Source organism: Populus euphratica, unplaced genomic scaffold (genome assembly GCF_000495115.2).
Source record: "Populus euphratica unplaced genomic scaffold, PopEup_1.0 scaffold6.1, whole genome shotgun sequence".
Classification (NCBI taxonomy): Eukaryota; Viridiplantae; Streptophyta; class Magnoliopsida; order Malpighiales; family Salicaceae; genus Populus; species Populus euphratica.
In genome coordinates this window covers 1,021,803-1,164,175 of record NW_011499849.1, presented here as the reverse complement: position 1 = coordinate 1,164,175, position 142,373 = coordinate 1,021,803, and the positions used below count along the sequence as shown (strand labels likewise).

General features: G+C 32.4%; 13 protein-coding genes across 18 annotated transcripts in view; 5 read left to right on the top strand and 8 right to left on the bottom strand.

Annotated features, from left to right (window-relative positions):
• The window catches only part of SUT4 (sucrose transporter 4), an 11,298-nt gene extending 7,640 nt beyond the window's left edge, over window positions 1-3,658 (bottom strand). The window contains exons 1-2 of one of the 2 annotated variants that reach the window (XM_011018649.1): window positions 2,744-3,658; window positions 1-605 (exon numbers count right to left, since the gene is read on the bottom strand). The exon at window positions 1-605 is cut by the window's left edge and continues 141 nt beyond it. In XM_011018649.1, the coding sequence (XP_011016951.1) occupies window positions 1-605; window positions 2,744-3,263 (1,125 nt within the window). In that variant the 5' untranslated portion in view covers window positions 3,264-3,658. The remainder of the gene's footprint in view (window positions 606-2,743) is intronic. The other variant, XM_011018647.1, reaches the window with a different exon arrangement.
• A 20,255-nt stretch (window positions 3,659-23,913) lies between these two features.
• Window positions 23,914-27,452, top strand: LOC105120450 (Leucine-rich receptor-like protein kinase family protein). The gene is made up of 2 exons (XM_011018645.1): window positions 23,914-26,620; window positions 26,810-27,452. The coding sequence occupies exons 1-2, from the start codon at window positions 24,064-24,066 to the stop codon at window positions 27,214-27,216; spliced, it is 2,964 nt and encodes a 987-aa protein (XP_011016947.1). The 5' UTR covers window positions 23,914-24,063; the 3' UTR covers window positions 27,217-27,452.
• Window positions 27,453-30,895: 3,443 nt separating this feature from the next.
• On the top strand, window positions 30,896-37,674 carry LOC105120449 (NADPH--cytochrome P450 reductase-like). Its single transcript, XM_011018644.1, is given in 18 exon segments — window positions 30,896-31,514; window positions 32,711-32,770; window positions 32,883-32,959; window positions 33,063-33,120; window positions 33,226-33,309; window positions 33,412-33,448; window positions 33,860-33,929; window positions 34,098-34,292; window positions 34,374-34,466; window positions 35,131-35,356; window positions 35,453-35,536; window positions 35,656-35,807; window positions 35,886-35,982; window positions 36,155-36,304; window positions 36,402-36,479; window positions 36,573-36,695; window positions 36,782-36,895; window positions 37,184-37,674. Coding segments are annotated over 18 exon segments (2,079 nt in total). The 5' UTR covers window positions 30,896-31,214; the 3' UTR covers window positions 37,265-37,674.
• A 3,049-nt stretch (window positions 37,675-40,723) lies between these two features.
• Window positions 40,724-45,560, top strand: LOC105120448 (mucin-5AC-like). Of its 2 annotated transcripts, none has more exons than XM_011018643.1 (6): window positions 40,724-41,009; window positions 41,088-41,280; window positions 41,369-41,458; window positions 42,255-42,647; window positions 43,893-44,046; window positions 44,317-45,560. In XM_011018643.1, exons 1-6 carry the CDS (start codon window positions 40,939-40,941, stop codon window positions 45,405-45,407), a joined length of 1,992 nt encoding a protein of 663 aa, XP_011016945.1. In that variant the 5' UTR covers window positions 40,724-40,938; the 3' UTR covers window positions 45,408-45,560. The 2 variants fall into 2 exon arrangements, with proteins under 2 accessions (XP_011016945.1, XP_011016944.1); XM_011018642.1 differs by having other exon boundaries at window positions 44,260-45,560.
• A 963-nt stretch (window positions 45,561-46,523) lies between these two features.
• On the bottom strand, window positions 46,524-50,651 carry LOC105120447 (spindle pole body component 110). Its single transcript, XM_011018641.1, has 2 exons — window positions 50,085-50,651; window positions 46,524-49,514 (listed from the first exon to the last, which is right to left on the bottom strand). The coding sequence occupies exons 1-2, from the start codon at window positions 50,176-50,178 to the stop codon at window positions 46,678-46,680; spliced, it is 2,931 nt and encodes a 976-aa protein (XP_011016943.1). The 5' UTR covers window positions 50,179-50,651; the 3' UTR covers window positions 46,524-46,677.
• A 758-nt stretch (window positions 50,652-51,409) lies between these two features.
• On the bottom strand, window positions 51,410-54,649 carry LOC105120446 (uncharacterized). The gene is made up of 3 exons (XM_011018638.1): window positions 54,416-54,649; window positions 53,065-53,632; window positions 51,410-52,031 (listed from the first exon to the last, which is right to left on the bottom strand). The coding sequence occupies exons 2-3, from the start codon at window positions 53,513-53,515 to the stop codon at window positions 51,982-51,984; spliced, it is 501 nt and encodes a 166-aa protein (XP_011016940.1). The 5' UTR covers window positions 53,516-53,632; window positions 54,416-54,649; the 3' UTR covers window positions 51,410-51,981.
• Window positions 54,650-56,929: 2,280 nt separating this feature from the next.
• Window positions 56,930-60,663, top strand: LOC105120445 (L-Aspartase-like family protein). The gene is made up of 6 exons (XM_011018637.1): window positions 56,930-57,471; window positions 57,568-57,948; window positions 58,327-58,475; window positions 58,997-59,288; window positions 59,584-59,748; window positions 60,092-60,663. Exons 1-6 carry the CDS (start codon window positions 57,175-57,177, stop codon window positions 60,344-60,346), a joined length of 1,539 nt encoding a protein of 512 aa, XP_011016939.1. The 5' UTR covers window positions 56,930-57,174; the 3' UTR covers window positions 60,347-60,663.
• Window positions 60,664-60,901: 238 nt separating this feature from the next.
• LOC105120444 (chromosome-associated kinesin-like protein) lies at window positions 60,902-65,371 on the bottom strand. Its single transcript, XM_011018636.1, has 12 exons — window positions 65,111-65,371; window positions 64,688-64,810; window positions 64,510-64,620; window positions 64,311-64,391; window positions 64,113-64,184; window positions 63,846-63,939; window positions 63,723-63,754; window positions 62,789-62,862; window positions 62,501-62,563; window positions 62,246-62,387; window positions 61,669-62,073; window positions 60,902-61,420 (listed from the first exon to the last, which is right to left on the bottom strand). Exons 1-12 carry the CDS (start codon window positions 65,252-65,254, stop codon window positions 61,232-61,234), a joined length of 1,530 nt encoding a protein of 509 aa, XP_011016938.1. The 5' UTR covers window positions 65,255-65,371; the 3' UTR covers window positions 60,902-61,231.
• A 2,413-nt stretch (window positions 65,372-67,784) lies between these two features.
• On the bottom strand, window positions 67,785-78,990 carry LOC105120442 (chromosome-associated kinesin KIF4-like). Its single transcript, XM_011018635.1, has 28 exons — window positions 78,825-78,990; window positions 78,533-78,679; window positions 78,260-78,406; window positions 78,012-78,164; window positions 77,680-77,933; window positions 77,249-77,427; window positions 76,982-77,106; window positions 76,652-76,688; window positions 76,463-76,554; window positions 76,258-76,374; window positions 76,062-76,175; window positions 75,894-75,977; window positions 75,598-75,805; window positions 75,086-75,186; window positions 74,608-74,706; window positions 74,403-74,516; window positions 74,222-74,338; window positions 74,051-74,131; window positions 73,662-73,733; window positions 73,512-73,587; window positions 73,397-73,428; window positions 73,185-73,270; window positions 72,870-72,941; window positions 72,535-72,762; window positions 72,224-72,368; window positions 69,273-69,347; window positions 68,612-69,154; window positions 67,785-68,454 (listed from the first exon to the last, which is right to left on the bottom strand). Exons 2-28 carry the CDS (start codon window positions 78,641-78,643, stop codon window positions 68,044-68,046), a joined length of 3,873 nt encoding a protein of 1,290 aa, XP_011016937.1. The 5' UTR covers window positions 78,644-78,679; window positions 78,825-78,990; the 3' UTR covers window positions 67,785-68,043.
• Window positions 78,991-93,938: 14,948 nt separating this feature from the next.
• On the top strand, window positions 93,939-100,487 carry LOC105120441 (mechanosensitive ion channel protein 2, chloroplastic-like). Of its 2 annotated transcripts, XM_011018634.1 has the most exons (14): window positions 93,939-94,045; window positions 94,429-94,599; window positions 94,714-94,764; window positions 94,986-95,143; window positions 95,498-95,596; window positions 95,746-95,843; window positions 95,928-96,041; window positions 96,388-96,448; window positions 97,104-97,253; window positions 97,402-97,512; window positions 97,742-97,909; window positions 98,029-98,142; window positions 98,756-98,812; window positions 99,297-100,487. In XM_011018634.1, the coding sequence occupies exons 5-14, from the start codon at window positions 95,573-95,575 to the stop codon at window positions 100,137-100,139; spliced, it is 1,740 nt and encodes a 579-aa protein (XP_011016936.1). In that variant the 5' UTR covers window positions 93,939-94,045; window positions 94,429-94,599; window positions 94,714-94,764; window positions 94,986-95,143; window positions 95,498-95,572; the 3' UTR covers window positions 100,140-100,487. The 2 variants fall into 2 exon arrangements, with proteins under 2 accessions (XP_011016936.1, XP_011016935.1); XM_011018633.1 differs by having other exon boundaries at window positions 93,947-94,599; window positions 95,498-95,621.
• A 157-nt stretch (window positions 100,488-100,644) lies between these two features.
• Window positions 100,645-104,462, bottom strand: LOC105120440 (O-fucosyltransferase family protein). 2 transcript variants are annotated; one of them, XM_011018632.1, is made up of 10 exons: window positions 104,179-104,462; window positions 104,037-104,099; window positions 103,847-103,928; window positions 103,661-103,731; window positions 103,446-103,545; window positions 103,159-103,297; window positions 102,333-102,603; window positions 101,745-101,972; window positions 101,390-101,587; window positions 100,645-101,090 (listed from the first exon to the last, which is right to left on the bottom strand). In XM_011018632.1, exons 1-10 carry the CDS (start codon window positions 104,302-104,304, stop codon window positions 100,881-100,883), a joined length of 1,488 nt encoding a protein of 495 aa, XP_011016934.1. In that variant the 5' UTR covers window positions 104,305-104,462; the 3' UTR covers window positions 100,645-100,880. The 2 variants fall into 2 exon arrangements, with proteins under 2 accessions (XP_011016934.1, XP_011016933.1); XM_011018631.1 differs by having other exon boundaries at window positions 103,159-103,362; window positions 103,457-103,545.
• Window positions 104,463-109,966: 5,504 nt separating this feature from the next.
• LOC105120439 (Cysteine proteinases superfamily protein) lies at window positions 109,967-118,152 on the bottom strand. 2 transcript variants are annotated; one of them, XM_011018629.1, is made up of 16 exons: window positions 117,894-118,151; window positions 117,264-117,589; window positions 117,081-117,171; window positions 116,923-116,972; window positions 116,115-116,300; window positions 115,960-116,035; window positions 115,507-115,615; window positions 115,033-115,092; window positions 114,139-114,270; window positions 113,698-113,898; window positions 113,554-113,609; window positions 113,387-113,480; window positions 112,826-112,916; window positions 112,025-112,144; window positions 111,225-111,650; window positions 109,967-111,077 (listed from the first exon to the last, which is right to left on the bottom strand). In XM_011018629.1, exons 1-16 carry the CDS (start codon window positions 117,967-117,969, stop codon window positions 110,244-110,246), a joined length of 2,928 nt encoding a protein of 975 aa, XP_011016931.1. In that variant the 5' UTR covers window positions 117,970-118,151; the 3' UTR covers window positions 109,967-110,243. The 2 variants fall into 2 exon arrangements, with proteins under 2 accessions (XP_011016931.1, XP_011016932.1); XM_011018630.1 differs by having other exon boundaries at window positions 109,968-111,074; window positions 117,894-118,152.
• A 4,006-nt stretch (window positions 118,153-122,158) lies between these two features.
• LOC105120438 (MADS-box protein JOINTLESS) lies at window positions 122,159-134,143 on the bottom strand. The gene is made up of 9 exons (XM_011018628.1): window positions 133,971-134,143; window positions 133,527-133,718; window positions 123,817-123,895; window positions 123,587-123,648; window positions 123,395-123,494; window positions 123,279-123,320; window positions 122,990-123,031; window positions 122,748-122,905; window positions 122,159-122,484 (listed from the first exon to the last, which is right to left on the bottom strand). The coding sequence occupies exons 2-9, from the start codon at window positions 133,706-133,708 to the stop codon at window positions 122,472-122,474; spliced, it is 678 nt and encodes a 225-aa protein (XP_011016930.1). The 5' UTR covers window positions 133,709-133,718; window positions 133,971-134,143; the 3' UTR covers window positions 122,159-122,471.
• Window positions 134,144-142,373: the final 8,230 nt, after the last annotated feature.

Sequence of the window (142,373 nt, the reverse complement as noted above, 5' to 3'; positions counted from 1 at the left end):
GATGTTCGAAAGGCCCCATAAGAAACCTGCTCCCCACTTGCTGCAGAGCTTCTCCATGAGCACAGATGTCACTCCAAGAATCACTGAATTGAACATCAGACCAAATGCACCCATTCTGACTCCAGTGTTATAATTCTGTCCTTCATTTGGCTTGCCACCATAAATTTCTCGACCCATCCAGTCAGTGTCAAAGAGCAGAAATGGAAACCAACCAATCCAATTCAAAGCAGTAACAAGCAATATTATCCATACAGTTGATGGGAAATATCTAAAAGTCCCAAATAGCTCCCAGAGGAAAGCCTCTTGTTCAGAGTTTGACTGGCCTGGCATTTCCTCATCAGCAAGCATAGATCTGGCAGGCAAATCTAGAGGTGATTCTTGAGCTGCTGAGATGCTTATGCAGGCAGTAATTGCCATGAAAACAACATCGAGATAAAAGGCAGACTTGAGATTCGCACAGTCAATATTGCATGCAGAAGTAACAGTAAAAGGAAAAACCTTGTACCACCCATTATATGATCCAGTGGCAAAACCAAGAATATTACCAATAGCCATGAAAAGTGAGAAATAAGCATTTGCGACTCTAGTTCTTCGATGATCTTTTCCTGCAATGCCAAATCACCAACAGACAAAAATCAAATTGCTGCGTATTTTCCTTGTTTGATCTTTTTATACATACCATGTACAAGCAAATGGAGCTTGTGCTTTGCGAGAAGAAAGAAACATGATGCATGCACATAGTCATTTTATCAATAGGACATCTCTTTTCTTAGGGAAAACATAGAAGAAGATGATTGCCCATATCCTTGTTGAGAACCACAAAAATAACACCAGCAATTCATAACTCTCACCTCCTTATTGTTGAAGGTATTGTTGTTTAATTAAATAAATAGTAGTGTTTTGAGCCTCAGAGAAAAATAGCAGAAGGATTAAACACTGCTGCAACCCAGTACATAGATCCCTCTGCCGTACATAATCATGGCATTAAACCCTTTTTTTACTATTATTGTCAGAGATACATGCCAAACACAGCACAATTCATAAAGGCTTTGTTCCAGGTAGTATCCAGGAATTAACCACATTATGACCTCAAGTCCAATTCACATAGCTAAAGAACTTCTCCTTGGGACAAACACATTGAATAAATAAATAAATAAATGACAGGTTTAGGAACAACAGACAAACTTCAAATACCAAAGATTCAGCGTGCATACCATTACAAATACACAGTATTCATATGAATGAACTATGGGTAAAACATAAGAACAGTGAACACATGAGCAGATAAGAATCATTTCTTATAAAAAGGCTGTGCAAGGTACTTCGCATTACAACAAGGAAATTTGACAGTCAGAAGAGCAGTGAGGAGGTTCATTTAATCAGTTTGATCCAGTACTTAATCAGTTCCCGCTTCACAAAACAGTCACGGCAATACCAAAAGAAAGCACTGGTGTTAAATATTTATTATGACCCACTTTACATTGCATCATTAGAGTAGATATATTTCGATTCACTGAGAAGAAACAAGCCACTGACTAGAAACAGGCCATTCTCCCTGTTAAGAGTACATCAATGAGATTCTGTTCCTTTCAGGAAGCTTTAATAGCCCCTAAGGTAAGCTTGAAGCTTCGACTCCCCATGTTCCAAAATAGAAGATAGCAAATTGATCAAACAGGCACACATGTAAAGTATATCTTTCAAAGCTACAAATGAGCTGGATAGAAAATGCTCATTCACCACCCATTTCTTCCACTATCTTCCCATGTGCGTTGTATAGCATTTGTCCACAAATCCCAAATTCCAGAAAATGACTTCAAAATGCAAAATGAACACTTGTTACTGTTGCTAATCTCGAAGAAGCTTTAGGTATGAAAGCTCCTCTGCCTGAACCACGTCCAATATGACTTTCAAATTGTAAAATCGTTTCATTTGAAATTCCATACTAATTACGGAAATCTACTATTTAAGGAATTATACTCAAGAAAATAGTTTTTTAATCAGAATGAGATTCAACTGTCCAATTTCCCCGGTCGACATGGAGAAAGCGAACATTTTTTAAACTGCCTTTAGTTGCCCCCATCTCCATATCTATTTAAATGGAAGGAAAAATAAAGAAGAAGAAGAAGATAAAACAAGACAGAAACAAAGAAGCAAACTCAGATCACACAACATGGAATATGCGGATCCCACCTAGAATTGATACATCTTGAATCATGCTATTAGACGATCAACACAATCAACCATACATACTAGGCCAAACCCACATTGGCCAATACCCACCACAACAGAGACTCCAATTGCTCACCAACCAGTCCGGTCCCACCAACCGATATGACCCCACCAGAAATTCTAGACGCCGTGTAGCAATCCGAAATCATGTGCTATGGACATTATCGTCCGTAAAATGATCAAAAGTGGTTCCGTTTAGCACTCGTCAGACAACAACGGAATCTTAAAAAGATAAAGCAGCATCAATAATGAAAACTTAAATAATTAAAAATCATCAAAAACCCCTCTAATGATTAATCATTTAAAAAATAAATAAAAATAAGATGCCAAACGTAAGTCAGAGAGGACATCTCACACCACCACATAAAAAGTTAAAGGAAAACAAAAACGAAAATGAATCGTAGCAAAATGATATTCTCAATTAGGTTTTTGATTTCATTTCAACTAAATTAATCTAATTCGCATAAAATCAAATCAAGCAATGAACAGCTTTAAAATGAATTATTATAGTTACCAGTAAGATCAGCGAGAAGAGCACGACAAGGACCCTGGGTCATATTATTAGCAACATCGAGAATCCAAAACCCAAACACAAAAGCGCCAATTGCTCTTGGTCTAACACCTCCTCTATCGCCTAAACACCACCCAATGTCAGCGGAATGACCGATAATCAAAACCGATATCGCAATCAAAAGCGAACCCGCAACAATAAACGGCCTCCGTCTTCCAAACCGGCTGGTGCACCGATCGCTCATGACGCCAACAAGAGGTTGCACAAACAATCCCGATAATGGGCCGCACAACCAGATTATACTGGCCCATTTGTGAGGGATTCCCAGCTCCTGCACGTAGGGTGTTAGGAGAGAGAGCTGTAACGCCCAGCCGAATTGTATCCCACCAGCGATTGATGTCACGCGGAGGAGTTGGCGTAACGGGACTCTGCTCGATTGTTGTTGGTGGTGTCGAGTTGACGGGGGTCGGTTCGTTTGTCGAGACCTGCTGGCTCGATGGGGCTCTGGGTTAGCGACTGGCATGGTGGCTGTTTATTTTGTAGAAATGGTAAGCGGACGCAATACCGCGCGCTCCAGCCCGCTCTTATGCGTTGTGTGTTTGGTTTTGTTTTCCCTTCTCTTCTTTCTCCAAAACTGTATTTTTAGCTCCTGTAAGGTCAAATGAAGAGGAGAAAGGGAGAGTGGAAAATGGCGGTTTCTGTTGATAGATATAATTACGACACTACCCTTATCGGTGCTGAGCAACTTCCGTGCGGAGCGGATCAGGATAGAAGCGGATAATTGGGGGAGGGTATATTTCGGTAAATCATGATTAAGACGAGGGTAAGTAGTTGATGTATGGTTATATTTGAACGAGGATTTTGGAGAGAGTGTTGTCGGGCGGGTTTGAAATAACAGGTATTACCGTATAAATAAATAAAAGATACAGCTAAACTGCGGTTACAATTATTAGTATAAAGCGCTTTTGGTGCGAAGGACACGTAAGTGGTTGATCGATGTTTGGACCCGGGAGGTTCAAGTGTCCGAGGTCGGCTGACATGGCCCACCGGGGCCCATTGATGTTGCTAACGTTTTCGGCCTGGCTCGAGCAAATATCTTGTTTATAGTAGTTTGCTTTTTGGCTGTCAAGGTGCTTCACATGCGACCCTTGATCAATTATGTCAAATGATTGCTTGTGCTGCACCAGCAATCAAAAATGTCAAAGCGACTGGGCAGGTAGTGTTATTATTATTATTTTTAAAAATATTTTTCATTTTTAAAAAATAATTTTTAAAATCAATATATAAAATGAACTAAAAATACCATTAAAATATTAATTTAAAATAAAAATAAAAAAAATAATTTTTTTAAAAAATAATTTTAAAACTAAAAAACAAACAGGACACTTGAGTGTTGAATTTAATCTAATCCAATAGCTTCTTAACACGTCATTATATAAGAATAGCTCATTTTGATATTAAAACATTTTTTTTTATTTTTAATAATTATTTTTATATTGATATAAATAAATTTTAATAAAACACTATTTGGAATGAATTTATAATACAGCCTTGTTGCGTTATTTTTGTCAGGAAGGGATAAAGAGAAAGGAAAGAGGGAACTATAGCCACCAGGAAGAGTAACTGTTTGCTGTGATGAAATCCATTTTTCTAGCTATTCCGGACTCTGTTTGTCCACGTGTCGAAATTCCCGGGTCTCTATTTATATTTCTCTACATTTTTCTGTTTCAACATGAGAAAAATATGCGGTAATATCAGGAAATGGACAGGAGCAAACAACCGAGCAAAGGACTGCAGCTAACTCTGTTCGCCGTCCCCCCCTCCACAGTAACACGTGAAACTCTATTGAGATTCATGACGATGTCAAGAAAAAACAATTCGTCAATTTTTTTCTTCAGAATTAATTATCCTCAACGTTATAGGATTTAATTGGTTAGATTTTTTTTATTATAGAAATTTACCCTGTTTTTTAGTTTAATCATTTGTTTTACTTTATTTTTATTTTTTTAAAAAAAAATTACAGATTCCATCCTAGAAATTATATCGTTAAAATCATAAAATTACCGTGGAGTATAAAAAGAATAAAACAGCCGCTAAAACTCCCCCATATCTTCTATTCTAGCCGCCGCCGCCGCCTGTGCTTGCATGCAAATCCCTGTTGCTTTTCCATCTTTTCATTGTCACCAATCTTTTTTTTTCACTATTCGCATAAAATTTCTACTTGGAGGATCGTCGCGTACGATGCAAATTGTACATGATAGGGGGCATTGCTTGACGATTTGAATGAACCCATGCAATTAACTGCAGTTTCGTGCTGACTGGTGGTGATTTACCCTTTATCTCGCGTTTGTTTATGTTACAGTGCTTCCCTGTTTGCACTCTGTTTACCCTCTCGAGTTAATAATTATTTAAATCAGTGATCAAATTTCTTTTATTGCTTTATAAACATGATTTGATTTGATCTGCAGCTTTGCGAAGACACCAATCTGGAAAATTCTCAGAACATTGATGTTTAAGGTTTGAAACTCATAATATTGAGGCCTTCTTCTTCATCTTATTTTGATGCATTTAGGAGAAACATATTCTCGATCTCAAGGTATGAACTCGGAAAGCTAAAGGAGGGAACAGCAGTCTGGTGATGCATGTGTCGGTTGTGCTATGCTTGTCATGCTCGACTACTACTTTAAAAAAACAAAACACGTTTAGTCAACGCCCGTTTTGCTTCGATCAGCATCCGATTTGCTTAGGAAACAAGTAGTTGTCAATTAAAAAAAAAAATTGATTGCTTCTAAAACAAAGTACACTGTCCCCTGCCTTTAAACAAAAACAGAGCTTTTTGCAGTGAGGGTATTTTTTTCCTATTTAAAATGTTAAATTTCTTCATTATTTGTTTTAACAAATTACATAAATATCACAAATGCAAGTATTTTACATGAATTAATTCAAAGCTCTTTTCTCTCTAACAAAAAATATACATGCATGCCCTCATGTTGCCGGAAGACCATGATGTTATAAATTGTTTAATATAAATAAAATGTCTATGTTATAGTATTCTTAACATGGCAGGGTTTTTGTTGGTCATGTAATTTAATAAGGTACTATTTTAAATATTCTTAAGCACGTAAATAATCAATTATCAAACTTTCTCTGTCTTTCGATGCAGCATTCAGAGCATAATATCATATAAGAATACCAAAGAAACTCTCGACCACCAGACATGTCTCTTATGTTAACTAAATATATGGTTTAGTCACCAACAATGACATTAATTTAAATATTAACACATTATTATGATTTTGTTTGTATTATGACAAATATTTGACAGCTAAGTTTGTGTTTTTGCAGGCTGGTGTATATAATAATTCTGGGCTTGAATCTATGATTTGATCCTCTTACCTCGCCTCAAAAATATCTTATGGATAGAACCTTATTATTTATTTATTTACTGGAAAGAAAGAGAGAGAAAAAAAGCCACTCGACCTGGGAAATAAAAAGGAAAATTCTCAAAATGGCAGGATGGAGGGTGATGGGCCTTTATACACAAGATGGGCTTCTGGAGCCCGTCATGAACAGGCCCTTTAACCCTCTTCAACCATTCACCAATTGTTTATAAATAGACCGTGGGCTTACAACATACGACGTCGAGACAAGAAGCACAGATTTGATTCTACGCGAACGGGCCGTATCGGTCCTATAGCCACGAAATCCAGCTGGCGGTGGATTTTATCAGCAACGTTCTCGAGGCCTATCCTTCAGGTATAGTATGAAATTTTAGAGAGGTGTTTTTTTTAAAAAATGATTTTTTTTAATTTATTATTATTATTATTGAAATTTTAAATTATTTTGATTTATTTATATTAAAAATAAATTTTAAAAAATAAAAAAAATATTATCTTAATATATTTCCAAGTTAAAAATATTTTTTTTTTAAAAAAAAAAGTAACATCTCTCCATGCTCCTTGTCTCCCCAGTCCTTTCAAGGCCTTCAAATACCAGCCTTGCAACCATTTATTTCTGTAAGCAGAAACACACACAGGCGCCTCACTCTCTCTACACATATGATGGAAATGGTGGTTAGCAGAAGCAGCCTGGACCATTGGGATTAGTTGAGCACAGGTTCAAGATCCGGTTACCGTGCACTCTGAAAACTCTTTTTTTTTTTTTAATTACAAGACTAGTTGAATGATTCTTGAGTCTTTTTTTTATATATATACGTTTACGCGTGTTAGGTTAGGGTATCAAAAATTTATTTTAATTTGAATAATAATTTTAAATTTAAGTATAAATAGTAAGATATCCAATTCATAAATATTCATTTACCATTAATTTAATATCACGGTAATGATTATTTTTTAAAATTTATTCTAGATATCAACATCTTAAAATAATATAAATACATAAAAAAATAATTTAAAAAAATAAAAAATTAAAGTTTTTTAAAAAATACATTTAAAACACAAAACAACATTAATTTAATACACCGGTGCCCATTATGGCCCCAATCTTTTCTTTCTGGATATAATTCACATACGGTTGCTCATGCAAGCTATCCGGGGGTCCATCGGAGCAAAGCCCATGTTGATGGAAGCAAAATGATGGACCCCGAATTTGAGATGAGCCCACTTTTAAGTGAAACTTATGGCCCAAGTCCAGATACTAATGACGATAGACACTGTGTTAATGAATGATCATCGTCGATAGCTTGAGATAAGATAAGGTAGAATCTGGATTAGCGGAGACTATCCTAAGTAGTAGCTTCAATTTTAGAGTGCCCAATATATTTTCTTCCTATCTATGTGGTCAACGGGGGTGATTTTGTCTTTTAAAATATTTTTATTTATATATAAAAAAAGAATAGTCTTTATTTATTAAAAAAGAAATTTGTAACTAAGGAGACTGGTGTTTTTCGACATGTGGCTGGCTTCAAGTTTTGAATGGATAGATATGCCCTCTTCCACCCTTCTCAATTTATTAAACTAATATATAATGATAAAATGAATGCAATTCTAAAAATATCCTAAATTGTTTATGTGTCAGTGCATCCAAAAAATATCAACAAAACTTTATCATCCAATCAAAATCTAACACAAATTATGTCCCTCTTACTGTATATGCAAATAAAAAATATCATAACATTGATACCAATTTTTTAAAACAAAAGATTATGAGAAAAAACTTGAACCAAAAACTTCAAATTTATAATTTATTAGCATATATTTATTGTGAATTATGTTTACTTGTAAGGATGTTTGGTGAGGTGCGAAAATAAAAAATTAAAAAATCATTTTTTATATTTTACCAATCCACGTCAAGATACTTAAAAGTTTTTAGTAGTACAATGTTATAAAAATATATAAATTATATATTAAAACTTTATATAATAATCTAAGTTTTTGAATTAAGATAGTAGTTTAAATTGAATTATAATACTACTTAGACCCTTATTATTTTTCAATTAAATCTTATATGAAAATAAAACTATGAAATCAAGTGATACAATAGTATTTATTTTAAAAAATAAAAAAAAAATTATTTTGAATTATTATATATTTTAAAAAACACATTATCGTTTGATTTTAGTATTATAATAGAAAATTCCCAATGCAATCTTAGTCAATAAAAAAAATGACATAAAAAATATACAAATCTTGGTTTAAATGTTTTTTCATATGTATAAAATATATTATAATTATTGTTTAAACAACACCACAACACAACAATAACACTTTATTATTATTATTATTATTATTACTACTATTAAAATAAATAAACAGTAATAATATAATCAAATTTAAATAATTGATTATACATGAAATTGAGCATATAAATTATACCTGTTGACAATACACCTAATCACGAAATCTTTTGATTAAACGTTGCATAGGTAATTGGTCAGGACACCAGCATATAAAACCTTGGTTTATATGAAGTCAGTAGCTTAACAAGCTTAAAAGGCTCCGTATCGCAGCATGACATCAAACTACCGGACTAAATTCCAAAACCGAATAAATGAATGAATAAGCGAATAAATAAATATCCCGACAGCACGTTATTTTTTAGTCTAACCATTTAGATTAGTTTATGTTCAGAGACTAGTTTATTCGCACGCCCTACGTTTGCTGACCGAATAAAAAATTCTAACTTGAAAATAATAATAAAAATATTTAGTATTATCATCAAAATTAGTTTAGTGAATTAATCTTTAAGCCTTTTACCTTACTCTTATCTAATTTAGATATAAAATTAATCTGTATATAAGTTATTCTAATATAATTTAATTAATTTTATAAATTTAAAAATAAACTGAATGATTAGTAGAAAAACATGATTCAATTTTAAAAAATTTATAAAATATTATTTTTAATATTAAAATAATAATTAAATTAACCCAAATTTTATAATTTAACTTGTTAAACTTCTAAGTCAGGTTATATAATTTATTGAGTTTAATAATTTTTTAAATATTGTATTCCTATTATATTTTAAAATTTTATTTTTTGTTGATAAAATGATTTAAAAAAAGCACAAGAACTTTTTTTAAAAAAAGAAAAAAAATCCAGCTTATTGTTGACACATGAACATGTGATTTTTACTTCAAATCTTTAACCTGTCTTGTTAGTTAATGTCAAAGTTAATAACTGAGCTCCGTTTGATGAAAATTATGACCTGGGCATTTCATCTGTAGAACCAATCTCAATCAATTATCAATGACCAGACAAATGTTTCTTCAACATTCGTTTTCGGACAATGAACTACATGTTCTCTAGCTTATGCTAACTAACAGGGCAAAAACCCGCAATCAAAACTCAAAACAACCGCTGCCCCGCCCCAAACCTCCCTCTCAAGCTACGTAGAAACCTACTTTATTTTTACTTAGACAACCATGTACGATTCTCGAACGCCCTTGTCCTCAGGGGGAGATGAAGTTGGGCAGCATCCTCTTGTAATGACGGGGGAAAATGACATGCTATCAAGATATATATACATGCCACGATCGAATCCCATGTACAGAATCCAACACAGATCAGTTAACTGGATCTAAAGGTTGAGGGGCCTCGTGAGTTGGTTAAGAAGCAGTGAGTATTTTATTTTAATTTGATCACTTGAAAAAGGTTACAGGCACCATGTTTTGACAGAAAGAAAGTGGAAATTGAAAGAAGAAAAGGTATATTCAAAGTTGGAAAGCTCACTGATAATGTAGTCAAAGTTGTTTGATGAAGTCGGACTAGTTAGATCGTGAGTGGATATGTCATCGACAAAAGCTGGTCAGTGATGCCAATGGGCAGTGACGCACCCTGCACTAGACTATTTTTTATGGTGTCCCCTGCAGGAATGGGCCCGATAAAAGCCTTATGTTCAACGCCGAGGAAGCACATTTTCTTTTCTACAGCCGGTAGAGAGCGAGAGAGACTGAGGGTTTTAATTGTAAGAGGGCAGGTGACCGTTAAGGGTGTGAGAAAATGTGAACGAGTGGGTGGAAGACCATGACCTTATGAGTGGATTTATGAGTGTTCACGTTCCTCTTCGAAGTGGCAAGTGCTCAATTATTGGCCAAATCTCGAGACTGATCATCTTTGTTTCTAGTGCTTCTCCCCTTTCCCCTTCTTTATATCATGATAATGTTTGAAGGGAAGAACTCACTATGATGTGTTGCTTTTTGTCCGTTGTTGGGTATATTTATGGCTACTCCCATGGGAATTATTGACAAATGTCAAAGAGATCATGTGCTTGCCACTGTTTTACTGTTAAGGTTCTCGGTTGTTTACACTAAGCATTTCCATTGTCCCTATCCTCTACATAAATATTCCATCTATCAATAGCGGTAATTTATGTCTGATTATCTGGATTCTAGAGCATGTCTGCTTTCCAAAAGAGAAAAAAAAATAAAAAAATCAATGATGCCTTTAATAAACAAGCAAATAATTGATGAGCCCATTGCTTACGAATGGCATCATCAGTCTCGGAAGATGGCGCACGGGCCAAACAAGCTTTCGTAAGGATTGCAGGGTAGCTTATTGTTGTCGGATATCATTTCGGAATTGAGTTTAATGGCTCCTTCGACAGTAATTTAAGGTTTTTATTTAATAAAAAATTCCAAGATTAAATAAAGCATATTTATTAATTATGTTTTATAAAATGAAAGGTGACTCCACTTAACAAAAGACACCAAGTATGAAATATAAAATAAAGATTAATCAAGGCTCCACTTGTTGAACATATATAAAAAAATAAAAACAAAAATATTTCTTATTTTATATATATATATATATATATATAATTTTGCATAAGATCTCCATTAACATTAAATCTGCTACGGAAGACATACTTGGTCGGTCTTAGTGCTATCATATTCATATTCTGCTATAAAATCAGGGATGGTGATTATATTATCATTTAATTCATTCCATTCTACTGGAAAGAAAACTATAAGGACTGTGCTGAAGGATTACAGTAGTGAAGTGGACTATAAATAAATGACGATTACAATAATGAATTCACAATTTTGCCCTTCACTACTACAAGATTACCGGTCCTTGCATGGGGTGAAATGATCTTTTTCAAGTTGTCAAAAAAGTCAAGTACGAATTGGATCGAGAGAAGGTCTTCACGCATGTCTTCAGCACAGTATAAAAAGCCCTTAAAAACAAAATTTTCAAAGCCCTGGCTTTAGGCTCTGTCACCCTTTCATATTTTTTACAAGTTAAATAATGCATTTGCCTTTAAAGTGAAAAATTTTCTGCATTTTTTTTGTTTGTTTGTAATAATTAGATTGTTAAAAAATACTTTAATAATTCACTTAGTATAAATATTATTAAAAGAAATCTGGTCAGTGCAATATATGAATTATCCCCATGGTTTTTTTGTGGTAGTGTGTGGGATGCCATGTGTGATTATGCCATGTCTTTCATCTTTTTTATAAGTTAAATGATGCATTTGCTTTAAAATGAAAAACTTTATGCATCTTTTTATTTTGAATCTTTTTTTAATAATTAGATTATTGAAAATCTATTTGGTAACTAACTTAATATAAATAATATTAAAAAAACTAGTCAGCACATGCAATAAAAGCACATACAACAAGCATGCCACTGTGTAAATTATCCCTGTGCTTATTTTATAGTGTCCAGGATGCCATATGGTGATTATACAATGGCTTTTAAGAAAATATTCAATTTGTTTTAACTTTTTCTTCATCCAGGTGTAATTTATGTTTCAAATAGATATTGGGTTTGGTACTTATAATCATTTTTTTTTATTTCTCTATCTTGATTTTAGCGTTGAACCCATAAAAAAAAAACCTTCAATTTGTTATTTTTTTTTTTTAGATTAACATGGGTGTCCGGGCCAGCTTACGCATACTACGACTAATCACACGGGCCCTAAAGTTAACGACCATGTAAACTTCCAGTGACAATCATATGAGCAACCAAGGACTCGAACCTGAGACTACAGAGAGAGCAAACCCCATAGTTCCAAGTCTTTACCACTTGGCCACCACCTAGATGGTTCAATTTGTTATTTCTTGATTAAGTTCATGTATGTAAATTTAGGATATTAATTTGAGTTTAGAAAATTTATCTAGATTTATTTTATTTTATATTTTTTTAAGTTTTATTTTTTAATGTTTATTTGATTAGGGAATTAACTCTTTTTTTATTTGGTTTCTATAAAAATTTAGCTTTTTTTAAAAAAGATATTTTTAAATTAAATCAATCTATTAAATATAAATATTAGATCTTCATCTTATTATATTTTAATTAACTTTCTTTTTAGATTATTGCATGTGATCTTTTTTAGTGACACCATGAAATTTTTTATAATGTTATTTGAATTGTCTTGATAAATTTTTTTAAGTGATTGAGTAGCGTACATGATCAAATGATCAAACAATGATAAATCTTTATAAGACTTTTCTTTATTTCTTTCTAAATATGATTAGTTATTGTTATTTTTTGTTTGTATTATTTCCAATGTATTTTTAATTATAATATTAAATTAACTGAGTTTATTAAATTAAATTTAATTAATAATTTATATTTTTTTAATAAAAAAATTATCCGGCTCACGGATAACCACGGACCGCCAAGCTGCTGAATATCTAAAAGCAACTGGCAAACAGCGAGACATAAAATACCTAATGACAACGTACAAGTCAAATCAAATAGACTACTCGATCCATCTAGATGGTCTTGCCTGAGGTGACTAGTACTGTATCAGTCAATGTATGGCTACTTTTTTAAAAAAGAAAACCAGGGATGAACAGGAGGATAGCACAAAGATGTGGGTCCCATGTTTCTAAATAAACAATACAATATATTAAACTCATACTTTGATTACCATAAAGAATTTTAGAGAGAAAGAGAGCAATTATTTTTGCGTTGTCATGTTATTCTTGGCCATTTCTTATTCTTAAGACCTGCCACGATGTCATCATCATTTAGTTTACAAGTATTGCCGTCCAAGGTTAGCGGTTCTTTGTTTTCTACCATGAACACCAACGATCCTGATGTGACCTCAATGCCTGACTCCCCGTTAATTTGCATAATAAAGAATTATTATTCGTATTTTCTTTTCAATTTTTTGTGCAGGATATCTAGTTTATTAATCTCCGAGAAGAAATAAAGAAAATAAATATAAAGGATGGTTTAAAATTAATTGGTGTTCTTCCTTATTTATTGCATCAAAGGTCGTTATTATTCAAGATCAACAAATCATGATCGTCATTTACTCTGTTCTAATCGTCTTCATCACCTGTCAATTCTTAATCCTACAGTTCGGTTATGTGTTTTGCAGACACATCCTGTTCGATTCAGAGGCACTCATGTATTCATGAGTTTTTTTTTTTCGCCCAGTATCAATTAGGATTTTGTAAAATACACCGATGCCTTGTGTCACCACAGAGAGAATGTTTGGAAATATTTTAAAATTTATTTTTATTTAAAAATATATTAAAATACTTTTTAATTTATATATTAAAATGATTGGTAGCATATTTTAGGTTTTGTAGTATTTATATCTAAATTCAAACCCAAAAATCTAATAGTATTAATTTTTTAGGTTTCAAGTATTTTTAACTCGAATCATATATAAATCCAATATATATATTAAACTAGTGAGCAATAATATTTAATTTATCATAACAATGCATGTTAAACAAAAAAATATTTTGAAAAAAAATCTAGTTTCCATATAAGTTTATATTTATGAGCATATGAACTACTAACTCATAAAAAATATGCTTTCAGCACAAATATAATTAAAGTATTACTAGCATGCACACTAAATATATATTCAAACTTCCAACTAATATAAAATTAAAATAAAAAAAGTATTTACTGTTGAAATACTTTAAAGTAATAAATCTTTTATTATTGTGAAGGATTAATCATTTGTAGTTAATGCTTTATTGCTTTTTACTTGTGCAATTAAAATGTTTGTAATATGCTTTTTAATATTCCAACAACACCTCCTCAGTTTAAATGAGCTTTGAAATAAGGTTTTTGAACTAAAAAAATATAAAACTCAAATATCTCTTAATAAGATGAATCCAAGATCTAGATTTTAAAGAAAAATCAAAGTATAAATAAGACAAGAAAAATACTAAAATAAGATGAGAAAGAATATGTAAAAAATTGTTAGATTCAAGTTGGAAACTCTTCCTTCACTCCTCTTTTTGTAGTGAATTTTGAAAGTTAAAAGATTAAAGAATTAATAAGAATTAATTCTCATCATCATAAACATTTAATTAGCTACTATAAATTAAAAATTAAATCTAGAAAAATCAAGGGTTTTTTAGTTGGAAAATCAAGAGTTTTTTATATTATTTTTTTATTTATCTGTAATTTATTTAAATCATGTTAATTAAAATGAATTTTCAACAATCTTCTACATGAATGGAAATTGTCTCACAAATTTAAAAATTACTAAAATATTTGCTAAGAGATACCGATTTGGTGTATTACTATATTATGATATATAGCTTTTGACTTTGAACATTTCTTAGTAAAATATTATCAGATTTACTCTGTTAAATAATAAATGTTATGTCTTGAACCATTCAACCTTTTATATAAACTAAAATAATAGTTTTTTACCTGGAGATTTCAGTTGGTTCTTCACCAGCTCAATTTCCTCTTTATTGCATCGCAACTAACACTTATTTTGTCATAAGAATAAATAGAAAATAATAATTTTTTAGTATTATCAAGAATGTTTTGTGACTTAATTTTCTATTTGAACCAACTAGGTATCATTATCATCATTACACTCTTTTATATTTCAAAGATTTTAAGCTCATTTCTCTTAGTGAATTATACACAAGTTCTTTCAACGAACAATTGGTTAGTGGAATTGTAATATTTTTATTTGACTTTACATGGTCGATGAAAATAATTATATCATAGAGTAATTGTTCAATGATATTATATTTATGATGTGTATGTCTAAACTTCCCATCACATGTCTTTTTATGCCCTCCAATTGCTGACTGCTACAATCATGAACTCAAATAGCTGACATTGGTTTTAAAAACCATGAAATATCTTCTAATTTTTTTTGAATTCATTCGACTTCCTTTCCAGCTTTATCAAGAATAATAAATTTTGATATTTTTGTGGATTTAGAAATACATGTTTGTTTAGAAGATTTTCATGATATAACTACTTCAGTAAGTGTGAAGACATATTCACTCATGGATTTTGAATTCTTATTATTAGATATCAAATTAAAATCAACATACTCTTTCACTATTAACGGGTAACAAATATAGTATAGCATAGAGTCCAAGGTTTATTCTAAATATTTGAGTACATTTTTTATTATCTTTAAAGGAAACTCTTAAACTTGATTCATTATAGTTTTTCAATTAATCATCTTGAAATATAAGAATTTACCAACTATGAATTTTTTTCATATAGATATTGCTAGCTTTGTACTTTTTATCTAAAGCTTTCTGTAATAATTTTACACTATTTATTAACATATTATATAATGTATTATCCAACCCATTCAAGATATAGCTTATGCATACAAAATCAATATGATTTCATGTATCCACACGGCCACCACAATAGTATGATAGATTTTTTTTTTGATGATTTTGGCTTTTTCTTAGTCAAGAACTTTGCTAAGTTTAAAGTATTTAAATAAAATAGCATATTTTATTGTCACTTCTTAAAATTCAATTCATTAAAATTTTTTAGATTTCTCAACATATATTATATAAGGTAAGGTGATGGTGGAATCTTCATTACCGAAATAATATTTATCAAAGCAATATTGATTGATACAATCAGGTCTAGAGCAAGAAAAGTAGAACACGTGATATAATATATAAAAAAACAATAACAAATAATATTTATAAATAAATACTTTGGGTCCACAATAAAAAAAATGAAAATTGTAATAAAATAATATAATAAAAAAAAATAATTAAACTATAAAAGATAAAATCAACCATCACTCACTTTCCTAGATTACTTTACTTGTCTTATTTTATTCATTATCATTTATTTAATTATCATTATTTTATCTATAAACTGCAACGTGTGCATTAAAAAATAAAAAAAACTAAAAACAAAGGGCTTAATTTGTTACTGTTGGCAATAAATAAATTTTCTCTCTCAAAACTCGAAGCTACTTCACTATCTACCAATAGGAGATCAAACACTACAATTGAAGAGGAAGTTAACGATTATCAAAGAAGACATCTTCACTTTCTTGGAACGCTTATTTAGGATGTGAGAATGTGTGGGATTTTCCCTGAAAGTGAAGAGAAGAGAAACGAATAGAAGAAAGATTATTTCAGGGTTTTTGAAGTGTTTTTTTTTTTTGATTTTTTTCTTTGTGTTTTTATTATGGGTTTTTTTTTTTTTTTTTGCTGTTTCTTATTCTTCTCTGTAGAAGCAAAACAACAAAGCAAGAAAGTGATAGCTCTGAAAAGAGAAAAGTTAGTTTTGAAATGATAAAATTGGACACAAAACGTTATCTTGTAATAAAGTAGTTTTTTTCTGGGTACGGTTTTATGTAGGTGCAGTAGTAGCTTTGTGGTATCGTGGTAATTTCTGTTTTTTAAAGTATATATAAACTGGACACACATGTAATCTATATAAATTTACATATGCATTTTAGAAATATATGTTTAATTGGTATTGTGGTAAATTTTATTTTTTAAAATATTTTTGCTTTATAAACACTTCAAATTGATTTTTCTAAGTATTTTTTTATAATTTTGATATATTGATAGTAATTTAAAAGGTTTTAATGAAATTTTACATTTAAAATTATTTTGAGTGTCAATAATTGAATTCTAAATGAAACTGAATCTTTTAAAAGTCACAAAAATAAATTAGAGATCAACCCTTTGATTTACCATTTTAAAGAGAAAAAAATTAATATTAAAACTAGTTTTTTTTTATTTCTTTAATAACCATCTACCCATCCTTTTGTTCTTAGAGATATTTAAAAAATAAGGTAAAGATGATGAGAATAATATAAAAAATAAAATATATTGAATCTTATTTTTAAAAAATATATAATTTTATTTATTTATTTATTAAAGTTAAATTAAATATTATAATTAACTTAAATTATAATAGATAATTAAAACAACCAGTTAATCAGACATGCATGCATCCTTGCTATTCACCGCATTGAATGAAATTAATGAAAGACCATAGTCAACAATAAAAGTAATAAAATGAATCACATTTTTTTTTTAAATAGATCAACAAAATTTACATTGCCAAAAGATGAAATTATCATTTCCTCGATGAGAGAAATAAATCTTAGATACAACAACTCAAAGGGTTTACATAAATCATGAATATTAAAAGAGTATTTTCTGCTGTTAAAATGTGTTCTACGAGATTTGTTAGTTTGTACGGTAATAAATTGAAAATTATGCGTGCATATTAATCTATATTTTTCATTTAACTAATTACAATTGAGATAATTATAAGTAGTTAAGATAATCATGAAAAATAAAATATGATTGGATGGAAAAACTAGTGGTTAACAAAAAAAATCATATTTTTAAATAAAAATATCTTAAAAATAATTAAAAATTAATAAGTACTCATAATCAAGGTATCATAAATTCCAGCCATGATTTTAAAATCCAATTTAACGAAATGACTTGAGATCCAATCGATTTAGGGATGGGTTGAAAATTTGGATAAAAAACTTAGTGTGGCTTTACTGATGAGCGAGTTCATCATGTCAAAAATCTAGTTTCAAACACATTGATTTTTGTATTTTTATTAAAATAATATTATTTAATTTATTTTTTTTAAATTGATCCCAACAACCCTATAAACCAGTTAAAATCCCGGGGTCTCAAAACTATGACTCCAGCTCATTACAACCTGAGTGCGAAGAAGAGAATAATTTATATGGCTTCAGTGGGAAAATAAAAACAATGTCGTTGGTGATTCGAGCAGCCAACACTTATGTCTTGGTCAATCGTGGCCCTTGAGATGAAATGATTAGAGAGATGAGCCAATTGTTTTCCACCATACCCTCACTTTCTCGCAAAGGTACAAAAAGAACTCCATCGAGCAGCCCACTAACACCGCAACAAGCAAGTAATCATCATTGAGGCGCGTGGACCCCTGTCTGCTCCGATCACCACTGGAAAGCGAAGGGCTGTGCCTTTACGCGCACAAGAGGAGAGTCTTGGTTTTAGATGCCTTTTCTGCCTGTGATCACATAACATTATCCACGTGTTTTCTAGACAATTGAAAAGTCAACCTCGGCGGCTGGACGTTTCCGTGCTTCACCCCTCTACCGCATATAACACTCACAAGTTTAAACAAGACTTTTCCGAGAGTTATTAAATTCACAGACTTCTCAGAAATTTATCGTTAATCAAATACAATATTATCGAAAGAGTTTTATCTTTTAATGAGTTATTCCAGTTCAACTAAATTAGTTAGGATTTAATAAATTTTTAAATACTAGATTAAAAAAAATTAACAGAAATTACTACAACCTCAGTTCCAGTGCTTTTAGATGGTCCTTCATAATTTTTTTTATTAAGCACAGTCTAAAAGATTTGGCTCATGTGCGAACATGGTTTTCTAAAGGTTATTATCATAATGCCAAATATTATTATAAATTATTTTTAAAAAATACCCGACATGAAATAAAGTTAGGCTCCAAAATGATTTTTTTTTTTTTTTTAGATTAACGTGAGTGTCCGGGTCAGCTTGCGCGCACCACGACTAATCCCACGGGCCCTGAAGTTAACGACCATGTAAGCCTCCAGTGGCCATCATATGAGCAACCAAGGACTCGAACCTGAGACCACAGAGGGAGCAAACCTCTTGATCCCAAGTCCTTACCACTTGACCATCACCTAGATGATTTCCAAAATGATATTTGATGTCCCTAGTCGGTGACCTAGGGTTCATTATACGCCCGTCTATTTCTCTATATCTAGAAAGTGTGGTCTTTCCTTCATGTTTCCTTCCATTTTAGAGAGGGATGGATGTGAACTAGCTCCCAAGGGATGCCGACCTCTTCTTCAAAGTAAAAAAATCGCCTTCTTAATATATATATTTTCTAATTAAGGGATTTCGAAGGGTACATTATATATACAATATGGTTGTTGGCAAATGGCAACATTATTGTTACTATTTTTTAATTCAACCTAACAAGAATCTGCTCTGATTATATCAGGGCCACCTTCTTGCCTGATTATATTTGTAATTTTGGTCAATGATTGCCATTACCGATATCTTGAGTTGTTGCCTTGACTCCACAAAATTCATCTCGTCAAGCGTAAAACGTTCACTTGGTTTCTTCTCCTTGTTCGATCTTCGCACCATTTTAGATACGAAAGTTCATCCCTGTCATGTTTTACTTTCAGGGAACGGTATTTTCATCGGGATTTTAGTAGATTTTATTTTTAAAAAAATTATTTTTTATATTTTTAGATTATTCTAATATGTTGATATTAAAAATAAATTTTATAAAAATAAAAATATTATTTTAATATATTTTCAGATAAAATATATTTCAAAAATTAACCCTGTCGTACCATTAAAAGAAAATCCTACATTTCTCGGCAACTTCCTGCCTTTGATGACATACTGGGTCATCATAAGTCGAGCTAATTTATGGATAAGTGAAAGATTTGTCACTCTTATCTATTTATACAAAGACGGGACTTTGGAAATTAATAAAATGTCTTCATAGTAACTTTCAGGCTTCAGGGTGATGGCTGGTAGTATTGATGTCTTTTATTTCAATTTGGATGGTGCTGTTAATACTATTTTATTATTCTTAGTTGAAGAGAAATAGAGAGCTTAACCCTTTAATTAGTTAACCTTTTGTATTTATATATATTTAGGATAATATATAATAGTTAATATGTAAAGATTACAACACTAAAATAGTCTTCTATAATATGTTGTGTGTGTGTACACACATTCTATAATATATTATCTTAAACTGAGGGTGAATGATTGATCTTAAGCTTGAATTGAAAAACAGTAAAAGAAACAGTAAGAAGCGATTTAGTAAAAACATTTACAAGTTATCTTGAGAAGATATAAAAACAATTCTAAATCTCTTTGTTGACAACCTTGTTTCGTACAAAATAATAATCAACTTTAACATGTTTAGTACAAGTATGAAATATATGATTCACAAACAAAATGGTAGGATCATAAACAAAAGTAATATGTAGATCTAACAATAAATACTGAAGCTAGATTACCTCAATAGTGTTATCTGCTAAGGCTTTGTATTCAGCCCCAGTAGAGGAGCGGGCAACCATGCGTTGCTTGCTTGATTTCCACAAAATCGATGTATAACTAAAGAAAATTAGGTAACAACTTATAGACTTGCGATCATCAATACTACCTATCCAATCTGTATCCATAAAGCCATATAAAGCAAAGAAAGAATTAAGATTAATGAAAGCAAAACTTAAGCATTACAGAAATATAAAGAAAAAGAGCAAGAACATGATCTTGATATGAAAATCAAGATGTCTAAATGCATGGTAAATGACTCCTTTTATATGCCAAAATTTAAAACTATTGATTTATTAACTAATTGTTGAGTTGGTGGCCATATCTTGACTTGGTGACAATCCTTGTCTTTTTATCTAAACAAAATATCATTGTTAACATCAGAATTTGAATAGACTATCATTATGAAAGTTCTAAGAAATTGTCTTAGCTTTCCAGCAACAAAAAAATTGAGGTCATTTGGACTTCTAAAACTCGAGATATGGGTTGAATACTAAACAGTGTCTGGGTTGTAGGATAGATTTTGACTTCTCTGTTGTTGCTACAATTTGAACTTGAAAATGATATTTTTCAATCTTAAACTCTGCATAAAAGTTTTAGACCTATGTCTTAAGTTTCCATCCATATAGAGCAAACCTAAATCTAAGTTCTACAACTCCGGTTATGATTTCATAACTGAATGGTGTTCCAATTTAAATTCAACCAGCATGTCTTTTCTAAACTTAGCCATCTCTTTGTCTTTTTACTTTCAATAGTTAATCACATAAATCAATCATTTGAATTGTAAGATATGTCTGTATTTAAAATGAAAATTTATTATAAATTAAAGTTATCTTATATTACCAGACTTGTTATTATAAAACATACTTTAGCTAAGGAGTTATTGACACTTCAAGTGAAAAATGATGATACAAAATCTTAATAAAAATGCATTTTTAAGTACTAATGACAGCGGAACCTAGTGAGACTGTAGCAGAATCAGGAGTACCTACAATTGCAAACTTGGAAAAATACAACCCTAAAGAAGGAGAACATATACCTAAAAAAAGATTATTAGAGAAATAAGAAAATGGTGACATGGGACAATGCCAGGGGGTTGTTAAATGATGGCAGACACGGTTAGACAATGGGTTGTTAGGTTGGGTGATTTGCTGGTATGGTAAATTAACGGTATAGTGGGGGAGAAAATTGGTGAAATAATCAAGTTTGACAAGTGAATAGGATGTATATGATAAAGCAATCTAATAAAAATATAATTTAAAAAATAGTTTTAAAATAGGAACTAAAATAGTTTTATTTAATATATTTTATTGAGATTTTAAAAGTAATTAATTTAAAATGAACTTTGTTTGTATTATTTAAAATATAATGTTCAGGAAAATAAGTAGATATATCTTTATTTTTCAAAAATACAATCACATGGGTTTTTTTTGGCACACTTAATGTTGATTGTCGGGGTCGTAAATACTGCAAATGTTATGAATAAGTTATTCAATAAATAATAATTGTAGGTTATTACTAATACTTTAATATTAATTTTTTTTTACCTACATAGCTATGAATCACTGTAAAAACATTTTTTCTGTGCAACAAATAAAAAATTGTCTTAAAACAAACAATAAAGTAATGTTTTTCACCACATAGGAATAAAAGCCCCTTTCAAATACTATAACCAAGCAAAAATAGTGACTACTATATTAGCAACTCGCTGAGTTTATATAATTTTTTTTATAATGTAAAAACGGACTGGTTGGGCTGTCATAGTGTTTTTTTAAAAAATAATAAAAACATAATACTCAGGTCATCAAATCAAAGGCAACAATAGAAAACAAATCATAAAATTAAAAAAATGATTCATTAATATCATACTTATATAGAAAAAAAAAAGATCGCTAGAGATTTATTTCCACTCCACCGTGGATATTACTGACAACCAAAAAAGTTTGTTAAGATGAGTTAAATTTCACTGCAAAATAAAATAAGACAACATTGAAATAAATTACATGGTGTGCTAGAGTAATGTTTTGGAAAAACAAATGTAACAAAACATAATGAAGTGAGTATCTGTATATTTAATCAATTAATTCAAAAAAATTAATCATGAAAAAATATATTTAACAAAACAAAAACTTTGGATAACCCAACCAAAGAAAAAAAAGGATGTAGAAAGCACGTAAAAAAAACACAAAGCTCAATCTTAAATAAAAAAATATTGAAAAATAAAATTGAAAAAAATATTAACTTAAAATAATGATGAAAAACCAGAGCAACCTTTAACAAATGTTCTTAAGTTAGACTAATTTTTTTAAATAATAACCCATGAAATTCCTCAATGGGCTCAACTTAGAAGCTTAAATTTAAATCAACTTAATGTTGAATGATAAAATTGAGTATAAAAAAAATATCAAACTAATAAATCTAGCAAAAAAAAAAAAAACAAAAGAATAAGGGTAAGATCTAATAAGAAAAAAGAATCTAGGGTGAAATTGTAAGAAAAAGTTATATTATAAAAATTATCTCAAATGACATAGATAACAATTAAAAGAATATGGAAAAAACAATTTAAAATCAAACAAGGATGAAATTGAAACAAATTTTGATTTTTATAAGTGATTTCAAATAAAATAAATATCAATAAGAAAACCAAGTATTAAATCAAAAATAAAAGGAAAAGAAAAAAATCAAAGATGATGAAATTGAAACAAATTTTGATTTTCTTAAATTGCTTGAAATAAAAGAAATAGTTGTCAGAACCAAACTAGAACTCTATTTTTTATATACATCATTGTTAAATAATGGAGACATCAAGACAAATCTAAAAATACCCTAACAAATTTTTGGTCGCTGAAATTAGCTGTCATACTATCTAAAAACAACATAGCTATGCATGCATGTCTTTTGATTTTTTTTTAAATCTTTTTAATTTATTAAAAGACAAAATTAACTCTCATTCTATAAAATAAAAAAAATAAAGTATACAATAACAAAAATACCCTCAAATTTAAAGTATAAAAATTAAACCCTAAAAACAAGGAGATATTTTAACTATGGAAATAAAAAAGATAAGACAGAAATACCTCTCTTAGCCAATCAAAACATTGTTTTATACAAAGTTAAATTAATTATTTTATCATACACTTTATAAGTAAAAATACAACCTATCCTTCCATGACATCCAATAATATATTAATTTTAAATACATTTATGATAACTTACTATGCAATTTTAAAAAAAATATCCATCTCAATGAATTTAAAAATATTAAAATACGCTTTTGCAAAGAAAACTTACCATCAACCTTTAGCCTAAAGTTCTTCTTTTAAATGGAAAGAAGATATGAATTTAGTGTTCATATATTCAGTAAAATGTTTTATGTACAGTAAATCCGCTGCCTCTTTCAGTTTTTTTTAAATATCCCTGTAACCACAAACACAGTACACGTGAACGCCCGCCATCAAAGTTAAAATGGCACCATCACCCTCTGCATATTCCACCCTTCTTCTCTGATTCCAAAATCCCCCGTCCCCTCAAAAACAGACCATCGTATCCGTTTCACCGGCAGAAATGTCAACGGCCTATTCTTCCATGCAACACTTCCCTTCTCTGCTTCTTATCTGTTTTCTCCTTCTATTCTCCAAGATCAAATCCGATGAACTTCAAATACTACTAAACCTTAAAACTTCACTTAAGAAGTCAAATACTCATGTATTTGATTCTTGGGATTCAAATAAACCCATATGTGAATTCACAGGAATTACCTGTAATTCAGATAAGTCAGTCAAAGAAATCGAGCTTTCGAGACAGAACTTAGAGGGTGTCCTTCCTCTTGATTCAATATGCCAGCTCCAATCTTTGGATAAGCTTTCTTTTGGTTACAACTTCTTGCACGGTACCATCACGAATTACTTGAGCAACTGCACAAAGTTGCAATATCTCGATCTTGGCAACAATTTGTTCACTGGGCCATTCCCTGACATATCATCTCTCAGTCAATTACAGCACCTGTATTTGAACCAGAGTAGGTTCAATGGCGGTTTTCCATGGAAGTCACTGCAAAACATGACAGGTCTCGTTACTCTAAGTGTCGGGGACAATACATTTGATCGAGCTCCGTTTCCAAATGAAGTTGTCAAGCTAACAAAACTGAATTGGCTTTACATGACGAATTGCAGCATCGAAGGCACAATTCCTGAAGAAATTGGAAATCTTATCGAGCTCACAAACTTGGAGCTTAGCAACAATTATCTATCCGGAGAGATTCCTTCTCAGATAGTAAAGCTACGAAATCTCTGGCAGCTCGAGCTCTTCAACAACAGCTTGACGGGAAAGTTGCCGGTCGGGTTTGGAAACTTGACAAAGCTGGAAAAATTTGATGCGTCGACGAACAATTTAGAAGGTGATTTGTCCGAATTGAGATTTTTGACCAATTTGGTCTCTCTGCAGCTATATGCGAACAAGCTTTCTGGTGAAATTCCAGCAGAGTTCGGTGAATTCAAGAAACTTGTGAATATTTCGTTGTACCAGAACCAGTTAACAGGTCCTCTTCCTCCAAAGCTTGGTTCTTGGACTGAATTTGATTTTATTGATGTGTCCGAGAATCAGTTGACCGGCTCAATTCCGCCAGATATGTGCAAGAAGGGGACTATGACTCGGCTTCTCGTGCTTCAAAACAACTTGACTGGCGAAATTCCGGCTGGCTATGCAAACTGTAATACGTTATTGAGGTTCAGAGTCAGCAACAACCGGCTCTCTGGCAAGGTTCCTGCTGGAATTTGGGGATTGCCGGAGGCGAATATAATTGACATCGAAATGAATCAATTCGAAGGTCCAGTGACCTCTGATATTGGAAACGCTAAAGCTCTCGGTCAATTGTTGCTCGGAAACAATCGCTTATCTGGTGAATTACCCGAAGAGATTTCGAAAGCTACGTCACTGGTTACAGTCCAGTTAAATGACAATCTGTTTTCGGGAAAAATTCCAAATAAAATTGGTGAACTCAAGCAGTTGAGCAGTCTTCATTTGGAAAACAATATGTTCTCTGGTTCAATACCGGATTCATTAGGCTCATGTTATTCTCTGACTGACGTGAGCATGGCTCGTAATTCGCTTTCTGGTGAAATCCCATCCACTTTGGGGCAGCTACCAACTTTGAATTCTCTAAATTTGTCGGAGAATGAGATTTCAGGTCATATTCCAGGAAGCTTGTCATCTTTGAGACTAAGTCTTCTTGATCTATCCCACAATAGATTATCTGGTCCAATACCTCAATCTTTATCAATTGAAGCTTACAATGGTAGCTTCACTGGAAATCCTGGTCTCTGTAGCCGGACAATTAGCTCTTTTCAGCGATGCTACCCTAAATCCAGTATCTCCAAGGAGGTCCGTACGCTCATCCTTTGCTTTTCTGTGGGTTCAATGATTTTGCTTGCTTCCCTCGCATGCTTTTACCACTTGAAAAAGAGAGAAAAATATCATGACCGCTCGTTGAAGGAAGAATCTTGGGACTTGAAATCTTTCCATGTATTAACCTTCACCGAGGATGAGATTCTTGATTCAATTAAACAAGAGAATCTGATAGGAAAAGGAGGGTCCGGCAACGTGTACAGAGTGGCCCTAGCCAATGGCAAAGAACTAGCAGTGAAGCATATTTGGACTGCAAATTCTACTAGCACTAAGAAGAGCAGGAGCACTACACCAATTTTGGGAAAAGAGGCAGGAAAATCTAAGGAATTTGATGCAGAGGTGGAGACCTTGAGCTCAATTAGGCATGTCAACGTGGTGAAGTTGTATTGCAGCATTACCAGTGAGGATTCAAGCCTTTTGGTCTATGAGTATATGCCAAATGGGAGCTTATGGGACCGATTGCATGCATCAAGGAAGATGGAGCTTGATTGGCAGACGAGGTACGAGATTGCTGTGGGGGCAGCTAAGGGTTTGGAGTATCTACATCATGGGTGTGATAGACCCATAATTCACCGCGATGTGAAGTCTAGCAACATTTTATTGGATGAGTTATTCAAGCCTAGAATTGCTGATTTTGGACTTGCTAAGATGATTCAAGCCAGTGGTGGCAAGGACTCCACCCAAGTCATTGCAGGAACCCATGGTTATATAGCTCCTGGTAAGTAAATTATGCTCTTTACTTCGATTTTTTTCGTAGTTTTGTTCATGGGAAGATATGTAGGTATTATCTCTTTAAACTCCCCGTGTCAAGTGGCTAATTGAAGCATCATGGAATTGTGGCTTGTTTGGCATTTCATTTTAGCTTCAAATCCAGTTAATTGAACATAGATACGTTTTGATTTTGCAGAATATGGGTATACATACAAAGTGAACGAGAAGAGTGATGTGTATAGCTTTGGAGTGGTGCTAATGGAGCTGGTGAGTGGAAAGAGGGCAATAGAGCCAGAATATGGAGATAACACCGACATAGTAGATTGGGTCAGCAGCAAATTGAAGACTAAACAGAGTGTGTTGAGTATAGTGGACTCAAGAATTCCAGAAGCTTTCAAGGAAGACGCTGTCAAGGTGTTGAGAATTGCAATTCTCTGCACTGCAAGGCTTCCCGCAATGAGACCAGCCATGAGAAGTGTAGTCCAAATGTTGGAAGCAGTTGAGCCGTGCAAGCTGGTGAGCATTGCGATCAGTAAAGATGGTGCTCTTAACATGAGAAAGGAAGTGAGAGATACGGAGAAGTACAACCCAGATCAGCAATGAACTCCTCTTCCCGATTGCGTCAGTCTAGTTCGAAGATCTTCGACAGAATTTCCGTATGCTAGTCTATAACATGTATCATAATTGCTTGTATACTATTAGCTAGAGTCTGTAGTTCTTGTGTGTAATCTGCAAAATTAGCCGAAACCCGAGGCTCTCTTTTCTCTACTCTTTCTGGTACTCGTAAGGGTGACGAAGATGCTAAAATCAATAAACAGATGGACCATTTTGTTGTCAAATGCCAGCTTGGTCGACGAAACCATGGCCCTTTTTTATTTTCTTTTTGGTTGTCAAAAGCAGCGTGGATCAGATCCTTTAGTTCATCGCCCAACAACTTCCATGCCGAGAGGGAAAAAAACAAGGAAAGAAAAAGGCAGGACAAGGATTTGAATCTTCAGGGGGAAATAAAATAAAGAGACAGCCATGGTCGCGTATACTTGAAAACCTGGAACCAATTGTTGGGTCAACAGCTCATCCAGAGGGGTATTGTGCACGAAGCTGCTATCATACCTTATCAATCAAGCAAGAATCGAACCGAATCCCAAATAATTTGATGTTATCTCTTCATTTAATATTTTATTAAATCAGAACTAGTTCTGTAGAAAGTCCATATACACTGCAGTCTGGAGGTCCCCCCCTCACACAGCAACCGAGCCCCATCCATTGAATACGATATATTTGGTTTTGTATTATTTTAAATTAATTTTTTAAAATTAATTTTGATATAAAAATAATTTTTAAAAAATAAAAAACATTATATTTATACATTTTTTAATAAAAAATACTTTAAAAAGTTAGCAACTCTCCACAAACCAAAATATTTCCATGCCACTACTATTTTTAAAGGTGTTCTTGGTGTTAGGCATGAAATAAATGAGTTGGGTGACGATGGGCCCGGCTTCTAGCTTTGACTCTGGTTCCTTCTGTGTCCATATGCATTGTGCACACATGTACCCCCTGTTATTAAAAATAAAAGAAGGAAATATTAAAAAAAAATAGTTGTTTTTATTAATAGTTTTGGGTGTTTTTTTTTTATCATAGTAAATATTATTTTTTAAAGTATTTTTTATTTATAAATACATTAAAATAATATTTTTTATTTAAAAAAAAATTATTTTTAACATTAACATCTCAAAATAATCTGAAAATACAAAAAAAATTAATTTAAAGTAAAAAGATAAAAATTTTAAAAATTGCTTTTAAAATGAAAAATAAACAGGTCTGGATTCTTTGTTCTTTATTTTAATAGTGTTTTTGAAAAAAATTATTTTTTATTTATTTTTTTCCTTCAAAGTAATTTTTGTAGTATTTTCATATTATTTTGATATATTAATATTAACTATAAAAAATATATTATTTTAATATATTTCAATAAAAAAAACTTAAAAAAAATAATTAAAACCACACTACTCCCGATAAATAATTAATATTTTATATTAACTTCCTTGAAAACTCTACTTGGTGAGGTCACTTTTTTTCCCTCTCTCTTTTTAATGATCGTAAAATATCATTTTTTCTAGCAAACTCTAGGGTTATTATTGATAATTTTTTTTTATGTTATTTTTTTTATTGAGATATTTTTTAATAGTATTGGTGGTATTATAATGAAAAAAAATTGGTGTGTCCTGGAAGTTTTTTTTTTATTAAATATTTTTTATTAGATGTTGCTCTTTTAATTATTAAAAAGCTATAAAAGTTATGTTTTATAATCACTATTTGTTCATCAATTTTTTTTTTATAATTATACTATTTCACTAATATTTTTAATTAAATATGTTAATTAAAAAAAACTATATATTTTTTTTTATTTACGTGGGGTGTCCGGGCCAGCTTACGCGCACCACGACTAATCCCCACGGCCCACTGAACATCCTGCAAGCCCAGTGAGCAGGTAAGGCACCGCGGGGGTGACAGGCGTGCATGGTGAGGTTCGAACCCAGGTGCGGAGGAAGGGGACAAGCCCCTCCCACCGCTAGGCCAGAACCTCACTTGCAAAAAAAAAAAAAAAAAAACTATTTAATAATAGTAGATGTTCTCCGAGTTGCCTCACATGGAAGCAAAGTAAGTAGGAGCATAGTGCTTGGAGGTCTGCTCTTATTTATCTGCATGAAGAGTGCGAGAGAATAATTGATAGAGACGTAATGCAATATAATGCTGGATGCATGCTTTACTGCCATGGCTTGAGGGAAAGAACGGGAAGATCATAGAAAAGTTGAAAGAAGAAAGGACTTTTTAGTTAGACAGGTGAAATTTGCTAAGAATTTTATTCGAGCAGATATAGAATTAGAATGGATGGTTTTAGGTCTACTACTAGTTCCTCCTCCCGAATTGAGACCCATCATTCCTATAAATGGAGGTAAACTAATTAATGAGTTTGGAAGTGGCGATGCCATAAGCAAAAAGAAAACAGACTCAGAAAATGGCAGAAACAAATAAAGTTTTTGCACATTTCGTTAATCCATGATCATGATTTATGTTTATATAAACACTTGGACTGTGTTTAGAATCAATGGAAAAAGAAAAAAATTAGAATGTTTGATCACTATATCTTGAAATAAACAAACAAAAGATGAAACATAAATCATGAATCAAACAGTTCGCTGAACTTATCCCAGAAGAGTGGCCAAGGGATTACTGCATTTTTTATTTTACGAACAACTGCCTCCCTGTATCTATCAGTATGGTTCGATAAGACCAGATGTCAGGCTCTGGTATGGGGATTCTTCTGACTAGAATACTGACAAAGGCTACTGGACCGTGGCTTCAAGGCAGGCGGTTATATGAATGAAAGTCGTAAATCTAGCAAAAGAAGGGTTCAACGCACTTCACTCTTGGCTAGACGCCAGCGACGAATGGCGTCAAGAGTTGCATGAAGCCTTTCAAGGGCAACTACCACGTCTACCGCTTCTGGATCAACAACTGACTCAACCGTATGGTCCGTATCTACAAGTTCAGTACCAGTCGAGTCCTTTCTTTATTGTAAAAAGAAGAGAGGCTATGCCAGTGCTGATGCTACCACTGGTGCTTTGCCGCCTCCACCACTGGAGTTATCCAAGATAAGCTACTGAAGCCGCTACGCGTGCTACCATAATGAAGTTACGAGTGCTAAAGAATCTGCTGCTACCCCTGTAAGGGCTTTGCAACCAGCTCAGAAACCAAAAGCCAACACCAGTCGGCAACTTTTCAAGGAGCTGTAAAAGCTTTCCAGGGTTGGATTTCAATTCATGTAATTTTACTTTGATTTTCCCTTTTGAATCAGAACTTCCCCCAGTTTTCTCTTCATATGGCTTTACCGCCACTTACACTGGGCCACCTTCACTCGAGTCAAACTTGGCCTCCCCGAAGTTTGAACAACACACAGGAGGAACTGGGATATACCTATCGACCCTAACCTTAGTAGATCATGGTCGGATAGTTGTAGTCAGGGGCTTGGTAAGGAATGAAGAGCCATTTTGATGGAGAAGTCTTTGCTTTCTTATAATGACCTGGTCGAGTGAGTACGATACATCGGTGTAAAAGATTGAGTGGGACCTCTGAGGCTGGTCGCGGGGCAGCTGACCGAAGGGAAAGCGGGCAGGCAATTCCTGTTCCATGATTTCGCTTTTTCTCTGCTTTTTACGGTATCCCGCTCCACGAGCAGAGCGAATGAATTCTTAACCTTTTTTTATGACCCGAGTAAAAAGGAAAGGCACCAAAAGGCAAAACCCCAAAATGTAATGTAAGAAAAGGAAAAGAAGGCCATGCACTTGTAGTCGAACGCTTGAACTCTCTAGCCATTTCTGTTGGGAGACGACAAGCACTCTTTCTTTTTTCTATGTTCTTAATTCTTTAATTCCTTAAGTCACTTGCAAGCCCAGAGGTGGTCTCACATAAAATACAGTGTATACGTTTCTCTGTGTTTCCTGCCCCCCCAATCTCGGCAGCATTTTTAAGACGACCAAACCAAATCAAACTTAATAAAATAAGAACAGAAAATGCGATTATACATATCTTAATCAAGGATGAGTTCTGGTGGTTCTGATTTGGTTAGGTTCGTTGAATCAGTGCTGGGGGTGTCTTTTGGTGACTCGGTGTCTGACTCTGTGGTTGTGATAATTACAACGTCTTTTGCGGTTGTATTTGGATTGGTGGTGTTTATATCGAAGAGATCATCAGATCGGAGCAAAGTCGTGAAGCCGTTGGTGGTTCCTAAGTCACTGTCAGTTAAGGATGAAGAAGACGAGCCCGAGGCTCTGGCTGGGAAAACTAAGGTTACTATTTTTTACGGGACTCAGACCGGGACAGCAGGGGGTTTTGCTAAGGTAAATAAATGGGCCTCCAGGATAATCATAATTGAAAGTATTTGAAACTATAATAATCGCGTTTACTCTTAAAAAACAACCAAAAAAAAATGTCGATAATCAATCTCGTTGTTTTTTCTGCAATCCTACTCGCTGGTCTCACTTTTAGCTTCTTGTTTGAATGGCTGTGTTGAAGTCGATTTTTATTTCACTATGCTCCCTGCTGAAATGTTGTCCTGATATTTGCTTTAAACAGCAGTAAGTTAATTTTAGATGTGGATTAGAGAGTAGCTGTACTATTTTTGAGCTTATATTTGGTACTGAGCTTGATCTATTGGAATTGTTTGTAGTTTTTAATTGATTGATTTTGGTGATACGTTCACATTTGTGCTTACAGGTTTCTTACATCCTGGCTGTCTTGTGGTGCCAACTGTGGCATGTTCATAGTTTTAGCAAAGCTTCACTGTTTACTGTATGCAATAATGGTAGATAGACTGTTAAGTTATTGGCTGATGTTTGACATTTCAATCGGGACAATGGTGGAACAGCTGGTGCTTGTGCATGGCAGATCATGTGCTAGGTTCCTAGCAGAGATGGACCCCATGAGAAACTTCAGGGCTTAGCTCCATGAGATGCTGGAGCCTCACATCTCATCTACAGTGGTGGTTGCAAGAGATTGCCCAAATAGAATGCTACATTGCTACTCCTATTGTTCATGTTTTGTCATAGGGGAGTCCTGTCATGCGGCTCTTGCTAAGTTACTGTACTATATGATTTAACGCAGAGATGGACATACTTCTTTGTCTTTGTACGTATCTATTATTTGATCTGAAATATGCAACTCTCAAACTATAGGATCATTTGTATAGCCTCCTGTTGAAGATTCTGAAGCAATCAAGGCAGATTTAAATCTGATCTGAATCTGATTTATGGGAAATGAATATAGAAAGCGAGATTTTTCTTTCCCATAAATCATATCCAAATAATGACACCTATTTACATGTAGTTAATAGCCTTCCTAGCATAGATTTGTAGATGTTGTATATAATCAGGAATATATTCTGAAATAAGATTGAGAAGTAAGAATTCAATAATTCTCCACACCTCCTGCTTTAGCATTCTTTCTTTATTTTGATTTGGTTTATTTAATATGTTACTTTGCATTGCTGTACTTTTATTTATTGTAGTTTTCTACTCATTTCTGCTAATTGTCATAGGCTTTAGCTGAAGAGGTCAAAGCAAGATATGAGAAAGCAGCTGTTAAAGTTGTTGACCTGGTAAGTTGGATGGACTTTTTTTGCAAATGACATTGGCTGCAGCATCGCTTGAGAGAATTGGCTTTTTAAGAATTTTATAGCTTGTCTTCATGTTGTTTGTGGTTTGAATTAGGATGATTATGATGTGGAGGATGATCAATATGAAGAAAAATTGAAGAAAGAGACTTTGGCATTGTTCATGGTTGCCACGTAAGATAAATTTTATTGTTGATCATACATTTCTGTACGTTGATCATGTATTTGGATTTTTTGAAGACTCTGGCATTGGATTTTTTTTAGCCTGACATTGTATTTATGGAGATGGAGAGCCAACTGATAATTCTGCTAGATTTTATAAGTGGTTTACTGAGGTTGGTGACTTTATTACAATGCCAACGCTAGTTTAATGTCTTCAGCTTTGTTTTGCTAGAATTTCTAACTATATATATCCTGCAATGATGGTGTTCTGATTTCAGGGAAATGTAAGGGGAATCTGGCGTCAACAGCTTTCCTATGGCATTTTTGGCCTTGGTAACCGTCAATATGAACATTTTAATAAGGTAAAACCAGCAGGGCATGTTCTCTCTCCCTCCCTCCCTCTGCCTCTCTTGGAAACTTAATATTATAAAAGCAATATCTGACAACATGCTGCTGCTAAACAGATAGCAAAGGAGCTTGACGACCTGCTCTGCGAACAAGGTATGTTTCCATTTGTTGACTTAGTGTTATTGAGTCCATATGGTTCTCCCTGGTGTATGTGCTGCATTTGTTTTGAATCTTATTCATTGCGATGTGGCAGTATATCAAGTTTTCACATTTTTTTGGAGGATATATTAAAGGAAAAAAAATAACTAAATGTTGTGCCAATTCCACAGTTTGCAACTCAGGATGCCCAGGGTTGCAAGTTGTACATGACATTGCTTTCAGATTCTGTTCTCACGCTGGTTTTGGATATTGATGTAGTTGTATGTCCCATAGATAGGCATGCTTGTCTAACTTTGTGTCTTGCAATGGTTGGTGATTGGTATGATTTCATTATGTTCTTTTCTGTTTTTTTTACGTTATGTAATATTTCAAATACAGTGGAATTTTCCCATGTGATTGATATAGGAGGAAAGCGTCTTGTTCTTGTTGGTCTTGGTGATGATGATCAATGCATAGAAGATGATTTTTCTGCTTGGTATGCAACATGGTCATGTTTGAACATTTCATCCTGAATTTCAGTGAATTGACTGTCTTGCAGCAGTTGTCTTAACTGGGACTGGCCTTCTTTTTTGTCATTTTTGGATCGATGGAGTTTCCTGGGTGGAATTTACCCAATCGTGGTCTTTTTTGTTTTCTTTTTTAGGAAAGAATTATTGTGGCCTGAGTTAGACCAGTTGCTCAGAGATGAAGATGATGTGAACTCTCCATCTACTCCTTACGCAGCTGCTATACCTGAATATCGATCAGTGATTCATGATCCTTCAATTGCATCTGTCAAGGATAAATTCTCAAACTTGGCAAAAGGGAATGTTTCTTTTGATATTCACCAACCATGCCAGTAAGCAACTAGGTATAGTGCATGTGTTAGTCATCACTGATTTGTTACTGCTGAAATTGATGTTTTTTCTCTTTCTTGAAGAGTCAATGTTGCTGTCCAAAAAGAGCTTCACAAAGCTGAGTCTGATCGGTCTTGCTTACATCTGGAGTTTGACATAACAGGGACTGGCATTATGTAAGTTCATCACTATACCATTAATGAGTGTTTTATCTAATACTTTATATTCCTTTATATATTCCTTTTCTAACTTACCTTTGGTCCCAGACCTATTTCAACTTGACCCACCTAACCTTTGACACTAAAGCCGAATCCCAGAGGCTTATTATTCTTCTGTATACCTACAAAAATCCTGAATTTTTTTTGTTTGAAAAATTTTCTTGAAGCTTGGGACATTTGGAAATTAACCATGATATCTCTTTCAAATCTTTTCTTTGTTTGGGATGACTCTGTACTTCTTTGTGTTAGCCCCTCATTGCTTTATTTATCTGTTTCTGTATTGTAAAGCTGGTATTCCCAGGAAGTAGATATCCTCCAGGAGCTGTCTTCTTGGTTTGAGATCCGTGGTGTCACGAAGCTCTAGTATTGATTCTTTTCTTCTCTATGTACCTTTTCACTATATTTTCGGTGGGGTATTCATGTTGGTTTCTTACTGTGCTTTTTAATTCTGTAGAGTGCTCTTTTCTGCAGTTTTCTGGTGTGTAATGTTCATTTATTACCATATTGGTTCCTCTTTTCCTCGTTTTTTGTTTTTTTTCTTTTAAAAAAGCATTTTGTTTATTTGCATTAGGTCTAATACACTAGTGCTAATAACAGTCTCATCTCTGATTTCTTTCATCAGATATGAAACTGGAGACCATGTGGGGGTGTATGCTGAGAACAGTAATGAGATTGTTGAAGAAGCAGGGAAGTTGTTGGGTCAACCTTTAGATTTGTTGTTTTCTATTCATGCTGATAATGAGGATGGAACAGCTATTGGAAGCTCATTGCCTCCTCCTTTCCTAGGTCCATGCACCCTTCACCCTGCATTGGCATGCCATGTAGATCTCTTGAGCCCTCCTAAAAAGGTGATATTTTCACATGCTTGTTTGTTCAGGTTTATTTTCTGGTTCTTCTGTGTAATGATGTATTTTTTTATTCTTGGCTGTAAATTATGCTTTCAGGCTGCTTTGCTTGCTTTGGCTGCTCATGCCAGGGAACCTAGTGAGGCAGAGAGACTCAGGTTTTTATCATCACAGAAAGGAAAGGTCAGTAGGTGATCCATACTTTTGTTGATATTTGTTTGTTCTGTTTTGTTGATACATGTCATCTGTAAATTCTTGTTTGTCTAAAATGTTTTTTTTTTCCCCTTAAAAAACAAATCCAGGGTGAGTACTCGCAATGGGTTATGGCTAGTCAGAGAAGTCTTCTTGAGGTGATGGCCGAGTACCCATCTGCCAAACCTTCCCTTGGTATCTTTTTTGCTGCAGTGGCTCCTCGCCTACAGCCTCGTTACTATTCTATCTCATCCTCTCCTAGGTGATCTATTTCTTGAAATGTGATTGTATCTTCTTGATGGAATTATAAAAACATAGTTTCCTGATATGTATTCTGCAGATATGCTCCCAATAGAGTGCATGTGACAAGTGCTTTAGTATATGGTCCAAGTCCCACTGGTAGAATTCACAAAGGGGTGTGTTCAACTTGGATGAAGGTATTGATACAACCTCCAATATATTTCAAAGAACCACACTCTCTCACTTTCTGTACCACCCTTAATGTTTGAGATCATCTCGGCATCGTGCATCTCGGCTCGGCATCTTGGAGAATCTAACATCTGGCCGTGACCCCCTCCCCACACTCAAAACTATATATAAAGAAAACAGAATGCAGTTCCTCTAGAGAAAAGGCATGACTGTAGTTGGGCTCCCATTTTCATCAGAACATCAAATTTCAAGTTACCAGCCAATCCTTCAACTCCAATTATTATGGTGGGACCTGGTACTGGACTGGCACCTTTCAGAGGATTTCTACAGGTGTGGATGGATTTGCTTTCTGATGTGTGTGTGTGTGTTTTTTTTCTTTTCTTTTTGTGGTGTGAACAGAAGAAAATTAATTAGCTGATTCCTCCAGGAAAGAATGGCCCTGAAAGAGGATGGTACACAGCTTGGTCCAGCCCTGCTTTTCTTTGGATGCAGAAATCACCAAATGGTTTGGACCTTGACTATGCAAATTTCCTAATTTGACATTTATTGATGCCCAATGAATCTGTTCCCATTGATTTCCAGCTTCTATTGTTTGCAGGATTTCATATATGAGGATGAGCTCAATAATTTTGCTGCGCAAGGTGTGATATCCGAGTTATTAGTTGCATTCTCAAGGGAGGGGCCACAGAAGTAATATGTTCAACATAAGATGGTAGATAAAGTAAGTAATTGTATACTGCAAAATTAGTTGATTGTTGACGAGTTAAATGCTTTATACATATTAGATTAATTTCAAACCATTTGCAGGCAGCAGAGATATGGAGTATAATTTCTCAAGGGAGTTATCTTTATGTGTGTGATGATGCCAAGGGTATGGCAAGAGATGTTCATTGGACTTTGCGCGCTATTGTTCAAGAGCAGGTACTTGTTACTTGAGAATGTTCTTATTTTTGCCCTATTTTATCTCATGCTACTTCTCTTACAAAGCAAAGCACTAGGAAAATCATGCCCTTGCATGCAGTTTTACCCTTTCTCTGTTAAGTGGAAAGCACATAATAGGCAAGTGTTTCGTGTCTAGAACTTCTGTTGTCGATTCAACTTGGTCACTCTGTTTGAATTTACTGTGTTCTTCCCCAATGTTGCATGTGTTTATGTAGTATATACTGAGGAACATAGGGCATCTGAAATCCTTGTGCTTTTGTGTTTCAGGGAGGCTTGGACTCATCAAAAACCGAGTCTATGGTGAAGAAACTCCAAATAGAAGGCCGGTATCTAAGAGATGTCTGGTGATAACAACATTTTCACATTGAATCTGCCTTTGATTGCTCGTAACCTCACCAAGTACAGCATTGAATTTATTCATCTACTATTCCAGCTTCTTCTGGACTCTGGAGTCCCAGCAGGGTTGGATAAGGATGGGGGAGAATCTGGAAGTTGATTACCCTAGAAATTTAGACCCTGTTATTCTCTGGCCGTCCCTTTATCACATTTCATTTTCTACTATTTTGGTTTGAATAGGATCCTGTTAGTCTCTACTGTCTCCTAGATGAGAGATCCCCGGGCAGGGAGCATGTAGTTAGCTGTAAGATGTCAAAAGGGGCATAAAGAATGTTAGCGATGGTCGGTGCATGAACCATTGTGGTAAAGTAAAAAGGTTACAAGGTGGAAATAAAGCTGAACTTGCGATTCTGAAACTGAAAGCAGTCACAAATTTATTTATTTATTTGTTTGTGTGAATCATTGAGATATCTTTCAAACATTTTCTGATTGCCGAGCTAACCATCAATCTTGAATTAAAATGGAGCAACTGAGGCTGGCATTTTTTTTTTAGATTAACGTGGATGTCCGGGCTAACTTGCGCGCACCACGACTAATCTCACGGGTCCTGAAGTTAACGATCATGTAAGCCTTCAGTAGCCATCATATGAGCAACCAAGGACTCGAACCTGAGATTACAGAGGGAACAAATCCCTTGATCCCAAACTGAGGCTGGCATTTTGATCGGTAAGATTGGAGTCCTGGTTTGTATATATGTACATATTGGTGGTCCTGCTATTATGCAGATCGGGCTAAGCAATGCAAGCGTTTTTAAAGGGTAAAAAATAAATTGAGATCCATGTTATTAACTTAATAAGTTTAATAAACTTAATTAATTTAATAATATAATTAAAAAAATATTGACTGAATAAATTAAAAAAGTAATAATTAACTATAAAAAATAAATTATCAATATTATATTTTTTTTTAAATAATATCTGTCGAAGATTTGTTATTATTTTGTTGTGAACACCGCCTGTAATTAAAAAAATTCATTAAGATAATTTTAATATCAATATAAAAAAAGATAATTCTAATGTCAATATAAAAAGCTACACAATAATATTTAAATAAATTGCACGTGATATTATGAAATGAACATCTCATATTTATATTTAATCAATTAATTTAATTTTATCCAAAAATAATTTTTTTTGTAAAAAAGCTAAATTTAACAAAAATAATAATAAATAAAAAGGCTTGAAATAACCCGAATCATTTTGAAAATCAATAAAAATCCTATAGAAAGCAAATAAAAAAATAATTGAGATCGATCTTCAATTAAATAAATATTAAATGATAGAATTAAAAAATCATGAGTTAAAAAAACAAGCAAACCTGAACGAATATTCTAAATATATGTTAATCTGTCAAATTTACAACCTAATAAATATTAAACCTAAGCTCAATTAATAAGCTTAATTCTTAACTAATTTAATATTGAATGATGAAATTGAAAAAAAAAATATCAATTTAAAAAATTTATTAAAGTAAAAAAATAGTAATAAAAAGGACCAGGGATCAAATCTGAAAGGAAGAAAAAAATAAAGGATCAATTTTTTTAAATAACTTTAAAAATTATCTTGAATAAAGTAAATATCAATAAAAAAAACAAGGATCAAGACTGATAAATAAAAAAAATTTAAGCAGGATGAAATTAAAAAATAATTTCTAATATTATAAATTATTTATAATAAAATAAATAGTAATCAAAGAATATGAATCAATTTTAAAGGAAATAGAATGGAATGCCTGTTTTGAAATTTTAAATGATGAGAATTGAAAAAAACAAGAAAATAAAAATAAAAAAAGAATGAAAGTTTTATCAAACTTAAGGTTAATAAGTCACACATGCCACGTTAAAATGAAAGAATCATTGAAACAGTTTCAATATTATTGTAAAAGATGGTGTTTGGTCTTCAAAAAAATATTACGTGTGATTTGTATGCATTATCTATTTTTAAAAATTATATTTTATATTTATTAAAATATCAAATTATTCATTAATTAACTTTATTATAACCGCAAAAAATAGTGAAAATATGAAAAGCACTTGGACATCAATTAAAGTATTTTTGCTTATAAGATAAATGAGTTATTTTATTGTGCTTTTAAAAAATAAAAAAACCCTCATCACTTAAATAATTTTTTTTCTTTTAAGATATATTTATTTATTTTATTATGCTTTAAAAATATAAAAAAAATCTAAATATCCTCAATATAACTAATAAAACTTGTGAAAAAGATTATATTAGCAATGGATTGTCAAATGATTTTGTTTGGAAATCACAAATTAATTATTACATTGTCTCAATTAATTTATAGGGTAATGAGTCTCCAATGAAACCTTGATGCGCATTAATTATAATATAATTCTTACATGTCATTCATTGCCTTAATGAAAAATAAATAGTCAGGGGTTGGATTTGACCATTTTCTTTGTTTTTTGGCCTATCTGAAAAAAATTATTATAATTTTTTATTTGAATTTGAATTTTTTTTAATTATTATACATCCAAAATGAAGTTTATAATATTAATAATAAATTGTTAATGAAAATTCAATTCAAAATATTCTTTTTATTCTTTTATTGATATATTATACTAATAAAAAATTATTCAAAAAAATTACTATAATTTTTTATTTGAATTTGAATTTTTTTTAATTATTATGCATCTAAAATAAAATTTATAACATTAATAATAAATTGTTCATGAAAATTCAAAATATTTTTTTAAATATTTTTTATTAATATAATATATAAATAATTTTTTTATTAATAATGAAATTTATCAATTCAAAATATTTTTTTATTCTTAATATTTTTAATATAATTTTATCATATTTATGGTTTTTTAAACTTTTAATCTTACATAAAATATAGATATATTATTTTAATATTTTTTAAATTACTTAAACAATTATAATTTTTTTAAAAGAGAATTCACGATTTCAATTAAAAATAATTAAACAATTATAATTTTTTTTTTTAAAGAGAATTCACGATTTCAATTAAAAATTTAGAGTTCGCTAAAATAAACATAATATATTTTAATAAAAAAATTTATCTTGAAAAATAAAATTTAAAATAGTTGAATTGACAGGTTTAATAATATTGTCTAACAATTTCATAAAAACTAAATATATTTTATTTTTGTAGATTTGCAAAAATTTTGATCCACCATTGGAGTGCGAATCTATAAACTGAATAAGACACAAATCGAGACATAAAAAAAGAAACAAACAATCAGATAGAAAGAAAAAGAAAGGTAGTTTGACATGAATACGGGCTCTGAATCTTTAATTACCTCTGTGAATAATCATCGTCTAGGACTTCTCGAGGGCACTGTCGTCATTAAGAACCTCCAAACTCCCTTTCAGCCCCTAACCTCCGGCTATTTTTCTCTCTCCACTGTGCACTCCCCCCCCGTCTAGTGCGTGTCTCCACGCTCTCAACGACTCGCTCTCTCCTCCTCCTCCTTCCCCCTCCTCCTTCTTTGTTTTCTCCGTTTTTCCCATCTACGTGTTCTGTATTTTTTGACATCCTCTTTCTCTCTGAAACCCTAAATTAGGGTTTTAATAAAATTCGGCTTAATGGAATTGAATCTCTCCAGTTCCTAATATGTAATTGAAATATAACAATACATAATGATTGAAAAATCCAAGAAGAACAAAAAGGGAGTAATCAGTGAAGAAGATGTTTCCACTCTCTTACAAAGGTAAGAACCTTTTTCTTTTCTGTTTTTATTTAATTTTTATTTTTGGGTAATTAAAATTTGGGTTTTTTTTTTTTTTAGGTATACTGCGACGACACTCCTAGCGTTGCTGCAAGAAGTGGCTCAATTTGATGGAGCGAAAATTGATTGGAATGCGTTAGTTAAAAAGACCAGCACTGGAATTTCTAATGCAAGGGAGTATCGAATGCTATGGAGACATTTAGCATATCGACACGTTTTACCTGAGAAATTCGATGATGGAGCTCACCCTCTGGTTTGCTCTGCCTCTTTGCCTGAAAAACTCAATGCCGCCTCTCTTTTTTTTTTCTTCTTTTATTTGGATTTGAATTTCTTTTTTCCAGGATGATGATGATAGTGATTTAGAATCTGAACTGGAAGCTTTTCCTAGTGTTACTAGTGAAGCCTCGACCGAGGCTGCAGCTTGTGTTAAGGTGGGCTTCTATCCCACTACTATGATGGTGATTGTTCCTATATACTATGTGTGATACAATCTGTTGTTGTTTGTTTAATCCTTGTATAAATTTCGAGTTTTGGAGATTTTATGTAAGATTTCTAGTTCAGAAACTCATTTCAAGAGTTGAATGTGTCAAAAAGAAAAAAGGACGTATTAGTTTTAAATTTTCCGTTGTCAACTACTCGCATAGAGATAAAGGTTTGAAACGTGTCAAGTTAATTATAGTTTCCAAACAAATGTAATGATATTCAAAGGGGCAAGGGCATTGTAAAAACAAGATGGTTTCCAGGAAACTACAGTGACCAAATAATAGAGCTTGAGGTGCAACTTTTTTATGTTTTAATCATTTAATGGACGACTCCTTAAATTTCGAGTTTTGGAGATTTTATATAAAGTTTCTAGTTCAGAAACTCATTTCAAGAGTTGAATGTATCAGAAAGAAAAAGGACAAATTAGTTTTAAATTTTCTGTTGTCAACTGCTCGCATACAGATAAAGGGTTGAAACGTGTCAAGTTAATTATAGTTTCCAAACAAATGTAATGATGTTCAAATGGGCAAGGGCATTGTAAAAACAAGATGGTTTCCAGGAGACTACTGTGACCACATGATAGAGCTTGAGGTGCAAATTTTTTATGTTTTAATCATTTAATGGACTCCTTATCTTTGAGATATTCCAAGAAGGCAAAACATGCTTGAATAATTTGTTTTATTTGATTCCTCTTCATTTTCTATGTCCAGTTACCTTATTGATGAGAATGGTTGTTTTGGTTAGGTATTAATAGCATCTGGTTTACCAAGTGATTCAGCTCACCCAAACAACACAACTGTTGAGGCTCCCTTAACTATAAACATACCTAATGGCCGGTCGCTTAGAGCTACATCAGAAAATTCGCAATCTGATGCGATGCAGGGGGTGAACATTAGAGTTCCAGTTTCTGTGCAGAAACTGTCTCTGCCTGCAGTGACACCTTGTCCTGCTTCTGAAGTATATGATGCAAATGGATCAGGTACTGGCACATTTCCTCCAAGAAGGAAAAGGAAACCCTGGTCAGAAGCTGAGGACATGGAACTGATTGCTGCTGTGCACAAATTGGGCGAGGGGAATTGGGCAAGCATTGTAAGAGGTGAATTCAAGGGTGATAGAACTGCTTCCCAGCTGTCTCAGGTTGTTTTCCATGCATCAAGTGCTATTAAATTATCATCCTTTCTCATTCTTTTTCATGCTTACTGTAGTTAGATTCTCAGGCTTTAATAGTTCAGTAAGAAACACATAGGGTTGATGCTTAGTCATCTAAACTCTCTTTGCTTTTGATGTTCCATTCTACCCCTGCAATTTGTTGGTTTCAATTGCCATGTATAACATGGTCAAATCATTGCTTTGGAGATTGCTTTATGTAGGTCGTGGCTTGATCGTTCATGGAAATGGTTGTTGTATATCTTTTTCTTACCACGGACTCTAAGGGATCTAGTTGTTAGCAGTTCATTTGCAATGGCACATATATTTGTTGGTAGTGCTATGAGGGTCATCCCTTCAGATATTGCTGCGAGTGCTGTTAACCGTGGCTTGTCCACAAACACAGATGTATTCTTCATAAAAATGTTTTAAGATTATAAAGCATTGAAACATATTGTTGAAAATGTAAAGGAAAATCACTGAGAATTAAAGGAGAACATGGCTAGACTTGATTAGTTCTGATATCTTGATTCTTTGCAAATAAAATAAGAACTTCATATAGGATTAGCATGCATCTAAAGTTCCATTTCAACATTTGTGTTGCACTTCTCTGATGATGTTGGAGTTAGTTTTTTTTTTCTTTTTTCACACACTGGAGCAATTTGTTAACCATATCATCAAAAAGGAAATATATTGTTGAAAATGTAAATAACATGAATAAGTGAGAATTAAGGGAGGATATAGCTAATCCTGATTAGTTTTGCTATCTTGATTTTTTGCAAATACAAGGAGGACCGCATGTAGGATTAGTATTTGCTATCTTGAATTTTCGCAAATACAATGAGGACTCCATGTAGGATTAGTATTCATCCTAATCCTACAGAACAGAACCTCAAGCAATTGTTTTAGCTGTATGATCCAGATTTGGTTCCATTGGCATTGTTATTTAATTACTGCCGTGGAAAGCAATCCGTTGTCATCTAGTCCGGTCAGGATGTCTGGGTTCTCCCAGTTTTTCCCGGGTTCAAATCCCGGCAACGGATTTCTTTATTTTTTCAATAAATTCCGATCTGTTCACATTTTTGGCCATTGTTCTTTCCTTGTCTATTGGTCTGCTATGTTCATGTGGATTTAGATTCCATGAATTGCTGGTTTGTTTTTTAACTGTAAGGGTTCCATATAGGATTTTTTTCCCTTTGCTTTTCTCCTCCTAATTACCATAGCTTATACAAGCAGAGGTGGGCCATTATTCGGAAGCGGCATGGGAACTTGAATGTGGGAACCGTTTCCAGTGCCCCTCAACTCTCTGAGACACAGCGTGCAGCACGCGATGCAGTGAAAATGGCCCTCGATCCTCATCCAGCAGCCAAAAGTTTAATTGCAAGTTCTGGTAAATTATCCTTTGCATCTCTTACTGTTTTTAAATTATTTAGGTGTGTTCTAGCATACAATCTTTCTAGGAATTTGTCTAAATGTAATAAACAGCTCAACTGCCTTTAAAGCACAATGGTAGTTTGTAGTTTGCTCTCTATGCATGTAGTTCACATGGTTTCAGCACTTGTGTGTGTGAGATTCTTACAATTATTCTTTTAACTTGGAGCAGCTGGGACAACTTCTACCAAAACCCCCAATAATTGTGTGCCTCCTACCATCACTGCAGAAGCTTCTCCTGCCCAACATCAATCTCAACAACGTACCATGATGACAAAATCATCTTCAATATGGCCAGTGGGACCTGCAGCAAAATCTCAAGTAATGTTGGCAAAAGCATCAGAAAAATCTATTCTGAGTTCTGATCCTGTGAGAGCTGCTGCAGTTGCTGCTGGGGCTCGCATTGCTACCCAATCAGATGCTGCTTCACTGTTAAAGGCTGCTCAGGCAAAGAATGCTGTCCATATCATGCCCACAGGCAGTTCTTCAATCAAATCATCCATGACTGGTGGTATTTCTACCCACTTAGATGTCAATCCCAATACTCGATTTATCTCCAGTGGCATGGCAACTGCACCAACTACCACACGTCCAGCTGCAAGTGGTCCATGCCCTGGTTTGCCCAAAGCTACTTCACCACCCCCTCAGATGAAAGCTTCTTCATCAACAGCTCAGCATGCACAATCCACCCCTGTCACATCATTCAATGCGCAATATGAACAGACTAATTCTGTTTTGGCCAAAACCACTGTTCTGCCACCTCAGATGAAACCTTCTTCAATGACAACTCAGAATACACAATCCACCCCTATCACATCATTGAGTACGCCATCTGAACAAACTAATGCTGAAAGTTCGCCAAAGCAAGGCATTGTAACCATTAAGGATACAAAAGCTTTTGGGTCGCTAGAAGTGGCAAATGGCCAAGTTCAAAAGGATGGAGCTCATGTCTCTGTAAAGGAACCAAGTGAGCATGTTCAGGAAGTTAAAACAGCTTTGACAAACCAAGAAGCAGAGTTGAAAAGTCAAGTAGCTGCTTTGGAGAGTTCTAATGGTTCACCAAAATTGATAATGAATGAAAATGGCCTGGTAAATGTCACTGGCAACCAGGTTCACGGAAGTCAAAATGCAGATGATAACAAGATGACTTGTTCACCTATCAAGGAAGCTGAAAATCAATCTGCAGTTCAGGGGAATGATGAGAATCAAAGTGTAAGTGAGAGGCAAGCAGATTTGCCTAGCTCAGTAAGCAATGAATCCTGCGTAAAAGTGGATAGTATAAGCAGAACAGAAGCCAGCGATGGAATGATGGACGGATAGGGTCAGAGTATTGGATGCAAAGTAGCAGAAGACACTTTCCTTTTTCTGTTTGGTCTCTCTATTTGTATTTTAAACGAGATAGAAATTGTGTAAATTGGTTACAGTTTTGGAAAGTAATGACTCAGTCCGTCTTTTTCATGATGTAATTCTTCATGCTCGCCTGGTTTGATAGATCATGCTGCCGTAGATGGATCTGAACACTAATGTCATTGACAAAAAAATGAAAAATAAAAAATCACATTCTTATAGATTAAAATTTTTACAGTGTGTTTAAGAAGTAACTAGTCATGTTTTATTAATTATTTTTTAAATTTATTTAGAAAAAAACAGATACAATTAAGAAATTTTAGATAAAGACCTTGTGAGGAATGGATTTTATTTATTTATTTATTTTTTATTCGTCTGTATTTTTTTGCGTGCAATTAGAGAGTAACTAATAAGAAAGATATTTTTGTGCGTGTAAATGTGGGTTTCATCTTGAGACTTCGAATTTTTTATTTATTTTAAATTAATATGATTTTAATATTTTTGAATTATATTGATACGTTGATATCAAAAAAAAAAATTAAAAATAAAAATATTGATACGTTGATATAAATAAAAAAAATTAAAAATAAAAAAAATATTATTAATATATATTTTAACACAAAATATTATTTAAAAAGCAACCTCAATTACAATTTTTTTCCCTACACCTGATATATAAATCCATCGACTCTGATTTTTTTTGGGGTAAATCATTGGCTTTATGATTTGAAACCTGAAGTTTTCCTTGTAAATTGCAAATAAGAAACATCTCAGCCTATAAGCTGTGTAAGAACTGTTTGATTCATGTGTCACTGACTAATCTTTCATCTTTCCCGTACATGCTAGTTGGATTGTTGCAGCCAGAAATGCAGTGTGATCTGCATTTTCTGCAAAACCGATGTCAGAAGAAAACCTCCTGTGGTTGGAAGGCATGGCAATTGGATAAATTAAAAATCTTAATTGATAAGTTGGGGTGGATTTAGCTTCTGCTGATCCCTTTTTCACTGTCTTGATCTAGAGAAATTCAAACAATGGGCAACAATATAGGGCTGAGGTAAAGAGAGGATCCGTAGTGTTGCTCAGTAAAAATATTTTGATTAGTTACTTAAATTTTACCCAGTGGGTCAGAAAAATTAACAAGGAACTCGTAGTGTTGCTTCAAGTTCTATTTGAAGCATCTAATACTACGACAGGCAAGCCAAATGAAAAACGAAAGGAAAATGGAAAAGGAACAATCCAATCTTCAGTGGTGTTGTGGGGGTTTTCCATCCTCGAACATACTATATTGTTTCTGCAGTGCAGGGCTTGCGCATGAGAAGATTGACTGCTTTTGTCCCTTAAGTTTCTTTAACTTGACACCAAACAAGAAAGAGCGCAAGGGGATTCTAGCTTTGTGTGATGAACTCCTACTTTTAGATGCTGAAATCCCGAGCTCCTCGTCCAGTCTTGTGAGTAACCTTTCAACTTCAACCTTGAGTCCTCTCACACGATCCAGACCAGTTTGTAGCTCATCTGCAACCTTGTTGCTTTCCTGTTTCATGTTGAGAATCTCACCTTGAAACTTAGCTGCTTGATATTCACTGAGCTCAGCCTCTTCTTCTTTGGAACTTGGATTGGAAACTCCCAACAGCTCATCTTGAATATTGCATAAAGATGCATGTCTAGCATGCATTTCATCTTTCATAACCGAATTGTTCTCCAGCCATAATGTTAGTTCAGTTTGTATTTCTCTCAAATGTGTGAATATTGGCCGAGTCTCTGAGATGATATATTGACTCTTATCATTGCCGTCTCGCCTTGTTTTATCTCTTACTTTTGATAGCTCCACCTTTAAGTCATGGACTGAAGTTTGAAACTTTCGTATCTGATGCAAAGTGGTGCTAAACCTCAACCAGAACTCCAGATTTTCCTCCAGCAGTCCATCAATATCTGAACGTATCTTTTCTTCTACAGCTGAAGGAACATGGGGTGAATTTGCTCGTTTCATCTTGATCACGTTGCTAACCTCTTTCTCAGAGTACCTTCTATTACCTCCAGATACAGCTAATTCACCAATTCTTCCTCTGGCTTCCACATGATGTTCGTGCTCTGAGTCAAAAACTGGCCGCGGAGGTGAACTTCGAGATGAAAGATTTGAATCCAGGAAGCTAGCTGCTTGTGTCATAAGGTCGGGAGAACCTTCTGCATGTGAGTACTTATATTTTGTCGAATCACCATCATTATTTTCTTTGAGATTTTGTTGGTGAGAGCTCATTTCACGCAAAGATTGGATCTCTTCATCCCTCAGGGCAAGAGCATTCTTTAATTCCCTAATCTGCAATGCCAATTCAAAGAAACCGTCCCGATTTTTCTTCTCAACGTCACCGAGCTTCTTTCTTACTTCAGTATAATTCCGGAGGACCAAAGTATACTCTTCCAGCAGTAGCTTTTCCCTGTCATCTAACCCACTCGCCAACAACTGCCTCCAGTTGGGTTGATCCTCTTCATCTATTCCCAGTTCCTCTAGCCGAGCAGCAACATCATTTTCTTCCTCATGCAAATCTTTCTGATCATGTGTTGTGACATGATCATCAGTTATGGCAGTGAGCTTTTGGTTTGGTCCAGATTCCTCTGCTTTGATAGAACTATTGACAGCAGGAACATCATCTTTCCTCCCTTCCTTTTCCATTTCCATAGGCTTCGATACAAATGCATCATTGAAAGAAGCCAGATGCTCTTCTTGTTCTTCGACCCCCCTGCCCGCTTTGACATCAACAGCAGCTCCTGATTCTTGGATTGATTCTTCTTTCTCAACTTCCTTGTCTGGTTTCACTGTTTGTAACTTCACCGACAAATGATCAATGGCACAACTTGCTTCAGTTAAACGTGTTAGAAGGTTTTTGTTTTGATCTTTGATGTTTTCGTTGAGGCATTTCACTCTACGCAACTCCTCTTCCAACTCTCTTAGCTTGTTGCTCATTTTCTCTGAATTTTCCATCAGAGTCGCCTTATCCTCTTCTAGAGTCTTGATGTGTGTCTGGAGCCCATCTGAATCAGATTTTAGTCTGTTTACCAGAGCATCTTGAGAAGAGACTGCAGTTTCCAAATTCACAACCTTCTCAACTAGTTCATCAATTCTGTCAGCCAGTTGCATCACAGTGTGGGATGATTTTAAATCTGCTTCCAGCTCACCTTTAATCTTCTCTCGCAGCAAATTCGTATCACTTGGATCTATATCTTCTGATTCAGCCTCCTGTTCATCAGCAGGCTCCAGCAGATCTGATTGGTCAGAAAGAAACTCACCTTTAAGGGCTACGTACTTCTGCTGGACTTCCTTAATCCTTCGGTTCTCTACTATAGCCTCTTCAGCTGATAGCTCCCGTTTCTCTTGCAACTTAACCAAAGTATCCTTACATGATTTTAGAGCAGTGGCAGCCATCAAAGTTCGGGCTTCATTATCATCAATAACACTGCTGATACCAAACTCATCTTGTAAACCGCTGATTGTCACTTGCATTTCAGTTATCTGATTTTCAATCCCCCCGCACTTAGCTTGACATCGTTCAGATACGCTTTGTACAAACTCCTTCTCCGTTTGTAGTGCCAAAATTTCTTTCTGAAGCTTATCAGTTTTCTCTACAGCCTCTTCTCGGCTAAGGCCTGAACCTGGAGGCACATTGGCTTTAGCAGAGCTAGCAGTTCTATTTAGCTGCTGCCCCTTTCTGGACAATAAAATTGTTCGGCTTCTGAAATCTTTCTTTGGCATGCTGGGTACCTTTGGAATATTTGCTTTGGAGACCTTGTGTGCTTCGTTGGGATCATCAGATTCGAATATTGTGGGATCACTTTCTTCAAAATCATCATCATCCATGGCAAACTGAACTTGTTCTGGGAAGACAGTGGCAATGGTGCGGTTGGCACTTTGCAGCTCTTTTGACAGATGATCGAATCTCTCGGCCAATGCTCGATATGCCCGGTAAGAGTCTTCCACAATGTTTATAAGTTCTGGCCTCCTTCTGTAGTACATCTCAGCTCTTTGAGCGAAGGAGTCCCCAGAGTTTTCAATGATTTTAAGCATGTTATGAACCTTTTCCTCCATATCTGTCATATCAAAAGTGTGTTAAACTAAATCAAAAGCAAAAGAAAGAAGAGCCATAAATGTCAGTAAATAACAGACTTGAATATTCTTATACAACCATAGTCTAAGCTAGACATATTTGAAAATGTTATCTCTGTCATTTTCCTGGTTTCTTGCTTTGTTATAATTTGCTTCACATGTTTTGTGAAAAAAACGGAGAATTGGTAAGTAAATGCACGATTAATCTTAAACAATGTGGGATCATCGGAAGCAGAATTGATTTCGATCTCTTCGTTTGTATAATAAACAGAGTTAGTTAGTTGCCAATGAGCATGTAAAATAATCAAAAACACAACACACACAAACACACACACATATTCTGAATGAATGAAGCCTTTCCCTTGTGTGACCTTGCAAATCTCCAAACGGACAACTTAAAGGAACCTGGCATGTTGTTGCGGACAATTGACCAATAAGAAGACAGGACTAGTTATACACCAATCTAGATTCTAGATCACCGAAATAGACCATACAGAAGACCATTAATTCTTAGAAACATATACAGATGAATCAAAGAAGACAAAAGCACCCACCTTGGAGGTTTTCTTCCAGCCATTTTGAATGTTTTGTCCTGATGTGGCTTGCCCACCACCATGAATATGCATTGCTTGCTGCTCTCTGCAGCATTGTACCTGCCTTTTCCCTCCCTCAAAATGCAAAAGAGATTCAACGCATTCGTGTTAAGATATTGATGAAAATAATTGTCAAAGAAGACGAGAAAGAAGATTTTGCCGATAGATAAACACAGCTTTTGCCTAGAGGGTCTCTAATGAGCAGCGGGGGAGGATATTTAGGGCCAAATTTTGTGCCTTTGACAGCCTCAACATCGATAGGGGCTCTTCGATGGATGCGGCCATGTTGAAGGATCCTTGATTTGGCAGGTTAGTTTCCTAGAATAGAGGGGGGCATGTTCCCTTTCTTTGATTGCTAGTTGCTTGACAGGATTTTTGCTGCTTATTTTCGTTGTTTTGTTACATGGGCATTCACGGCATGGTCTGTTAGGCTTAGAAATGGACTCTCAACTTATTTTTTCAAGAAGTTCGACTATTTATAAAAAGTAGTGGCTCTTCAATTTGTTAAAACTGCACAAACTGTTTGTGCTTATCTTCTTCGTCTTCTTCTTCTATTTTTGGAAAAATGCCCATCTTCTTTCAATCAACCGAAAGTTGACACACACAGTGCCTCTCTGTTTTTCTGGTTAAAATTGCTAACCGATTTCTGTTGTTTCAGCATTTACTCCAAATATGAAAATAGAAGAACAAGTATAAATCAATTCTGTCGGCCAATAAAATAACGCTGTGGTACGGTACGGTATTGTTATGTTTTTAAAACAAAATAACGTTAAGATATGTTTCGGTCCAAAACACGATCTCTTTCTGTAATTTACCATGTGGCACGGGCAAGCAGACAGACTACAGGCGTTTATAGTACCACTTAGGACGTGACTTGCTGTCTGTTGCTTTTCCAGTAACTAAGAAAAACACTTCAACAAAATCAAAACTCCACCAGGAATTTATAGCGAGGAGTTAATTATAATTTACTGCCTATAGTTCAGAAAAACAAATCAATCTGTCCCGAAAATTATATTATATATGATCACTAAATATGCTAATATTTTTCCATTTCATGTTGTTTTGTTTTTATTACTTAAGAAATAGAAGGGGGGAGAGAGATTTGACAATAGAGGAAAGGTTTTTTTTCTACCAAGAGTCAAGAAATTTTTATTATTGAAGAAATTGATTGGTTTAATATGAACTACACAGGGACTAGGGGACAATTAACACGGATAAAGGGAAATGTGCCACAGGCTATCACCGTACAAATTACGAGTCCGAACAGTTTAAGCAGACACAAGTTGCGAGAGATAGCGAGAGGGGATTCGATCACTATACAATATGTACACAATTCCTGCAATTATTTACATAGTTTTTACAGTAGAATATGAAGCATGAACCTGCTTCTGTATGCGCAGCCATATTTACATCAAAGAATTAAAAGCACGCGCAACAAAACGCTCTCTCCCTGTCGTCTCTTATTTTTTTCTAGCTGAGGTATCTGCCATCCCACAGTAATCTCCTAAATCGGGGACAGTGACGAGGAATGGCAGCTGCAGGGGAAAACTCCTTCACGGTCAAGAAATGATTAGAAGCCAAAAAAACCCGCCACTTTCAGCATATATTAGTACTAGCTAGGATAAGAAGAACATCAGCAATCTTCTTCTACTGGCAAGCAATAAACCCGACCAGCTGCACTCTTTTTTTCTTCTTTTTTTGCTTTTTGCCTTTTTTTTTTCTTTTTCTTTCAAGTCCTCCCATATATATGTACAATATTTTCTCGTTAAACAGAAGGATGGGTTCTGCCAGAAGATTCAGCAGTTACAGAAGTATAGCACAATGAACAGTAAAGTGAAATCATTAGCAGCACTAAATGTCAGATGTTCTGGACGGATGAAAGCCACTGTTCCATGTATTTCTTGCTCTCTGCACATTGAAGTTAAATAAAGTTAAGAACTCAGCACAGAGAAACAATCACATTTTAAGACAGGTTGAAAGAGAAAAAATACATTTTGCTTCCACCAACCACTTAGATGCATATATTTGCAATCAATATGACATCACAAAAGGGATTAAACAGCAAAAAGCCAGTAAGCATAGATAAACAAGAAATAGGAGTGGAGTTTAGAACTCGTTTCTTTTTTTAAAATTTCATCAGCTGCGCTCAAATTGTGATCATTCAATAGTTCAGCTGATGCAAATTGTAAAACATATCTTAAAGGTAATTGCAAAACATTTCTCAAAGATAGATAAATGTAAATCACAACCTTGTTGGAAAGAGGAAAAGGGAAACAGAAGGTAACTCCTAAACACCTAAATAATGTAGGAGATATTGTTGTGCATTGATCATGTATGGAATTCAAATAACCATCCTTTTATGCAGCGACAAGCTACCAAAGTAACCAACCAGTAAGGGACAAAATGAAACATTAGTGTGAAATAATTCAGATTGCTGTCGAGGCTCTCAAACATAGAAAATATGTTAGATGTTTCTCCTTTTTAAACCTCTTAATGTCTAATAAATTATGGATAGATTATAGCCCATGCCACAAAGATTATTGTTAATAGCTATAACAAATTGCATTCCATGTAGAAGTAAAGGCTCTCTTAGGCAATCACATTCTTCGTGTAACTTAGTTAAGATTGCCTGCATACAGAAGAAGTTGAATGACTTTCCTTGCCACATCACAGTAATCATTTTTTGTTTTTAATGATTTCATAATAGCTTGTTCATTTATCATTGAAAGGAGAGCTGACAAGTCAGGTAGCAGAAACAGTTCTAAAGACTTCAACACCCTTTACACCATGGTTATTGCAATAATAATTGCGTGATAATCTACCTAGTGAACTGTTAATCAACACAGCATAAGGAAACCTACACCAATGGAAGAGGAAAATAGAAGATTTTGTAGAAGCAACCAAAATATAAAAAGAACTTTGGAAGAGCAATGGCTCTTACCATCTGGAATGTTAACAATAGCACCAAACAGATTGTTCTTTTTAACCTCAAAGGCATTATCTTGAACACGGCCATAACATGGGACCAGCACAGCAAAACTGTTGTCCGTATCATCATCACTCTGGAATTCAGGTCCATGAGGCTCTAACCACCCAATGGAATAATCCGAATCATCAGACTCTGACCCTGAAACACAGCCACCATCAGATGGCACAAGAACAACATCATATTCCCTATCAATTTTCCGCTCTTCCCGGCTGTGCCATTTTCTCTTAACCCTTCTAGAGGAGGATGCCACATTAGTTTGAACCAAAGGAAATTTCAGAGTATCCGACGATTCCCATAAATCCGAGTCAGGTCTCGCATTTAAAGAAGACCCGTTTGAAATTCTGGGTTCCTGATGCTTTCCACTCCATAACCACCATGAAAGATTGGTAAATGCCACAGCCATTAAATCAACAAAAAATCACCCTAGAAAACTGATCACAGAAATACTCAACAAACTGCAATTAATCCAAGGTCTGATGATTGAAGAGCGGAAACAGGCAAGACAACGAGTTCTTTACCCCTGTAAAAAGGAATCAACAATAAACAGTGTTAACACACAAAAATAGAGTAACTGACGTCGACAAACAAAAAGAAGTTAGCAACCTTATATGCAGCAACAAAACCAACTAGCTTTAAATGAAAAAAAAAAAAAAAAAAAAAAAAAAAAAAAAAAAAAAAAAAAAAAAAAAAAAAAAAAAAAAAAAAAAAAGCAATTGCCTTCCATGTTTTCCTTATGATTTTCACTTTCAAGATGAAACAACTTCGAAAAGGATGGATTTTTTTTCACATTTTTGTTCCATCCAAAATTTAACATCAAATAAAGAAAATCAAAGAATAAGAAAAGAAAAATTACAAGGCACAGGTTCAATGAACTATCGCTGATAAATACAATGAATTTTCATAAATTTAATGAATAAGAAAAGAAAAATTACAAGGCACGGATTCAATGAACTATCACTGGTCAATACAATAAATTCACATGTGAAAAATAAAGAATTTAATATCAAAATACAGAATCATTCAAAAGAAAATCTAAAAATAGAAAAGGACGTAATTGTACCAAAAATAGATCTCTCCCAAATCATACAAAGCGAGCAGAAAACAGATTTCTCAAGCTCACCAGATGCACGGGAACTCAATATTATTACTAAATAAATAAGAAATTTGAAAAATCAAAATATTCACTTTCTTTCGCGTTCTTGGCTGAATCAATCTCAGGATCATGAAACCGATCAATTGCTAAAAAAAGGCTATAGGTTCAAAAAATCAAGATCAGATTACAAGCGTAATGTAATGCGGATACCTTAAAAACAGGGAGTTCTGATTGTGTTTCCAGCTTGTATCCGAACAGATGAATGAGAAACCCTAGTTTCGATAGATTTGTCTCCTCTTTTTTAGATTAAGAGAAAGAACAAAAAAATTAAAGAAAGAAGAGACTGAGAGAATTGAGTTTTGGTTCTAATTGGAAAGTTATGACCAACTTACAAAACAAAACTAACTTGATTTGTTGTTCTCTGGAACCGGGTTTACTTTATCACATGAGCTTTGTTTTAAACGTGTGAACATCGGGGCTTTTAGTTGGACCGCCTATAGAATTAAGATTTGTAAAAAGAAATTAAGTGATATATATATATATATATATATATATTTCACATGGATAAGTAACCTAGCTGAGATTCTATAGGAATTAACAAAAAATAATAAATAAATAAATCTTGGATCAAAAAAATTATTTTTTGACGGAGAATAAAAATATTGTTGAAGGAAAAATGAGGAGGAGGATAAACGATGATTAGGTGAGGGGAGGTTGAGTGGTAGTGTGGATACGGGTGCAGGAGAGCAGGGCTGATTAAATGGTCTGGTCAGCGTTGTGGTGCTGGTGGGGTGGCTGCCGGGAAGAGAGGCCAGAGGAAAGGCGAAGGAAATAAGCAATGACGTGGCGTGGGAAATGACCATGGATTTGCGTGTCTTTGTGGCTCAAGTAACCGGTGTGTGCTAGACACTGTAGCTGTGGCTGTACATTACAAATATAATAAATAGTCATCAATCAAGCCACAGCCAGCTAGCAGATTGGTTAAAATTTAATTTAAAAAAACATATTAAATTTTTTTATATTGTTTTGATATATTAATATTAAAAATAAATTTAAAAAAATAAAAAATATTATTTTAATATATTTAAGTGAAAAATCAACTTCTAATTAGAGAGTTGTTAATTAAAGAATAAACTATATGCCTTGTAAGTTTTAAATTGCACATGGACTCCTTGAAAGTTTGGATTCTAATGGTTGGACGGAAGAATTTAAGGGCAAATCTTTGTGGTTTCTTTTTTCTTTCTGTCTCTAGCAGTGTGGGGTGCTTGATGAACAACCTCTTCATGGTGTAATTTCTTTATTTACTCAAATTAGCACCCCTCAGTCAATTAAAGCTGTGGAGGACCTTCTTCCTTTTCTTTTTTTGTCGTTTTGAAGGATTTATATATTTTTATTTTTTTATTCAAAAATATATTAAAATAATATTTTTTTATTTTTAAATTTTATTTTTAATATCATCCTACTCAAACAATTTAAAAATACCTAAAAACAACAACTAACTTGAGACCACAAAAAATCAAAAATATTTGAAAAGATGCTGGACCATGATACCAAAAGCAAAAGATGGTGCAGAAAAGGTATCAATAATGCGCAACTCTGCATGTTCTCATATTTCCTTGGTTTTTCCTAAATATCATGATGGCCATGGGCTTCAAAAGGGCATCAATTGTAGCTATCGTCATACAGTTCATCCACAACCCTGAAGATAAGGGAAAAACTCACGTATGGCAGTCTCTCCTCCTTCAACCTGCAAGGGGGAGGTCCACAGATTCTCTCGTCGGAACCACATGTTCTTGTGATCATGACTTGTTTCCATTCACCTCTTGGTTTAATCAACCTGAGAAGGACTTGCATGCTATATCGATCAACCAACAACTGGCACACATGGCGGTTTGTCGTCGTCACAACGACTTTGCAATTTCCAGAAGCTAGTCACTGATCATGTTATAATTATGCTACGATTTTTTCGTGCTGCATTTGCAAAACATACACAGAAGGCAGAGGGCATCTGTATCCATCTCTAATCAACCTGGAGGAGGGCCTACCAACTACCGAACCCCTTTGTTTTTGGCACTCAATTATTGTGGGATCTGATAATTAATTACTTGGTGGTCTTGGCTCCACACACACAAATAATAATAATAATAATAATATAGTAGTCTTTGGTTAATCTTCGATGCATTGGCTAGCGACTGTGCCAAGAATCAACGACATTGATGGTTCGGAGACTTTGATAAGGCGTGTCGGTCGAAGAGGATAAATCCATGATAGTTAAGAGATCGTTTTGCAATTTTGTTGCTAGAATCACTCGAAACATTTTGGCACTTTGCACTCAACGTTCACTCAAGAAATTGCTTTCACCTTACATGCATATACACCTTGACAAGTGTTGGGTTTTTTCTTTTCTTCCTTCAAAGAAACGAAACTAAGTCTCATGTCATTTGAAACAAGTTAGCACTTAGAATTCATTAAAAAGAAAAGAAAAAAAAAGTGCTATTATATATTATTAGTTTTTATCTGCGTGCTCCGCTCATATATTATACCTTGACAAGTGTGCGGTTGCTCTTGAATTATCCCATTTCCTTTAGTCCTATAATAAATCAAATGGAAATCGGAAATCGACATGGATGTAAGAGAGGAACACAAACAAGAGCTCCAATTATTGGACTGTCGGCCTAGCAGTAAGAGCCAGCCTTTTGGGTGAAGCCGATCTGACTTTCTCATTAGCCTAGACCAGGATTGGTCGGACTTTGCAGCTGTCACCTCAGTACAGCTCTCCGACAAGCCCAGAGTGAGATGGGATTTAGAGGGCCCATGCTAACCGATTTACTAGTCTATGAGGCCCAAGTCCTCCTCTTCCTAGTCCTCTCCGCCTAAACCCCCAAAACGGGCAAAACCGCACGCACGCACGCACGCACAGAGAAGAGTGGCGATTCCTCAAAACCTCAATTCACTTAGCCGTCTCTGCAATGGAATCACAACTACTCTCCACTTCACCTTCTACTTTCCACTTCCCCTCACCAAAGACCCTCTTCTCTAACAAAACCACACACAGAAACTCAAACTTTTCTTCCTTTACGTCCAAAAGAAAACTAGCGATCCAGGCTCAATTCATGGAGAAAGAGAACAAGTTGTGGGGAGGTAGATTCGAACAGACCGTGACTGATAAAGTAGAGAAATTCACCGAGTCAATCTCGTTTGACAAGGAGTTGTACAAGCATGACATTATGGGCAGCAAAGCTCATGCCTCCATGCTCGCAAAACAGGTCCCTTCTTGCTCTTGCATTGACAGTTTCTTGATTTCTTTCTTTAAGCAAGTGAATTGGGCTATTAAGCTTGTTATGCTTCTTTGTTTTTTGCAGGGGTTGATGAGCGAGAGTGATAAAGACAGTATTTTGAAAGGGCTTGATGAGATACAACGAAAGATTGAGGCTGGTGAGTTTGAGTGGAGGGAAGACAGGGAAGATGTGCATATGAATATTGAGGCAACGCTTACTGAGATGATTGGTGAACCTGCCAAGAAACTGCATACAGCGAGGAGTAGGAATGATCAAGTTTTGACTGATTTTAAACTGTGGTGTCGTGATGCTATTGATAGAATCGCTGCATCTATAAAAAATTTACAGGTTGCATTGGTGAAATTGGCTTTGAATAATGAAGGGCTCATTGTTCCAGGTTACACACATTTGCAAAGAGCGCAGCCTGTTTTGTTGCCGCATCTGCTCTTAGCCTATGTCGAACAGGTTTGATTGCCTTGTTGTTGTTGGTTGGTGGGGAACATTTTTGAATCTTTATGTCTATAAGAACCAGAACTCACTTGTGGGGTGCTTGCTGTGTTAACTGACGAGAACATTGAGACTTGCATGCTTGATCTGTCTACTATTAAAAAGCTTCAATTGGAAACTTTAGTAGTTACATTAAATATTGATTTGATGGTTGGTTTAGAATTTTAGGTGATTTTTTGGACATTTTAAATGATTGGTTTCTCTGGCAATGGTCAGAGATGGTGTTGTTACTGACCAAAACAGCCTTCTTTTTTCTTCTTTTTTTTTTCCTTTTCCCTGTAAATCAGTCTTGGTGCCTTCATAAGAATGAACACTGACTACAATTTTTTCTTGTAGCTTGAACGTGATGCTGGTCGCTTACTTGATTGTAAACTGAGGATGAATTCCTGCCCCCTGGGTGCATGTGCATTGGCTGGCACCGGTTTACCAATCGATAGGTTTATGACTTCTGAAGCTTTAGGATTCACTGCTCCCATGAGGAATAGGTAAGCACACATGTCTTTGATATTTTTTATACTCTGGGGTGTCAATTGGGAAGAAAGATGGTGATTGTCAGCTGACTACATAGTTGTCGTCAAGGCCATTTATATTGGTTTTTGACTGGCCCATTCAAGAATCTGGTCATTATTTCTTTCTCGTACATTATGAATTATATCTTTTTCTGTTTGTTGACGGCTGTGTGATGGCTTCCCTGGCTTATCTTCGTGATGACAAATTGCAAGATTTTGCCAAACATTGGAACCTTTTTCAATTTTATTTCTAGATTCTTTCTCAATTACTGTAATATTAGTCTTATGCTGTGTAGATAACTCCTTTTTTGAAGCAGCACTTTCATGCTTTCTGCTCTAGGTAAGATGTCAATTTTTGGCTCCTGAAAATGGGGCATGTAGGACCATCTGTGTGTGTTCTTATCTACTCTTTTATCTCTTATTTGCTTTTGAATTTCCCTCCCTTCTTGATACCTGGCTTCCTTGAGTAGTTGGTTATGTTTAATTTTTTTATCTAGCATTGATGCAGTTTCAGACCGAGATTTTATCATGGAGTTTCTTTCTGCTAATTCCATCACAGCAATTCATCTTTCTCGATTGGGTGAGGAATGGGTGTTGTGGGCCACGGAGGAGTTTGGATTTTTAACACCAAGTGATTCTGTTTCAACTGGAAGTAGTATTATGCCTCAAAAGAAAAACCCAGATCCCATGGAACTTGTCCGAGGAAAATCTGCTAGGGTCATAGGAGACCTGGTCACTCTTCTCACATTGTGCAAAGGGCTTCCACTTGCTTATAATCGTGATTTGCAGGTAGGCTCTTTTATAGATTTATTGGGTATCGATATAATAACATTTTTGGGGTGCCTCTTTATTATATCATGGGATACCAGACCATCTGCAGTTGTAGAGAGAAATTTAGCCTTTTTGCTCTTGAAGTTGAGATCAAGTTTACCTTTGGAATTGTGCACGCTTATCATTGTTTGATTTATTATGCAGATGCATGCTTCCATGCTTATCCTGATATTCATCCTTCCCTTCTCTTCCATTGATCTTTTACCAGTATTCGGATTTTGAATATATATATAAATTTTTTTTCATGGGACAGGAAGACAAGGAACCTGTATTTGACAGTGTTAAGACAGTTGTAGGGATGCTCGAAGTGTCAGCAGAGTTTGCACAGAACATCACTTTTAATCAGGAGAGAATTCAAAAGTCTCTGCCAGCCGGCCATCTTGATGCCACAACACTTGCTGATTATCTTGTCAATAAGGCAAGTTATTGTTATTGATTGACTTCTTTTTGTCATTTAAAATAAGTTTGAATTTCTTCTACTTCCATGTTTTCATCATGATTATGAGGAATGCAGCTACCTAATGAAAGCAATTTAATTCTTGGTTCAATACCAATTTATTTCTAGGCTTCTAAATTCCTAGAGTCTCCGAATTTTTTCTTCTGCATCATATTTAATTCTTGGTTCAATACCAGAAGTGTGGTGGTTCCTAGTTGTTTTGACAATTCTCCATTCACATATTTTTTCTATTCATTCCAATCCTTTTCGCACAAATTGTTCAAATTTTCAACTGCCTTATATGTCTTCTTTTTCTTTTTTGTAGGGACTGCCTTTCAGAACAGCCCATGAAATAGTTGGAACATGTGTTCATTTATGTGTTTCAAGGAACTTGCGGCTTGAAGATCTAACTCTTGATGATCTGAAACGTATAAACCCCGCCTTTCACCAAGATGTATATGAGTATCTTGGAGTAGAAAATGCAGTTAATAAATTCTGCTCGTATGGTTCCACCGGGTCCGCTTGTGTTGCAAGTCAGCTAGATTATTGGGTTACTAAACTCGAGATTAGCAAAATCTGAACTTGATAATGAACGTTGCAGCAGATCCTAGATGGGGCACTTTGCAAGATAATTGAAGCCAATTTTCAGGACCAGGAAAATCATGCAGTGGGCATCAGAGTTTAGCAGTTATAAATCCGTTTAAGATGCCAATAACAAGTGGGAAAAACCATTTGGCTAAATTTTGTTACTTTTGCATTAGAATTTTGTCCAACCCGTTGCTTGTTGTATTAGAAGAGTACATGGCATGAATTGATGTGGTTTTCCCATTGTAGTATATCAGTTTTTAACTGCTTCTAAATTTGTTAATAAAGTTTGATCAGCGGAAACTTTCATTAGATAGTAGGTCTTTTGAGTTATCAAAACGTCACCGGATAAGGAATAGTCCCGCCAATTGCTAGCATGTTCTTCAGGCACACACAAATAAAGTAATCGGGTTGTGGATGCTGGTTCCATGACTGTTGGATGAATCAGTGCAGGCGGCCTCTTAAGAAACTCCCCACCGTTGATGATTAGGCTATGTTTAATAATGTGCTAATGGACAGGCCAAATTTGTTTTTACATTGATAAATGATGTATCTGCTATCTGCAGCTGTGAACTTCAGCTATTAGCTTTCATTGATCCAAAATGCAATCTCTCAAAGCATGGTTCGCCTCCAGTTCAAACACAAATGCAGCTGGAAAACATCATTACAATCTATAGAAGTTGGGCTCACATCTGCCTATCTCAAAGCATAAGGGAGGGGTTCCTCAACCCAAACTAGCAAAAATTGAGTTCATGATGTGGCCACGAAATTCAAAAGACTCCACTTTCAGATTTGAACGCGCCCCCCATTATTCATGTATAAATTGTAAAGTCGAGGTTCCCTGTCCTTGGAGTAGAACACCAGGTATCTTCATAAAAATTCATCTGGCTACTGACCGCTTTGCCCCTCTTGTTAACTTCAAAGGGATATCTGCTAGGGCAACTTTTTCCATTTTCCTCGGGCCTTCAGCATTTTCTGGCAGCGAGCAAGATTGAGAAGTGGTGTCGAGCTGCAGCGCTGATTTCTGCTTTCTTGTTTTCTTGACAGGTTTTATAGGGCTTGAATTCATCTGTAAGGATTCAAATTTTTGTTACAAAGCAATGGAAAAGGTCAAAACTAAAAGTAAAGTACTGATACAGCTGATTACACTTCGAATCTTATAACAAAATATTAAGAACATTGAAGGGGAAGTGACTGAAAGAAAAATAATTGCCGACTTCAATTTTCAAAACATTACTGTTACCAAAACTGAAAAAATATCAAATGGAAAAGGTTGGCTCAAAAACAAGAACAGTTAAATGTTAAAGTGAAGCTTACCTGCGCATTCCCAATTTCATGCAAAGGTTTCCTTAGAGGTTGAAGATCATTATTCAAGTCAGCAGATTGAGACATGATAACATCTTTTCCTGTCTCGGATGAACTGGATACGTGCAACTTTTGAGCTACCTCTGATTGTTGGGAGTCATCCGCCTTGCTTGAGACTTTTCTATTGGTGCACTTCAATGCTGCACACCCACAACATGCCCCACAGCTTCCTCCAGCAGCCCGACATTCACATTTTGTTGTCTTGCAGAGGGATTTCTTGCTGCACGAGCAGCAAACACCTGATGCAGATTTCCCCATGACAGCAGTATTTCCTCCTGAACCTTCTGATTCATATGTATCCGTTCCTGATAGCTCAATACTACTTCCGACTGAAAAAGAGGACTGGACCACACCTACCTGATCAAAAAATGCCACCTCTACATTAGATCCAAATTTTCTGGCCTTTCTGCATAGACTAATTTGCTTTTACTGAGAAAGATTCTAACTAATCAAAGCTTCCTTTGTACAATTCAAGCTCAAAAGATCAAGTAAAAGCAGGACATGGAAACAGCCAGCCAGATGCTCTTACCTGTGGGTTCCTTGAATTAACTTGTGCCTTGGCCATTCCCAGTCGACTGACCAAACTACTTAACCTGGTAACTTCTTCTTTCAAGTCCCTTAACTCGCTATCCCTCACTGTGCATTCAACTTCCTTATCCTGCAACAGGCACCTTAAAGAACACAGAAAGAACAAGTTCAATCAAAGGCATACTGATCACATGTACGAGTACAGAGGAAAGAAAACTGTAAATTGAGGGAAAACGTGTTCAGCAACTAAACACACCTGTAATTTTCAAGCCTTAGCTTCTCTGCTTCTTCCTCAAACTTTCTGACCTCACAATCCATCCTAAAGAAATTTGATGGAACCACTTTGTATCAATTGATGATGAGAATGGAAGAAATCAACACTAAGTTTGAAACTAATAAGATAACATGAAGATCAATATCAGGTATGACAATAAAAACTTTGTTAGAAAACCACAAAGTAAAAAATTTACAAACATTGACACGAAAAAATGTATGAGGATGAAAGGGTGAGCCATTTAGCATTGAATAGAGTACGAGGACTTACTCTTCCATTTGACGTTCATATTCAGAACGTATTTCCTCCACCCGTGCTGCAACTTTAAGCTCAAGCTCAATACCCTACACGATGGCATCTCAAGAGATATATAAATTAAAAAAGCCAAAGCATAAATAAATGAACCTATTTTCAGCATAAAAAAAAAAAGGCTCACTCATATCTAAAAAGTGCAGTAACAAATAATAACGATTTTTGTCCCTTAATTCACAGCTGGAAATGAAAAAACTATAGCAGAGTTTAACCCAGAGTGCAAACCCTATACTTCAATGTGACCTTTCAAATCAAACCACGATAGCAAAAGGCATTTATGAGCAGAAATTAGATAGCTTCAATGAGCGATATCAATCAATTGTTGGTGTTTTGTTAGAAAATAATATAAATCATATCTTGGAACCTCATCTAATAGCTTAAGCTTTTAGGTGAGATGGTTCTTTGACATGGTATCAGAGCCTTGATGACCAAGCGGTCACGAGTTCGAATCTCACTATTCCTATTTATTTGATAAGCACAAGGTAATATGAGTCTGTGCAAATTTCAAGCCCAAAGGGCTTTCACTTGAAAGAGTGTGTTAGAGAATAATATAAATCATATCTTGGAACCTCATCTAATAGCTTAAGCTTTTAGGTGAGATGGTTCTTTGACATGTTTAGAATATGAATATGAAATGAGAATTATTTCAATTCTATCAATTCATAGACTTAAAAGGTGTTATTCACCAGAGGTATGTCCAGACAGTCACCATGATATCATTGGGCTAGAAGGAATTCACCCATGAGAATAAATCTATGTGCAACTGTCATCCCAAACACCACCACTAAACATGCACATAAATACACATTCTGTAGAGCACCTCGTCATTTACAAATCAGTATGTTCACAGATGCACAGGCACACACAATCTAGTCATGCTCATCATCAGTACCTGGCTTCCTGCATTGTTGCCAGCTTTAACGCCTGTACAAGATTTCGGAATAAACAAAAAGTCAATGAATTATACTATTAAACAAATCAAACGTGAATTGTATGAAGCACTGGAACCACTTACCAGAATTTTTTTGAGAAAAAGCCTTTCGAGATTCTAATATACACTTCAGCCGTTTAGCTGCCATTGAAGCTTCCTCTGTCTTTCGTTGTAATACCTAGTGTTGAAGCACAAGAATCAAGAAAAATGACTCTCTAGAAGTTATTCATGAAAAAAAGATAAATGGACCAGAATGATTCTAACAGATGTTTATTAAGGAGTATAAATATTATTAATTAAAAAAAAAGTGTTTTGGGGAACATAGAAACATTGAAAGAAGAATGAAATTACCAGCTTTTGTCTCTGGTTCAAAGCCAACAGCTTACGCATTTCGTACTGGTTCCTTCTTTGCTCTTTCTTCATCTGTTGATATGGAAACTCAATACATTAATGCCATACCTCCCTAAACACAAAAGTTTGCATTCCCAAGCTACAAGATGCTACAAACTAATTAAACGCAAAAATAGCTCCCTTACAGTAACCACAGACCTGAAGAACTTCTCTTTCCAGCGAAGCTTTTGATAGCCTGAATTGCACGGAGTCTAACTTCATCTTACATAGGAGTTGAACCTTGTGCAGTGAAATAAAAAAAAAAAAAAAAGCAAATTTAGTGAAACAAGCAAGTTTTACATCCTGACAAATTAATTTGCCAAGGCATGCTCCAACTATAGCAACAACAAAAAATCACCTTCTGAGCCTTTAATCTCTGAATCTCATCCGGTCTCCCTGATTCACCATTCTTTTGTTTTAGCTTTGATAACTGAGAATGTGCATTTAGTTTCTTCTTCAATTCCATGACCTGAAAATGGCACAATATTTGTTACAGATATGCTAGTGCGAATATCATAATGTGACTTAAAACCCACCTGTTCTTCAAGGTTTCGTAATTTCTGGATGTCATCTTGTTTCCTTTTTCCAACACTGCCACAAACGGAAATCGGTGACGAAATTTTAGCACCATCCTTTTCCTTCAATTCCTCAATCTCCCTCTGCCGATTCGTGAGCAAAATAAAAAAAACTTTAACCCTTAATTTTTCCCGTTTCCACTGAATCAATTGACTAAAATACTAATAAGACCAAGCCAATAGTAAATTCCCTTAGTTTGAAATTTCAAATTTCCAACATCCTTATTTGAAAAAATATTTACAAGATTCTAATATCTTTTCGTTTCCTACAACTTCTAAGGAGACAAACAGATTTAAATTTAAAAAAAAAAAACAGTAAAGTAAATGTCCAAATAATCGGCAAATCAGAAGCACGTGGTGTTAGTTTTTGAAACCGAGAGTTACCTTAAGAGCTTCGTTTTCTTTCTCCAAGTCGTGAACTCTCTTGTCGCAATCCTGGTTCTGTTTTGGTTGGTCACTTTCGTCTTTAGATGGAGAAGAGGAATCGGCAATGCTTGATCGCTTCGATCTGCGATTTCCCTTCTTCATTTTAAGCGCCGATTATCTGATCGAATTGATGCAATCGTCTCTCCCTCGACGGCTGATTCTTGGCAAGTGAAGCTGCGAGGATTCAGAAGAGCGTCTTTATTTTTGAATTTGATTTGGTTTCCCTCTTCCACTTGTATTATTATGTTATAAAAACACTAAGAGCCTCTTTCTCTTTACGGGCACACAGATTTTAAAAAACAATTAAATTAAATTATTTTATATATATTTTTTAATTATTTTAATATGCTAATATTAAAAATAAATTTTAAAAAATAAAAAACACTATCTAAAACATGTTAAAACATGTGGCTTTTTTCTTTTTGCAAATGGATACTGCTTAAGCAAACACAAAATACTATAGACTGACTTATTGTTTGTTATTTAATAATTCATTTTGATTCTTAAAGCTTAAAGTTTTATTTTGAAAGATTTCATCCTAATTGAAAATTAATTGCTTTTGATTTTTTAGGTAGGAGTGGAACTAAAAAAAAAAGAGATTGAAATGAAAAAAAAAAAAGATCAAATATGGGTGGTGTGATAGATTTCATGAAAAATACACTTAGGTTTTTAATCTTAGAAAATAACACAATTTAAATAATTTAGATCCTTTTAAATTTCAAAAAAAATTATTTTTGATACAAAAATTTATTTGTATTATTTTTCAATCTATTATTAGAGAAGAGGGTCACAGAATTCTAACAACATAAGAGAAATTTGCTATTCAAGCTATTTTCAACCAAAATGGATTTTTTTTATTTTCGTGAATTTCATGAAATAAGATAGGTTTGTTAACAACCAAAATGGATTTTTTTTATTTCCGTGAATTTCATGAAATAAGATAGGTTTGATTATGGTGCTTTAAAGTCTCAATATTGCTTCAAAAACATATTTAAGTTGGGAAAGATAAATCAAACTTGATTTGAGTTTAGGTTTTTGGACATTTCTCAAGTTTTTTGGGTTGGTTTCGTGGTTTTTGTATTTATATTTTAAAAAATAGAGGTGAATGATAAGTTTTATAAGTTGTTTATCTTTTTAAAAAATATAAAAACAAAGTTATAAATCAAGCCCAAACGCATAAGCGGGGACTTGAAGGCTCAATCATGTATCTAGGTCTTTTCTTGTAATGACCCACACCCTTTTTTGTTTCTTTTATTTATATATATTTAGGTTAAGTATAAATTTAAGAGAAAATATTATTTAATCTGGTTGAGTTAGTGACATGGATCACAAGTTTGACAAATTAAGTCATGATACTCAATCTATTTTTTTAATTTATCTTTTTTTAATTGAAACTTGTTTTTAATTTCCTTTTAAAATAATTTTTAAATTTTTATTTCAATTAATATCACTCATTTGTGATTTTTTTTTACTTATTTAACATTTTTTGATAAATATATTTTAAAAAAATATTTTGTGTGTATGTAATTTTTGAAGAGATTTTTCTATTCATCCCTAATTTTTTTTTATCTTTTTGTATAAATGAATTTTATTTTTTAAAATAATTTTTTTATTTTCATATAATATTTATAATATATGAAACATTGCATAATATTTTTTTTATTTTTTATTTTATTCAAACAATTTATTATGTATGTCTATCTTTTTTTATTGTTTGATTAAATAAAAAATTTATTTAAAAAAAATTATAAACACAACTTAATATATTTTTTATCTTACGAGATTAAATATCTTGATCTATATCTGTATCTCTATCTTTCTAGGTTTATTTTTAGTTATCATTAATGATTTTTTTATTTATTAAAAAATATAGTTTTTGATTTATTTAATTACATATATGTATAATATTTTTTATTTTCACTTAATTTTTTTTTAATTACAAAGTATGTCAAAACAATATGTGAATAGAATTTTTTTATATAAAAAAATATTTAACTCGTGATGAATGATAATTTAAATAACTAGTTTTATTACAAATGTAAAAATAAAATGTACTCTCTCTCTTTACTTGGGATGCCACCACGTTTTCCTCTATAAAAAATTTCTACCATTTTATTTGTGTCTCAATTACTATTTACTGCCATGTTTGCGCTCAAGATGGAGTTGTTTTATATATGTTTGTGTATTTGGAATTTCATGAAACATGAGAACTTTGTAAAAATTATAAATTCATACATAGAATAAAGCATGTGTAACAAAATTAGGATTCTTTATCTCATTGAAAATTTTGAACACTAAAAAAAACATGGTTTTAAGAAATAAATTAGGAAAATCATTTTCCAATTAATAAAAATATTTTTTTAAAAGAATAATATGACCGATTTGTGTTGAATTACATGATTTAAATAGATTGTGAAAAAGAAGAAGCAGGAGTTGAGGTTTATTATCGTGTTTTCGGTTTTTTGTTTTTAAAAACCAATGTTATAAAAAATATATAAAGCCAACAATTCATTGTTAAAGAAATTTAATTGTTTTTTCCTACTTTGTTTGGAAGTAGAAAACGATACCGAACAACTTAATCCTTTTTCCATTTGTTAAAACGTGCTTAAATTTCTATCCATGGCATCAAATGTTCAGAGAAGCGAGGTGAACTTTTCAATGGACCAATGAAATATGAATCTGTATCGACATTAACAAAGAGCAAAGCATCACATCGGAGAGACAGATATGAATTCCTAATCTAAATCTGTCTTGTTTGATTTCTAGAAAGAAATCAATTACCCAGACCATCGGAGTACACAATCAAGGTAACAATAGAGCTCCATGTCCACCCTCCATTTTTTCCAAACAAATTCATCCAAAAAATAATCTTAACGGTACTGGTATACATGTTAACGGCCGTAGTTCTCTTTCTCATCGGATGTTCTTTTCGGTCGGGCAGGGCTTCTGGTAGGAAGCACACCGGTCTCTTTATTTATTGATTCTTCTGCTTGATCAGCATTCCTGTCTCTCAGAATGATGCCACCGTGTGAAGCTGATCTCATAGCCCTCGGTAGCCTCAAAGGAATTTGTGCCTCACTTGCACTGTTATCTGTTTCACTTACAGTGTTCGGTGCAGCCGATCGCATAGCCCTAGGTAACTTCAAAGGAATGTCTGCTTCGCTTGCACCATTATCATCAGCCTTTAGGAGGGCAGCTTCAGTGTTTTCTGATCTTGCGGTGGGTGGAGGAACAGGAACAAGCTGAATTACTGATTTGCGCCATTTCTTTCTCTGGTTTCCGTTTGGTGCATTGGATTTGGCCTGCAGGAGATATGAATTAAAAGATATATAAAAAAAAAAAAAAGACGAAAACCAATGAGAGTTGATAATGAACTCGAGCCGAAAAAAGAAAACCAATTTGCATCAATGAATATGCAAAAAAAAGAATCACCAATTGATTACTTCAAAACGAGCATACCATCGTGTTGCCTATATCGGACAGAGGCTTCCTTCCCACCACACTATCATCACTTGTTTCTCTAGGCTTCTCAACCAGGGCACTTTCTAGTAACATGGCACCATGAGAAGCAAGGACCTGATTGTTTTCTGTTTCATTAGATCCAAGTTCCGAATCTGGAATTGTAGCAGCTCCTCTATTAGAACATTTATTTGGCATGCAGCCACACGATATCCCACAACAACCCCCAGATGCTCGACACTGGCACTTGGATGTCTTGCATAATGAGTATTTACTACAAGCACAACATACTGGAACAGCAGTGGCTGCCTCACCAGAACAATCTGACTTGGAGTTTTCAGGATCATGGATGTCTCCTGTACTGGAACGGGCTTTGTTTTTAAAATTTATTTTCTTTCTCTGCCGCTTCCCTGACATTACCCATTCATCGTCAGTCGCCTCTTTCTCTGATTGTACCCATTCATCATCCATCGAATCATTATCTGAATGTTCTGATTCAGATGTATCCATATCATCCAATATGATTGGGGTGCTTTGTTGTGTCTGAACAAACAAACAAACAAACCGAAAAATAAAGAAAAGGGCTATGAGATTAGGGAATAGCGAAGAATTCATTTGTAAGACTATCCAGCAAAACAAGCTTATATATCTATAAATATACCTGTCTATGCATGTCGAGCTTGCATCCTTCAGAATCGACCTCACTTTTGGTGGAGTATTTTTTCAATGCTGAACTCTGTTAATAGATCATGCAATCAGTATTTGATAAATTGAGAAATTGTTCAAACAAAATAGAAATAGGAAGATGAAGACAGAATTTTCCTAGCAAGCCTTGTAATTAGCTACCATCTGATTCTTTTTCGAAGATTAAAGATGTCTTACGAATGACGGAATACCATTTGTAAACGAGGGCACTTCACATCTAAATCCTTGAGTAGGAATGCGTGTTTGAAATAGGAAGTTGAAGACAGAATTTTCTAGGTTCGAAACATCTACCAAATTTTACAAAATCCAAGGCGCCAAATGCAATATTAACGAGATTCAAACAAGAAATATTCATTAAAAAAACTACAAAAATAACTGATGACCTCCAATTGTCCATAAAAACATCCCATTATATACTAGCAAATCTTGTAATTTGTTTCCATCTAATTCTTTTGCAAAGATGGAATCTTTCTTCAGAATGACTGAATACCAATCTGTAAACAGGGAAACTTACATCTAAATCATTTTGCAAGCAAAGATAGCGTGTATCCTCGTGTGTGGGAATATGTGTTTGGTCATATGACAATTTCTAATGATGCAAGTCAAAGTTACTAGCAAAACCCCCCTAAAATCCTATTTACCAGAAAACGTTGCTTCCATCTATCTTATCTCGGGTAGCAAACCTTTCAGCCTTGCATTAGGTATCCACTTCTCCCCTTTCCCCAATTTAACAAGTGAATGAAAGCAATACAAGTCATCAAAGAATTATCATCGGATCATTTTAAAGCAATCAATCGAATCATTTCCACCTTACATGCATTTGGATGTAAGATAAAACTATAGTATCCGTACCAATCCGGTTGACGTCAGTAATGCATTATTATATATCCTTAGACCACACACAATTAATTAACAAAAACAAAAACAGATGATAGTTTTATTGTCAACTACCTCACATAATACTGTTTATTAATTTATTATTTGTTGTAATGATATATATATATATATGTGTGTGTGTGTGTGTGCGTGTGTTTTCTTAACTAATTTTATCATTCAATATTTAATTTAATAATTTGATATGGCTTACTTACTATATGATTATTTTAGTTTCATGACTATTATTTCAGGTTTTAGTTTATTTAACAGCTTAACTAGTTGATTAAAATTTTTAATTAATATTTTTTATTTTATCATTTAATATTGAATTAATTTATAACTAGACTCTATAATTTATTTTAGTTTGTTTTTTATGAGATTATCTTAATTTCATGACTTGAGTTATAAGTTAGGTGAGTTTACCCGAGTTGATTTGGATTTTTTTATTATCTTTTTTAAATTAAATATTTTTTCAATAGAATCCTTTAATAATAAATAAATCAGAAATTAGATTTTATAATTTTCTATGAGGTTATCTCAGTATTGTCATAAACCATAATTTATTTTGATTTTTTTCTATGAGGTTATCTCAATATCATCACAAGATGTATAGGTGCTTGCTTAAGCATCAGAGGCTACGTCAAAGCTCCTTTCTTAGCCTAAGGTGATGGAGTTTGAAAAGGCACCACCTAGACACAAGCATTGATAAAAATTATTTGACACTTAAAATTAGTTTGGAGAGGTACCCTTTTTATTTCTGTTTTTTTTATAAAAAATAAAAGACTCAAGTTTTGTCTTTTTTTAGGTGTTATGCAAGAAAAAAAATTAAAAGGTAGTTTTATAAAAAAACATAGACTAGGGTAAAAAAGAAAGAAAGAAACTCAAGTGAAAGTTAAAGAACAAGAGAAATGGACATGAAAGTTGAAACAAGAATAACAAAAACAAACCTGAAACACCACGTGAGAAGTAGAGAAAAAAGAGTTAAAGGGTGAAAACTAAAGAACTAAAGAACAACAGTGATATTCCTTTAATTTTTTTTCTTTCTTTCTTCTCATATTTTTGTTTTTTAATTTTTCATATAAAAACTCTACTAAGTTATATCATATAAAAATTTTATTGAGGAGCTTCGTAGGTGGCAAATAATAAAGATTATCTTACCAAGTCATGACACATGCAGTTTGCATTAGTATGTTAATCTAGTCAATATACTGAACATGACCATTTTTTCTTTATTAATTGTTCCAAACTTACATCATGTTGACTATGCGTCTGCTTGGATGCTTGCCACGTCACATGTTTTCAACTTTTCATTATTCCAGCAATAATGGTACTATGATTATTTATTTGTAATTCCTCATTATATATATATATATATATATATATATATATATATATATATTAAACATCTACTATTTAAATTACATAACATGAATTATAAACGGAAATCGTATGTTTTCACCTAAAATTTTGTATGAACATGCATACTGCAATGTACAAGAATATGTTTCAAGTCTTCTAGATGTGTTGGATCAATATTTTTATTTGTGTAATTTTAATGTTTTCATGTCCTCGTTTTTTTTTACATTTCACTTTGATAAAAAGAAAAAAAAAATAGCGAGTGAAGAATATTAAAGGGCAACAAGAGAGATCTTGTGTGGAAGTACAACTATATTATAACTACTTGCTACTTTAAATTATTTTATTTTGTTTTAAAGGTGAAAAATATAATTTTATATGATTATATTATGATATTTTATATTTTCTTTTGATTTTCTAATAATCTAATCTTAATTGGTATATATTTTAGATTTATATATCATACGAGTTAAACATCTTGGTTCATTTAAGCAAAACATTAACAATGCCTAGATTACATTAAAAGAAAAATCAATCCTACACACAGCATAGCTTAGGTAAACGATATAATGCATGCTAAGGACCATAAGCAAGACTAATTTTCAACTTTTCTTTTTAAATCTGCTGTGTGACTCCAAACCAGATTAAGGAACAAGTAATTGATAAACAGCTAACCTGTAACTTCACTTGATGAAAGAGTTCTGCCTTTTGCATTTCAAGATGCCTGGCAAGAGTGGTCAGTTTCACCACTTTTTCCTTCAAATCTCTTATTTCAGTATCCTTTTCTCTGCAGTCAACTTCTTTATCTCGCAACAAACACCTAAAAAAATAGGAGTAATCCGGATAAATCAATTACACGCAACATGTAAAACCATAGCCCTGTTCACGTTACATTGAAAAGAAGCTAGCCAATCCAGATAATAAAGCTCTGATAAAAAATTTTGACTTAAGAAACTCAGAAAAATAAAACTGAAGAAGGTCATCACCTGGTGGAGGATGCTATATTGAACAAATAACTCATCATGTTTTTTGCATCAGCAAGTGACCGAACTTGATTCCAACGTCCTCTTCCACTAAAGCCCCGTCCATGCTCTTCTGCTTCTGACAATTGCGATGCCATTGAAACCAAGGTGCTAGAAGAAGCAGCAAGCATGTTTTCAAGAGCAAAAATCCTCGAATTTCTAGCTCCAGGAGACATCGCTGGCGAGCAATCACTGCATTGTTAAAGCCAATTATCTAATTGTTAACTTCCTCAGACTTAATGTTAACATAAAGTCATAAGAGGCCATGATGGGAAATCAAGATGGAGAAAACGAATCACCTTGAATTAGTTTGTTTAAGTATCTCTGCTTCTTCCTTCAACTTTGCAACTTCGTTGGCCATTCTAGCTCTCCTGAAATAACAAGAGGATTTATTTGAATTAGCTAGCGTGGAAGAGCACTGATAGGCAGCCTCAAAGATGTCCTTCATTTGGATAATATATAGCAAAATAAGCAAGGTAACAAATCAAGCGCATCCTCTCACTGTATACTGATGAAGATACAAATATTCTCACAAAGAAATAAATTTAAAAGGAAATGAATTGAAGATTTTTACAGAATATGCATGTAGTTAAGATGCAAAATCAGTGACTCACTCTTGCAGTTGACGCTCATACTCAGAACGTACTTCATGTATGCGTAGTGTGACTTCAAGCTCATGCTCAATTGCCTGCATGAGAGCCTTCACATTGAAAATAAATTGTGTTAGGAGAAAGTCTCAGAAAAATAACAAACCAAAGCCTGATAACAATTATTTATTTATGCACATTCAAAATGCACAATTCTGTCTTAAGACTAAAAGTAGTACCTGAATTCCAGGGCCATTGCCATTTCCAACACCTGTAGTATAGGAAAGTAAATTTTCAACAAAATATTGTTTACAGAAAACAAAAGGGAGGGCAGGAAGTAGTGAATCAACCAACCAATCTTTCTTGATTCTAAAAGCTCTTTTAGCCTTTTTGTTGCCATAGAAGCTTCTTCTGTCTTTCTTTGTAGCACCTGTTTTGAAATACCAAAAGTCAGTAGAATACTTCTGTAAATTAGAAAAAGCGTTCTAAATGCACATCAATTACCATTTTCTGCCTTTGATTCAAAGCTAACAACTTGTGCATCTCGTACTCATTTCTCCTCCCTTCTTTCTTAAGCTGGCAATGAATAAAAAATGTGATCCAAAGAGAATTAATTTCCGTGTCATTTAGAATCTACGGAGGCATGAAAGCAACATCGAGGAGCTAGGATAAATACAATTTCCTTTAATAATAACGTTTCTAAGGAAAAGAATGAAAAGATATCTAGCGTTATAAAGGAAAATATTGTTTTATACTTGCATTTTTACATCTGTGATAAATACAATCCTCTTTATAAGAAAAATATTTATCTTAAGCTTTGTAAATTATGATCGCACAAAATTTGATAAAATCATACATTAAATATTTAAAGACAATTTTTTTCCTTTATGCACCTGAAGAACTTCTTTTTCCCTCGATGCCTTCCATAACCTGAATTGCTCAGATTCTTGCTTGATCTTATGTTGAAGTTGGACCTGGAAACAAATAGGCATGTTAATTCTGTGATAAAAGGAATTGCAACTTAAAATAACTATAAACAAACCTTTTGTCTAACAAAATCGCACCTTTTGAGTCTTGATTCTCTGAATCTCCTCATGCAGTCGTCTTGCAGCCTCATCACTCTTTTGTTTTTGTCTCACTAATTGAGCTTGAGCATCTTGTTTCTTCTTCAACTCTGCAACCTGCAAAGCAGAATATGAATCCGAGAATAATTGCAACTGACAGTATAAGTCTGTGCAGACTCACCTGTGCCTCAAGGACTGTCAACTTTTGAAGATACTCATCCTTTAATTTTTTAGCACCGTCATCAGAAGTAGATGATATATTGCCAAGATTGCATCTCAATTCCCCAATCTCTTTCTGTGCATTGACAACAAAGACAGATTAATATACAAACATGAACCTTGAAAGACTGGAAACATAACATGTCTATTATTACAAAAGCACTGACCTGCAAAACCTTCTTTTCTTGTTCTAAATCGTGAACTTTCTTCTCATAATGTTGCTTAAGAACTGAAGTATCCACACTTGCAAAACGCTTCATTTCAGCCTTCAAAAATTGAAGGAAAAGGGAATGAAGGGCAGTGCTCAAAATGCCAACAAATTGTAGAATAAAAATAAGGAACTGCAGGTCCTAGACAGTCAAAACATAAAGAATCACATACACCTACTATTCCTATATTTAATTTATGTCAGAACTAGTAAGAGTTTCTTTTGTGGCTTAATTGGAAACTTTTGTATGCGGTTGCTCATTAATGAGACTTTTGTGGTTCAAAATCTTCTTCCACCTCATGAACTGCCAGGTCGTTTATTGAGCAGAAAACAGCAGCAGTAGCCAAAAAGTAGTTAGAGGTAGATATTACATCTAATTTTGACAGCACAGGAGTGGAAAGGAAAAATTATATAAAAAATAGCTGAGCTGCCTTTACCTCCTTTTGTTCAAGTTTTCTGTCCAGTTCTTTCAGCTCCCAGTCCAATTTTTCTTGAAGAGAAGAATGTTCTAGCTCCTTTTCCTCATCTTCAACTTCATCTGTATTTGAATCAAAGGAAAATGATTTCAACAATTTTATACAGCTACATCTCATTGGTGAAAATAAAATGCAAGGTTGAATATAAAAAACAGAAACAGCAAATAAAACGATGCTGAGCATCAATAGTTATCGAAGGCATAGCGCTTCTCTAACTAATGATTTTGTGTGACCTACCCATAAAGCTGCCAGATTTAAAAAAAAAAAATGCATGGTTTTGTCGCACATGAGACCAGCATTACCAACATTAAAGATTAAGTATTCAACAACCAAACAACAAATTTACCAAGTAATTCAATTGGAGTGTTCATCATGAAATGAAATACAAAAATGGAGAAAAGACTTTTCAATAATATAAAATAAGAAAACTAACAATCGCACAACAAAATGAGTTAGAATTTCTTATATGTTACCTGAAATGTCTGCTGCTTTTGTGTCAGAATTGGATGAAAACTCATTTAGAGATTGTAACAAAGCATTTTTTGAGCCAAACCTCTCATCATCTGAGTTCATATAATCAACAAATTGAATACACTTCGAGTTGGACAAGTTTTTCAAATGCAGCAACTCTCCTTCTAACTCTTGAATTTTTGATACATACTTCTTCACTAAATCATAATCCTGAAAGATGCTTTAAAACTTTGTGTCATAAAAAGAATTTTGTATCTCGAAAGCTACAATAAGACTGCATCAATCAATTCACACTAACCTGACTTGTACTGGAGTCAATCTCATCCCATGATTTACCATTTCGAGCTGATTCAATTTGCATTAACAATTTGTCCTTTTCAACCTGAAATATTGACTCGGTTGTAATCAATACAAAATAAACATTACAAGAAAGATAATAATTAAAGTAACACACAAACTTAATAACCTGAGCTTCGACAGCACGTTGATTCAAATGTTCACAGGTGAGTTGTCTTTCATGAAGCTCTCGTTGTAGTTCAGCATTACTCCCTTCAAGCAGTGATACTTTGTGTTTGAGTATCTAAAAGAACACATGTCATTAAGTAGTTGAATTTAGAAGACAAGGAGCAGATGTGGGTATTATTTATCATAAATTGATGTACCTGAAGCTCGTCAAATGGGATGGTTGCATCACCACGATAAAATAACAGTTCAGCCTGCAATTGCTCAATTTGGCTTCTCATTCGCTGCATTTGAGCAGACATTGGATCACGATTGACCTAAGAACAAGGGGGGAAATGTCACGAACATGAAAAGAAAGGCATGACAAAACAAAACACAACAAAAAAGTGAAGAAGGCAAAATTACCACTGCTTTGTTTTGAATATTGCGAGCACGATTTGCGTATTTCAAAGTATTCAAGGTCTCCTCTGCATTTGTGTCAGCAGGGCTAACACATGCTATAATAATACGACAATCAAACTGTTGAAGGGAGAAATCTAAAATGCAAAAGTAAACTTCAGGGATGGTGATGCATAAAGATAATAAATGGCATACCAATCATCACCGTTTTGCTGTTTCCTCCCAAAGAATCCTAGAAATTCAAATTCCAGTGACAGCAATAAGCAAGCTTCTATCATGAGAGAATTAATACTTTAAACCAAAAGCAATCACCATGTAGAGCTTACATTTTCACTGCAGTCAATGAAATCTCCCTGAACTATTGCGCAATATTGCAAATGATCCATCATATATAGCTTTTATTTATGTTTTCTTGCCTTTTTTAATAAACAATATACCATATACTTAAGAAATCATGAACCACAAAAGTTACAAGATTTTGTACAGATATTAGAGGCCTAGATCAACATTAACTAACTCCTTTACCTGTAACAAGCGTGTCAACTTGCTGTCACGATAAGGAATATGTCCCCCTTCTTTCCTTTTCTTCTCGTCACCCAATGCACTTATCACATTTCCAAGGGCCAGCAAACCCTTATTGATATGGATGCCTAAAACATGAAAAATCATCAAATGTTTTAACAAGATAAACAAAATAAAACAAACATTGCAGCCACCATTGCACTTTAAGCATTCCTGTTGAATCATATCAGGAATTCTCATTCTCAGCATTATAACAAACAATGGGACTACCTTCCTTGAAACGCATGCCATCAGCTCCTGTTCTTTTTGCACGTTCTGATCCAGCAAGGTCAACCAAGTGTAGTTTTGCACATAACATGTCATCACCGAATTCATCATTATTTACTCCGCTTGGACAGGAAGAAATTTTCTTTTGCTCCATGGTAATTGTAAATATAGCATGCGAGCGACTGGAAACAATGCAACAAGTCTTTAAAATAGTAAATTTAGATGAGAAAATTAACAAAGAAAAGTGCAAAGAGATAACAACAATTGCATTACACATGTTAAGTTCTTTTGGTAGGATTAGACAACTTCAAGTAAAAACAGGTTAGAAAAGGCTTATTCATTAACCGTTTGAAACCATGAGCTCTTTGAAACCAACCTTATGACAGAACAATGACAAAAACTAAGTTAGAGTAATGACATGGTGAAATCCACACCTCGATTGACTGTTCATGTTAGTGCTGCCAGTTGCACGACATAGAGACCCACGCGACAAGTAAGATGCCATCTCCTCTTTATTTCTAACTTCTGCTTCAGTGACACCAGCAAGCGTGATCCCTCCATTTACTGTTTCTCTTATCTGAATTGGTACTCTAGCAGGCACCACAGGCTTTGCAGAATTCACCCCTTCGGCTTTAGAGAAAACTGCCGAATTGGGATCGAGCAAATCGAACACCTCTTCCTTAAATATCTGTTCATTTACCATCAGAAAATTAGCACATGGCTTTACAATAAGAACACAGAGTTATTGCATTGAAGCAGATTTTACCTCAATAAATGAAACCCGTATCAAAAACTCTGTCGATTCTTGAGCAGTCTCCACTCTCTTAAATATACTATCCATTACTTTCGGTATAATCCCACTATTACTTCCTTCTCCAGTGTAACTAGTCCCCATAGTATACGTTTTCCCCGAACCAGTCTAATTTTTAACAAACAAGACACCCCGTGTTAAAATCATAAATATACACAGACTAGCAAACAAAAGAAATTCATCAAACAAATTAGACGTTAGACCTGGCCATATGCAAGGACGGTGGCATTGTAGCCATTTAAAAGTGCCTCTACCAGTGGAGCAACACAATCGTTGAAAATATCTGAAGAAGGTGACGCAGTGCTCTTATACACGTAATCGTAAGTGAACGAATGCGAGCCGATCTGAACCTGAAATTTTTTTTAAGCAAACAGTCAATTTAACAAATAAAATCAGATACTTAACGGTATTAATTATTGAAACCTGGAAAATGTAAGACAATAAGATTTGAAAAGGAGAGAAGGGGGATACGATACCTGCGGCTCTCCAGGAACAACGGTGATGATGTCTGTACAACCATTGAGAAGCTCTGGTGTGATCAACGGCCGAATATTAACTGCAACTCTCACGCACTCCGAGTTCTCCATCTCTGTTTTTTTCAAAATCGATTCGGGCACGAAAACCTAAACCATATCCAGTATTGAAACCACAAGCCAGATTAAAATCAAATGCACAATGACGTTAGAGAAACAAGAGAAGGAGAGATTTAAATCCACCCTAACATTTCTGGTAACGCATGAATTGACGAAACAGAGATCTGTGAGCTACCTGAGGGAGACGGAAAAATTAGGATTTTTATTATTAATGTTGAGGGTTGGTTAGATTATCAGAGAGAGAGACATGAATGGAGGAAAGGAGAGAGTGGGGTTGTGTTTTTTTTGAAAGGGCGTGTTGGAGGATGGAATTGATTAAGATTATTGAAGTGGAATTAAGGGAAAGGCGCTTCAAGTCCGAATTCAAATGTTTAGTGGGGGTAAGTCACGTGGGGGGGATGTGGTGATTGGCAACGGCACAATGTGGTCTTCCGAGTTGTATTTTAAAAGCATCCGATCCGGACAGCCTCGCCCCCTTCCTGGGTTTGCTTTGGAAAAAAACAACCAGTATCAATTCAAAATAACTAGCTTGTACGGAGTGCAAAACCATTTTTTATTCATCAAGTCAAATTCATATATATATATATATAAATTTCAGCGTTTTTTGTATAGAAGTTATTTTATCAAACTTTCTGAATTTATCCCTTTTTAAATAAAAAGGAAAGAAAATCTATAATCTTCGAATTTTATGTTTTATTGATTTTTTTCTTTTTTTCTTTTTTTCTTGGAATTTTGTTTTGTTGATTTTAACTTTGTGACACAAACTAATTTTTATAAATCCCTCTAAAAATACCCTTTGGCAAATAACTGAAAGACAACATTTATGGTTATTTGAACGAACCACAATTGTTGTGTCTTTTTTTCATTGTTGTTAAAATTATAAATTAATTTGTAAAATCATATGTGTGAACTTAAATTCAAAAATTAAAAATCAATAAATTGAACTTGACTTGTATATAAAATCAGTAAACTGAGTTAAAATTATGAAATTTTACAAGTTTACATGTTTATAGAAAATATAAATATAATCGTTGACTCCTAAATTTTCCTCTAATATAAATATAATCGTTGACTCTATTTTTAATTTATTTTTATTTTTCTTTAAAAACTTTATTTTTGCACTTGGTTATAGTTATTTTTCAAAGTGTTTTTTATATTAAAATACATCAAAATGATTTTTTTATTTTTTTAGATCAGTACATTAAAACAATACAAAACATATAAAAAATAAAAAATTTTAATAAAAAATAATTTTTTAAAAAATATAAATACAATTACGTTTCCAAACATTTCCCTAATAAAACTTCATAAAAAAATTTCTGACAAAACAAACTTGAAAATTGCCACAAATGATGGCACTTTGAAGGTATGGCATGGGAGGATACCAAACAAACAGGTTATTTATGGTGTTTTTGATATTGTGGTAATTATTATAGTTGTGATTTGAAAAAAAATATTTTATAACAAGTATTTTTAGTTGAGGTTAGTATGAAAAAATAGGTACTTAGTTAAAACTATAATTGAAATTGAAGTTGAAAAAAAATAGTTTAATATGTTTAGTTAAGAGTGTGTTTGGTATTGTTATAACTGTTGTGGTTGTTGTTTGAAAAAAAATATTTATAAAATGTACTTTTAGTTGAGGTTGGTTTGAAAAAATACGTATTTGGTTAAAACTGTTGTTGAAATTGATGTTGAAGAAAAAGTAGTTTAATGTATTTGGTTAAGAATGCTTTTGAAATTGACATTGTAAAATAATTTTAAAAAATATATATTAATATTGATGGTTTTAAATCTAAATATTGTAAAATTAATTACTCCTACTATATCATAAAATAAATAATACTTTATATAAAATATTATTTATTATTCCATTAAACTATTTATAATTCTATTACTTACAAAATTCATCTTATAAGGACTATAGGTTCCATAGTTTTTTAAACGTACAACAAAATCAGGTAAAACATCGTCATAAACAAAATTAAAATTGCAATCAAATTTCACAGATGCTACATTATCATGCGATACTTTTTTAATTTGTGTAGTGTTATTAAATAACATTAAACATTAATTTTTTAAGTAAAATATAATTTTAAAATAATTAATTTTTTTTTATTGAATCGGATGCGGTTCAATAAATTCTGCTCACGTGAATAGTACAAAAAAATTTACTTGGCAATATTCACGTGAATAGTGCCAAGTGAATACTTCTTGCATTACAGGTGAATTATAATTCACCTGGCATGGACACTGTTATGAACAGTGCCCAGGTAAATAAAGAGAAGTAAATGGAGAGAAACAGCTCTCAGTTGCTTTTGCAAAACCCCGGTTTGATGGAAAAAATTACGAGACTTTCCAAATAAAAAACTGCTTTTTTATATTACCAAATGCTTATTTTTACGCGGTTTGCTTTAAAAGTTAAAGCCACGCGTAAATAAACACCCTCTAAAAATGAATTTGAAATTAAAATTATAAAATAATTTAAATATATATATATATTAATATTGATTATTTTAAATTTAAATATTGCAGAATTAACTACTCCCATTACATCATGAAATAAATAACATTTTATATAAAATATTTTTTATTATTTCATTAAACTATTTATAATTCCATTATATATAAAATTCAGCCGATAAGAATTATAGTTTTCATAATTTTATGAGTGTGTAATAAAATCAGATAAAATATTATTAGGTATAAAATTGATATTACAGTACAAATAAATTTAATTCATTTTATAATAGTTTTTTTATTAAATATTAAAAAATTAACACATTTTAAAAAAATCTAAATTGTTTACGTGAATAATATAAGTGAATTGCACTCGTAAACCACAAGTTAAAACTTATAAAAAACAGTATTTTACTGCTTCCAGAAAATCATGATCCTCCCACGTATAAATGATGGGATCTATATATTTTGATTATTTAATAATATATAACCAAATAGTTATTTAATGTATTTATAAAGAAATACAAATGCTACGGCATACCTAAACAAATTCAAACAAATTCTTAGAGTTTGATTTGGGATAGAGAGAGAGCAACTAGAAAATTGACTATAAAATTGATCGGAGCGAAGAAGTTGGTCAGCACATAAATAACCATATAGATCTTCTTCTTTTTTGTATTAAGTGAATATAATCATATTAATCACTAAAATTCATATAAATTGAGTATGCTTTTTGATATTATTCCATGAGATCCCTTGCAATATCAAGCAGAGATAAATAATATCATATATTCACATTAAAAAAAAAACCACCTGAAGGCAAATAGAAAATGCAAAAGATTAAATTTTATAAGATTTTTACGTTCAATTTTAGGAGGCGAATTATAAAAGGGGGTATCATTACCCCGAAAAATTGGTGTTTTTGGATTTCAAATTTTGACCTCTTTACCCTCCAAGCAATATTTCTTTTTTTGGTGTCTCTCTCTCTCTCTCTCTTTTCTTTGAATACACACTGAATTGATTTTTAATTATTTGTCACCAGTCATTATTAATAATTAAATGATTTTCTCTCTCTTTCCACTAACACTTAACATTTTAATTTACGAATACACCCACGATCTTAAAGTAACTTCAATACTTTAGAAAATGTTATTATAATAAATATCTGTAAGATGATTTGTCAATTTTTTTAACCTAGTTCATAGCTATTAATCATAAAATAAATTATGTTTGTTTTTATGGTTCAATTATATTTTTTATTTTTTTAAAAAAATAAAATTTTAATTTATTTTAATATACTAATATCAAAAATATTTTTAAAAAATAATAATGATATTTTAATATATTTTCAAATAAAAAATATTTTAAAAATCAATTTTTATTACATCATTGTTAAATGGACTTTAAATCTTTGTTGGATACCATAACAGTAATAATAATATAAGAAGGGCCTCTTCGAAAGAAGTGGCGGCCAGATTTTTCGAAATAAGATCTCAACTACTTCAACGGCTAACCATTTTTTTATTGTTCACTCGACCAATTTACTTTCTTGTTTGTGCTCGCTTTTGGAATCATCATTGCAAAATTTGTATCGAAAGGTAAAAGGAGAAAGTAGATTGGCAGTGTAACAGTCAAACAAAAAAAAATATCGAGAAATAAATTGATTTCTCGTAACTAATATGGTTCAAGTCTCTGAAAATCTCAACCTTTTGAAATCCCTGTTTTGTTATTGGGCTCCATATTTTTTTGATATTAACTATGATATGTTCGCTTGAAGGGCAGCCTTGGCGATGTTTATAAATATTAATGAGATATTAATTCCGTACAAATATACAATGAAGCAGAATTTTCTTAATCAATGATTATTTCCGTCATATGATCAAGGAGGACGAATTTACTTATTTCCTGACTTAAATGCATCTTGAAATCACTTTTACGATGAAATAATGTATGGTGAAACCATTGCATTGTTTTTTGTTTAGACTCTAGACACGAATTAAAAACTAAAAAGGAAGGAAAAATTATTGTAGGCTTGGACACCCTTCACTGTTCATTGAAATCTATATAATTATCATTTTGAAAATCAATGGCATTATTATTAGCCATAAGTTATTATTAAATTCACTATAAATAAATAAATCTTTTTATTTTTTTCCAACACAATGCAATTATTAAATCACTCTTAACAAACAAAACATAATAAATTGTGGCTCGGGTCATTTTCATCTTTTCCTCGTGGTGGTTAGCACATTTCAATGATAAAAATACTATTATGGCTAGCACATAACAGGGGTTATTTTATCTTTTCATCCTTGATTATTTGTTATAATTATGTTGAGTTTGTAAAAATTTAGTTTTTTAACATATATAAAATATTAAAAAAATAACTAACACATGTAATACATAAGCTAATGCTTCAAACACTCCATTGCTTTTAGGTAATGTCTGTGGTGACGTTATGTGATTTTCTTCATCTCAATTTTCATGTATGTCATTTTAGATTTTTAAAATAGTCATTCAATTTATTTTTTTAAATTTAATTTATTTTTTATTAATAATTTTTATTTGAAATGGTTTTTAAAATTAATTTTTTTTAATTCCATTGTCCTTTAATTTTTTATTTATTAGACTTGATCCTTATTTGTTTTGGTTTGAATAATTTTTAGGGTTGATGTTTTTTACAATTGCCATCATTTATTTATTTTTCCCCTCGTTTATTTTATTATAATTTTTTTATAAACTTTTTTAATTTAATTAATTTTTTTATGAATTCATCATCTAAAATTAAATTGGTTTACAATCGAACTTCTTGACTAAACTTGAATTTAAGATTATATGGGTTGCAAGTTTGAAAAATTAACCCTAGTTTAAAAGATTCATCTAGATTTGCTTCTTTTTTTTTTATTTTTAAACTGTTTTTTTAGTTTCATCTTTCAATATTTTTTTATTTTTCAATTTCATCATCCTTTAATTTTTTATCTGCTAGATCTGATTCATATTTTTTTTATTGTTATTTATTTTGGTTTAAATAAATTTTAGGATTGATGATTTTTACAATTTTAATCCTTCTTTATTTTTTTTTCTATGCCATTTGATCCTTGTTTCTTTTATTATAATTCCTTTTTTCTTATAATTTTTATTTAATTTAGTTTATTTATTACGATTTCATCCTTCAAAGTTAAATTAATTGACAATTAAACTTCTTAATTGAATTTGGGTATAGGATTCCACGGATTACAAGTTTGAAAAATAACTCAAATTCAGGGAATCTAGGTTGCTTGGTTTTTTTCTCCTTTTGAGCTAATTGTTTTTTTCATTTAACACGGATTACAAGTTTGAAAAATAACTCAAGTTCAGGGAATTTAGGTTGCTTGGTTTTTTTTTTCTTTTTGAGCTAGTTGTTTTTTTCATTCAATATTTATTTATTTTTCAATTTCATCTTATTTAAATTTTTTATCTATCATATTTAGTTTATATTATTTTAATTGTTATTTATTTTATTTTGAATAGTTTTTAGGACTGGATTTTGTTTTTATAATTCCATCCTCTTTCATATTTTTTTTTTATGTGACTTGATCCTTATTTTTTTATTGTAATTCTTATTTCTTTAGCAAATTTAATATTTATTTATTTTTTATATTTCATCTCCATTCTTTAATCGAATCCAATTTCAATTGATACCCAATTAAAGCCGACCATAAGGAGGTTAAATGAAGGAAAAAGAAAAAGGCAAGTTGTCCAACTAAATTAAGTCATTGCGATCATATCAATAAACTATGTTTGTTAATTTTAAAAATTAATATAATATATTATTATCTTTTCATTTAACTCTTTAATTTTTTTTACTATTTAATTATTTAATATTTTATTATTTTACATTCAAGCTAGGGTCAGGCATAAGTGAAAACAACAACAACATGAAATTTCTTTTTATAACCACTATTTGGAGAGTGATCAGTTTACTCTTAACCAGTTAGGTAAAAAAGGCAACACCCACTTTTTTATTTATTTATTAATGTATATAGTGGTTAATTAATTTGATTTAATACACCAGTTATGTTTTTTATTTTCATTTCAAATATTTTATCACATGTATAAAAAATAGCGACACTTGCATTTCTAACAATGCAGTGACTGGATTTTGATCCATCCCATAGCAAAGTGTGGGCCCGAGTAGTATGTATCAAGTCTAAAGAGAAAATATGAGTTAATAATGAAAGTCAAGATAGATAAAATGCTCCAATTGACTCTTTCACTCAAATAGAACCCTTATTAGTTACAATAAAAATTATTCTAAGGATGGTAATTAATACGTTAATATTATTATACATTTCTTTCACTTTAAATTCACTATGATGTATAAGCTGATGGATATTAAATATCACATCGTACAAAACTCTACAAAACTAGAGTTTGTGCTGTTTGAAAATACAATGCATATGTTGTCTATGAAGATATGTTCCTTCTATATTTAATGCACATGTATTATAATTTATCAAAAAAATCTTAATTAAGAATTTAAATTAATAAATATTATTTTAAGATATAATTTATATTATTTTGTGATTAAATAAAACAGGGTGAGAAGATTTGAATTTATAATTATTTGATTAATAAAATTTTAATATTATATTATAATATAATTTTAATTAAAAAAAATTAAAATTAGATGAAATTTTAAAATATTATTTACAGAGTTTGTCAGACATATGATTCAACTACGAAACACGAGCAAAACTGTTTGTGAACGCATCTACAACAAAGGAAAAGACGAGTTAGTTGACAGAACCTTTGAGGGTGTTTGTTACGCATATTATTATTGATGCCAGGGGAAATTGATTATCAAGGATATGATTATTTGTTTTTGGTTAAAAATATAAAATTCTCAGTGATGTGCCTTTACTGTACATGTCTGTTTCATCCTTGTGGACCAGTGAAGATTTTTTTTAAAAAAATATTGGTGTTCAAGTCAACTTACTTTGATTATATAAATTTCTAATATTTTTAAAATTTATAAAACTCAAATTAATAATTTTTAAAAAATAAATTTAAAATTTAATTAATTAAATTACATCCCTCGTAATTAACTTCTAAAGAGTTTTATATCATAGGATGAATAATTTATTCTCCTAAACATACCAAACGAACATTGAAGGGACACTTGCCATGTCATTTGAAAAGATAATTCAGTCTCAAGTTAATGATGTGTCAATCATAATTAATAAAATAAAAAACCACTACGGTCTTTCTTGTTTTTTAAAAAAGAATCACATTCTTGATTTTTTAAAATATAATATTTTAAGAATTTGATATCTTACTTAAAAACAAAAATATTTTTTCTTTAAAATATAGGGTACATTCAATAATTAAGAAAGACGAAGAAGATTTTACAGTATAAAAATAAATAAAAGTAGTCCTAAATTATTACTGTTTTCATAAAACTAAAATTATAATTCATAATTCTCATCTCAACATCTTGTATATGTGATAATCTAATTAAATTTATTACTTTTGTTCTATTCATATAAAAATTTATCCTGAAAAAGTTACATGTTACTTGTAAACTTGAAATGGTGGCCAAGTGGTAAGGACTTGAGATCAAGGAGTTTGCTCTCTCTGTGATTTCAGATTCGAGTCTTTAGTTACTCATATGATGGTCATTGGAGGCTTACATGGTCGTTAACTTCAGGGCCCGTGGAATTAGTCATAGTACGCGCAAGCTGACCCGGACACCCACGTTAATCTAAAAAAAAACAATTCTTGCTATATTTATAGTAAAATAAAAATTTATAACATCCAAATATATTTAAATTTATAAATAAATATTTACAATGTTTTCTGTCGATAAAAGTGATTATATTCAAAAAGAGAAATATCGTATTGCTTATCATTTTAGTTGAAAGCACTTGTTTTCTTATTTATAAAGTTTGTAAAAAAACAGAAAGAATATTTTTAAAACTTAATACAAATTCTGAAAATAATAAAATAAAAATATTGGTTTTGAAAATTAGATTTTTTTTCCTGAACAGTCCCTCAATATTTTTTGGTACGGGGACTCAACTAGCTCTCAATCTCATTACCCCTCTAATTAACAAAACTCAAATTTCTTCAATAGTGATTGAAAATGAATATTTAGTAGACATTTTGCCTGAATTATCTGATGACTATATGATATTCCAGATCCTCAAATTTTCCTTTTAAATAGTGTTCAACTCGTAAAAATAAGTAATTTAATGTCAAGTGACAAATAAAAAAAATTATTCATGTTAGAAATAAACCGTTTTGTAATGTCTTATTTAGTTTCATAAAAAAAGTCAAGTCATAAATTAAAAAATATCTACATCTAGTAGTATATTTTATTAGTAACTAATAAATATCAATAAATATCATTTTATAGTTATATTTTATATATTTGGAAGTGATAAATTTATTAAATAGATTGTTATTTTGAAAAACAATTGATGTAAAATAGTTTTACCATAAAAAATAATTAAAATTTTATTCTTTAGGGTATTTTTTATTTTCATTAATAAGTATTTAATTTATAAGAATAACTAATTTTTCATTCATCATATTTATTATTTACATGTAAAAATACCCAAAATAAAAAAGTAAAGCATGTTTTCAGACTTGGTAAAAAAAGTTCCTTGATATATCACTTAATGGGCATGGTAATCAAGATGAAGTAAGGAAAACTTCATAAAAGAATGAGAAAATTGAGGATCAAGGGCTTGACAATACCACCAGCATTGAAGAGCCTGAGAGAATGTGGCTGAAAGAACCACCGGTGTTCCAGAGGTTCAGAGAACGAAAACCACCAGAATGGAAGAGGTTGATTACAAGTAGTTTATTTAATGGGACTGTAGTGAAAAGAGGATAGAAAACGCTTTTGACGAGTTATTGTGAAAATTGGTTGGTTGAATGGATTGTGGAGTTTTGACAAATTTATTTAATAAAATTATGGTAAAAGTGATAAAAGATGTGATGTGACTTGTCGTGAAAATTGGTTGCGGGGCTTGTGAAATCTTGACAGGTTTATTTGATAGAATTATGGGAAGGATATGCTGGGGTTCATGAAGGGGAGGTTGCTGGATTCTTTTCTTGGTAGATAATGGCTGATTATGGACGGAAGTGGCGGGGGAATGTGGAGATCTTGATGAAAACTAAAATATAAGGTATTTTTGTTATTATTGAATCATTGAAAAATGTTTTTTTTACAAAAACAAATAAAAAAAATAACGGTCACTTAGAAGGGTTTTTTTTTGTTGTTTTTAGGCTTGATTGGTTTTCATTCATTATTTAAAATATAATAGCAATTGTATAAATAAAAAGATTTTTTGTTGACTTTTTTTTTACGCCACCTCTTGATGATGTGAAGTGCTACTTGTCTTTAAAATTCAGGGTATAAAATGTAAATTTTATAAAACTAGTTGCGAAGTCAAGTAAAGACCTAACTATACAAAATGGTCAATATAATTTTCTAGAAAACAAATGGTTTTGGGGTGGCTGCGTCTCCACCTGCGACCACGCTAGTTGCTAGCGCGCTTGGCCTGACCACGCTAGTAATGGATGACGATGCGCGAGGCCACAGCCTTGTGCTGCTGCTTATATTTTACTTAAAAACAAAAACATTTTTTTCTTTGGAATATAGGGGTACATTCGACAATTAAGAAAGACTAAGAAGATTTTACAGTATAAAAATAAATAAAAGTAGTCCTAAATTATTACTGTTTTCATAAAACTAAAATTATAATTCATAATTCTCATCTCAACATCTTGTATATGTGATAATCTAATTAAATTTATTACTTTTGTTCTATTCATATAAAAATTTATCCTGAAAAAGTTACATGTTACTTGTAAACTTGAGTAGTCCTAAATTATTACTGTTTTTATAAAACTAAAATTATAATTCATAATTCTCATCTCAACATCTTGTATATGTGATAATCTAATTAAATTTATTACTTTTGTTCTATTCATATTAAAATTTATCCTGAAAAAGTTACATGCTACTTGTAAACTCAAAAAACAATTCTTGCTATATTTATAGTAAAATAAAAATTTATAACATCCAAATATATTTAAATTTGTAAATAAATATTTACAATGTTTTCTGTCGATAAAAGTGATTATATTCAAAAAGAGAATTATCGTATTGCTTATCATTTTAGTTGAAAGCACTTGTTTTCTTATTTATAAAGTTTGTAAAAAAACAGAAAGAATATTTTTAAAACTTAATACAAATTCTGAAAATAATAAAATAAAAATATTGGTTTTGAAAATTAGATTTTTTTTCCTGAACAGTCCCTCAATATTTTTTGGTACGGGGACTCAACTAGCTCTCAATCTCATTACCCCTCTAATTAACAAAACTCAAATTTCTTCAATAGTGATTGAAAATGAATATTTAGTAGACATTTTGCCTGAATTATCTGATGACTATATGATATTCCAGATCCTCAAATTTTCCTTTTAAATAGTGTTCAACTCGTAAAAATAAGTAATTTAATGTCAAGTGACAAATAAAAAAAGTTATTCATGTTAGAAATAAACCGTTTTGTAATGTCTTATTTAGTTTCATAAAAAAAGTCAAGTCATAAATTAAAAAATATCTACATCTAGTAGTATATTTTATTAGTAACTAATAAATATCAATAAATATCATTTTATAGTTATATTTTATATATTTGGAAGTGATAAATTTATTAAATAGATTGTTATTTTGAAAAACAATTGATGTAAAATAGTTTTACCATAAAAAATAATTAAAATTTTATTCTTTAGGGTATTTTTTATTTTCATTAATAAGTATTTAATTTATAAGAATAACTAATTTTTCATTCATCATATTTATTATTTACATGTAAAAATACCCAAAATAAAAAAGTAAAGCATGTTTTCAGACTTGGTAAAAAAAGTTCCTTGATATATCACTTAATGGGCATGGTAATCAAGATGAAGTAAGGAAAACTTCATAAAAGAATGAGAAAATTGAGGATCAAGGGCTTGACAATACCACCAGCATTGAAGAGCCTGAGAGAATGTGGCTGAAAGAACCACCGGTGTTCCAGAGGTTCAGAGAACGAAAACCACCAGAATGGAAGAGGTTGATTACAAGTAGTTTATTTAATGGAACTGTAGTGAAAAGAGGATAGAAAATGCTTTTGACGAGTTATTGTGAAAATTGGTTGGTTGAATGGATTGTGGAGTTTTGACAAATTTATTTAATAAAATTATGGTAAAAGTGATAAAAGATGTGATGTGACTTGTCGTGAAAATTGGTTGCGGGGCTTGTGAAATCTTGACAGGTTTATTTGATAGAATTATGGGAAGGATATGCTGGGGTTCATGAAGGGGAGGTTGCTGGATTCTTTTCTTGGTAGATAATGGCTGATTATGGACGGAAGTGGTGGGGGAATGTGGAGATCTTGATGAAAACTAAAATATAAGGTATTTTTGTTATTATTGAATCATTGAAAAATGCCTTTTTTACAAAAACAAATAAAAAAAATAACGGTCACTTAGAAGGGTTTTTTTTGTTGTTTTTAGGCTTGATTGGTTTTCATTCATTATTTAAAATATAATAGCAATTGTATAAATAAAAAGATTTTTTGTTGATTTTTTTTTTCGCCACCTCTTGATGATGTGAAGTGCTACTTGTCTTTAAAATTCAGGGTATAAAATGTAAATTTTATAAAACTAGTTGCGAAGTCAAGTAAAGACCTAACTATACAAGATGGTCAATATAATTTTCGAGAAAACAAATGGTTTTGGGGTGGCTGCGTCTCCACCTGCGACCACGCTAGTTGCTAGCGCGCTTGGCCTGACACGCAGATTAAAAATTAAATTTTTTAATTTTTTAAAATTTAATAATTTTAATCACGGAAAAATTAATTTTTTTAATTTTTTTAAATTTAATAATTTTAATCACGAGTTTTAAAAATTAACATTTAATATATTTTTTCACTGTCAAAATATGTGATATGTGATTTTAATTTTAAACAGGGTAAAGTGAATATGGTCGTTCATTGAAAGTTAAAATAAAACCTTATCGACTTAATTTGTGTTGTAGCATATAAGGTGAACATGCTTCAACTTTCAAGTTTCCAATGGGATACTGCCATCTCAACCTGTTGGATGATTAATTTTTACATAATGACAAGAAAAAATATTAAAATGTCTGAAAAATCTATCTACTAATTACCAAAATTAGGCCATTTCTTCAATGATCTTACTTCTCTTTTGTTATACATTATAAGATCCTTTTTTTATAATAATTTAAAAGATAAAACCTAAAATTCAACCTTAAATCCAATAATTCAAACCCTAAAACTCAAAAACTTCCACTATGATTGATGGGCTGCCATGCTTTTAGCTTCGCCTACTGAAAAATTATAGGGATCTTGTTACTTCAAAACGAGAAAAGGAAAGGAATTTAATTAAAAATAACAGATTAGCAACTTAATTTAGACCCAGGTCACCACGAGGAGAGACAAATTAGAAAGATTATGATTTACTGTTTATGGAAATTTATGATAAATTATACGAGAATAGCTTGGTTTTTTATTTGAATTGAGAAATTCATTTGATCTAGAATATAAAGTAATTTCTGAAAAAAAAACATGTAAAAAAAGCTCAAATAAAAAAACCGAGTAAATTATAAGAGGCTCAATTCAGCCTTATATATTTTTTTAATTTATTCTGTAACATAAATTTGATAAATTTTCAATGGAAGACAATTTTCTTTTAAAATTTAGTATTTTTAGATTCCGATTGCTTTGAAATCTAATCATTGCTTCCCAAAATGTCAAACCTTACATGTTAACTGGCAACCGTGACATAGTTTCCAAGTGACGATGACGTGGAGGTATTGGATCGTCCATTGGCGAAGGCCCACAAGAAGCGTAAACTCGTCTTCTTACGTGACAAGAGTAATTGTCCACCCAAGTAACGCCGTCGAAGAATATCCATGCACCACACACGTGTTTTTTTTGCCGAAGTTTATATTTCTCTTGAAACCAAGGTCAATGTCCATTGATAAGTGCTGACAAGGATTGCCGTGTGCTGTTCAAATTTGTTCCATAAAACTCCACGGCGTCCACCACTGCCCATTACCCAACATGTTCACAAAACAACAAAATTTGATTTGGAACTTTTGGGCACGTGAAATTGTTTTTTCAAAGCATTCAATCTAATTCCTCGGCATGTTTGTTTTTACGCTGGATTTTTTTTAAGTTTGATTTTTTTAACATATTAGGATTAAAAATAAAAAAATTATTATTTTAACATATTAAAAAATTATTTTAAAAAATAATTATTATTATAATACAAATAAGCTCTTCAACATCAAATCATTCTTTTACTATATTGTTAGCTCTTCAACATCAAATCATTCTTTTACTGTATAATCATAATTAATATATTTAATTATTCTGATTTTTACTTTTCGAGAAATAAATTAGAAAATCCAATGTAAAGTTTTTTAGTTATTATTTTTTATTTTTTATATAAAAATAAATCCATATTCATTTTTATTTTAACTCTTAGTTGTTTGTGCATGTCAAGTATAATAAAAAATACCAAGCATCCTAAAAACTAGGAGAAATTAATGGCATTTTAAAGTGTACTCCTCTCTTTTTCTCTACACCAACCAAAGTTAATTATGTGTGGGAAAACATTATTTATATAAACTCGTAAGCATTATTTACTAGAAGAGTATAACAATAATTTTACCATTCTTACATAAAATCATTGCACTGGTTATTAAAAACGTTAAAGTCGTGATGGTTATTAAAAAATTGATGGGGGGTAGATGTTTTTTTTAGGCTTTTATATTGCCTTTTGAAAATTAATTTTTTAAAATTGGCATATAAAGATATTTTTGTTACTTTACCTTTTAAAATCCAATAAAATAATAATTTTATCATTAAAAGCAAAAAAAAAAACTTAAATTTTATGTTCAAGGTTTTTTTAGTCTTTTTACTATTTTTTTGTTTTTATCATGAAAAGAACGGGTGATTTAACCTAAACAAATATTAAGTATTGTTTAAATAGAAAAGGATTTTGTTATTTGCAACCTCTATCCTGTCATTAAAAGCATCACAAAATCCTTTTAATTTGCTATATAATTTATTGTTGCTAATGCTTTCTCCCTCTCCTTTATCTCTTTTCTTCTCTTGAATTTATAATGCTCATGTAAAATTTTAAAATTATCCTCTGAGCGATGAGAGTTTTCACTTGAATTATTATTATTTTGATTTTTAATTTAGTATTGATCATTTTATAAAATTTTGATTTATTTTTAATTTTTTAATTTAATCTCAACTCGTGACATGTTATTTTTTAAACTTGAACCTCATTTTTTGAATTATTTGGATTTCTTTTCTTAAATTAATTGTTTTTTTATTTTTATTGTTCAATAAAAAAAATTATTTTTATTTTATTTTATTTTATTTTTTATTTTTTTATTTTTTTATTTTTTAATTTTTTGGACCATTTTGTTAAATTAAATTTTATTTTTAATTTTAACTTTAAATATGAAATAAATTTTATTTTATATTTAAATTTTAATTCTGTTCACTTGATTATTTTATTTTTTTGGGGTTTTAGTTGAGTTGTCGCCTAGCAAACAACAACACGCGTATCGCGCATGTTAGCAAAGGACCAGAGCCGGCAAGGCGCCACATAAATATCCACATAAATAGTATGCTATAAAAGATTAAAAAATTCGAAGGATCCCTAAAAGAATTACACAAAATCCGAAATTGTGTAATACTATTGGACCACGTGGGCACTAGCAAAATTCAACCTCATGCTCACGTTAGCGCAATCCCAACCATTTTGGCAACTTCAAAACTCTCCCTAACAAAAGAAGTCTCCGTTCATTAATTTTTTTTCCCAGTAGAAAGTGCGAAGAAACTTAACAGAAACTTTAGGGTATCCAATTTCTTTACTCCTTCCCTCTTTATTTTCCCACTAATTGTCCCGGAAGGTGTCATCGTTTGTTTCCTGATAAAAGAACTCAAAGTTTCAGTTTAGATTTTGATTAGGTTCTGGAGTTCTTTTTGTCTTTGGTTGTTGAGAAAGTAGTGGAGAGAAGGAAAATCGAAGCCTCTTCTAAAATATTTAGCATTAAGTCAAAGTCCTGTTACATTAGGGTTAAAAAGAAAGTTATATTACAATATTTTAGCTCCAAGATTCATGTTCTTAATTGGTGATGTAGCTTCTGTTTTGGTTCATGCACTGAAAATTTGATCTTGGCAGGTTTCAATAATTGTTTGTTCTGTACAGTAATATACGTATTTGATCTGTGCAATCAGATTTTAAACATAGTTGAGGCTAGAGTTTCTAAGGTGAAGTGAGTTTGAGATATTGAGCAACAAGCAACAGCATCTTCAACATTGAATTTGAGTATGACGCGTGTTAGTTCTATGACATTGTCTCATGAACTAAGGGTTCGCAATTGTCATGGATGCAATAATCAATATACTGTGAGCAATTCTTCGTTTTTATTTTTAATTTAAATTCACATGAATTGAAGTCCAATAAGCGAATACAAAACTGAAATTTTTGTGGTCTGTTTATATTTCCCTGTTTTTTCACAGAGTGCGAGCAGAGTGCAGCTAGTTAATGCCAATCTTTCTTCTCAATTCTTGGTATGGATTTAAAAGAATTACACGTTACTTAGAAGCAATCCCTCCCAATTACTAGTGGTAGTGGTCTTTTGTTTTAAATTTCTCATCTCAATCTGTCCATGAAGGTTATTGATGCTACTCTTTTATTCTCGCTCTGCGTTACATTTCTTTTATGATGAGTTTTTATTTATTGTGTAAGAAGAGTCTGAAACCACAGGAATTTCTGCGTGTTGCATGTTTAGCGACAGGATCCTTGGGGTCTTCATTTTCTAAACAGCATACGTGGGCCACCGAGTCCTGTACCTTCCAGATGTAATGTGTTCCTCTGCCGATCTGTTCTAACTTCAGGTGGAGGGAATGAGATTCCTGTTCTGAAATCTGCAGCATTGGCCTTTACAAGGTATATTCACATGTCATTTACATCTTCTGTGTCCATCCCTGCAGAGCATTTGTTCAAATGGGGCGACTGAATTTTGTATCACATATCCACATACTAATGCAAGTGCTGTGTTAAGATTTTCTCCCCTTTCTATGGTCATAGCTTAATTTCTGGCTTATATTTGGTATTTGAGTTCACAAATGAGTATAAATATCAACTGAACTACAATCAACTGTATTTAACACAAAAATATGTTCACATCTTAAATGTGAATTGCATGACAATTTCCTGCAATACTTCATCTCCTCCCCCCCACTCTTATGAAATGTGTTGTCCAGAAAGAAGTCTTTTTAACACTTTTGATGTGTCATGCAGGTCCTATGATGCTCTTCGTGGAAGTAATCTGGTGCTTAAATTGATCCCAGCTATTGGTATCATTACCTTTGCTGCATGGGGACTTGGCCCACTCATATGGTTGGGAAGGACTATTTTTCTCCATGTATTGATTATATTACCACCTTACATGCCTTTTACTTTAACAGGGGTCTAATGATCCCTTAATCCTGCTTTGTTATCTCAATCATATAATTCCAGATCCACTCCTTTATGGAAATTTCCTGCAGAAATCTGATAATAGTTGGAAAAAGAGTAGCACACATTATGTTATGACCTCGTATCTTCAACCTTTGCTGTTCTGGACTGGAGCAACACTCATCTGCAGGTATTAGGAAGAAGTTGAGTTAATTCTTTTCCAGATACAGTACCCATCATTCACTTAGCACTAACTATAGCCAGTATATTGCAGAGCATTAGATCCAGTAGTTCTACAATCGGAAGTGAGCCAGGCTGTGAAACAACGACTTCTGAATTTTGTACGTTCATTATCAACCGTGGTGGCATTTGCCTATTGTTTGTCCAGGTATGTCTGCCTGGGTCCCACATTTAGTCTTTAGGAATTATATCCATTTATAGTTACTCTTAGAAATGGTCAAATACTTGATTGCTGGTTGATGGGTTCACTGCTAGCTCTTTCACTTCCACTAATCACTTAGCAACCCAATTTTTATGTTGGTTTCTGGTTACGCATGTTGTTTGTACTTTTACTTTCAAGCTTCAAGTGCTGTTGGCTATCATTGGATGTTGATGATATGATACCATTCTTTCAAGGTTCTAGGTTGTCGATTGTCTTAGTATTTTGGTTTTCAATTTCACATGAGGACTTGGAACTATGTTTTTAGATATGACCATTTTTTTTCCCTTTACAGCTTGATTCAACAGGCACAAAAATTCATCACAGAGACAAATGAATCCAGTGATGCGAGAAATGTATGTTTTCCTTGATTTTTAAATTTTTCTACTATATTTAACATCTTTCTAGTGCTGCAATTCTCAGGAACTTGTAGTGGAGAAGTGCATACTTTCATCCTGGAACACTTGGAAGAAATAATTGATTAAATATGGTGACCAACACTGAGACTGCACAGAATGCTAGGAATGTCTTATGCATATTAAATGTGTTGTATGTTAAAGAATAATATAATTATATCTTGGAATCTCACCTAATAGTTTAAGCTTTTGGGTTGAGATAGTTCTTTGACACTGTGTTTCTTGAAGTGGTCTATAATTTAATTCTTGGAATCAATGAGATCCAATTTGTAGCCAGATGACAAAGTATCTCAAGCCAATACATCAGCTCACCTTCTGCTGAGTTCCCATAATAACCAGTGCAAGCTGCTTCTTTTTTTATCTATCATGCCATAATTTCCAAATGTTGGAACGCCTGCCATTCTCTTGAAAGCTATCTTGTTTTAAAGCACATCATATTTCTATTTGTTTTAGGAAGTATATCAGTGTTGTGTTTGATTCATTTGTTTTGTTGGGAAGTTTTTGCTCAAGGACTCACTTGATTATAAATTTACCTATAGAGAGGTCGCTTGTGATTTAAGCGCGTGAATAAAGTAGTTTTTTCTTGCTTTGGCAGATGGGCTTTAGTTTTGCTGGAAAAGCTGTTTATACTGCAGTCTGGATTGCTGCTGTATCTCTGTTCATGGAATTGCTGGGTTTCTCTACACAAAAGTGGCTCACAGCTGGAGGACTTGGTACAGTGTTGCTCACGCTTGCTGGTCGAGAGGTAAATTATGGCTTGCTAGGCATATCATTGCAACAACTCACTGCAGTTTTAGAATCACTCATTGTGGATTCTACTATTGAAGATACATCATGTGATTTTTGTTGACCTTAAATGGATCTTCACTTACCTGATTGGTTTGTGCATTCAGATATTTACGAATTTCCTTTCAAGTATAATGATCCATGCTACACGGCCATTTGTTCTGAATGAGTGGATTCAGACAAAAATTGAAGGTTACGAAGTTTCTGGTACTGTTGAGGTTTGTCCTTTTCTCCATCTTATTGTGAAGCAGGAAAATAGGGAGTATTAATAAGACTATTCAGAACATATCATGTATATGCATGTTATTTTTTCTTCAGTCAACTTCATCTAAACTGAAATAGGAATCAATGATATGATTCCTTTCTGTAAAAGAGAGAAGAAACTGAGTTCTGTGTGCTTTAACCATTTATTGTTCTTTATCTCATTAAACTCTCATGCTGTTCCAGCATGTGGGCTGGTGGTCACCAACAATTATAAGAGGAGACGATCGTGAAGCTGTTCACATTCCGAACCACAAGTTCAGTGTGAGTATTGTCAGAAATCTTAGCCAGAAGACCCATTGGCGCATCAAGACCCACCTTGCCATCAGTCACTTGGATGTCAAAAAAATTAATGTGAGGAGCAATACCGGTTCACCTGCTTGTAAATATTTTATAACAATCTAGTACTTTTTTGGTGCTTCTTTGACCTGAAAGGAGAATATAAGATAAGGAGCCGCATTTTCTACATGCAGAATATTGTAGCTGATATGCGCAAAGTTCTGGCCAAAAACCCACAAATTGAGCAGCAAAGGTTGCACAGAAGAGTTTTCCTGGATAATATCAATCCAGAGAATCAAGCTCTTATGGTAAGGCTTTAATTGCATTATACTTCTTCTGAGTTGAGATTCTTTCACCTGCTTTTACAATGAAAGCCCTTACAAGAAAGTTGAAATGACCTCTGGAAAGTGATAACGAGAATTCATTCCTTGGCCTTATTTTTGATTAATTTCTCTTTGGTAGTGAAATTTCTTTATTTGTCATGATTGTACATTTTATAGTGTCAAACACATGAAGTGTCTGGTGACTTGAGTTTCTGGACTTCATCAGTTTGCATCATTTTTTCTGAAATGATGTTTTTACTGGCTCATGAATGTTGAGCAGTGTCACTGAATATCTACCATCAGAAAAATAATCAAACCTGAAGTTTCCCAGATCACAATTATGAATCAACTGAAACATATCATTCTCTTTCTTCGAGAAAAAGAGATCTATTAGATCTCTTACATGTAGAGGTTGCTATTTCTGCACAATCACATGTAATGTTTTTAAAGGCATCTGGATGATCATATCTCCAATTGTTTGACATTTTCTGTTGGGTATCTCAACTCTGTGAGCTTTTCAAATGTGTTTATTATGGGTTTCTTATTTAGAAACACAACATTAACCTTTTTTCCATGTCATAATGTTTTTCTGATGCAGATTTTGGTTTCATGCTTTGTGAAAACCTCACATTTTGAAGAGTACCTGTGCGTAAAGGTAACACTAATTTGTTATTAATACTTAAATGTGATTGTCCAGATATTATAGGCCATGATGACAAATAGTTTATTTCCATTGCTGTTGTTAATATTTTCTCTATTGTATCTGAGTTGCAACTGTTAGAGTCTAGCCATGCTGTGATTATGCGTCTATTACTGAAGGATATATGGAAGAAACCTGAAACAAAACTAGCAAAGAGATTTCACTGTTGTCCAGAAAGCTTTTGCTCACCAACCAAGCATTCTGACAGCATTGTTTGGGATGCTGAGAGACCATTAATAGTAAATAATGACAGAGCCACTCGGTTCCTATAAGCCATCAGTTATTGGTCATCTACTTGACGTAATAACATTTGGAATGACAATGTATTGTTTTATCTGATAGAAGAGAGATCAACCTTATTGGATGGGGCGACTGCTGATCTGCTTTATCTTAGTACTTGAAGCAAAACTGACCTGTTACTGTTAATGGAATGGTACAGGAAGCAGTCCTCTTGGATCTTCTTAGAGTAATCAGCCATCATCGTGCTCGGCTTGCCACACCCATTCGTACAGTACAGAAAATATACAGCGAGGCTGATTTGGAGAATGTGCCATTTTCTGACTCCATTTTCACACGTTCTGGAGCCACTGCTAACCATCCATTATTGCTGGTTGAGCCCTCTTATAAAATCAACAGTGAAGATAAAGTTAAAGCTTCAAATCGTTCACTCCGTGCTAATGAGGAAAAAGATGCAAAGGTTGAAGCAGCCCTGGTATCTGAGTTGAAAGCAGATACCAAGGCTGGATCAATGCCAGTTGTTGATTCAAAAAGAGATAAGGTCATTGCAAAATCTACCTCCAACTCCAGCACAAATTCTAAGGTCTCAGATGTCTCGGCATCTGATCCTCAACTTATCAGTTCAATGCCTGACAATTCAGTTAAAAACAGTCCTGGAGCACAGCAGTCTAATGGAAATATGGGGGATGGATGGCAGGAGACATTGGGACCGAATTCTGAATGCTTAACCTCTAATGAAGCAACGCCTGAGGTGTCCTCAGTTTCTAACACAGAATCTGTCGGTGAAAGAACTGGGAGTCCTGACATTTCACAGACTAAGCAGGATATTGAGAGATCTGTTGCATCGCCGTTAATGACCAGACCTTCATTGGAGGAGAACATTGTTCTCGGTGTTGCTTTGGAGGGCTCAAAACGAACTCTTCCAATTGAGGAAGAAATGGATTCATCTACTTTCCCTTTAGAATCGAAGGAATTGGCTGCCAGCCAGAATGCAGGACCATCTCCTTCTGGCAAGGATAAGAAAGACAGTCGTGACAGTTCCTAGCACCTCACAAATCGATTAGCAGGATGAAGGTGACAAGATGCTTGTTGTAGTTTATGCCTCTTTAACCATTAAATTTATGCAAGAACGCGGCAGCTGTGTTTTTAAACCTAGCTGCATGCAGTTCATTGTCATTATTAGTAGCCTATATGTGTAAATAATTGTCAAATTGAAAGTTGGGGCTAATCAGAAGGTTCAGAACAATCACGGGGGAATTGAGGCGAGGGAGGGAATAGGTATTAGGGTCTATAGAATCTGTTTACAGTGGATACTCGCCGGATGTTTCAGTTGAAGGAATTATATTTAAATTTCTGCCATATCATCTTCATGATGGATGATTGAGTTAGGAAATCGGATTGATGTATCTTTCAGACCAATTATCTAAAGCAATCACAGTTTCTGAAGGTAAACAAATATTATCTACCAGCCACATTAACTCAAGATTTCGATTCAACGTTATTCGGACATGGCCGCCTGGCAATTTTATTATTTGTCCTAATTTTCAGAATTTCAGAAATTGGCTTTCATAATGGGACTACATTAGAAGATGCTTTTACAAGTGGCTAAATTGAAACCACCACCCCTTCTTTTACAATGTGACTACTAAATGCAACATTATCGGAAGCTGAAACAAAGTCTGAATTAAATTACATCTAAACATCAGAATGTACAAGCCACAAACAGCGTTTGCTAGGACATCAAGGCTGACAAAAATGCAATCTCAAAATTTAGTACCCATCCCAGTTACGACTGACACGAGCAGTCAGGGATAGGATATGTGTATATCGACTGCCTCTCCTTTCTCAGCCTGATCTGCCCTTGTCTACTTTTATGACCACTGAGAACTGCATGCTGAAATTCTGGCCACTCCATGCTCTTGTTCAGGAAAAGCGGGCCCAACATCACCATGTTTGGTCTTATGGTCTTCAGGTTTAGGTACGCTCTATGTCCAACCTGATAATAGAAGTACCCTGTCACCTTATGGTCAACAAAATTCATATTGCACCACAATATTCACACATAAAATCCAAAGTGCATCATGGTTACATGCTACTTGTGGTATTGCAAAAGTTCCTTTCGCCAGAGACATTAGATATGACTGAGAGCATCGGATCTAACCCTTTCACATAGCCCATGAAAATTCATGATATGGATAGTACTTAATGCCATCTATGATCTTCAAGAAATACTTTGGTTTTATTCAAATAGCAAATGCTTATAAATATAAATCAACAGAGATCTTTTCTTCTTACCAAAGCATTATGCATGTTTCCAGGAGAAGCAGAGATAAAGATGTCACTCTGCAAACTCACATAATAGTCAACTGCAGCCAACAAGGAAGCCTTGCCGTCAACCTTTGCCAGTTCCTCTGCAGAGGCAAGGCTCTTTTTATGATCCACAAGGGGGAATAATTTCTTTAAAGCAGAGATCCTTGCTTCTCCACCATAAACCTGAAAATGGCATCCCTCCCAACTGTTAAATTCTCACAGGAGAGCAAAGTCTATTATTTCAGCAAGGCAATTGACAAACAACATACAATACTAAATTGTGAATCCTGAAATAAATGTAAAGCTTCCCAATTTTCAAGAGAGAAGGTACAATACTAACCTTGTGTGATGCAAGGTAGAGACGGGTGCTATTGCTGAAGCCCAAAGCTGCTAGAAGCAATCCAATCTCTTCAGGAGTCAATGGACAACGCCCTTGTTTTCTCAATGCCTCATCAGTGAACTGAGAGTTTAAGACTCTTCCCTGCCAAAGCACTTGACGGTATTTTGCTAGAGCAAGTCTTTCAGCTTTACCCCCACCAAAATCACATGATGAATGAGCAGCCATGTCCTGAATGGGGTCAGGTTTGGGTAAGAGCTATTGAAAAACATGCTTGCTTTAAAAGGAAATTCTAGAGTGATAAACACATAGTATGTGATAGTAATCAAAGGCAATCATCAAGATGGGTGATTATAATGCATTTGTAGATGCAGGTTTTAATTGACAATGCATGATCAACCAACAATTTTTAGATTTCTTAAAGATTATCTAGGTATGTACATTTACAAGTGATGAAGTGCAAGAAAGTTCATACTTTCCAAAAAAAAATGTCCAATTCTGCAACTAAGTCCTTTAATATAGTCCAAAAAGGTTCCCAAATCCAAATATGAAAAGTTGCTGTTCATCATTTGAAAGATTTGAAGAACATACTTTATCAAAGCGAAGATGTAACACGACAAACTTTCCAGACCCCTCTGATTCGGTATCATTCATCCTCTCCTTTAGGAACCCAGTTCCAGAGGTATGAAACTTCTCAAACGGATGGCGGAGACGATTAACGAGTGTATCTCCTAGCACTCTTATATGAGGAACGAAAATTAGTGCATGAAAATTGACTTTACAACGTAGGCGTTGGATATCTGGGGGCAATTTGTCAAAAGCCAGGCGGTGAGAAAATGGGGCAATGGCAGCAATTCCATAACTGAAACATTAAAATTCAATTATGAGTGCAAGAATCAACACAGTGCAGTAAATTGAAGATATATTGATTGGGGTCCTTGAATATTTTCCAGCTCAAATCATTAACTAATATAGTTCAAGTGAACTTAGGCAGAATAGCTTAAAATGCAACGACAAAATTGAAAGCAGAGGTAGCTTATAATAAAGCACAGTAGTTTTAATTGTCATGTGGCTCTTCAAACCAAATGATGCCAAGTAATCAATGCATAAAGCAAGCCACACTGCTCTATTTGTTTTTCATTTTGACAACACCCCTTGGTCACCAACCTAGCTATTCTTCAATTATTTTCCTTAATGAATACAAGTCGAATAAAGAATGCCTGAAAGTAGACTTATCAACGTGCAAGGAGGACATACCAAGGAGCATCCATAAAAGGAAAATAAATTAATAAAAGAAGAATAGCAGAATTTGAAATAATTACCCAACAGATTCAATAAATTACGTGGAATGGCTTTCTTTTAACTCTGACAATAAAATCATTGGGGTCCTCAACAATTTAATAAAAAATTTACTAACCTCTGCAACACAGGCAATACATTTTCCAGATACCAATCAGCTGAACCATGGACAGGTGCTGTTTTGATTCTCATAGCTCGTATGCCTGTAGCATAATACTCTCTTGTGCTCCACCAGTACTCACTGGGTGGCTCTTTAACTATTGCAACATCATGACTTAGGGTATCAATAAAGTGTTCCACATCAAATATATCCGCGAATGAACTGCATGCAAGAAAACATTCACTTTAAGGTCTCGAGTTTCTACAGCAATCTAGAAAGCAAGAGAGGTTACAAAGGTAGCTTACTCACAAAATACCTTGTATCTTGCCAAACAGCATTCACTTCAAGGTGTGGGATCACAAGTGTTGCATTCAGTATTTTGGCAACGGCGACCGCATCACATATCTTTAGTAACAAAAACAAGAAATCACTGCAAGGATTACTCAAATTCTCACAGAATGGATTTAAAAAAAGTAAAGAAGAAAAAACAGACATGTATTTTGGCAATACAGTTACTTACTCCCATTCTTTGTTGGTTCAACCCTCCATCAAGAAACACTTGGATATATCCTTGGGACTTTGTTGGCAACGCTTGAATAGCATTCAATATAAGAACCATTGTTAGAAATTGTATTTTCTCATTTATTTCCTAATTTAATTGACCACAAATCTGGTTTATTATTTTAGCTAAACAGTTAATGCTTACTGTGAATCGTGGTGGGTTCAATGCAAGGCTTCCATCCTTGGTAAGGCAAAGGAGACCACAGCTCATTCTTTTGTCTAACAGGCTAACAAAATAAATAAATAAATAAATGATTGAATGAAAAGGTAAAAAACTGCAAGCTTGAAATTTCTTGACCAATTTTAAGAAACAAGAAAGGGGGGCACACACTTACAATATGGCGATCTAAAGCAGCTTTCAGTAGAGGCAAATGCCTGGGTTTTGGTGCATTCCACTCCTGCAAATGCAACGAACTTAAAGATTAGTACAGGCACAGATAGATATGAAAAATGTTGTGAATAGAAAGCAGAGCGTACGGAGAAGAGGAAAGGATAGGATCTGCTCAATGGGCTGAAGAGATAAGGAGATAAAATGGGCAGAAGAAGGACGAAAAGCCCAGAAAAAGCAATTCTCGGTGACAGATTCTGGTGATGGTACTTCATGAGTTATCCGATTCCAGTTTCTAAATTCGGTTTCCGAAATCTAAAGCTAATTTCATTCTCCGATTCGATATCACAGGTGAATGCTCAACTGGTAACTCTTCGTTTGCTTGCGGGAAAACGGGAAAGCGGTTGGTTTTTTGTTTGGGATTGATGCTGCAAGTGATGCGTCGTCTATGAACTTAATGACATGTCTTCTTTATTGTGAATCCACGATTCAGATTCACGTCCACGGCCCATCATTGATCACGATAGATTAGCTAACGAATTTCTCGGCCCAAATAGATTTTTTTAGTCGAATTAACAAAAATCCAGCATGCAAATAAAAGTAAAATTTATTAGTTAAACGTGTCTATCTTATGGTAATTTTTCATTATTTATAATGAATTCTATTAAGATTATAAAAGTAGAGGTTAATTTGCTTGAATAATTCTTAAGAAGTCTCATCGACCATCTTGTAAGGTGAATCCGAAACACAAATTATTACTTTTATAGTTGGTTTATTTTACGTCGTTGATAGAGTTAAATTTTTTTTAATATTAAAAAATAATATTTAGAAAAGATTAATATTTATAAATTAATAAAAAAAATATAAAACTCAACTTAACTAATTTCAATAAACCTATTAATTTAATAATAAGATTAAAAAAATCAATGAGAAACAAAGCAAAAACAATAACAATAATTAACCATAAAAAATAAAATATAATTTCATCTTATGCTTATATTTGATTAAATAATTTAATTTAATTCAAAATAAAATTTTAATAAAAAAATAAATTTAATAGAGAATGACAAGTAAAAGATTTGAGATAACCTATATTATTTTTAAAATTAGTGAAAATTCTATAGAAAAAATAACAAAGTAATTTTTTATTAAATAAAAGTTAAAGGGTAAAATTAAAAAAAAATAAACTTAAAAAAAAATACAAAGCAAAATCATGCAAATCTTTTAAACATGGGCTAACCTCCCGTACCTTTCTTAAATACAAAGACAAGTGTACAATGTTTCCTTCCCTAACAAAAGAAATCTCGACTAATCTCAATAACTCACAATTTAAAAAATCATAGATCTGGACTCAATTAAAAAATTAAAATTTTAATTAATTTTAATATTAAAGTATAAAATTATATATATATATATATATCTGAAATTTCTATATATATATATATATATATATATATATATATATATATCTTCAAGACAATAACAATAGCAGTTAAAATAAAAAAAATCAAATCTGGTAGGGAAAAAAAATCAAGAATGATGAAATTACAAAAGAAATAATTTTTAAAAATAATCTTAAATAAAATAAATATTAATAAAAAAATAAGGATCGAATCCAATAGATAAAAAAAAATTATAAATCATTTTAAATAAAATAAATAGTAATAAAAAATGAATTAAATATAAATGAAAAACAAATTAAAGGGTTCATTTTAAAACTTAGAGGGTCATACACGAAAATCAAGGAAAAAATAAAAAATAAAAAAAAAGGTTATTGATGTCAAAATAGAGATAGCTTAATCACATGTATCATGTCGTGGTGAAAGGAATGTTAAGATGATTTGAACGCCTCCCTAGATGCCATCATTTGGTAGTTGGACAACACCATGCGTTACATACACCAACTATTTTTTTATATATAATAATCTATATCTATCAAAAATACCAAATTACCTTTCAACTACCCTTATTGTAACAAAAAAAAAACATGATAAAAGTACAAGTGCCTCTAAAAGCCAGCTTTATAAAATTTTGACTTTAAAGGAACTTAAGTCATTTTCCTTTGTAAAATTAAAGTGAAATGGTGAAATAGTTTTTTGACACCATGTTAAGATTTATTTGTTTTTATGGGTAATTAAGTAATTTTAGAAAGACCTTTATGATGTCAATCAATTTTATAACGACAAACTAACTCTTAGAAAAGATCATATTGCCCTCGATGACTAATTTATTTATTTTATTTTTTTGTAAAAGATAACATCATCAATTTACTGTTGTAATCTATAATGAAACCACTCACATTCCATTCAGCAGATACTTAATAATTTTAGTTTTTTTTTTAATTAGTATGATTGCATGTGCAATTTTATAAGAAATTTTTTGATTATTATATTAAATTTAGCTTGGCCTAATGGGTTGCCATGGTAACCTACTAACTAAGCACTAAAATTAAGCTTAATTTTAAATAAAATCATGTAAAAGTTGATTTGGTTGACCTAGTTGACCTATGAGTGACTTGGTGAACGTGATTAAACTCTGACTCTATTTTTTAAAAAATAAAAATAATATGTTTTAATATTTAAATAATGATGTTTTAGATAGAACCAGGTCAATTCACCTAACTAATCATTCTAGTTAGGTTTAATAACTTTTCCTTTTACAATCAATTTCTTATTTAATTATATGATAATAAAAATAAATATTTATAAAAAAAACAACAATGAATAAAATTGTGAAGGAAAAATGTTTTTTGTTTTTTTTGAACTCATGAGATCTCTCTAATATTCAATGCATTTTTTTATGATTAAATTATTTTTTTCTATCATAATTCATTGAATAAAAAGCAATAATAATAAGAAAAAGAAATATTCACAAAAATTATAACTATTTGAACTAAAAAGGAAAAAATATATACTTTTAATCAAAACCTAGTTTTCTTACTAACATTTATTTTTTATTTTGAAAAAAATTAATTTTTTTTATCAAAAGTTTTATTTTTTAAACAAAAACTTATTATGATCACAAAAACAAGTTTAAAATAAAAATCTAAAAAATCATGAATTGATCATTTTCATGCATCTACATGGAAAAAAATGAAGTTTCATTTTTTTTTTTAATTAGATTTGAAACTTGATTAATAAAAAATAAAAATAAAAATAAATGTTTTATGCTCATTAAAATCAATGAGCAAATTATTTTAAGAATTTTACATAATAGGCTTACACATAATTATTTATAAAAATCAATAACATCATCTTATAAAAAACCCAATCTTCTTAAAAACAATTGCATATTATTTTAATAACATCATCTGATTTGAAGAGAATTTTTTTTATAAAAAATAGAAAGAAAAAAAGAAAAAGAAATCTAAAATAAGAACAAACACTAATGAGTTCGGAAGGCTAAACCCACATATATTTTTTTAATAGACAAACAATACATCTATCCACTCAAATTATTTTTTGAAATAAGAGAAAACACATCATTTTTCAAGTTCATTTTTATGCAATTTTCAAGAGTCAAAAGAGTCGAAGTCTAACTTTTAGGATATTGAAAACCTAATTTTTAACTTGTTTTCTCTTAAAAACATTCTAAAAACATGCTAAGAACTTCAATAAAACAATTATTAAAAAAAAAAACCTAAAATGATTTGAAAACATGAAATCCAACCAAATTAAAAAACAATTTAAAGGTCTTGATCTACTTTCCACAATATGTTCAAAGAGAACATGTATTGTCTCTAACTAGTTAAATTTCAAATATAATCAATAATTTGCATCTCATTGATAAAACCATGACTATTTTTTTATATTAAAATTTTCTCTAACTAGTTAAATTTCAAATATAATCAATAATTTGCATCTCATTGATAAAACCATGACTATTTTTTTATATTAAAATTTTGGTAGTCTCTGCATTTTAATTTACCAAGTTATCCACATGTCTTTCTTTATTTACCCATCATCAATTTTTCAATATTTAATCATAATCCAATCTTCCGAATCACATCTCAATAAATACAATTTTCACTTTTGAATTTCACTTTTACACAATTTCATACAGTGACACAAATCACATACACAATTATTTGAAAGAATGAAGATATTAAAATACAAATAATATATAATCAAATTCAAAAGTTCATAACCCTGCAAGTACACGCACATACATTTACATACCACCTACTTTAAATCCATATTATTATAATATTTCCAATTTTTATTTTAACTAGTAAGTCTTTTAATTATTACAATATCCAAAAGTATGTTATTTAATTTGCGTGCTCCGCATACCATTACGTTTACATATCTGTTAGTAAAAATCTATAATATTACATCAGCTTTTAATTATTACAATATCCAAAAGTATGTCATTTAATTTGCATGCTCCGCACACCATTATGTCTATAATATTACATCAGTATACCATTTTATTATATCATTTAACGTATTTAAATTTTATATTCTACTGATCCAGCATGATTTATGATGAATTTAAAATTAAATAAATAAGATATAAAAAGTTATTTATTACTCTAACCATAAAATTTATTATTCATAAAACATCACGGGATTACCTTTAATGTCACCATTATAAGTTCAACTCATAAAAATTACCATTTAAATCTGCTAGTATTTAATACAAATTTCTACAACTCAGTAACCATTCTTTATATTCATCTTTACTTTAACAAAACCTTAAATCAACATTATTATGGTTGTCCTCCCATTAATATCAACAACTTCTACAATCCTTCTAATCGTCAATGATTCGATAATTTTCCCTTCAATGCCAAAAGCCAATCAATTTGACAATTCTTTTAATTATTAACAATCCGATAATTCTTTCATTAAATTTAACAATTCATATAATTGCCAACAATTCAATTATCATGCCAATAAATTTGGTAACTCCTATTTGTTACCAATATTTTTTATTGATATTCATCTCTTTAATTCACTTCTATTTTTTACCAATATTTTCTATTGATATTTATCTCTTTAATTCTTCATCTCTCCTCTCTTTTGCTAATGAATAAAACACTTGAAATAAAACACTACATTAAATTTAAAAAATTAAAGTATGGTAAAGAACAACTCTTTTAAATGAGATCTTTACCCAGCAATCTCCCCTCTAATAACATGATTCTTTTCGATATAAACTTGTCTTCCATTTCAACTCATCATGGATTCATATACTAAAACTAACATTTTATTATAAACCACTATAATCCGATTTCAATTAACAATACAAATTACAATACACATCTACATGTTTACACTTTCTAAATAAACATGAATTTACCATATTTGGGCAATAGTACAAGCACGTGTGGGTTTCTTCATTACTTTCACTGCATCATCGTAACTCATGCAAAATTTGTCTAAATCATCGAATTCATCATCACTTACTTCAAACAAGTCATTTTAATTATTTCTTCACATCTCTCATTCACATTTCCATACAATTCATCTTTTCTGCAAACTTTAATGTGTGCAAGAGATTAAAAAATAATAATGCATCGCTAAGGACAGTTTCTCCAAAATGAACACAAGACTGGTGACGTGGAAAGGAAACCCTGTTGTTTTTCAATCAAGACACCTATGCATTTACATAAGGAATATATATATATGTTCTCATTTCATCGAACCTCATACGATCAGGCCCATTTACTTAATTTAGCCAGGCCCATTCTTGTGGAGATCTACATTACTTTTGAGACATGATAACAGCGACCTCAAGCTTTGAACATGCCGATCCAACCTGCTGCAACTAAATGCCTCCCATGCAATCACTGCTCTTGCTGGTAAGCTACAAGAACACATAGAATCAGTAACAAAAGCAGCCCTTTTCCATGGAGAGTTTCCAGTTGTATATGGTTTAAACTTACTCTGTGGGCGAAGCGAAACGAAATGACAACAAATATTCCACGCGTAGCAGACAAATTGCAGAACAAATCACATCAAATGCCCGCAAATATAGATACGCTCGATTATATATTTGCTTGGCAGGCCAGAATATAGAACTTCTACCAATCACTAATCACCATGACAGCAACTGCACCTAAACAATTTTCCTACAGCCGTCCACCAGTTAATGTCAACACAGAGACGTGACAGGCTATTCACAGATTGATTCATCATCATCTAGTGCGATCCCGGGAAACAATTATATGTAAACAAAATAAGTGGGAAATTCCCATCTCCAGTCTAAATTACAAATACAGATCCTTTGACAGGCTTCTGGTGATTTCTCCATCAACTTCATGCGGAGGGGCGAGCCTGGGCCTCTTTGCAGCTTGCTGTTCATCTGATTCTACTAATATCACACGACCACCAACATTCTCTGCGGCCTCAGTCGTTTGCAAATCTTGATGTAATCCATTCCCTAACAAAGCATGGTCTTCTTGCAATGATGCAGATAAATTTTCCTGACACGAGGCAAGGTTACCATTCTCATTGCCATGACCCATCCTGTCAGTGTCATCAATACCTTCAAGGTTATGTATACCTTCAATTGTTTGCATATCATCCTGAGTGACCTCTGCCACATTCTCTACCAAGTTGTCCTCTTGCAGTGGTGCTGAGAAATTCTGACAAGAGGCGAGGCTGGCATTCTCATTCCCATCATCAATCCTGTGAGTGTCCTCACTACCTTCAAGGTTTTGTATATCTCCAAAGGAAGGATTCTCAAGCATCTCACTAGAGGCAGCAGCAAGGCTTGTTGTCAAACACTTTATGCTTTCCATCAAAGAAGATGTTTGTTGATCAGATTTCTCTTTCTGACATGGACCTACATCTTCCTTAACTGCACAATTTTCAATGATTCCTACATCTGAATCATCAGAGGCAGAGTCTGATGTTTCTGAATTTGAACCATTGTCATCTACTTGCAAAGAAATCCCTGGATTCCAGGAATCATCAGCCCCAAAGCCTCTAAAAGAACATGATATAGAACCATCCTGAGGAGGTATTCCTGCAATTTGCTGAAAAACGGCCTCTCCAGAAGAGAAATACACAAACTGCTCGCCAGTTTCTGTATCATCCTGCTGCAAAACCAAAAAAAGTGTCAAGCATAAAAAATCAAAAGAGACTGTTGGCAGACCTCTTTTACCACTTTCAACTGACAAAGAGAAAGCACTGTAAATTGCATGCCTAAGAAACCATTTAGCTAGAATAATAGATAAGGTCAATACCTCTATCTGTGACATAGTATCATTAAGGTGGTAATAAGATGATGACTGGTCAAAGGATGGACACTGTGTAAGTAATGATCCAGCAGCAACTCCTGGCTCAAAAAATTCCCTGAGAACTAAGCCAGAATCATCAACACAATGAGAATTCCTCACAGAAGATGCTTCCAATAGAGTAATTTCAATGCCCTGGCCAGGATCAGAACTTGATAAATTAACATGACAAGCTCCAGCAGGTGTGCATCTCTCTGAAACAAGCCCCAATCCAGATTTTTTCCTGTTCATTTCAGAAAAATCAGACTCAGATTCATTGCTGCAACCACCAGAAGAAACTTCCCGAGAACGATTTTGAAGCAGCTCCGAAATTAGCCTCTGGATAAGAGTACGCTTGAGAGAAGCTTCAGCAGGAGGAAACCAGTCCCCATTAAGCTGTTCATTCAAGGAAAAGTCAAGAAAAGTAAAGTAACTGAATACGACTAAACATATAAAAGGCTGAACAAACAAATAATCAATTACAGTATCAATATTCAAGTAAAACAGCCTGTCTAAAATAAAAATGTTCAGGCCTTGAGGGTGCTTTGCTACATACATTAACAAAAAAAGGGTTAATTATCAGCGTGGTTCAAGGTTTAGGGGTAATATAACTCCCATGTATTGCCAGGATTCACTCCCATAAATTGCCGAGATTTCTGTTCACTATCTTGCAGAATTCAAAACACAACTTTCTACCATGTTCAGACCCCCGGCCTTGGAAAAATAGAAATGCAATATCTTCAGAGAAACATCTGATGGGGTGAACTTACAAACTTATTGAACTCGTTTATTCTGAATGGATTAAAATTCACAGGGGCCTCTACCAAAAACAGTTCCAGATAGTGAAGCAGGAACAAGCCACAATCAAATGAATTTTCTTGCTGTGGCAGCTGATAAGACACATGAACAAAATGTAAGAACAATCACAGTACACAAACCCAAACAGATCATAAAACCATGCATCAGACAAAAGCATACAGGCCGAAGCTTATACCATGACAATACAGCAAATTACTGCACAAATACACACTATTTTAGCACAAAAAGCAATACAGAATTGCCTTTACTTCATTGAATTTTTAAGAATCATAGTAATAATATATCGTTAGGCAACAACTTGCAAAGTGATCTGATTTACTTGAAAATGAGGAGCAAGCAAACAAATCCCAAAACATGTTGCAGTCAGATTATACTTGCACATAATGATATTTTCATTTATAGATGAATTGTGGATTCTAAACATAAAAAAGCCACCTTATATAATGCTAGAAAAGAACTTCAACTGAATGAAAGTTAATCCATGAAAATACTTTCCTCTATTAACTAGATATCATATCCCATTTATGATAACACAAACAGTTCCATAAGCTTAAAGTGTTGGTCATCTGATTTAGCTATTCATACTAAAGGGAGATCATGATCTATAATGTATGTGCAAAGAGGACCTGAAACTCCCTTCACATTTTTCCTTCTCTATATGCCCTGATAACTAAAGATAGCTTCTATTGGAACTGTTCTGCAGTAATACTCTCTTAAGTACTTAAATTTATTAACCAAGACTAGGCAAATACCTCAAGAGGGACAAACCGCAAATTCAAGAATTTTGAAGACATGTCTTCTGATGTGTCCTTCTGCCTCACTTTCCACTCTTCCCATAAATAACTGTCATTTCAGTGAATGAAGGTGACATAAATAACAAGGGGTTGCTTTCAGAAAATTATACAATAAAATGAAGGTCATCAAGGAAAAGGATAACAAAAAATGAATGGGAGAGAGAGAGAGGTGTGCCATAAAATTTGCATTGTTATACATGAGCAAGATGACAGTTTAAAAAATAATCAACATGGAAACATGATGGTTTATCCATGTGTGGCAGGCAAATTGACAAATTGAAGCGACATGTCACCTTCAGTGTGATGGGGAGTGAAGATGGAACTATTTGATTGTTAGGAGTTTCAATATAGTATGATTACTCTATTTTTTTAGCAGTCATACTATATTGAAATTCCAAAATAATCAAATACCAATTCCCATTGTTGTTCCTCTTCATTTCCCATTAGCGTGTCCAGAAATATGCATGCGCAGATATGTTGTCAAACAAAAAAAGTACAAACAAGTATAAAAGGTAATACCTTTGAACTAGATTTTTGAGACCTGCATGAGTTCCTTTGATAGAATCCAAGTGCAAAATACATGGTACTATGACAGATTTTGCTGTATCTTCATCTGAAATTTGATGCAAACATATAAACACAAGGCTGATCACCACTTGACATCATGCATTCCACCAAGAACTCACCTTTCACACAAGCTACTTCACCAGGATGGCATATGACTAATAAACTCCAGTGAAGACTGTAATTAAAACATGCATACAAATTACACTAGCTGAGGAATAAAATCACATTGTAAAAGAAAGGTGTTGTTTTAACTATTTTCTTACTTGAAATTTACAGGGATGAAAATGTAATCTTTTCCAAATATATCCACTTTTCTGGTCCATTTATGAACACGTAAAAAAGCAGCTCTGCCATCTTTCACACTGGATGGATCTTTGTCTAGATCAGCAAGCTTCCTAAAGAAAAAACTATTGAAAAAATGGTATCTGTGCTTTTCCTCAGGAGGAATCTGATTCTTCAAATACCTGCAACCCAATCACGTTTTTTTTTTTCATAAAAAAAGCACATTATTGTAAAACCATAGCAAATTCTAACAGATGTCGGAGAATGAAATAGTAATAAATAAAAGCATGTAAAAACTCAATCCTCAGTTCTTTTTGAAATTATCTCACCAGAAACAAGTTATGTGACACGATCTTAACATCCTAAGGACTAGAAATGGACTGGTTGCAACTAAATGAAAACGTTGAACAACATAGACTTACTTAATGTAAAAGTCAATAATTGTATCATTGATGAAAGTCTCTGGTTGTAATAGATCAACATCTCTCTTGCTAATGGAAACTGCATCTGAATCCCCTTTTGGATAGATAACATCTTCGAACTCCACATCAAAACTGTTTAAGTGCCAAGATTATTCAGTAACTTACGATAACAACTACAGCATGTGTCTGTACTAACAGCAAAAGATTTACATATCCCGCTGGTGCAAAGGAGACAGAACATCTTCTCTGAGGATTAGAAATCAATGAATATGCACACAGCGCACAAGCACATGAATAAAAACTACTATTATCGGTTTCAAAATTATAGAAGTCCAGAACCTTCATGTAAAAGCACATTCTGCAAAGCGGATGAAACTCAGATGGAAAATTCTGTCAAATTTTTCTTATACAGTTTTCATATTAACATATATCTCAAAGCACACTTCATTTGGAGGTTAAGGGGGGAAGCTTGCATTTAAATCTTCTGGGACAATAATAAATGTTTACATGGTGGAAGAAAGGAAGAAAGAACACTTAAGCCCAAGGGCCACTCACTGCTGCTTTAATGATTAACACTAATATGTTCATCAGCAATAGATAGAAAACCTATCCCACAAAACCAAAGATGAATTTGTTTTGACTGAATCTTAAGATGGTAGGAAAGATCAAGAACTAAGATACCTAATTTACCTTTATAAACAATAAAAAACAGCCCCAGAATGTAATTGATATGAATTTGAATAATTTTAATGCAGTTTGATCCATAAGTAAAGTGGAGAATATTGAGACATGAAAACACAAAGGAATCTGGAACCAACAGATGAATTGAAGCAGGGTGGCAAGAGAACCAAGAAATACATTTCATTGCCCAACACTAAGGGGGCTATTACTCACTTTGGGAAATAACGCCTCTGTTGAAGTAAGTCCTCTCCTCCATCCATTGCAATATCCATACTGCAAGCAAATGGAGAAAAGAAAAGGCAAGAAAAGTAAATTGATATAATAATAGGGCAGCAATAAAAATTCACCAAAAAAAAAAAACCCAGAGAGAGAGAAGAGACTGCCAAGCCAGCCTTCCTCAACATTTAGCAAACACAAATCTTTCTATCCTTGAGCTAAGTAATTTTTAGCATACCAACAGGATGGATAAGTATTCAAAAGTTGTGGCCAAGCAACAAACAAGTTTTTAGCTGATATAAACTGGCACTACATGGAAAGCAAAAGAAGTTATTTAATGGGTAAAATAGTACCTTCATTGGAGGCATTGGCACAAGCCTCCAAGTGTAATTTAAGCATGACGCATAGAAAATTAGATGAAAGCTAACTTGTAACAAATAACATCAGATGGCAGCAATTTAGCAAACTTACTCATGTATAACGCTCAGTAGAGCTGAGTACTTCAAGTTTAAAGATGAAATCTCTTCCCATTTCCTGGACCAATTTGGCTCCACAACTGCAACCTCCAACTCCTCCACACCTACACCAACAAATTAAATTAGCAAATTAAGAGCAAGGAACTCTAGTTGTGCATGATATAATCATACAAAAAAAAAAATTGCAACTCATCAGATCAATGAACTCAATATTGAGGCAAATCCACTGTACATGCATCACCAATTTCACAAATTTGCAATATTGTGTTCATATATATTGTGTCTGAAATGCTAGAATAGCAATTAGCTGGGGAACTTTAAAATACTTTTGACTGCTCACGTGAATTGCCTCAATATTGAGCTCATGCATATGTTGAGACAGTTACATAAAAATCAAAAATACATGAAAACAAAATATGAAGCACCAAACCACTACAAGGCTACTAACCTGACATGCCATGTGTGGTATCAGCTTGTACTGCATCCTTTGAAAGTATGTTGAGCTTAATTGTTACAGTTCCAAACTGAAGACGTAATAAATACAACTTATTAGGCATGCTAAAATAGCACAAGTTATATTCCCATAAGGTAGCTAAAACTTACTCTTTGAAGATTCTGAGACTCAATACTAACAATGTCATCAATTCCCGCTTCAAAGCCAAAGGTTCCTCCGTCTCCTTGTGCAGTTGCACCATTTATTTTAACACCACCATAAGAAAATGTCATCACACACCCAGAACAATATTTACCCCGGTATACAACATAATCAACAACAAGATTAATCCCCCCCTGCAAATCACACAAAAAACATATAATTACTAATCTTGAAAATTCTTTCTGAAAAGATGTATAAAACTGAGCCAGTAGCCATTCATTGAACAGCATACATATAATGCGTGGGGAAAAAATCCCCACCAAACCAAATATGAAATGGATTGATTAATTGATTTTAAAAAAATGAAGCACATGGTTGAGGTGCAATGCTAACTGGTTATTCATTTTTACAAAATGCAATCAGCATATCTTAACAAGTAGAAGAAGAAACAAAACCTGGATGCCATACCAAAAAGGTGGAAGAGCCATGGAAAAAGCTTTGTAATCTCAACCTTTAGCAGCTAAACGCATTAGCCCGTAATGTCCAAGACACTCAAGCAACAAATAACACTCAAATAGGAATCTTGGTATGAGGTTGGAGAACATATAAGCTAATTCAAGAAAATAACACAGGAATAACAACCTAGAAAGCCAGACTAAAATCAGAAAACCTGCAATTGCTAAGTGACTGAAGTCACTGAACAACTTAAAGCAAGTATGATACGGGATATCAAATACAGGATAAACTTAATAGAAACCTGTCTCGTTCCTGATTCAATATAAACTTAATTAATTCATGACAGAAAATTTTTTGTACCACTTCTGCGTAGCTGAAACAATTGGTTGGTGAGGGGCCATTTAGAATAACTGTAATCATGTAGAAAACCACAGTAAGTTAGAAAAAGAAGAGAAGGAAAAGAAAGAAAACCCTCACAGATAGCACAATATCCAGTAAATGATATCATGAGAAAATACCGCGAGCCTCTGTAATATCAGGAGTGGGGCTTGATGGAGAACAATCCTCCATGTGGTCATCAACATCTAATTGCCCATCATCAGCCTCACTCTGTAGAATTTTCAAACAAAGCAAAGCAAGACTTCATAATCAATTTCATGTTTGAAAACATAACTCGTCAGACATAGGAGAAGCCAACATACACTGGACGGTGGAGAGTCTCTAAGACCACGGTTCAATTGGCTTTCCCCAGGCAAAGGTGCTTCATGGCATGAAATTATCGTCTCGTGTTCACTGAAAAGCCTTTTCGACTCAAAATCATCGACCCGAAAACAAAAGCCTTGATCATGACTTACAGAAGTGAGTTGGGGAAAAGCATCAGAACCAGAATTTCCTTCTTCAGTGATTAAGTCGTCTCTAACAGTTCCGGGCTGAACACAGGTATCAGCATTATCACAGCCAATAGCATCAGAATCTACACAAACTAAACTGCCGGATTCCTTTCCAGGAACATCACATTCCTGGGCAACTGGAACACACGGTTAACAAAAATCAGTAATATCAAACCTCAAATTAATCTCCTAAAACAATAAACACGCGCAAATTCTACTTTTACTTCAATCAGTAAAGAAAAAAAATCCCTAAATAATCAAAATAATTCGAACTCCCAATTTAGAATATTAGTACTACGGCATAACTAATTTCTTCTTCAATTACATGATTTTTACTACAATATTCAATAAAAGGAAATAAAAAGTGGCTGCAAGTACAGCATTCGAGAAACTGGTACTTGGAAATGAACGGATTGTCGAGACTAGGGTTTTTGAACTTGCCTAAGACTTTACCAGCTGCTAATTCAGCTATCTCGTTTTCTTCTTTGAAATCGAAGACTTCGAGCCCGTTCTTCATCGTCGCTACCGGGAGAGATCGCTATCAATAGCGAGTGAGTCAATAACGGAGTCAGCTAATCAGAGAGATTTTTCCGAGACTTTTCCGAGACCCAGTCGCTTATGAGGCGTCATTACGGATTTTTAATTTATTGTATCAAAGAAAGACCTAAATTTTGCAAAGCCAACTAAAGGGCAACGCCAACCGACTTGCTGGAAGAAAATATAAAAGGTCATTTGTTAGAATTTGGATTGGCAGTTCACGCTCCAATTCAGCGGATGAAAGGCACGCGTTGATCGGTGGGAGCTCTGCTTTTGTTGGGATCTGATGTCTGGATCATGATGGCAAAGGGTCCACGCTATTGATAGCGCGTGTTGATTGAGAGTTGTGTTAGGTAAGTGAAAAAATGATTTTCTGTTGAAAAGTAATAAAGAAGTAACAAATAATTGGGCACACTGGTCAGAAGGAGGAGGAAGAAAAGAAGGGGGGAATGCTCTTCTGCATACAGTTCAGTTCGGTTCCCAGAGTTTTTTTTTTTTTAGATTAACGTGTGGGTGTTCCAGAGTCTTTGACTGCATACAGTTCAGTTCGGTTCCCAGAGTCTTTGATTGTACAAGCTGATGGTTTAATGTTGCACATATTCAAATTTTATGTCCAAAAATTGTTTGATGTCTTTGATAACTGGTTGCCGGGAAAAAAAAAAACTAGGATGACGCAGGTCATAGAATCGACGATGGCACGATGGTTCAGCCAATAAAAGGTGTTTTCAAAGGTGATAAATTTTATTATCAAAGTTTTTTGAAAAAATATATATTAAAATAACATATTTTTTAAATTTATTTTTGATATAATAGATTCAAGAAAAAAATATTTTAAAATTTCATAAGACAGTGATTCAACACATTATACTTTAGTAGAATATGTTTAGCAAATAAATGCTTATCGCTTTGTTTTTACTTTTGACTTTTGAAAAACTAGTTCAGTATAGTTTAAAAAATTGTCTTGAAAACTATAATTTAGAAACTATAGCATGAACCCTTTTATTTTATTTATGAATCCAAGATTTATACTTGAAATATGAAGGTTGAGATATTGAACACAAGATTCAGCTCGAGTCTAAAAACTAATAGGTTAGATAACGAATCCAAAAACTCGAAGCTCGTGTACAAAACAATGTTCTTTAGCCTCGGGCATGTTACATGATCCTATGCTTAACTGATCCAACTGAGTTACACAACTTTCAAGAATCTCAATTGACCCAACTAGATCGCAACAATTAGTCTTTGTAATGGGCAAAGGGTCTCCACGAAACCTAACAAGGTGATGTCATGCATTCAGGCAAAGACATAACCCTGCACACATACATGTCTCGAAAGCACCCAAGGCTTGGCAATAGATGTCTGCCCTGGAACCATATGCAAAATGCTATTTAAAAAAATTAAATTGATAAAATAATATAAATATAATTTTTTATTATATTTACTTTAATAAAAAAAATTATTTGAAGAGCCATTTATATTAATATTAGAATGAAAAAAATAAACATTTTATTATTTCTTGATAAATTTGATGTTTTTTTCATATGGCTTCATTCTATTGATTTAATTTTTTAATGACTCTATTTTGTTGGTTTGGATTCTTTTAAGAGATATATAGGAATAATATTTGTGGGAAGAGGCATCTTAGCATTTTATTTAGTAGGAATATGCTAAATAAACATAAAAAAACTAAAATAATATTTTTTAATATTTAATTTTTTTATTTAGCATACCCATTAGAAATGCTCTAAATATTTTCAATTACTATTCATGCTTCTTGTTATAAATTGATAAAACAATGAATGTTAATAATATGTCAATGATATACCTGATTAGTGGATAACCCAGCTTGGCAATAGATGTCTGCCCTGGAACCATATGCAAAATGCTATTTAAAAAAATTAAATTGATAAAATAATATAAATATAATTTTTTATTATATTTACTTTAATAAAAAAAATTATTTGAAGAGCCATTTATATTAATATTAGAATGAAAAAAATAAACATTTTATTATTTCTTGATAAATTTGATGTTTTTTTCATATGGCTTCATTCTATTGATTTAATTTTTTAATGACTCTATTTTGTTGGTTTGGATTCTTTTAAGAGATATATAGGAATAATATTTGTGGGAAGAGGCATCTTAGCATTTTATTTAGTAGGAATATGCTAAATAAACATAAAAAAACTAAAATAATATTTTTTAATATTTAATTTTTTTATTTAGCATACCCATTAGAAATGCTCTAAATATTTTCAATTACTATTCATGCTTCTTGTTATAAATTGATAAAACAATGAATGTTAATAATATGTCAATGATATACCTGATTAGTGGATAACCCATGAGTTAATGTTTCTTTTCTCTTAATATTATTTTAAATAATTTTTCATTTTATTTTTTTAAAAAAAATTATGATTGCGAATCAGTTTATATGCACCACAACTTATTTTTTAAGACCCTAAATTTAATAACTATATAAATTTATAATAATTTTAAAATTTATAAAACTCGAACTGATAATTTTTAAAAAATAAATATAAAATTTGGTCAATTAAACTATATCTTTCAATTTATTTATTTTTATTTTCATGCACGTTAGTATGGTATGTGGTATATGATTTTGTAAATGTTGATGAGCCACGAGGTGATCAGTTCAAACATCTTCTCTTCATTTCATCACAATTCTGCAAATACAAACACTACACAATCTCCAATGCCTCATTAATCCTAAGAAAACCACTGCTTCGATCATAATCATGCAACGTCTGACTGAAATCCCCTGTCATCAAGATTTCCCTTGAGAAATTGTCATGATTCCTGTCATCTTGTGCACCAAAATACCCGTTGTGAAATGTCAGTACTCTCTAACCCAGTGCAGCTAGGGTTACTTAAAACTTGTCTCGTTATATCAGATTAGATAAATTGAACCATTACAGATAATTTATTTTTTATGAAACCTTCGATCCATGCAGGGACATCAACCATCCATAGATTCTCGTCCAAGCACGTGAATAGAAAGGATTATATCGCTCTCCATCAATACTAGCAGGGACGGGTCCAGGAATGGTGATGTGTTTTATGTGATCTTCAAGAGGGAAGCGAGTGGACTGGATGGCTAATAAGGATCATGTGCTTCATTAAAGAATGCATTCCTTAATTTTGCTGTCCATCAGGGATTAATGATCGTTTGTATCAATACTCTGTTGGGGTTACATGATGACAAAGCTAGAGAAAACCTTGAGGGTTTTGAAATTTTTATAGTAGTTTAATATATTTTGAAGAATAAAAACAAAGAATGGCTGAGGTTATGGTTCATGATATCTTGCATAATAAATCTCTTACACATGATAAAAAAAAAAAAAAAACCCTTTAATGCTTAAGTTAAGGGTGATATAAAAAGAATGCAAACAGTATGAAATGATGGGAAAATGTTCCTTTGTGTAGTTGAGTAAAAATATGAATCCACACAACATACAGTAGAATTGGGTACATAATAATTTGTATCTTACTTGTAGAGACACTTGTATAAAATAACTATATTCATGAGCGACCATATAACCATCATGTAAAACTATACATTCATGTGAATAATCATCCTATTAATTTGTAAAACGGAACATTTAGGAAAGTCTTACGGTATAAACATGAAGGTGTAATTATAATTTTTTTTTAAATATATTAAAATAATATTTTTTTACTTTTTAAAAATTATTTTTTATATTATCACATCAAAATAATCTAAAACCACTTATATAAATATTAATTTTTAAAAAATAACTTTGTTTTTGAAATTTTTTCAAAAAACACCTAAGACGCAATAACTAGGGCACCTACGGGCTAGATTTAGTACCCACTTTTCAGCATATTATTAGGCTTTCGAGAACATCTTCACCAATTGAGGTAGGTCCAAAAGCCACCACATCTATCAGGTTGGGAAGAAAGCCTCCATATTTAATATTTTAATTGATTTTTAAAATATTTTTATTTAGTAATATATTAAAATAATATTTTTTAAAATATTTTTTACAAAAACACGAACTATAACAAACTAAAATCACCCAATCTTCTTTTTTTTAAAAAAAAAAAAAATTTCATTAGTTTTTCCGTATGAACATAGGGTGAGTGCAATAATTCCTAGGATTTTTTTTGGCCCTATATCATTGTCATGTCTGAATGTCCTGGTACCTGATTAATGGTTCTCCTGCCTTTCAGTTCTTAATCAACTCACAGTTGATTTATTTAGGAACATATGTTGAAGTCCCAGGAACATATTTTCAATCTTAGATTTCATACACACATCACAAATAGCATGATACAGTAGTTCTTCAGGTGAAGAAAGCGAATCCAGCTTCATTGTCACATCAACTCAAACATATATAAATACCAGTATCTCAAGGGACAAGTCGATCTTCCAGCGATAGCAGATCTTTTCCTCGCAAGATTCTACTGGATCAGTTCATTTTCCTCCAGCTTTCAGCATCAGATGGCCAACCTGAAAGCAGTTTTAAGTTGATGCAATTGAGCAATTACTCAATCTTTGAGCACATAACACACTATCTAGTTGCCTCATTTATGTAAAGAAAGTTTCACCCAAGGAAGTGTCATAGAGAACTTATATGAGTGATTTAATCATTCATTTTATGATCCATGGATCCTTAAATGGCTGAAAGAAGAGAAGGTACATGAGAAGAGATACGGAGAAGAAAATTGCATGCAATTTAATCAATATATTATATTATAGATAATTAAGTTCACCCTAATTTGAGAGAGGTATCGGAGCTATCATCCTCCACGGGAGGGCCACTGCTGCAGCTGCAAACATTGGTTGTAGACTCCGATGACATCCCTTCTTCCTGAACTGCCGTGTCTAAATCGACAAGGGCGGGTCTTTTTCCCTTGCAAATGGTTGCAATCTGCATTCAAATTCAATCTCGCTTGATCTCACTATTCAAGTATTGACAAACAAAATTATAAGGAACTTTGCTACATATTCTTACCTTCTGTTTTAGTTGCTTATTCTCTTCCAAAAGCTGTACTCCCTGCATTATTGGAATAAACCAAGAAATCAAAGAATTGATGACATATTGACTTTGCTTATCTTAACAATGATTGAAGTATGAAAACAAGACAAATGATTTATGGCGACTCTACAGAAGATTTCTTTTTTTTTTTTTGGTTCTTTTTATCAAAGAACGACTCTTGCATAATTCTATTTATGGAAGGACATGTCTTGACGAAGTCATGACCAGCAGGTCTCGTATACCATGGAATCTGTAACATTCTAACCTTCCTTTCAAGGGTAGTTATCTCATTCATAATTCGTTCTCCCTGAAAATTAAAAAAAAAAAAGTTATTGCAAAATAAGCATCTATACATGGTTATGTTAGTAAATGGAGACCAACCTTGGTTTCAAGCACGCGGCTAAGTCCTACTTCAAGCGCCTTTTCCAATTGCTGCAATTCTTCTATATTCAGCCCTTGAAGATCTTCACCTCTCATCCGCCTGCCATCCATTGAAGGGATACATCCCATTAGAAGTTAGAACTACAGTCATGGAGCAGTTAACACCTTGTCAAGTTCCTTACTAAAGGTTACCTTAGTTGATGACTCTTCTCAGAAATTTCCTTGCTCAATCGCATGTGATTGCTGTTTTCTAGCTATAAAATAGCCAAAAATGAAATTGCAGGTTAAGGAATTTATAACCTGCAGAGCTTGAAAAAACACCTTGACCATGCACTTCAAATGAATAAACAGAAAAGCATATTTTCCTTACTGTCGAGGTGATAATCATTATGCAAAACTAATATAATAGTAAAACGAATTACCTGCAACTCAAGAGACGGCTGATTTATTTTGTCAAGGTTATTGGAGTGCAGATTATACCTTGCAAGCACATCCTTCATGCTACACATATATGATACAGTTAGTAAATCATATTGAATGCTCATGACAGAAAATGAACTATAAAGATCATCGCCACACAAGCTTTTTGTTTTTTCTTGTTCTTTAATAAATTAGATATTCATCGAAGAATCTTAATGACTAAAAGTTATCCACAAAGTCGAGAGCTATCTAAATGCGGCTAAGCCACAATAGACACAAAATTTAAAATGAGAAAGGAGAGAAAAAACCCTAGCATTATAGAAAGTCCAAGCCGAAATTCAACTGGATCATCATGCCGAGTATACATAGCTGCTTCCATTGTAAAACCAGGGTCAAGGTAAAACGTAAAACCAGATTGCATCCTTGATACAGTGGGCATGGGGGGCATTACGAATGGTCCAAAAAACTTATTCAGCTAGACTTGAAAAATCAATCCCACTAATTCTACTCACAGAAACCGAATCATACCTGCTATATTTCTTCTCTTGCTAACTGAAATTCAAAACAAAGAAGGATGATTTCAGAAAAAAATCACACACATGCTGCGGATCATCAGTGGGAGTTTCGACCCGTTAATGTTCGGTTCAAGTCCCCCAGAGCCTAAACTCCATGAAATATCATCTTCTATGGTGAAATGTCTTATTACTTGCAGTAACAATTACAACAGATATTAACTTGAAACTTTCTGGTTCAAATTTGTCAAATAAAAAAAAAACATACTGTCCTAAAAAAACATAATTATAACAGGTCATGGATTAAATTTTGTTTTTCCAGCTAGTTAAGGTTCAACAAATTGAATATGATAAACATAATAGATTTGATAGCGAGTTTGTACTTTAATATGGATAGCCAATCCTCAAATTTAAATATCATCATTTAATGTGACATTAGTGTTCTCTTCAGCATTATAGACGTAACAAAAGGTGGTGAAAAAAATTGAATGATTGATTATGCAAATTTCTTAGCACTGGATTTATTCATGTCCGTGTATACAGTTGCGTGTAATATCGTGTGCTATAAGACTAATCAAATTAGCCAAACTAAACTCTTCAAGCTTCAAGCTCAGTAGGAGAATTAACATAGCTGTGTCGCATCAATGGTTTTACTTCAAAATACATGTAAAGCACACGGAAACAGTCCTAGTTTAGGATACGAAGACAAGCATATCCAGGTTCATAGTGGATACAACATCAAAATGCACTGATAATTTAAAAAGCCATGTTATCAACTCAGTAGATGCATACAAATTAATTATAAACGCACTGGGGCAGTTACGAGGGCTTCAAGAGTGCAAACAACATCCATGAGTGAGACTTGCACCGTTGATTACTCATGCTCAAAATCATCACCAGGGAAATTTACGAGTTTCAAGATCACATTCACAAAAACCTCAGACTAGCAAGTTTTTTTTTTTTTTTTGGTTATGATGGTAAGAGATATTCTCAAACCAGTTTACATGTCGTCAACTGAACCTGAATCTAAGTCTTCTTTTTGAATGATATTAGAAACACACATATCCCATCAATCCGGAGCATTCAAAAGAAATCAATACAATTTTATGAGTACTGACCCTAACATTTACCTAGAAAGTCAAGAAATAAAACACAGCTCCTTAAGCACCGTATTAATACCTTGAGATTAGCTAGTATGTAAATTTTGAATATCATCCAATAGGACAACGTTTACATCAACAAGGTGGTGATATATATTTACTACTGGGAACCTGTTTTAGGTGAAATGGAAGGATACAACAAAGAGGAAACTGGATTTTAGTAGTATTTATCATCATGGAATTTTCTTTTCTTCCCATTTTTATTATTGAGATTCATAATGAAACATTGAATAGGAAATTGGAAAAACTGCTTTGTTATATATCGTTTTGAACATGCTCTTGCTTCTTAAAAAAAAATACAATAAGGAACCATTAACCAGCATAAGTTGCGTTTCTTTTTCAAACAATGTTTTCTAACATATTAGAATTTAATTAATGAAAAGAAAATGAGCCTCACAAAGAGAAGACAAATATATATATTTTTTTTAACTTTGTTTCTAGAGAAAGGATTGGGTATGCAAACCTCCAGTCCCTTCCTTTCAGTTAGGTATAAATCCCAATCAAGATTAGAGTGTTACTTCCCCCTTCCCTTTCAGCCATCTGCCTCAAACACTCAAATAATTTTATTTTATTTTTTGGTTGAACAAATATATAATTTAAGAATCTGACAACAAGGCCTTCAATGCTACTATACCTTCTCACACAAGCAACAACCGCTAGAGGTATTATATTTACGTGTTGTATTTAGTTTTCTCTAGCTGTCAGAATATTTGGCGTCTTAAAGTTGAGTTTACCGAGTTGAGAGTTTCTCCAAAATCTCTACAAAGTACCATATCCTATAGGCAGAGAAATCTCCTCACATCTTTTGCCCATAGCAGATCTAGCCGAACTTGTAAAATTTGGTAGTTCTGTATGCTTTTGCTCTTTGCACTCTGTGGTACCAAGTTTCCTAACGTGTAAAAAATATAAGTGGGAATTTTCTCACTCTAGAGATGGATGTAATGTGTTTGTTTTCCGGGAATGTTTCTTTATCCTAACACAAAACTGTTACGATGCTAGCTTATTTAGAGTCTTGTGACAACTAAAAAGTACTTGGATAAAAAGAAAACTAAACTGATTAAGAGAAGGAAAATAATAAAATAAAATTTTCTTTGGTTGTTTGATTTAAGAGAAGGGATGAAAATAATTTTTTCTTTGTTTGGATATATTAACAGGAAAAAAAAAAACAGGAAGACGATTTTTTGGAGCATATTATGACCAAGATTCTGTCATTTTTTTTATTTCCTTTGATTTCCTCTCAAAGTGGACGAAAATCCATTGTTTTCAAAAGTAAAAAATTTATTTCCCCCTCCTTTTCCCTCACGTCCTTTCTTTTATATTCCTAATTCGTGTTTATATTCAAAAAATAGTTTTGTAGTTTACCTCTCTGGAGTTTTTATTTATTCTCAAAGTACTTCTTTATTAAAAAAATTAAAAAAACATGCCTATTGAATGCGAAGTTCCAAAAATAGAAAACAAAAGTCATATTTGGCTTACAATTGACTTTCTAAGAAAAAACCCATACATGCTATATATGATGAACTGAACAATATCCTTATTATAATAGTGAATAACTTTGAAAACAGTTTTTGATGTTTTCCACTTTTCTAGATAATTAGAGAAATAAACAAATATTTGTTTTCAATGAATAAAAGCATTGTTAATTATTTTTTTATTTTTTAAAAAACTAAAATATATTTCACAATAAATTACTAAGATCTAAGATTTCCAAAACACAACTTTTCCTCAAAAAGGAGGGATCATTTTCTGATATTAATGAGAGAAATTATAGCAAAGCTTTTAGTATTTGTTTTTAAAAATTTTCTTATTAGTTCTCAGCAAGGTGACACTTCTAGAAACCCTAGATTTTTAATAAAGTGTAAATTTAAATAACAAACAACCTCAAACTAAGAAATCATATTTGGAATGAGTTGGTTACAGTTATTTGATAGGAGTGGTTAATGAGAACCAAGGGAGGAGCTAGAACTTAAAAAAATGGAGGTACGAGAAAACTTAGGATAAACTCAAAAATAAATTAGCTAATGAAATGCTAGAGAGATAGTAAATAAGTTTTTTTGGATGCAAATACACATTTTCTAATAAATAAATCTTAATTTTAAAAATATAATTAAAAACCAATAAACTCTCAAAGTTTGGGGATGTCATGGTACCCTTAATCCCATGCATAACCTAATTTCATTCCTAATCAGAACCTAAAATAATATATTTATGAAGATTTTGATATTCAAATTTACTAGCGGGGATATCACATACTTCACAAGTGAATCACATCATTCCCTTATCCAGATGAATGAAGTTCTAATAATATATAACATGAATTTTAGTAAAATGCATCAATAGATATTTACAAGTATTTCCTAATCCGCATTAAATTGATGATCTTTTAAGCATCCTCATACGATAATGCGACCAAGGCTTTGTTTGATCTTGTTCTATTTATGAGTTAAACAATTGTTGGCGCATAAAAGCAAAAAATAAATATATAATTTTGTTATAAAATAATATAAATTATATCTATAAACTTCATCTAAAAAGTTTAGGCTATTAGATTAAAATGATAAGATAAAGCTATATTTGAATAATTTTTTGGTGAAACAAACTAACTTTCTATATATAAACTATAAAGTAACGAGACAATAATTATTTGAAAAATTAATGAATAATCTAATCATATAAAATTAAAAATAATAGCTAGTTAATTGTGGAAATATATTTCACTTTTAAAAGAAACGTGCCATCCCATGTTACTAAAAGTTGAAAAAAACACGTAGAAGCTTGATTTTATCAAATGCTGGTGTCTGTTGCGACTTTTAGCAAGGCCTTAGACACCATAATTTTATGTCATTTATTATTAAATCCTTAAAATTATTTTATTGCTCATGCACAGAAAGAAAAATGCTTGACAACTCCTTATATCAATTAGCATTATGACATGACATTCATACAGTTTGGTCAGTAATAATACTTGAAATTTAAGCAGTGATTTCATCTCAATATTTCATTAACATTGTTTTCATTGCTCTCTTCATAGGAACAAGAAACTACAACTCGACATAATTTTGTTAGGTGTTAAAACTTATTAAGAATATATTTTTTTTGGTTCCTATATTTTGTACTAGTTTTTTCTACTTGAATATATTACTTGCAGCCTAGGGTTATTGGCGCACCCTTCTAATATTAATTTGCAGCATTTTTCTTTCGCTTGTGATTGTATGGGGCCATTGTGATTTTAACTGTTCTTTCCCTTGAAAAAGAGCAATCACTTTCCATTTCCACTTGCAGAGACAAAAAAGAGACCAAGACCACACTTACACCATGTTATTTCAACGACTTAAAAGGTTCTCAAGACAATTGGCACTCGACTGACGACCACAATAACCTCGGAAGATGCCATAATAGATGTTTCTCACTAAATCACAGGAGACGAGAATCCTGTCAGGACATAACTCGCTGGCTAGTATACAGCAACCTCCACATGAATCAATCTCTCTATTAGACTATCGAGTCCAGCCATGTATAGTCGCTAAACCAGTTATAAGCCCATGCATCCCCCGGGAGAAAATTATGAGAAAAGAAGTTCAAGGAGAAAATGAGTGATTTTATAATCTTAATTACCAGAAGTTCTAAAAATTCAATGTTTTGATAAAAGAGAAATATTTTGTAATGAAGTAGCAAGTTCATAAATACATGCAAATTCCTTTCAAAAAGTAAAATAAGGATCGACTATGAATTATATCATTAACCGGTTGTTGTTTTCTAAATTTCTCTTGCATATTTTAAATGTTAATTTAAAAAAAAACATTGAGATAAATGTGAATAATTAACAATTTCTTTTGCTGATGTTTATAAACTCCCACACCAACCTTGTAGGAGTTGAATAATTTTTAAATTATAAATTTGCAACCATTATCTCACCAAAAGTTTGTGAGACAAGCCTAAAAAGACAATCATTATGTTATACAAGACAATCTTTTTTCCTCGAGAACATATCATATGCATTTATTTTGTCTTCATTTCATCAAAGATAGTGAAGGTCGAATTTTATAATTTTCAAATATTTTTAGTGCAATTATTCGGTCAAAAGCAAAATCATTATATCTTTATTATTACCAAGTAAAAAATTATTTTTGATTATGTTATTTTCAAGGATTGTTGAAATACTAGTTCAAAAAGGTTATCAAATTTGTTTAAAAAAACCTAGCTTAACATATGCATTTGATTTTATTTTAGCTTGTTAACAATTATATAGGTTCAATTTTTTGTAAATAAGCATTTATATCATAATTTTTTTAATAACATTACTTAATAAAATATAAATAAATAAACTGTTTGTTTGCTTCTTTTTGTAATGAATTTGAGAGGGGAAATGAAAAGACAAAAGACAAAAAGAAAAGAAGGGGCAAGTTGTGCTCTACGTGCCTAAGTAGCAAGTCACGCACACTCCTGAACCCCAGTACAATAGGGCATCATTAAGTAGGGAAAAAACGAGAGAAGGAGAGGCATTCCCCAATTTCTTATTTAACGATTACTGGACAGCCACGAAGAATTAGGACAGCCTCCTAAAATCCACTTCTTTTATTGGTTTTTGATACAAACCACCAAATAAATTTAATTTATCTTTGAAACAATTTTAAAATAAATTTTTATCTTTGCACAAACATGACAACACAGAATGAATTTCTATTAAATATATAGAGTTACCATACAAAAATCCCAATTCAAAATTTTATTGCTAAATATTTTATTTTCTAGTGGTCTCCTGAAATAAAAATTAAACAACCTTATTTATTTTAATCCTCAATTTATCTTGAAAAGAAAATAAAAAATCTAATGAATATTTATGAAATTATTATAAGGATTCCTGCACTAAAGAGAGAATATAATTACGAAGCACAATATTTGATTTCCTAGACTTAATAGAAAAAATAAAAACAACGCAAAAGGAAAAATATTTTCCTAAATTATATAAGAATAGAGATAACTAAGAACATCAATCTCTTTTAATAATCCTCCTCCATCAATTTTCTGAGTTGAAAAGAATTCATTCTTAAAATCAAATTATTCCTGCCTCAATCTCGTTGATGTCCAATCAAGGCTCTCCACTCCCTTTTCTTTCTTTGTTCCAAGCACATTATAGTTCTAGATTTCAATTTCAGTCTTTGATGTTAAATCTCGAAATCAAATATAAATAAATCAATAACTTTATTTTGTTGAAGACCTTCCATATTCTCTCTTACTCGACCTCTAGCTTGTTAATAAGGAAACCATTATTGACATTATTGCTTCCATTACTATCATCGTTTATGTCACTATTAACATCTTAATCATCATCAAAATAACTATTATAAAATGGTGATTAATTCTAGTCCAAAAATAAACTAGAATCATAAAAAATCTTAGCTTGATAATACCAATCAAGAGGTTGCCACCTATACTCTTGCCTATGTACAGGTTTTGAAAGCAAACCATAGATCAATGATCACTCTTATTGGACTCTTCTAGGTTCCTAAACGTAACATGTCACTACATTTCTCTATCACTAGTTCCTAAACGTCTGTTTTCTAAGGGGAACCTCCCAATCCCCTACATGTCCTCTTTAAGAATCTTTTCTAACTATGATTATTCAACAACATACAATAACTAATCATCATAAATTATTGGGCTCTCACACCAACACAAAAAGGAACACAAGAAACACAAAAAACACAAAATCATGTCGAAGAGGATCACCACATAAAAACCCTGATTCAAAATTTTATTACTAAATACTCTCTTGAAATACAAGACAAACCTTATTTATACTATTCTCAAATCTAACTTGAAAAGAAAAAATTACATTACGGAGGAGTTATAAAGATTCCTAAAGTAAATAAAAAAAGGTATAATTATCCAGTTTAGCTTTTGATTTTCTAAACTAAATATGAAAAAATAAAAGCTCCATAAAGGAAAATTATTCTTCTAAACTAAATAAAACTAAAAATAACTAAAACAAATACATCTAAAAATATAAAGAAATGTCCACTCTATCTCAACAGTTTCCGTCTCTCTAACACTGAAAAAATAACCAAACAGCTCAAACGAAAATCCCTTTAGTTTTACGTTTAGAGTATAATATGAGAATGTTTGTTCATTGTGGAACAATGTTGTACAGACAAACAAATCTTACAAGATGCATATAAAAATACGAGACGGATATTTTTCTGCAAAGACCAATCCCTTAACTATTTCAATTATCTGTCATAATATCAATTAGTTTGCAGGGAGTCTCAAAATTTTTGTATAAATATTTTGGTTGCAAATCATTTTTCATTCTTGAAACATAAATGAAAACAAGATATGCCATAAGTATTTTCCAAAATCAGGTTGTATATGAGCTCTTATTGCTTCAATAACAATAAAACACTCTTTGGACACACTGAGAATCTTAACAATCTTTGTTTCACTCCGTTAACGCAGTTCCTCAGATCTTATCAACTCAAGTATCCAAGATTCCCGGCACTTATCCTCAAACATTTCTTTCCAACTTTGTCTTCGTGAATGCAGGAGTTATACCATTAAGTTTGAGAGCATCATTTTCATCACAACCAACCTATTATTGCTCTCCAAGAGGATATTATTCAAGAGTCTGTGGACTTCCAACCCGAAAGTCTCAAGTTCACTTTTTAAGACAGGTAATTGAAGTGAGAATTCAGGACAAAAGTAAGGCTTGCCCTCCTTACGTGATCCGAGATTCAAAAAACCTCTCCATGACCGCTGAAAACTTTCCAAAAAAAAGGGGGGGGATCAAAACTGCTCGTTTTCTATTAAAGTGATCGATTAAACAAACTACTGTTCGAACGAAATTCGCATTTGCATTTTGGTACAATCCACAGTGTCGTTGTTAGCCCAGCTGCTGCTGAAGGCCCTTCTAATCATCAGTTATCACAGTCAAGAGACCTTGTAGATCATCAATATTTTATGGTAACAGCTCACCAGCCATTATCTCGCTTGGAACCAATCCCTACAAAATACTTCTTCCGAAATTCTCGAAGCCTAGCTATGTTACCAAATTAACTACCTTCACATTTCCAAAAAAACCGAGGTAACTTTTTATTCCTATGCACCCGTGGTCGTCACTTAATTAGCATATCATATATAAGCACTTAAATGTTGTTTGAAACTTATACTGACATAATTTAAAGGGAACCACTACAAGATATGTAGAGGATCGGTTCAGCTATATATTTTAGTCTGAAAAGGAAACAATATTAACTCCCATGCTAACCACAGATCACATTCAACAATCCCAAATGATAATAATAATTGTTTGTTGTTCATGATTTTTTAGCTTATCATATGCAGTTGTTAATCTTCAAGAAAACAAGATTAGAGACTTCAAGTTAAATAGTTTAGAACCTTTTCATCACGCTACACACCTCCGAAACAAGAACAAGGCAGGACAATAAATTACTTAAACGATCCAGACAGTTGAACATAAACCCAGCTAGATTACAACAATGAAACTAAATCCTGAAAAGAACAAAAACCAAGCTTAGGAAAGAGGATTTCATGTAGAAGAAAAGAATATCCCAAAGAGCAGTGAAGTATAGAATTTGGGTTAAAACATGAAAAGTTGGATGTGCTTAATCGACCTAATTATCAGTGATGTAAAAAACTACATGAAACTTGCTGCAACGGATCTAGATTCTTCCTCCATCTAATTATTGGACTTTTAAAAGTCCATAAAATTAAGTACGTGGATATAAATTTATGTTTGGATACGAGGTTTCAAACCCATAGGAAATTGACATGATTGTAATTTTAACAAATATTCCACTAAGATCATACAGTCCTTAAACAAGAGTAGAAATCTAAAACTCCATGCCTCTATCTCTGTGATCTCTCTCTCTCTCCCACTCACACAGTACTCACTAATAATTATACTCACATCAGCATATAGGCAGACACAGTAAATAAGGGATAGAGTCAGCGAGGAGAAGCCATACATTAATTGAATAAAAGAGATCTTCAGCACTAACGGTAAAAAAAAAAATGCAGTACCTGGAGCTGGAATACTCAAAGAGCTTGCCAGTAGCAGAGAAGATGATGACAGCAACCTCAGCATCACAGAGAACTGAAAGCTCTTCAGCTTTCTTGAAAAGTCCTCGCCTCCTCTTGGAGAAGGTCACTTGTCTTGCAGTCACGTTGTCAATCTTCTTGATCTTGATCTTCTCTCTAGCCATTATACTTTCCCTTAAAAAGAAAAAACACGCAACGTTTACATTGTCCGTACAAAAAAGAACAGACACATGAAATGACATGGAGACGGAGCTCAGAAAAGTGGGGTTCGGTTAATTTAAGACAAAAATTTAGCAGAAACCCTAGCTAGAAAGACCCAGTTCAGATCCAAGCAGAAAACAGCCCAAGAAAACGCCAATCTTGCCTCGTGAACATGCAAAAGAACTGAAGTAGTAGATATGAATCGATGAGCTTCCCCTTGTTTACCTTATTGGGAGCTGGCTTGAGTTAGGTCTGATCAGAGGAATCAAAATCTTCCTGTTACCGAAAGTAAAACAGACACCGGAGGGGGGGAGAGAGAGAGAGAGGAAAAGGAGAACTTTGGGTGTTGTGTGTTCAAGAAAGGAAAGGTTGTCTTCCCTTTTATAGCGAAACAGGGATCCTCATTTTCTTATCTGTGGTTTGTGGCATTTACTTTTAAAATAAAATAATCCTTGTACGAGGCTAAATAAAACTAAATTATAAATGTTTACAGAAAGATCGATTTTTCCTCAAAAAAAAAAACAACCCTCCATCCTATTCCTTTTTGTCCCAGTTTCCCTTTAATAAATTAGGGTATAAACCCTGGATAATTTCTGTCTTGGATTTGTTTCTAAGTACCTAGTAAGTAATTTTTTATCAATAATATAATAATTTGAAGTCTAAAGTTATATTTTTTAATTTTTTATTTTTATCTCTAAATTAATTTTTATGATCTTTTTATTAATATTTTAATACATTGTTATTAAAAATAAATTTTAAAAATAAAAAAATATTATTTTAATATATTTTTAAATAAAAATTACTTTAAAAAATAATATCTAAAACGGAAACAAGAAGATGAGATATTTTCTGGTAATTACTTTCTCAAAATTTAAGGTAATATAAAATCAGGTTTTTTGTGTGGACAAATCGCATTCCGTACAAATATGGCCAGACTGCCATCACATCAAGCTAGTCTAATTAATTACTCTTCTTTTTTACCTTCATGTATTGCGAGATTCCTCTTATTTTATCGCGATAAATTGGAGTAGTTATCGAGCAACAATGTTCTTCATTAACTCGTAAGCATCTACTTTTAGAGAGGGGAGGGTCCCGTTGTAAGGTTTTAAATGGTGAGCTTCTTCGAATCCAAGTAGGTTTGGTTGTAACAGTGCAAACACCGGCTGTTCTCAGACGGCATGCCACAGCTTCTTTTGGACGGGATTAACGTCATTCGGAATCTTTCCCCTTTTCTGCGTTATTTGTGGCACGCGGTAGGATGTTGTAGTTGAATTTTTTTTCAGGTAAAACAGGAATGTAACAAGAATAATCAAAATTCAAATCATAGGTTAAATTAGTAATTTAAATAATATTGATAAAAGTTAACAAAAATAATTAACAAAGAAAAATAAATAAATAGAACTCAGACCAACAAAGAAAAATAAATAAATAGAACTCAGGCCTGAACCTATTTGGGTTATTGTACAATCTAATATTAAAAGATAAATTTAACAAAATTAACAAAAAAAACCATTCTTAAATATGAGAATTCTTAAACTTTGTGACCCTGAGATAATTTTATAGATAAAAAAATATTTTAAAATCTAAAGACCGGTTTTTAATAAATAAAATAAGAACACAATAACTTTATGGAGAGAAAAATAAAATGAATAAATCTTAAGCTCGGATTTAAGCAAGTAAAATGTTGAATGATAAAAAAATAAATAAATAAAAGTAATCAATTTGAGCCCACATAGATCAAGATACAAAATCTTAAACCAGGTTATGATATTAAGGTTCGAATTAACATCTTCATATAGGCTCTTAATGTTTGTGCTACCGAATTCGCATCTGCTTACAAGCTGTTAATGTCTGTGCTATCAATGTTTGTTACGGTCCCTGTTTTCATCAGCCTACTCCCCTTATGAATTTTCTTGTCTGCTTGGAAAATCCAACGTCTGGCTCATCTTCATTAACAATTTGCACTTGCATGTGAAAGAAAATCAAATAAAATCACAAAGCACGATTACCAAACAACTCAATATTGAAGGATGAAAACTAAAAGGAATATTTGATTTTAAAAAACGGGACAACCCAATAGAAAGAAGAAAAAAACTTGAAGATCAATTTCTGATAAATAAAATGTTAAATGATGAAATAGAACCAGATTAGTTAAAAAAGAATAAAAAAAACTAAGTAAGTCCAAAAACACCTCTTAAACCTGACGTGATCCGACATTTAAAACTCATAACTTGTAGAATCTTTGATTCGGGTCTAATAAAAAAGCTTAATCCCTGACTAATTTAATTTCACTGATGAAATCGCTAAAAAATAAATCAATTTAAAAAATTTATCAAACCAAAAGAGATAGTAATAAAAAGAATAGAGATTAAATTTGATAATAAATTAACATGTGGATATATATATATAAATAAGCAATTTAAAATGATGTTAAAACAAATAACAATTCAAAAAATAAGGATCGAATTTGAAATATATAAAAAAAAAATGAGTGAAATTAAAAAATATATTTTTGTATATGGATTAATAAAAACAATTAGTAATAAAAAAGACAATAACCAAATGTAAAGGAAAATAAATTGAAAAGGCTTGCATAAAATTCAAAGAAGAGAGGGAAGAAGGGAAAAAATGGTCATCAATACTGGACCGGGTAGATGTTTTGTATATATTTTGACCCATCACAAAAAAAGCACTAAGACCTTCAAAACGTTGCATTGTAAAGCGGTGTTTAATGATTGAACAACCTCGTTCAAAAGACATAAGAGTTGCCTACTTGTTATCTCGTGCCATCATGTTTTTTATGAATGATAATGATTATATGGTCAAATACAATAATGCTCCTAAGTAATAACTTTATGGAAAGAAAAAAATCTTAAGCTCAATTTTAAGCAAATAAAATATTGAACGATGAAAAAAAATATAATTAAAAAAAATCAATTTGAGCCCACCAATATCAAGATACGGAATCTCAAACCCAGTTATGATATCAATGTCTGAATTCGCATATGCGTGTAGGTTATCTATGCTTGTGCTACCGAATTCACATTTGCATGTAGACTGCCAATGTCCATGTTATCAATGTTTGCGATGGTCCCTGTTTTTCATCAGCTTACTCCCCTCACAAATTTTCCTACTTACATGAACAATTTAGTGTTTAGCCTTTGTTTGTCAACAATTTGCTCGCATGTGAAGGAAAATCAAATAAAACAGGACAACCCAGTATAAAAAAGGAAAAAACTTGAAGATTAATTCAGGATAAATAAAATATTAAATGATAAAATTGAAATAAATCAATTAAAAATGATAAAAAACCAAGCAAATTCGAGAAAACCTCTTAAACTTTATCTAATATTTAAAACTCATAACCTATGAAATCTTTGATCTGGGTCCAATAAAAAAGCTTAATCCCCTGATCAATTTAATTTTGAATAATGAAATCGCTAAACAATATATCAATTCAAAAAACTTGTCAAGCTAGAAGAGATAGCAATAAAAAAAAATTAAAGATTAAATTTGATAATAAATTAACATGTGGATATATATATATAAATAAGCAATTTAAAATGATGTTAAAACAAATAACAATTCAAAAAATAAGGATCGAATTTGAAATATATAAAAAAAAAATGAGTGAAATTAAAAAATATATTTTTGTATATGGATTAATAAAAACAATTAGTAATAAAAAAGACAATGACCAAATGTAAAGGAAATAAATTGAAAAGGCTTGCATAAAATTCAAAGAAGAGAGGGAAGAAGGGAAAAAATGGTCATCAATACTGGACCGGGTAGATGTTTTGTATATATTTTGACCCATCACAAAAAAAGCACTAAGACCTTCAAAACGTTGCATTGTAAAGCGGTGTTTAATGATTGAACAACCTCGTTCAAAAGACATAAGAGTTGCCTACTTGCTATCTCGTGCCATCATGTTTTTTATGAATGATAATGATTATATGGTCAAATACAATAATGCTCCTAAGTAATAACTTTATGGAAAGAAAAAAATCTTAAGCTCAATTTTAAGCAAATAAAATATTGAACGATGAAAAAAAATATAATTAAAAAAAATCAATTTGAGCCCACCAATATCAAGATACGGAATCTCAAACCCAGTTATGATATCAATGCCTGAATTCGCATATGCGTGTAGGTTATCTATGCTTGTGCTGCCGAATTCATATTTGCATGTAGACTGTCAATGTCCATGTTATCAATGTTTGCGACGGTCCCTGTTTTTCATTAGCTTACTCCCCTCACAAATTTTCCTACTTGCATGAACAATTTAGTGTTTAGCCTTTGTTTGTCAACAATCTGCTCGCATGTGAAGGAAAATCAAATAAAACAGGACAACCCAGTAGAAAAAAGGAAAAAACTTGAAGATTAATTTAGGATAAATAAAATATTAAATGATAAAATTGAAATAAATCAATTAAAAATGATAAAAAACCAAGCAAATTCGAGAAAACCTCTTAAACTTTATCTAATATTTAAAACTCATAACCTATGAAATCTTTGATCTGGGTCCAATAAAAAAGCTTAATCCCCCGATCAATTTAATTTTGAATAATGAAATCGCTAAACAATATATCAATTCAAAAAACTTGTCAAGCTAGAAGAGATAGCAATAAAAAAAAATTAAAGATTAAATTTGATAATAAATTAACATGTGGATGAAATTATATATATACATATAAAGCAATTAAAAATATATCAAAACAAATAACAATGATGAAATTTGAAATATACATATAAAAAAGAAATAAGTGAAATTAACAAAAAACATTTGTAATTTTATAAATTATTAAAAACAAATAATAATTAAAAGAACAGTGATTAAATACCAAGGAAAAATATTGAGAAGGCTTGCATAAAATTCAAGAAAGAGAGAGAATAAAGGAAAAAATGATTGCTAGTGTTGGATCAGATAGATATTTTGTGTACATTTTGCTCTATTATAAAGAAGACTTTGAGAACTTTCAAACTCCGTCTTGAAAAGCAGCATTAAATGACTAAATAACCTCACTTGCAAGATATTAGAGCCACCTACTTGTTAACACGAGCCATCATGTTTTTTTTTAATGATAGTTATTATATAATCAAATATAATAATGTCCCTAAATAATATTTTTATTATTAATAATACTTTAAAGCTCTCGTGAGAAAGAACAATGATGAAATTTGAAATATACATATAAAAAAGAAATAAGTGAAATTAACAAAAAACATTTGTAATTTTATAAATTATTAAAAACAAATAATAATTAAAAGAACAGTGATTAAATACCAAGGAAAAATATTGAGAAGGCTTGCATAAAATTCAAGGAAGAGAGAGAATAAAGGAAAAAATGATTGCTAGTGTTGGATCAGATAGATATTTTGTGTACATTTTGCTCTATTATAAAGAAGACTTTGAGAACTTTCAAACTCCGTCTTGAAAAGCAGCATTAAATGACTAAACAACCTCGCTTGCAAGATATTAGAGTCACCTACTTGTTAACACCTACTTGTTAATCAAGAAAACCTCTTAAACTTTATCTAATATTTAAAACTCATAACCTATGAAATCTTTGATCTGGGTCCAATAAAAAAGCTTAATCCCCTGATCAATTTAATTTTGAATAATGAAATCGCTAAACAATATATCAATTCAAAAAACTTGTCAAGCTAGAAGAGATAGCAATAAAAAAAAATTAAAGATTAAATTTGATAATAAATTAACATGTGGATGAAATTATATATACATATAAAGCAATTAAAAATATATCAAAACAAATAACAATGATGAAATTTGAAATATACATATAAAAAAGAAATAAGTGAAATTAACAAAAAACATTTGTAATTTTATAAATTATTAAAAACAAATAATAATTAAAAGAACAGTGATTAAATACCAAGGAAAAATATTGAGAAGGCTTGCATAAAATTCAAGGAAGAGAGAGAATAAAGGAAAAAATGATTGCTAGTGTTGGATCAGATAGATATTTTGTGTACATTTTGCTCTATTATAAAGAAAACGTTGAGAACTTTCAAACTCCGTCTTGAAAAGCAGCATTAAATGACTAAATAACCTCACTTGCAAGATATTAGAGCCACCTACTTGTTAACACGAGCCATCATGTTTTTTTTTAATGATAGTTATTATATAATCAAATATAATAATGTCCCTAAATAATATTTTTATTATTAATAATACTTTAAAGCTCTCGTGAGAAAGTTATGTTAATTTGTATTTAAAAGTAAAAACAATAATTTTATTATTTCAAAGAAATTGAAAAGATCATAACTCCCATGTTAAAAGATATTCTATTTTCTTATTTGATGGTTAAAATATTAAATTTATTATTTAAAAAATAAAATGATTAGTCTAACCTTTTATAATTTATAAAAAGCAGTTGCAATACATTAAAAAAAAAACATTATCCCACCTTCTTTTTCAAAAGTTTAATGGGGAGGGCAATTTTTCAAATCACTATTCTAATGAATAGTAGTTGGTGTCAAAGGTCATCGTAAAACTATTTTTCAAATCACTATTCTAATGAATAGTGGTTTGTGTCAAAGGTCATTGTAAAACCTTGTTTTTTTTTTTTTTTTGCTAGCTTACATGTGATGTTTGGAGATAATTTTTAAAATTTATTTTTAATTAGTATTTTTTGTAATTAAAACAGATATTTGTATAAAATCTTATGATTTAAATTCCTTGAAAACTATATTTTGTTTTAAAGAAAACTGTTCTATTATTATTCATGTATTTTTTATTAAAATACTTTTTATTAGTGGAGTGCTTTAATTAAAACTAAAAGCAATTAAAATATTTTTAAAATTGAATAATTTAAAATAAATATAGAAAATATATATTTTAAATATAAATCATATTTTTAATTAGTGATATTATTTAAAATAAAAACATTTTTTTTTGTCATGAGCATTGTTTTTAAAATTTAAAAACTTGTGATAATCTAGAAGGGGAAATTTAATTAAAAAAATTGAAAATCATGTCTCAATATTCCGTTTACAATTGAAGGAAAAGAATACAATTAATATGAGAAAATTATATAAGAAGATTTATAATAAATAAATAAATATTTATAATTTATAATTTTATTGAATATTCTTGAGCAAATTTTTTTAAAAATTGCATACTAGATTCATATATAATAATTAACAAAATAGTTTCTAAGATTTTAAAAAAATACTAGAAACAAAGATAAATTGAAACTTTTCTATGAAATACTATTTTATTTATTTTATTTACAATGAATTCTAATTAGAAATATTTAAGAGAAAGTTTTTTTAAAAAAAATATATAAAAGGTAGTATAAAAGGTTTAGGTGTACAGGCTTGTATTGTTAAGCCTCCACGCCTAGTCGTAATAAAAATAATTTTTATATTTTTTAATTATATAATATTTAAATAAGTGAGTGAGAAACTTCAAGTTAGATTTGAGGAAAATTAAATGAGAAAATAATTTTACAACCCTAAAAAAACAGAAAAAAAAAAACAAGACACAATGATCCTATTTAATATTACAATATTTAATTATAAGAACACAATCACATTGATGTTTAAATCCCTTGACAATCTATTTTACATGATAAAAATTTAATATGCATAAATTAATATATTGCATGCTTTAATTTTACTAGCTGGTTTTATATGTAATTTTTTAAATAAAAATTTTAACAACCAGAAATATTAAATCAAATCTAATTTGATATTTCTCACACTTAATAAAATTTATTTAATATAAAAAAATTTATTGACAAACTATTTTTGAAAACTTAATAAGAAAAATAATCATATTAAATTTTTTATTAATATCCTAAAATATCTTAGGATCCTCTAAATAAAAATATTTTGAATTAAAAACTCTATTTACTTAAAAGAAATACTATTTTTCTAAATATTATTTAATTAAACATTTTAATTAAATCTTAATGCTGTTAGGATGTTACAAAACTCAAAAATTTTGAATTGCATGTTTTAATTTAATCATAATTTAATTAGAAAACATAATTTTACAATTATTGGTTTTAATTTTAAAATGTAAAATCAGTATTTTATACATGGAGGGACAAAATCATAATTCTACCCTAGATGTCATTAGGTTTAAATCGCAGGGTTAAAAACATAACTCTTCCCTTCAAAACCTTAAACTAAGCTCGCGGTAAAAAAATGTAATCGTGCCCCAATCTTTTCTATTTGTTGTGATGGCCAGCATGGGCTGTCCATGCCGACGATAGCGTTCAGGAGTGATAACGCGGGGCAGCAACCTTCGAAGATGTTGAAAGATACGGTTTTGATTGTTTTCTAAGGTAGTTTTTATTTTAAAATATATTAAAAAAAATATTTTTAGTATTAGTATTTTAAAATAATTTTAAAATATTAAAATTAATATTAATTTGAAGTAAAGAAAAAATAAAAAAATTTAAATTTTTTTAAAATTTCTTTTAAAACATAAAAATAAACAAACTACACTAGGTAGTGCAACATGCAATACTGCCTGATGTCCGCGTAATATAGTTAGGCGTGCTAGCAAAACTAACACTACTGCTATTAGCTGTTACAATCACCTAAAATTATTTTTTAATTTTAATATTGGATTTTGACCAAATCTAAAAAATC

Bases quoted from the DNA above. Each gene is read 5' to 3' on its own strand.
- LOC105120438 (XM_011018628.1), bottom strand. From the start codon at position 133,708: ATGGCTAGAGAGAAGATCAAGATCAAGAAGATTGACAACGTGACTGCA. The intron at 123,321-123,394 runs GTTGGTCTCCAT...TTTAATTTTCAG, and splicing joins GCCGCGTGCTTGAAACCAAG to GGAGAACGAATTATGAATGA. The intron at 123,032-123,278 runs GTTAGAATGTTA...CCAATAATGCAG, and splicing joins TAACTACCCTTGAAAGGAAG to GGAGTACAGCTTTTGGAAGA.
- LOC105120439 (XM_011018629.1), bottom strand. From the start codon at position 117,969: ATGAAGAACGGGCTCGAAGTCTTCGATTTCAAAGAAGAAAACGAGATA. The intron at 117,590-117,893 runs GCAAGTTCAAAA...CGTGTGTTCCAG, and splicing joins AGCAGCTGGTAAAGTCTTAG to TTGCCCAGGAATGTGATGTT. The intron at 116,036-116,114 runs GTAAGTTTTAGC...TTACGTCTTCAG, and splicing joins AGTCTCAGAATCTTCAAAGA to TTTGGAACTGTAACAATTAA.
- LOC105120440 (XM_011018631.1), bottom strand. From the start codon at position 104,304: ATGAAGTACCATCACCAGAATCTGTCACCGAGAATTGCTTTTTCTGGG. The intron at 104,100-104,178 runs GTACGCTCTGCT...TTGCATTTGCAG, and splicing joins CCTATCCTTTCCTCTTCTCC to GAGTGGAATGCACCAAAACC. The intron at 103,732-103,846 runs GTAAGCATTAAC...ATGCTATTCAAG, and splicing joins TGAACCCACCACGATTCACA to CGTTGCCAACAAAGTCCCAA.
- LOC105120445 (XM_011018637.1), top strand. From the start codon at position 57,175: ATGGAATCACAACTACTCTCCACTTCACCTTCTACTTTCCACTTCCCC. The intron at 58,476-58,996 runs GTAAGCACACAT...TTTTTTATCTAG, and splicing joins ACTGCTCCCATGAGGAATAG to CATTGATGCAGTTTCAGACC. The intron at 59,289-59,583 runs GTAGGCTCTTTT...TTCATGGGACAG, and splicing joins CTTATAATCGTGATTTGCAG to GAAGACAAGGAACCTGTATT.
- LOC105120448 (XM_011018642.1), top strand. From the start codon at position 40,939: ATGATTGAAAAATCCAAGAAGAACAAAAAGGGAGTAATCAGTGAAGAA. The intron at 41,459-42,254 runs GTGGGCTTCTAT...TGTTTTGGTTAG, and splicing joins AGGCTGCAGCTTGTGTTAAG to GTATTAATAGCATCTGGTTT. The intron at 42,648-43,892 runs GTTGTTTTCCAT...TTATACAAGCAG, and splicing joins CTGCTTCCCAGCTGTCTCAG to AGGTGGGCCATTATTCGGAA.
- LOC105120441 (XM_011018633.1), top strand. From the start codon at position 94,522: ATGACGCGTGTTAGTTCTATGACATTGTCTCATGAACTAAGGGTTCGC. The intron at 94,600-94,713 runs GTGAGCAATTCT...GTTTTTTCACAG, and splicing joins GATGCAATAATCAATATACT to AGTGCGAGCAGAGTGCAGCT. The intron at 97,254-97,401 runs GTAAATTATGGC...TTGTGCATTCAG, and splicing joins TCACGCTTGCTGGTCGAGAG to ATATTTACGAATTTCCTTTC.
- LOC105120442 (XM_011018635.1), bottom strand. From the start codon at position 78,643: ATGGAGAACTCGGAGTGCGTGAGAGTTGCAGTTAATATTCGGCCGTTG. The intron at 75,806-75,893 runs GTTAGTGTGAAT...AGCATCTTTCAG, and splicing joins TTGACTCCAGTACAAGTCAG to GATTATGATTTAGTGAAGAA. The intron at 72,763-72,869 runs GTGATTCGTTTT...TTAACAATGCAG, and splicing joins CTTAAACAAACTAATTCAAG to TGATTGCTCGCCAGCGATGT.
- LOC105120447 (XM_011018641.1), bottom strand. From the start codon at position 50,178: ATGCTGCAGAGAGCAGCAAGCAATGCATATTCATGGTGGTGGGCAAGC. The intron at 49,515-50,084 runs GTGGGTGCTTTT...TTGATATGACAG, and splicing joins GCTGGAAGAAAACCTCCAAG to ATATGGAGGAAAAGGTTCAT.
- LOC105120450 (XM_011018645.1), top strand. From the start codon at position 24,064: ATGTCAACGGCCTATTCTTCCATGCAACACTTCCCTTCTCTGCTTCTT. The intron at 26,621-26,809 runs GTAAGTAAATTA...TTGATTTTGCAG, and splicing joins CCATGGTTATATAGCTCCTG to AATATGGGTATACATACAAA.
- LOC105120444 (XM_011018636.1), bottom strand. From the start codon at position 65,254: ATGAAGAAGGGAAATCGCAGATCGAAGCGATCAAGCATTGCCGATTCC. The intron at 64,621-64,687 runs GTGGGTTTTAAG...TGCCATTTTCAG, and splicing joins TACGAAACCTTGAAGAACAG to GTCATGGAATTGAAGAAGAA. The intron at 64,392-64,509 runs GTGATTTTTTGT...TCACTGCACAAG, and splicing joins AGAGATTAAAGGCTCAGAAG to GTTCAACTCCTATGTAAGAT.
- LOC105120446 (XM_011018638.1), bottom strand. From the start codon at position 53,515: ATGGCTGTGGCATTTACCAATCTTTCATGGTGGTTATGGAGTGGAAAG. The intron at 52,032-53,064 runs GTAAGAGCCATT...TTCAATGTGCAG, and splicing joins TATTGTTAACATTCCAGATG to AGAGCAAGAAATACATGGAA.